At 42.2% G+C, this 113,340-nt stretch overlaps 2 protein-coding genes across 3 annotated transcripts; one reads left to right on the top strand and one right to left on the bottom strand.

Annotated features, from left to right (window-relative positions):
* Positions 1–16,897: 16,897 nt before the first annotated feature.
* LOC139344380 (protein phosphatase 1D-like) lies at positions 16,898–23,515 on the bottom strand. Of its 2 annotated transcripts, XM_070982486.1 has the most exons (7): positions 22,839–23,502; positions 21,270–21,498; positions 21,053–21,177; positions 20,759–20,940; positions 20,369–20,596; positions 19,932–20,019; positions 16,898–19,054 (listed from the first exon to the last, which is right to left on the bottom strand). In XM_070982486.1, the coding sequence occupies exons 1-6, from the start codon at positions 23,353–23,355 to the stop codon at positions 19,936–19,938; spliced, it is 1,365 nt and encodes a 454-aa protein (XP_070838587.1). In that variant the 5' UTR covers positions 23,356–23,502; the 3' UTR covers positions 16,898–19,054; positions 19,932–19,935. The 2 variants fall into 2 exon arrangements, with proteins under 2 accessions (XP_070838587.1, XP_070838586.1); XM_070982485.1 differs by lacking the exon at positions 19,932–20,019 and having other exon boundaries at positions 22,839–23,515.
* Positions 23,516–29,137: 5,622 nt separating this feature from the next.
* LOC139344624 (roundabout homolog 1-like) lies at positions 29,138–111,920 on the top strand. The gene is made up of 31 exons (XM_070982937.1): positions 29,138–29,446; positions 34,062–34,196; positions 35,754–35,846; positions 56,936–57,262; positions 87,847–88,004; positions 91,745–91,865; positions 92,777–92,915; positions 93,012–93,139; positions 95,527–95,651; positions 95,753–95,924; positions 98,277–98,482; positions 98,584–98,665; positions 98,758–98,926; positions 99,024–99,190; positions 99,338–99,459; positions 100,446–100,680; positions 100,926–101,047; positions 101,219–101,390; positions 101,657–101,854; positions 102,573–102,599; positions 103,199–103,238; positions 103,433–103,587; positions 103,745–104,110; positions 104,200–104,319; positions 104,412–104,547; positions 105,294–105,434; positions 105,540–105,988; positions 109,427–109,567; positions 109,663–109,884; positions 109,972–110,126; positions 110,256–111,920. Exons 2-31 carry the CDS (start codon positions 34,106–34,108, stop codon positions 110,268–110,270), a joined length of 4,794 nt encoding a protein of 1,597 aa, XP_070839038.1. The 5' UTR covers positions 29,138–29,446; positions 34,062–34,105; the 3' UTR covers positions 110,271–111,920.
* The last annotated feature ends 1,420 nt before the right edge of the window (positions 111,921–113,340 follow it).

Consider the following 113,340-nt stretch of genomic DNA (forward strand, 5'->3'; position numbering starts at 1 on the left):
GGATAAATTGACATAACTTTGGTAATCCCTCAATTTTTCACCTAGCAACATCAATAGGTCAAAATATAGCCTTAACAAATAATGTCCATTTTAAGTAACTTTGTGTTGCAGGTCTATTATATTGCATTGCAAAAGTACAATACCTACCAAGAGACAGAGGAAAAAGTCAGAGAGAGCTAGATGACTCCTGTTGGCATGCAAATTAGTGTGACTGGTTTGTTTAGCCACTGATCTGTGTGTGTGTGTGTGTGTGTGTGTGTGTGTGTGTGTGTGTGTGTGTGTGTGTGTGTGTGTGTGTGTGTGTGTGTGTGTGTGTGTGTGTGTGTGTGTGTGCCCATGTATTACTCATGTTGTGAGGACAAAAATCTGTTCACACAGTCACATGTGGGGACAAAATACAGGTCAGTTTAAATCATTACATTTTAGGGTAAAGACTGAGGATAGGGTTACGGGTTAGGTAAGGTTAGGTTTAGGGTTAGGAATAGGCAAATAGTGGTTATGGTTAGGGATAGGGTAAGTCTCCAGGAAATGAATGTAAGTCTATGTAATGTCCCCCTTGTGTGTGTGTGTGTGTGTGTGTGTGTGTGTGTGTGTGTGTGTGAGAGAGAGAGAGAGAGAGAGAGAGAGAGAGAGAGAGAGAGAGAGAGAGAGAGAGAGAGGGAAAGAGAGAGATGTTGTCTGCGAGGTAAACCTAATGTTGTAGTAATGAATTTTAGGTTGCATTAAGCCATTTGTGGTGGTGTTTCAAGCATGGACTCAGAGTGTCCAGGATTCCAACCTAATCTAATGACAGAGAGGCAGAGACACAGCTAATCATAAAGAGAGGGCCAAGTCATTGTTCATGCTGCAGGGACCGTAAACATATAGTCAAATTTAATCAAGACCTAATAGACACAAGAGACACCAGTCAATTCTAATCACCTTAAGGCCTTGTGAATTCCCAGTGCAAAGTGGTACTGGCTACGTGACGTCCAATGGTCCTTGAAAAAAAGCAGCTTTTGTTCAGTTAATGGAATTACTAAATATTTTTGCCTCTTAAACATGCGACTAGTAGAGGGAATTCTTAGTTTGGAAATGAGCCTAATGCTTAACAGAGTTGACTCCCTGTTGAGGCACTGTTGAACCACTATGACTTTGTTTGGACTTATTAGATTTACAGGAAGACATGTTCTCCTACAAATTCATTTAGCAGGCTTTCAGAGGAACTGGCAGCGTAACTAGCAACTGGTGACTATGTGGGTGGCTCTCAGCTTCGAAAGCTTCTTGCAAAAATGTTCTTAATATATTGGCATTGAAGATTACGTGCAGATATAATAAAATAGGTCACCTCTGACTGAGAATATTATTTTAAGGTTTAGAACTTTATCCTGTGGGATGCTTCATCTCTCTTTGCTTTGCTGCATTAGATTTTCTGTTAAATCATTTACTCATTGTCTTTCTAAGCCTGCCACTCCTTTGCATTTTCTGGTGTCCAAAAGTGTCAGAAGTCCCATCAGAGAGACAAAGGCAGCTTGCAGAAGGCTTTTGTGGGGCTGCCTTTTTACTCATCTCTACCCTGCCTCACCAAAAAGTCTTTATGGAGCATCATCTTTCAGTTCATTTGGAACTCCTGAAGGCTCTAAGTGTCTGTTGTGCGTAACACTTTCTGTGTGCTTTTTTTTTTTAATCAGAAGGGACTTTACATAGTGAGATAAGCCTGCCTCCATGCCTGAGGGCAGCTGACAGTGGTGGATGGGACCTGAGAGGACAAGAGGGCTCCAGAATAGTCAATATTACATGACAGTCAGTGTAGCTGCGTGACACTGCAGCTCACTTTACAGAGAAACAATGTTGCAGTCTCTTATGCTGCACATTCTGTGCAATATTAATATGTGTAACTTGTGTGTATCTTTTCAAACCTTCCTGGTGACTTAAATGATTCCTTGTGGAAGCACAACAAATTACTTTCATGTAATACATACATTTTGTCGAGTGAGTTACAACTGGGGGCTGCACGGTGGCGCAGCAGGTAGTGTGTGGTCGGGCCTTTCTGTGTGAAGTTTGCATGTTCTTCCCGTGCATGCGTGGGTTCTCTCCGGGCACTCCGGCTTCCTCCCACAGACCAAAAACATGCTCATTAGGTTGATTGGTGACTCTAAATTGCCCCTAGGTGTGAGTGTGAGTGTGAATGGTGTGTGTATGTGGATCGGCTGGCGACCAGTCCAGGGTGTACCCTGCCTCTCGCCCGTTGACAGCCGAGATAGGCTCCGGCCCCCCCGCGACCCCAAAAGCGGCATAGAAAATGGATGGATGGATGGATGGATGGAGTTATAACTGGGATATCATTGACAGAGCGTTACCTGACCAACTGCTGACATGCAAAAATGGCTGTGCATATGTTGCTAATGCATGGACAATGAAGCTGCCAAGCTTTTGTGAGATCTGTGATGTGTTTGTGGTGGGATTCAGCTGGTTAAAACATTTCAGTGTTGAGCTATCAGCACAACCTATTTCAGACTTGGCCTGAAAGTTGTGAGGTTGGTGATAATTCTTTACAGCCAGTGAAACACATTTTAACTGGGGATGTATCACTTGCTGTTGTGTGTGATGCGTGTGTCTATGTGAAAAAAGCCACAAAATGCTCAGTTGGAGCAGTTTGGTTAAGAGGAAACTTACAAAAAAAAAATGGTTGTCCCTGAAAGGGGGCCACGGTGTTTCCTGGACTGAGACAAATGTTCACCAAATTATGTCATTGACACTGATGCAGGTTTTGTTTGGGAGGTGGCTTGGCAGGCAGACTGCACTAGCCACCTGTTATTCCTGGGGCAGGGTGAACCCTATTGAGCCACAGCTGCTGGAGGAGGTAGAGCCACAGCAGGTACATGTGAAGGTGCACTTGTGGCAGCAGTAGGGTGCCTCCGTTCTGAGTGAGCATTTTGTGTTGCTGATGAAGCTGAGGCGCAGTTGTGCCCCTGGAGGAGTACCTCTTCAACCTCTCCACTTCCTTGCCCAGCTCATCTAGCAGCTCCCATCTGATGGGAGGGGGGAGCTTAGACATGTGCAGCCAAATATGTCTCTGCATCATAGTCTACCACACCATAATCCTGAATGCAGTCACTTTTGTCAAAGTGGTGAGAGTGAGGACACCGTCATTGCCTTCCCAATGTCAGTTCCTAGCTCCAGGGAAAGAACCCTGGGATTAGAGGCCATAAGAGAGACAGCTGAGGACAGCAGCACTATGTTGGTCTGAGCTGCAGCAATCTGAGTGGAACTCTGGTGTCAGAGAGCAGAGCTTAAAGTTAATCCCAAGGAGCTGGCGGCAATGGTTGCTGAAGAAGTTTGCCTTAAGAAGGAGTCTGGTAGCTAGCAGCAGGACTGGTAGCTAGCACTTTCAGTTTTCCAGGCTCAGAAAATTTGGGAGCAGAGTTGTACAGTGTACTATACAGTGTACAGTGGTGGGAAAGAAAATCTTCACGACTGCGTGTATGCATGGGGATAACCTCCAATAGCAACAGCCCTTTGAAATAACACTCACCAGCAAATATGGCTGACTACAGAGGATAATTTAATGACATCCTTTTCTCTTGTAGCAGTCTCTGGAAAATCTTCTACGGCACTATACTCGTCAAAAGAGTCCACACATCTCACTGATTCACATTCATTCACATTGATTCTTCCACAATGCTCAAAAATGACAAAGAAACAAATACTCGGTGTCTTTCATTTCCACATAAAACCAAGTATAACAGTGCTTAATAAGGTAACTTAAGTGACAATTGGAAAAAATCCAGCCCAGTATCACAGCAAAGCATGGAAGAGACCCACCGATTGTCCAGAGGTTACAGTATGGTGTCAGTGTCACGTTTGCCTTGTTTTGGCCTGAAAAGAGTGAAGATGCAGTAAAAGCATGGGGCAACAGTAAAGGGAGGAATGGTCAAACGTGGCATAAAGAGAAAGTCTGCATATCGAGGTTGGGCTGGGTGTCCCATGTGAAATCAAAAGTCAGTCTTGAATTTTTTTGTCTTAAATATGCAAGGCATTTAAGTAATATGCCAAACTTGCCTAACTAACGCTCTTATTTAATCCAAATATAACCTTTTTCAGTCACACTGTGGCGTTTGGTCATTTGGACCCTGTGGTGGCACTGGAGGAAAAGTGAGGGGAGACCAAAGTCATTAGAATTCATTCACTTCCACAGATGTCTGTTTGAATTTTAATGTCAATACATCAAGTATTTATTGAGATATTTCAGTCTGGATCAAAGTAGTAGACCTACTAACCGAGTGACCCTTGCAACGACACTGTGAGTGTGGTTAAAATAATGAAATCAAAGGAGGACATGGAATAAAAGGGGAAAAATCTCCTGTGTAAGACTTTATAAATCATATCATATGGGACCAGAAGTGCTGCTTTGGTGGTGCAGTGCACAGCAGAATCACTGCCAGCAACTCTATTAATTAAGGAATTGAAATGCACACTAAAATCTGTCCTTGAAGATTGAAGACCTTTGGAATATAAATGGCTGCTTTTGGCATCAGCAGGGTCATATGCTTTGCCTCTCAATGTGCATGTGTGCCTGTGTTTATCTACCTTCCTACCTTTGCCCTTGATATTTTTCTTGTAGTATCCTGCAGTTTGAACCTCAACCCTGGCCTGGGCAGGTCACTTGTTGCCCTCTCTCCCCTCCTGTCTCACTTATCTTATCTTCACTGAACCACTGTGAGCCTGTGGCCACACAGACAAACGATGCAGATCAGGTGTAACCAATCTTAATCCACATTTTGGGATGGCACATCCCCAAATCCTTCCCTGCTCTTGGAAAAATCAAGTCTTTCCTTGAGTTTCGATTTCAGAAATCCATCTAATTTGGTAATCCCCCTAATCTGGCATACCCACTGTAAAGTCTATTAAACTACTTGCAGCCCCTAGCTGAGTAACCTACATCAAAGTTGATGGTGGCGTCTACGTGATATTTTCTACCATGTACTAATCTCGTCTCAGCACTCTCACGTGTACCACATGGCAACACCAAATGGCTTGTGTCTGAGTGTGCATGTTAGTGCATGTGTTTTTATTTTTATCCGTTAGCTGGGGAATAATGTTAGTAGTGCAGAGGTTGCTGAGAGTTTGGCTAAGAGCCTGCGTTGACTTGTTGGCCTTGACAGTGAGTTAATCCATTGCAAGTCAGTGGCAGCACCATATATTGACAGGCTGACAGGCTTATTTTTCTATAGCTTTAACTGTCACTGCTTGTGTGGAGATACTTTGCATCCAACAATGTATGCATTTTTTTTTTCAACCAGTCCCATCAGAGGCTAATCATTGCTAATCACAATGAGTCTCGAGATTAGGGCTTCAGTCATGCAAATGTTGTATCAGGCAGTGGTGGGATAGATAGATCTGAGCCAAGGAAAAGTCTTGATTTGCCACAGCAACTAAATCAGACTTGGATACAACTCGTTGATACAACACAAGCTGAGTTTAGGTTATGTGGATTGCTTATTTTCTTTTCCATTTCTGAACTGATGTTTCATGTTATATGTTGTTATGGAGCGACTTGATTTGTGTCTTGTCAGACTGGATATCTGTCCCGTGATGACCCCTCTTAACTTTGCTCCGCCATTCATGCTGCATCCGTGCTCTGTGGATTGACCGTTGGTGACCCCTGCTGATTATTTTAAGTCACATGTGAAACAAGTATGCCTATTCAATCAGCCTTTGAGGATACAAAGGATGCAATGTTATTTGATCACAAAACATCTGTCTCTAGACTTATGAGACTCATTCTGGTAAATGTGGTGATAATAATGTCATGATGGAGTCAAGGAGTGGTCACAGTTGATTCAATCATACCTTACATAGTTCATTTTCCAGAAAATCAACTGAGAAACTAATTTGGGAATGTCTGTTTTATGCCTGACAAATGAGCTGACATTTCCATCAGCATCTGCTGTCTGTGTTTAGCGCTAATTAGATCATGCTAGCAGGCAAACACATAAATTAAGATGTTTGTACTTGTAGAGGGACTAGTCAAGATGGCCGTGTGAGCGTGTTGACGTGTTGCTGCTTGCAAACTTTTGAACAAACTTTCACAAAACCAGTGATTTATCGGTCAGGACTGGCCTTTAAAGCATACGTCCTCGCATTGTGGCGTGAAGTGCCTCATTTTGGATAAAATTATGGGGGATCACGGGAAACAAGGGCGAAGCTCCAGAAGTAGTAACAAGAATGAGAGCGAGTGTTGCAGCAGCAGTACTGCGGTAATGAAAGAACTGAAAGCGATTAATTCAAGATTGGACTGCATGCAGAGCGACATGGAAAGGCAAGTCAATTCTAGAATTAGCCTTAGCCTTTACCTCAAAGCATTGCTGAAGAAGAAGAAGAAGAAGAAGAAGAAGAAGAAGAAGAAGAAGAAGAAGAAGAAGAAGAAGAAGAAGAATCCTTTATTAATCACTGCACACCACATGCTGAGTTACAGAGTCTGAAACTGCACATGTCAGGCTTAAGTGTAATTATTTCTCTGCTTTTATCCCATCATTGATCCGTCCTTCCTCCGTGGCAGACCAGGAGCGGTGGGCTGCCTGCCGACAGCGGCGCCCGGGGACCAGTTCCTTTGTCACCGTTGGTCAGGTGGTGATCTTCTTGCATGTTTTTAGTGGGGGTACATTTTATGGAGGATACCCCAGGTGAACACGGTGAGAACATGCAAACTCCACACAGAAAGGCCCTTTTTCCTCGAGCGGCAGGCACTGAAGGCATGGTGGAAGACACGCCACCAGCGCCCACAGCAGGATTCGAACCGGGACCTTCTAGCTGTGAGGTGAGTGTTACCACTTGTGCCACCATGCCACCAAACAGCCTGTGCAGCCTTACAGGGCTGTTGGCGTGACTGTAACATGTCACAAATACATTTACATTGTTATTAACTGTCTAAGCGTCTTTCTCAATAACTCAATAATCGAAATACATTTAAATAAATTCCTTTTTTTTGGGGTTAATGTCACAGACATTTATGTCACACAGGCCCTAATATACAAGCAGTAACAAATGTATCAGTTATCTCCATGCAACAGTAGGGAATCTAAATGTAGTTACACACATCTACACACTCCATTGTCCTTGTCATCTAGTATTATCTAGTAGTGTGCCAAGATCGTGTGTGAAGTCATGCTGGCACTGGACTGCACTTCGCATTCAGTTGCACCCTGTCACCAACTCGTGGGCTGCTCTGTAAAGCCTGTGCCAATGTCAATAGTTTAATAGTCTTTGCAGGTTAGGTGGGGTAGTTTATGTTTGTGTGTGTTGTTTCGCACTGTACAGCTGGAGTCTGCTTTCCTTTAGAGGGGGTTGCGTTGAGTATGTGAAAGTGTTGGTGATAAAAGCGGTAGACGCACTGGCAGTGACAGAGGATGCTTTGGACAGCACCCACGGTCCAGCATGTCCTCCTGCCTTCACTCCCACCTTAATCCAAACTGAAAAGGCAACACTAGCAATACAAATTCAGTGACTTGAGAGCTGCCTCCATGGCCGGCAGGGAATCAGGAATGAGATGAGTAAACTGTTTCTTTTCACTTCTTCCCTCTGTGCTTTTGCATCTGTGTGTCTGTGCAGGTACCCAGACTTGGCACGGGCACAGTGACAAAAACAGTGAAGGACAAACAGCTGCATGCAAGATCAGACACTCCTCTCTTATCAAATGTGCTCCTTTGTGCAAATATTTACAAAACAGAACTGAAAGAAGTGAATGGATTTGTGAAATGATATGAGACTGTCTCTTTCTCTGCAGATTTATAGTAGTGATTTCACTTTTGCTCACATTTTCATTCAGATTTTGTGTTTCATTTAGGGAAACAATGTGCACTCAGAGCACGGGCTGAGACGGTTTTAAAAGGGAGTTAAAAGGTGCTGTACAATGTAAACACTGAAGAAAAAGTACTTAAAACAGGAGGAAAGCCATATGAAAATAATAAAACCACAAAAAAATATGCAGAAAAGAAAACATGGTAGTCAAACAAAACAAGGCAAGCACACATTGCAGGACAAAGTGCTCATGAAATAAGTGAGTTTTTAACAGCTTCTTAAAAAACTATTGACTGACTGCAGTTCTTAAAAGTAAGGGAAGATGCTTCCAGAGGATGGGAGCCAGAACAGCAAAAGCTCAGCCACTGCTGTCCAGGACCTGCACATGTTGCTTACAACCTATTTTTCCAGGATCTCGGATACTAACGTTTGGATAAAGGTCTATAATTACTGGGAAGCAATCGGTCAAAGTTTGTCTTTTGTAAGAGTGGCTGAATAACTGCATCTTAAAATAATCAGGCACACAGCCAGAGCTTAGATAACTGTTTACAATGGAAACTATGTCTGGTCCTTAGGAACTAAACATAATTAACACATTTAAATCCATCTACTGGCAGATGAGCGTTTAGTTAAATTACAGTAGTTATAGTTAAGAGTCATTCCATTATTGCCGTGTATTTACAAGTATTCAGTTTGGAGTTGTTGAAACAGATATGCCTCTGTGTTGTCTGTTCTCAGGACAAAGATCCATTTTCCACCAAAATAGGAACATTTCAACCTGTCTGATTTGAATGAGCCTCCCCCTTCTGCTCTTTGCACCAAAGGGAAAATCTGAGTGCTGCTAGTGCTTGGTCAGCCAAGTCATGGTCATATAGTGGCCTTATAATGACAATGACTGAATGACAACATACACAATACAATAAATATAGTCAATATTTTCAGTAAACATTTGGACATGAATAGTGACCCACTGGATCTGCAACTTCCTGTAAAGAAGGCCACAGAGGGTGAAGATGAATATCCTCTTAACTCGCCCTCTGACCCTCGGCAAAGATGCCCCCCCCCCCCCCCCCCCCCAGGCTTGTGTCCTCCCTGGCTCCCTCAACACTAACCACTTCACATCCCACCACAGCTCAGTCACCATTCGTAAATATGCACCACAACAAAGACCAACACGGAGCAGGTAGCCCACGCAGCCACTTGTTGCCTTGATAACCTTTAACTCAACACATGAAGAACAATAACTCATTATAGATTTCAGGTGAAGCCCCCTCTCTAAAACCGCCACACACATCTCACGAGAGAACCCATCTGTCATCCACACAAACAAAACACATAGTCAATAAATCATCCAACATTATTGGCGCCCCCTCCCATCAGTTGAATCACTTAATAGGCAACATACAAACAAAACAGCAAAAAAACAAACTCTGACTCTGCTCACTTCCAGCTGACACCCCCGAGGACGCGCTACAGGTCCCTGCCCCCCACTGCAAGAAGGACTCTGCTGTGTTTAATGTGATGCTGATGTGTGCCTATGTTTGGTGTTACTGACACTTCTGAACTGAGCTGACCTACCACGCTGTACCGAAAGCAAATTCCACCTACCTCGGTTGTGTGGTCGTTAATAAATGTTTGATTGACCGAAACAAAATATGACGCCGCTTATTTACGGAATTAAGGTCTTCACACTGTTGAATCGGGTCAGTGGGAGTACTAATAAACCTTTTCCCAAAAAACGGCGAGCACTGTGTTTGGTGTGAGCACTGGGTGTCAGGCAGGATAACACCTCTCCCCGGTGGCGAGTGATGACCCTCTATGGCGTTAATCCAGGCTTCAGAGGTTTCATCAGAGTAAGAGTCTTATAAGCTACGGGAGGTCAGATGGATGTCTGAAGCGACGATGGCCCGAAAGGACACTGTAGTGAAGGATTAAACAGTCTTTTGCCATGGTTACATATGGCGACAAAACTGCAATTAAAAAGAAGAAGCAGGTCATGTCGGATGTGTCACATGCTTCCTCGTGAACTCTACTGAGGTTTTACAGCTGAAAGCTTTGACCTACTGAAAGCTCAGGTCAGGATTTTTCAAATTTGAATGCAAGCATCTTAGCTTTTGCTGGAACAAATAATGCTAACTTTTTATTGACTTTGTCCTGTGTTTTGTTTGATGAAATACTAACATTATTCACAGATATAGCTATAGCTATAGCTCAATAGGTCATCCTGGTCCTTGCCTCAATTCACCAGTAACAAAACAATGTTGCAATATTTGTGTGAGCAAATGTTCTCCCGGAGTACAACGCACCACCCTTATATCTGGACATGTCCGTCTGCCTTGAGCCTTCCCCTTATGTGTGTGAGGTGAAATAGATTCTACAGGGAAACAACCACAGGATTTAAAGACAGCTAAGAATCTTAACCTCAACAAACCTCTAAATCCAGCTCCAAAATGAGAAGATGCAAAACTTGGGTCACATCTCTCAAAGAAACACTCGTCACAGCAGTCGTCTAAAATTGTCCAAGAGGGACGCAAATATAGCTGTGGATTTTTCTCCTTGTTGACCTTTTGACTTGCTGTAGCACGGAATGCAGCCATTGTTGATATTATCATAGACACCTGTGTGTAAGAAGTCAAGACGTGCTAAGTGTGGCATCTTACTTTGAATGGAAGTCATTACTAAATACATGATTTCTTTCAGTACAGCAAAATTCCGTCTGGCCATAATGTGATGGGGGGCATTGTTGGTATTGTGGCACATGAGCATGTTGACACCTGAACCAGAATTAAATGGATTTAGTGATCAGCAGACAAACCGTCTTTTCTCAGTGGTGCACTCGTGCCTGGGAAATGGGAGTATGCCTAGAGAGCCCGAGGATTGCAAGTAAGCCACTTCAAGCCATCTGTATCTTGCTTTTTGGATGTGTCGCTTAACAGCAAACCATCAGCTTCTGACATCAGCTGCCTGTTGACACATCAGTATTTCCAATTTTACACGCAAGAATCTTTAACAATGGTAAGGTAAATTTTGTCATTTGTGTGTCAACAACAGGTGGTCATTTTGCCCTTATAGGGTTAGGGTTAGGGTTAATATATGATAGTTCATACAGACACTCTGAACCATGATTAAAGGTAGCTCTGTTTGACATGACGAGCTGCTGAGTGGCATCAATTTCAGTCAGTGTTGAGCTTTACAATTGTTTTTTGTTTGTTTGTTTGTTTGTTTGTTTGTTTATTTCAACAGTAGAATTAATAATCAGCTTTCTCATATTTCAATAATTTCCTCTCAGAAGAAGTTATTTCACATTCACAATTATAGTATAATGAGAATGTTTTTAGTAGCAAGTTTTAAACAGTTAAGCAACACAACGGGGAGCTGTTTAAAAGTATTTCTCCAAATAATGACAGAGGTGTTTACACTTTAACACCAAAGTGTGCGGCACGGCTCATTGGCATTTTTAACAAGATTGATTCACAGCCAGTGGAGTGGCTTAGTGGGAATAATCACCTCCAGAGCTCTGGTACAATTAACTTATTACATTACCGGTAATCCTAAATCTAGAACACCCACAGATTGTAGTGGGTTCTCTTTTCTCACAGATGCATATTAACAAAAAAATCAGTCATTTTAAACAGTCAACATTAGCGATATAATAAAGCTTTCCTGAAAATGAGTGAATTCTTGCAGCAGCGGCATGTGTGTTGTGTTGACTGCTAAGAGTACCATCCATCCATTACCTATACCGCCTATCCCTTTCGGGGTTGCGGGGGGCTGGAGCCTATCCCAGCTACAATGGGCGAGAGGCGGGGTACACCCTGAACCGGTCCCCAGCCGATTGCAGGGCCACATGCAAAGACAGACAAACATTCACACTCACACTCACACCTACGGACAATTGAGAGTCATCAATTAACCTAATGAGCATGTTTTTGGTCTGTGGGAGGAAGCCGGAGCACCCGGAGAGAACCCACGCGTGCACGGGAAGAACATGCAAACTTCACACAGAAAGGCCCCGCCTGACCCGGGGATCGAACCGGCAACCTTCTTGCTGTGAGGCACCCGCACTACCTGCTGCGCCACCGTGCAGCCCTGCTAAGAGTACCATTAAGCAATATTCTATTGAATTAAAAGAATTCACATAGTAAGAAAGGGCTGCTTTTACTGCTGGAGCCACTGAGAATCAACTGTGTAGCTCTCCTCAGATTTAACCACTTTCAGTTCATTGTTTTGCTTACACAGACACCTCCTTTATACTTGGTATTAACATGCAGTGTGTCGGTGGATTTCCTATCAGGATACGAAAAAACACTTCTCATTGCAAGGTATGAATGCACGCATAGTGATCAGAGCATAACTGGGTCAGCCAAACCACATCTGGAGGGGGTTTGGCTGACACTGTGATCAGATCTCAGCCAGATTTGTAACTGACACAGCAAGAACAAACCTGCCAAGTAACTTCATCCTTTCTTCAAAAGCTAAGGACTAATAGTAGCTAGCAAGTCATTCCCTGCACAAAGGGATTTAAAGATGACTGATGCCTGTCCTTGACCTGAAATTTACCATATTTATCGCTAAACCCAGTTAATCTAATTTCAATGCAGGCAGAATCAAAATAACAAGAATGCTTATTAATACCAGATAATAAACCCAGATACAGGTCGCATGTTGATGCCAGGTGTAAATGAAGCCATGGACCATAAACATGTCACAGCTTTCACCAACCCTCCACAGGCAGCTGTTTCCAGCAAGCTGTTCAGAAAAGTCAAGCACTCTACCTGTATTTGAGAGGAAACTGGAGCCTCAAGCACGTTAAAGACGACTGCTTTTGTGGTGAGCCAAACCTGAGCGTGAAGGAGAGTGAATTTAGCATTTAAACTCATTAGGTGGCCAGAAACAAAACTTCAACTGCAATTATGATGCTTTGTTTCTGCTGGATGTGCAAGTAGAGACACTTGCTGGGCAACTGTTTGCTAACTTGTTTGACAGAACTTTATGAGTTTAGGCCTCGATTGGTCAAAAATCACTCAGTTCAGCTTTAGGCTGCGTTTACACTTAGGGAAAACACATATGTTTTCATGCGGTTTGGCCTCTATTTCACACACAAAGAGAGTTTTTTACACAGAAAATGATCATTTTTAAAAACTCTGGCCAAAGTGGAGATGTCTGAAAACACTGGTTATGTGTTATAAACAGGGTTAAACGGGGTGTTTTAGGTTCCGAAACGTCACAACATGCAACTGAAAATATTAAGCGTCATGTGAGCGACCTTGTTTACACTCGCGCCCATAGGTTTGGCATAGTTATGGTGGCGCTCAACGGCATATTTATCTGGGTTCATGTAAATGACAACATTTTTGAAAACGATGTTGTGTGCACAATATTATTTTTTGAAAATGGAGGGGCCAAAATATCCATTTTCCAAAATACCCTGCTACATGTAAACGTAGCCTTAGAGTGCCTTCACACCCGTAGTCCACCTACAGAGGTGCTTTCACGGATGCTGCCTGATTAGATGTCTTCTTAAGACTGGGGGCATGTCCAAACTGTTGGATTGACACGTCACTCTCTTGCTCTCCTCTAAGCTTCAGGAGCAATCTGCATCATGATTTTTAGAGTATGGTGACATCATATGCTAATTCCCAGCATAGCTCCACCACATTTCAACCGGATGAGAGGTTTGCTGGCCAGAGTTAATTGAGAGCACCTTTATGGGTGTGCTGAGCCTTTGGTGTTGTATTGGTTTGTTATTACTTTTATAACAAGCCCTTAAAAATTAACATGTGACATAAAATATGTTGTTAGAGAAAGAGACTGTGGAGAGAGGTGCTGGACTGTGAGCAAGTGATGGTGAAGGTGCCATTTGTCTAAATGAGTGACTCTTGACTGATCAGAAGTGCACAGCATGGAAGTGCCCTGTCTACCGTGAAGGTCCATGTGATCCTGGTCAACAACACAGACCATGTACCACTGGACTGGTGACGCAAAAAATGTGGGGCCAGATCTTATGACCTACCACAAAAGAAAGTTACTGTGCTGCAACAAGTCCCCCTATTCAGCAACTATCGTCAAAATCTGTTAACGAGCACCACCAGAAACATTCTGATTCATCACAAGATGCCTGTGAACCACGCCAGCGCCACAAAGCTGAACCAGAAAGGCAGACTTTAATTACAACAGGGCACATAAATTAAACTAGAAATCTAAGTTTGAGAACGAGTCTAATCTATATTGAAAATAACCATTTTTATGGTGAAAATGATTTGATCACAATCCTGCCTGCCTTCTTTGAGTCAGAGCGAGGGGAGAAAACGAGGGCACGTCATCTCCCATCATCTGGAGAAGTCTCTCTGCTCATAGCACTTACTCCAGAGCCTCCCAAGAGTGGCAGAGGGCAAGCCATTAAAGGCCTGTTGAAACACTACAGATACTGTCAGAAGGAGACAGGAGACTTGGAAAGAGACACGTTAGACAGTCTCCACCGAAGGCTGAGACGCTCTCACACTCACAGCTTCCATTGCTTCTGTCTGTATTAAGACTGTGGTGGTGAACAGCACTCTAATTTAATAAGGAGAATTTCGTGGGACATTCTTAAAGGAGATGCAAGCTTGGAAGCTACATGTAAATATTTGTTGTATAGGTTAGAGAGACAGATGCACCAGTCAGAACAAATGGGCGACAAATTAAAACAAATTAATCAATTAAAGCAAAAAGCAACACACAATGTCTCTGTGTCATGCATTGGCCGCCTCGTGCTAGCAGAACAGCTTGAGTTTCAGATCACTCCTCGTGCCCTGTATTAGAGCTCTGTTTCTGACTTTTCCTCTTGAGCCAGCATGAAATTGACATTTGTGGTTTTGAGTAAAATTTATCATTAACAATTATCGGACGGATTGCCTTGAAACTGGGTCTCAAGATTTATTCCCCCCTCGGGATAAATTTTAATCTCTTTGGCAGTCCTCTGACTTTTCATCAGGCGCAATCAGTTTAAAATTTCCTCAATACTCCTCTTTATGTGCTAATATCTGCAAAAAGAGATGGCAAAAAGAAATGGCATCCCTGCCAACCTCCCCCACCCCAGCCAGCTGTACTTTGCATTTAGCGCTAATTGAACAGAATTGAACACTACGATGATAAACATGATCAACATTTTAGCTGCTAAGTTTGCATTTTCATCTTGACCATGTTAGAATGCCGCTAGCTGTGGACTTTATCTAGTTTAACGTGCAAGTCACCACGTATATATTTAACTGGGTTCACCAAAGCCTTACAATGAAAACGTTCAAAAGCAGTTCTTGAAATGACCAAATCTCCCTCTCATGTGTTCTGCCACCCTGCTGAATGAGCCCCGTGCAGGGTCATCTGGGATCATATTAAGAGAGAGAAGGAGTGAAAACCAGCTAAGGGAGGACCCATGACACAGCACAGTGCAGTCTTTAGACTCCACACATACATCATTCACTGAAGACAGTTTGGGCTAATTGTTTGCTTAATAAATCATGACAATCAGGAGTGAACATGGGGATCATTCAGAGTGCACTTAACTATAGGCCAAAACAGTTTTCCCACTTAATCCATAGTGTCAAAAATGTAGAAAAAAGGCTTCTCGCTGTCGACAATGTAAGGAATGGGGCGTCAGTGTTGTATGTATTTGTTTTCTGAGTCCGTCCTAGTTTGCTATGATGATGCTTATTTGTAGGAAATGCGAGGGAGAGGTGGTGGACTGTGACGCTCCACTGGCTGATGTACAGTGACAGACTGTCTGCAGTAAGAGGGGAATGTTGCATGTTAGGCAAGTCAGCAGATGCTGGGCTGACACTCAATAAAATATTCAAGTCAAGACACTGCTATCATGGATCTGATGTCTGTAATGTCTCAGAAACAGACCACGGCTAAGGACAAGAAATGTGTTCCTAAAGTACAATATGTATCACAGGGACATTACAGCACAAGACATTTACCTTAATGCGAGTCAATTTTTCAAGCCTCACTTACTGCAGGGAGGCAAAGGCTGTGGCTCAATCTCATAAGCACTGGCCTCGTTTCTTCGAGTCTCTCTAGAGTAAAAACATACAATGACAGCGCCTTTCTCTTTGGAAAGAGTCAATCTTAAGACGATTACAACAAACACCGCAGCGTGCCAGCAGCTCCATATCCTGACTTGTAGGAAGGTGAAAAATCGCTAAAGATCAATTAGGATCACCAAAAGCTGTAAAACAAACATCCATATACTGGTAATGTTCAGCATTAATAAAATATGTTTCCTATTCATGTGGCTATTTTCAAATAGTCTAATGACCTACATTTGAAGTCAGTTATGCTTTCCATTTGACAGTAACGTCTTAATCTTGGGCTGCATGCCCTCTTTAAAAATGGGAATGGACACACAGGATGTGCGAAAGATTTGTAAAACTCAAGCTGATTCTTGAGATTTTGACTTTATCACATCAACAGATGGACTTTGCTCAGTTTTTGCTCATTTTCCGTGTTTTTGTCTACTCTATGTTGACTTAAAATTTAAGCTTGACAGGTGGCACAACGGCCACTGTCGCCTCACAGCCAGAAGGTCCCGGTTCGATTCCCGCTGTGGGCGTGTCCTCCACCATGCCGTCGGTGCCTGCTGCTCGAGGAAAAAGGGCCTTTCTGTGTGGAGTTTGCGTGTTCTCCCCGTGTTCACCTGGGGTATAAAAATACCTTTGCAAGAAGATCACCACCTGACCAATGGTGACGACAGAGGAACTGGCCCACCGCTCCTGGTCTGCTGCGGAGGAAGGACTGACCAAGGATGGGTTAAAAGTGGAGAAATAATTTCACATATGCATGGCGTGTGCAGCTTTTCTGATTAACAAAACTGCATCACAAGATATTGAAGAGGCAAGTTAGTGCTGTCACAACTGATCCCTTTACATCACCGCCATCTGCTGGAGGAATTGTAATTGCCAGTGCATCCTTTACAAATGGGAGTATAACTATTGCCTGTGTATTAAAAATACACAGTAGCTGAAGGCGATATGAACAAGCTTCTGTTATTTGATCCACATATTGCCTCGTGAGACAGGAACGTGCTAAATCACAGCCACAATGACAGTTCCATGATTTAATAACAAAAAACACTGCATTAAAAATGAGAATTTATTACAACACAGACATTGTATATCCAGTCACTTTCAAATCATGTGACTTATACAGTTAGTCCTGAAAACTGGCTGCAGTGGGTACGAAGCCAGATTGTAATGGTCAAAAACAAACCACATGCCCATTAACATCCATTACCTCCGGACACTTCACAACATACAGAGTAGATCTGAGCATGCCAGACTCCTGAAAAACCCAATTACTTTGCATAATAATGTAATGTACAAACTATTCTTATATTGCATATTGACGTACTGTACAAAACCATGAAACTGCTCTGGAAGATTAAAGAAAAACGTCGACCAGGTTGAGGAGCAGGTTGAGTTTGCTGCAGTGTGAATGGTAAAACGACACTAGTGTAGAGCTGAAGGTGCATGATAGATGGTTGGGCTGTGCCGCAGCCATACTTACACTGGCATAGCCTGCAAATTCTTACCTGCTCAAGTCCCAAGTATGGAAAAAAAAAAAGCACCTCTGACTCTTTTGTGCTAAGGCAAACATGACACTTTTATACAAAAAAGAAGGCAAACAAATCACCTACAACAGTAACTGAGCTGCCATATTAAAACAAACTAGACGTCTGATCTCTGCAATTTACGTTATGTCATCAATCGTGCACTTCCTGTCATCAAAATATGTACCATAAGGTGTTTTATGTGCAGGTTAAAACACGAGTTATGGATTCAAATCACACACAAGCGTATGAGGACAAAGAGGAAGACATACTGAAATGGTGTTAATGGACACAAACAAAAAAATCAAGGGCGAAGCAGACTCTAAACCACCTTCTGTGCCTGTGAGGTGCAGGTCTTGATCTTGGCTTTCACATCAACACACAGTACCATTACCCAACAACCTATACTTCTGATTGTACCATTAAAACAAATGCACTTGCAGATAGGCCCAAGGTTTGAACATAACATACACCGGTAATTTAATCGGCCAAATCATACACACAGATGCTCGGAATGGAACAATATGGCTCTCCAGCAAAGAGCCATCAAAGGGTCAGCTCAGTAAAACACACATATCCACAGTATCTACATGGATAGACACCACTAGCTTGAGAATGTTTCTTTTTTTATGATTTGGATGAACTGACCCTTTAACACCTCCTCACAAGCTATGCATAAAATACACCGATAAATAGCAATTGTGACCATGACAGTACATAGTTTAGTCACTGGTAAAGACACAAAACAATATAGACTAAAAATCAACACCACCACTGATACCTCAGACCAGTGCTTGTCTCCCATTAAGCTGCGCCCTTGTATAACCACTAGGAACATGTTTCTTCTGAGAGGAAAGCTTCCAGGCAGCTGGTCTGAGGTATCATGAGGCTGGCATGTTACAGCAATCCAAACAACCGAAAAAATTCATTCATTAATATCTAAACTGGAAGATTGGGTGTGGCGCAGTTTTGCTGAACTGCTGTTATCTCAGATTGTAGCGATCAATCTTCTTCAAAACATGTCTTTTGGATGCACTGAACACTTAAAAGTATGAAAATAGATTGGGGGGGGGGGTCAAAACAGCAACACATATACAATCTCAAATTTCTCACGTATTTACAAAAACAAGGACTTTGTATAAAAAGTATACATCTCAGAATAGGCCTGTGGCACACCTGATACATGAGCAGACGGCGCAGATTATCCTTCTAGTCTCAGGGCGAAAAACACTGTTTCCATGAGCTTCAGCACACACACAAGGCAGAGTTGTGGCGTTGCGGGAGGATGCTGCTTTCCTCAGAGGAGCCTCTTTCTCCCCTTTGAGCGTGAGTTTGACGGGTTTGTTCACTTTGCACGTTGCTATGAGGCGTCTCCTGGGGGAAGTTTTTGTTGGAGGACCGGCCGAGCCGACGCTGAGGGCCTCTCAGTTCGGGTGGTGTGAGTGGAGAACGGCGAGACTTCTTTAATGGAGGAGCAGAAGCAGCAGCACAGTCCATTTGGGTTGTGGAGTCTTGCTTTTCAAAAACACTGACAGAACCATCTGAGGGAGGCAGCGCAGCGCTCACAGAGTCAACGTCGGGTGAGAGCTGCGCGGTGGCACAGAAGGCTGCTTCATACAGCCCAAACGCCTGCTCCAGAGCTGTGGACCGTTCTTTGAATGGGGAGGGAGCACTCACTGCATCGCCCCGCTGCAATAAAACGAATCAAATCAAAATGTCAAATACAATGAATTTCGATAAAACCTAATCATTTCTAACTTCTAACTTATTCCGTCCAATTACGGGTACAAATAATCCACATTTATCCTTAAATTCAAATCAGCTCAAATTTAGTTTGTTCCTGTCAAGAATTAAAGAATCAAAAAACAAACAGAACTCATCACGCTAAAATAGAAAATGAGACACACAGATGAGTGATAATGATAAAGGTGATAACGTGGACTGTAGAGAATGTAGGCAGTAATGAGTTTCAGCTGAAAGAATGTTGAATGCTGGGTAAAGCTATTCTCAATGCTCTCTGTCTTGTAGTTTTTTTTAATATAATGGTCTGTTCAAAAGTAAAAATAAGAAAGACCAAACTGCCGCCTTCTCCTTCCCAACAAAATCACCCTCCTCTTAAAAGGGATTTGTAAAGTACATTCAGTCTGTACTCTTCAGACGAGGGGACAGAAATCTGAATTCTGCACTGGAACCTAATGCGCCATCATGTTATCTGCTGCGCCTGATCACAATGTGTCTTTCTGCTGGGCGTCAGTGTCCGTGTTGCTTTTGTAAGCCAGCCATTTCATTTGTCTCCCTCTACTGGCTGAAGTGGGAAGATGCTTTAAGGTGGCGCTGGTGATGGTCACCGACTAAGTTGTTCAATGTCTGTGGTTATTCTCACTTTTGAATGACTTTGGTAAATACTCAGCAACACGTTTAAAGAAATAAATCACCTACAGCTCTCTCTCATGTAATACAAATATCTTCAACAAGACAAGCCTGGCTCTTCAGTTATTAGATACATTCAATCATTGGCGGGTCATGTCGCTGACACTTTGATGCATTTTTAGAACTGAGCAGTCACCTCACTACCACTCCAGGCACGGCCATCCCTCATGTTCTTCTCCATATATCTCATCTTCTTCATAAAACATGTCATCCTCATGCTCCGCCTGTTGGCCGCGAAAACAAAGAGTGATTCGTTGAAACCGGCGGTCCACTGAGAGAAGCCGCTGGCGTGACCGTATGTCAACAGCCGCGTCGACTACCGACCTTCATTAGTTTAACAGGTGAAAGTATTAAACAAAATGACAATAATAAAAAAATGGACAGGAATATATAAAGGACAATACAGTGAATAGCAAACAACAAACAAACACACAAAAATATCCAGTATATTTTTCCACTGTCAGAGCCGTCGTCTGCTTTTGGAAAATATCTGTCATTTTGCTGTATGACTTACATGGTTCATCCTAATGAAGCATTACAAAAAGAGGCCGCGACAAAAGCTACGGCACTGACCTTCGGGACCTCGCATGTGTTGTAAGTAGTTCCTGGGTACGGGACGTGGTCGATTCCCGTAGCCATGTCAACCACGATCTCGTCTCGATGCATGGGGATAGGAGGGCCTCCGCGCTCCTGCAGGGCCAGGACGATAACCGTTGTGTTGTCCGCTCGGAGCATGCGTTCTTTCCAGAACAGCAGGGCTGTGCATCCCAGGCGGCGGGCGCAGGACATCCCCTTTGGCCCCTAGAAGCAAAAAGACGTGGCAGAAGGAGAAAGAAAGTGAATTATTTCCTCAAATCTTACATTCCTGTAAGCTCCGAAGCTCCAACAAATCAAAACAATCATTCTGCCAGTGATGGCTCTTCTTTATCCTGATTATGTATTAGTATGTATCTGTTTTCGTACCACCATTTTGTCGTGACTATAGCACATATTGACAGCATTTTTGGGTGGCATCATGTTCCACAGTCCGTCGCTGCCGAGGATGATGTAGCGATGGCGTTTGGGGTCGAGGGTCATCACTGTGGTATCAGGCTCTGGAGAAACCACGAACTCCCCGCTGTAGAAATCGTAGCTCCACAGGTCGCCTTGCGGAAGATAAGAAAACACGATCACTCTCACTCTCATTAAAACAAAAGTCATTAACATGCAGTACAACGTCACGGACACTAATCTGGACAAACGGGGTGTCATCTTTACCGAGGGATCGGGCCACAGCCAGGAAGGGGATCTGGTCGATGACTGTACTCCTCCTCACGGGGCCGTTGTGGGTCAGTCTGGGCCGCTTCCACACAACACGGTTCACCCCAGATTTCTTCATTACACTGCAGTTGCGAGAAAAACACAACACACGCTTGAATCTTGAAACATGCCTCCACGCCAGCGGTCATCTGCGATGCCCTGTGCACCAACTCACCTGCCACCCAGGCGCTCAATCCTCTCTTTTTCTTTCGGCAGCTCAGGTTTATGGTCCTGCGTTACTTCGAGTGCCTGGAGCGTGATGTCGGAGTCATTTTCTTTCACTCCAACCACCACCGCTGAATCCCCCACATGGGCAACGTACATGTGAACCCCTCGGATCACGATCACGCTGGCCGTGGTGCCTGACGTGCTGGGCAGGCCAGTGATGGTCTTCGGCCACTCCGCTGCACGGGAAAACATGAATAGAAAGTAAGAGGTTGATGAAGTTAAAATAGTCCGTTATGAAGAACTAGCTGTGATTCAACACTAAAACTCCAACACATAGGCTGCTAAAAGGCTAGATGATCATGCTTTCCACTATACACCAATGGAGGCGTCAGGTTTGTGAGAGAGAAATGTTTCTATGTGGCATTGAGGAGTTGGTATCGTTTACTCAGGTCTGTTAGCACACATGTAAACAAACATGTCAGCTGTGGTTCAGCCTGCAAGTGAGCCGGAGACAAGTAAGCACTGTTGTACCTGCTTCACTTCAGCAGCCACACAGGCGATAACTTCAAGAGCAACCATTGGGTTTTTGTTTCTATATCCTCTGTGGCTGCACTCAGCACTGAACTAAACTGAAGCTTCAAACAGCATCAAGTTAATAGAACGACACAGACGTTTAGACCCAAACACAGATGAGAAGCAAGACGAACGACGATCGTCGTTATCACATGTTGATGAAGACTCTGCAAGCCGCCGATGAGACGGCTGTGCCATAAAGCACGATGACCACATGAGCCGTGCTTACTTGAGTCAATGCAGTTCAGTGTTTTTAAAGAAATGTTGTTTCATAAAGCAGGATCGAATAGGTTTGACCTGTTTTGTAACAGAAGCACAACCCTGCAGAGTGGCTTCCCGTTGTTTAGGCTAGTTTTTCAACCAGCTTAACCAGTTCTACCGACCAGATCAAACCACAGCATTGAATCATGCATATTTGCTATGTGGACATGATGGTTTGCTCTTGAACCTTCTGTTGTCATATCCAAGGAGGGTTGAATCAACAGCAACTGGAGGATCTTGAAAACATTTCGCCTTTCACCCGAGGGGCTTCTTTAGTCCTGGTGGGGAGTCCCATGTATTTAACCTCTGTGGGGTCGTTATCAAGGTCATTGACACAACTGGGGTCATTGATGCTTCTGGTTTCAATGACCCCACAGGCTGTGAGGCTCAGTGAAGTCAGGTGTTTCCACTACAGTAACATGAGGTGTCTACAGTCCTTCCTGCAAAGCCTTGTGTGAGCATTGCAGCATATCTCATATGAGAGATGCACTGTATGCATGTCAACACTGACAGCTGTGTTGTGTTCAGATGCCGGCTGGCTGTGTTCAGTTGTTATGGGGTAGGCCAGGCATCATCACATCAGCTGAGGAGGATGCGACCTCATGTGACAGTTTGCTATGTGGCGTTGATGAGACTGTGACAGCGTGAATTATGAGCAATAAGTTGCCATAAATACAGACAGCAACACATATAACAGGAGACACGGGTGACGTTAAGATTAACTTAAGGTTAGGTGACTTACGTAGCTCTTTCCACATCGCATGGTGACAGGCGATGAAGCCTTTCCGGAGAGCAGCGCACACTTCGCTGTGATCCTTCGACCAAAACCCCCGCTGCCTCTTCAACAGATCCCACAGATTCTCTCTGGCGAAATGCGCTGCTTCTCGACCACCGTGGCCATCGAAAACAGCGAAAAATGCCACAGACTTCCGAGTGTCGACTACATGCTCTGCGACTTTTTCGTCTGATACCGGCGCGCTGTTGTTGCTGCTGTTCTCGTTAGAGAGACTCTCTACCCACATAGCAGAGACAGGTCCGGATTCGGCAGCAACGTTGTGGTCGTGTGTCTCATTTTCAGTCTGTTTGGTAGGTTCATTCTGGGCTTTTCCCTGTCCTCCATGTCTCTGCGACTTTGGATAATCTTCGACTGGCGTCGGCGTCGGCTCATACTCGATTCTTATCTCGACAACATCCTCCATGTATTTCCTCCCTCCTTGCTCGGAAAATGCACTCATACGAAACACTATTGCCTCGTCCATGATTGTGAACGCCTAATGATAATTACCCTAAGCAATAAAAGGACACATGTAGTTGCTAACTGTGGCCTGCAAGCTAAATTTTTGAACCGATTTTGCCGCGATTGTATGGCCGAAGGCTTCCTTCCTTTTTGTTTATCTTCTCCGAGACGTCCCGCTGTACGTAATGACGTCATATTTTCCGCCTATCAACTTGGCAACGACGCATGGCACGGCAGGCTATGCTGCGTTTACTTACGCTCGAAGATTTTGTAATAACTTTAGCGTCACGTTACAGACCGAAAAAGAGACAAAAAAGAAGAAGCAAATAGTCGTGAATGTTGTCCCTTTCTTGACTCACTTGATAATATTACCGTCAGTTTGTCACAGACGAATCCCAGCTGCTGTCTGATGTGTTATCGTATTATTATGACTACTCAAGAAAACTTTCTAAAATCGAGTTTTCGACAGACGAGAAGACTTCAACGTAGCACATTTTGCGGAGAATGCATGACAGAACAACAGCCAAAACACTGGTAAGCAAACAATATTTCAAGATTTTCTGTTCAGACCATATAATGTATGGTTGTGTCAGCAATGGGTTTATCATTCACAGATTTTTAGGACCAGTATAACGGCTCTCATGCAGCTTTTAAATGTTGGCAAATCACCATTACTCCTAACTGTAAATTAAGTAAACTTTAAACTGCAGTAAGTTAACCTATCTATTTAGACCCACTGTAATGGTTAACTAATGTTTGAGAGAGAAGAGGCAGCCTTTTTATATTTCTTTCTTTCTTTTGCAAAACCTTATTGCTTTCTTGTCTTTTTAAACGTGTTCTAAAGTTAAAAATCACTGCAAGGTGTCAGTTCTGTAAAACAGTTTTGAAATGAATGTGCCAGCCTTATTTCTTACTCTATATTCATTTGCCGCATGTGGCTTATAAAGATATTTCAAATTTGCTTGTATCCTGAGACATTTGCTGTACAACCCACGGTCAAGATACTTTTTATTGTAAGCTTCTCCTCCAGCATTTGTCTTTGAATCTGGGTTGTATTTGTGCCTTGTGGTAGGTATTCTGTGTGCATGTGTGTGCTCTGTACTTGTGCAGTAAAAGATATGATCTCAGGCGAGCTGAAACTCCACTGCAACTGGGTTTTATTCTCCATCTTATTTTACATTCATTTTCTATGTCCATTGTGTCTTTTCTATGTGAAGCACTCACTTTGTGCATGTGAATTCTTTCTTGTAAAACACTTTGAGCTGTAATTCCTATATGAAAGATGCTATACAAATCAAGTTTATTATTATTATTCTTACCTGAAAAATACCTAAACACACATATAAATCCATTCTGTGGTACAATAGCCTCATTGCACTTTGAGCCCATGAACTGCCATCCAAATTATTTCATGGCCAAGCGTTTAAACTTGCTGAGCGTTAAGATTCACTCAAACTCACAGTCATTAGTTTGTCCTTGCAGTACAAAGGATTCATTTAATGGTAAGGTGAGTCATTTTGGAGAACGATTGTTGATATTCACTGAGTATCTCCTCATGGTCCACAAGCTATCCGTTCTGTGGGTGCGCTGGAAAAGAAATCCAGTTTTTGTACGCAGCCCTGGCTCTGTAAATGGAAAATAAAAAAACTGGTTCAGATCAAGCTGCATGACAGTATTCTAGCCAATCAGCAACAGGTGGTGTTCATGCTTGTGCACAGGACAAGGACAAGGGGAAGGGGAGGCGAGTTGGGGTGTCTGTGAGAGGGACAGTAAATCTGGCATGTGAATGTCTGATCACATTGTGAAGAAGGAGAGACTCTAAAATCAACAATCCTTCTCCAGAATGACTCACACCACCTTTAACACAAGTGTACATTTTGCATGCATGCAATGCCACCTGAGCTTTGCAGGCTGCATGAATGTAATGCTAAATCTGGTGTAGTTCTAAAAGAAAAGGACATGGATCATGCCGTAGCGTGCATGTGTTTAAACAAATTCATCAGTTTTCATTTTAAAAAAAAATCCCTGTATAATGAATGAGAATCATACATTTGGTTTTATGACTTCACATTTGGCGTGTTTGCATGTGCTCTTTATCAAGTAGTGCTACAGTAATGCCAGGTGGAGGCAGTATTAATCCAATCAAATAACCTTAATTCTCCATCATTATCTCCATTTTCTACAAGAAAGACAGCAATAAAGAAATTTTCACAAAAGACAGCACAAGTCAGTTTTAGCACAAATCTAAAAGCCATCTCATATGTGCTATCTATGAGAATTTTATCATTGTGATGTATGGTCTTCATATAGAAACCACGTTCACATCATGCCAAACACTGATTCATAGCTTGACAAGGCATTCTGATGGTGTTGTGTATGTTTATGTATGTGCTGTTAGTGTGCGTGTGTAAGCATGCATTTGTGCCTGAGGTCACACATGTCTGTGCAGTGTGTGTGGAGATGCATGCAGTATGTGTGTAATGCTTTGCCTACATGCCCTTCAAGACCTTGAGACATGTGGCTGTTGAGATTGCACTGAAATAATGCTGTTTTTATTCCGTAAACACGGGCCTTTGTGGAAGTGCACAGAAATGTTCAAATCTTTGGCTTCCTTTGTTACAGACAAATGATTGACGTTAACATGAATAGTCGTCCAATATAAAATGCAGACATGTATCTTTCAACAGTCTTGTATTCAAATATTCTGAGAAATCCTGAAACCTATATATATTCCTCTGAGCAGCTACTCAGCTTTGTGCTTTGCTGGTGGATTTCTCCTCTTTCAGGGAAAATCTTTACATCTCTCTCTTGTGTGTGGGAAAGAGAGAGCTGGACAGCAAGCGAGAGAGGGAGAGGATGAGCATGTTTAAGGGGAGAAATAGGAATTTCCCTCATTATGCTTTCTCTTTGTGTCTTCAGATCTTCTTCATCCCTTAATACCTAAGGCTGACCTTGACTTTAACCCTAAAACCCCCACATTTTAGTACTTTTCTTTCTTTCTTTCTTTCTTTCTTTCTTTCTTTCTTTCTTTCTTTCTTTCTTTCTTTCTTTCTTTCTTTCTTTCTGTTTATTTCCATTCACAGTCAAGCCCTCAGAGAGGTCCTGTCTCCTGTCTGCACATAGGCCACTCTCACAGATGAAGAGGCAAAGTGATTTCCATGTAAATGGTGTCAGAATGTCATTTTCAAGTGAAGGCGCTGAGAAAATGAATTCCTGAAGACGAGGGAGATTACCAAGGGGCAATGACACCTGGATTGCATTCTCACAGTTTCCCCGTGCAGCTCTTGTATAATGGTCCATCCATAAAAATAGCTTTGTTTGGCTTCCTGACTGTGTAGATGCCGAAGTGTCAGTCAGCCAAACCAGAGAGGAAGGAAAAGGGACTCAAATATTACCATATAAATATATGGTAATGTAACAACTGGTCATTTTTTGATTTAAAAAAAAAAGAAGAAAAATCACAGTTAAACTTAGTGCATGTGCGTGTGTGTGTGTGTGTGTGTGTGTGTGAGCGAGTGAGAGAGAGTCATATTGATGTAATTTGTTTCCTCATCAGTGTACAGTGTAGTAACAATGTAATGATCAATTGTTGAGCGCACAAGGTAAATAAATTGTACAGGGACCTCGGGGCTGGCCATTCGTCGATGTGACAGATTCACCATACAGCTAAAGAAACAAATGTTAGTACCAAGACCAATAATGGAACAGGGCAAAGAGAGATGAGGACCAAGGGTCATCAGGTTCCTCAACCAAAAACTCTTTTTTATAAGACTCATCAGGAGAACTTCCATTGAAAATACTGAGTGAATATTGAAATTATGTGAGATTCTACAGGTGGATTACTCAACATTCAAACACTGCAATGCATATTAATGTTAGCTGGGAACTTTTGGCTGCTTTTATCCTGAAAATCTTATCTCTGTATGAAAATGTAAGTAGACATAACCTCTGCATATATCTACGCAGCCTGCAAATCATGTTATTCTTCTTCTTAGAAGGTCTCGGGTGAAGGAAGGTAAATGATCAAGGATTAAGTTTGTAGATGAACGAGTGCAAAGAAGTGTATTTCAATATATACCAACTTATTGAGAAAACCCAAAGTGCAATTCCAGATATAGTAGGATCATTGAAATAGCAATGATCTGATGCTATCTTCTATGAAAACTCACTCATTGGCTGTCACATACTGACCGTCTTTGTGTATCTCACCCCCGGTTCAAACTGCAAGCGACTTGGTCACCCTGACCAGTTAAGCAGCATTCTTGCTGGAGGAGACCACATTTCCTCTTGAGATGATTATCTTTCCAATGTCGCACTCACAAGCCTGCCCCTGTCAGCATGATAGATGGCCACGATATTGACTTGAGGTTGATTCAAAACCGCACTGCTGAGTTGATGAAGGATCTCGATAAGAGTGCTGTTGATAAGAGTGTAGCTGAAAAGAAAATTGTCTTGGGTCACATGCCCTGATGCCCCTCTATTGCAGCAGCAGACTCTATACATTTCCTCATCTTTTTTTTTTTTTTTGACAGAGGAAGTATAGCTAAGAATACCTAAAGGCCACAGAGCTAAATGTTCACCTTCATGGATTTACAAAAGCTCTCAAACTCACAGATGTGTGTTTGGGTCTGCAGTATACTTTGCTGGTCTTAAGCTTGCATTAAGTGCTTGAGTTACTGTCAGTTATGAATAAATATTTGAGTTGAATATACCTGAACATAGATTGATCGTTCCGTGAACGAAAGAGGAATTAGTAGACTGTTTAATGCATTTTGCAACAGCAGTGAAGAAACCGCTTGGTTGAAGTGAATGAAGTGAAGCACCTGTGTATTTGTCTGATTTGTGCAATTCACCGAATCCATCGCACGGCGCTGTATGGTAGACTGAATTGAATAAATAGCTGATGAGCAATGTTGCAGATCAATTCTCCTTTTGTTACACGCATCATTACACCGAAGAAGATGCATTCATCAGTCACTGTGGACATTGTTTTCAATAAGATTAAAAAAAAATCAATTATTGTTAAAAAAGGTTTATTCAATGTGAGCACAATAATAAAATACACAAAGGTGTATGAGGGGTGGGAGAGTACAGAAAAGGGTTCCACAGACATGCAAATCAGGACTGATGAATAAAAAAAGCATATCGTTGTAAATGTGTTTGTCTTTGCTATCTCTGTGATGAATTGGGTATTTTCCTGCCTTGAGGCACATGCATGCTAAGGTTCCAGCAGCCCCTGTATATCCCTCAATCGGAATAAGCAGGTAGCAAAAATAAATGAGTGAAAACCATTTCAATTTCACTCAGTGAACGTAAACCCTGTGGGATGTGTTTCTGCAGATTGTGAATCATGATGCAGGCATGTGTCTCCATACTGAAACAGCGCACACTGTGATTTTCTACCTATTGTTGCAGGTAGCTCGAGCTGTGGCGCAAACCACCAGTATGAACAGTGTATAAATATGGACTCCAATGTGTGTCAAACCACGGGTAATAACAGCTCATTTTCCCATGTGATGTGTTACGATAAATAATAAATAGAGAAATGTTGAAGTAGTGTTCACTTCAGGAATACTGGAATACACTCTTATTCAGCAGAATTAGCCATACATTAACAGACTTAATGAAAGCACTAGTCGTCAATGTGCCACATTAATTATAGAGTCCATGTTTGGAAAATGGAAAGTTTCTTCTCATTAAATTTAAAATAAAATTTAATTGGTAATTTCATTGTTGAAATTTACCATTCACCACCTAATGTCCTTGAGTGTGTGAGGTGTCAGCTTTAATCTTTTGGAGTAAATTGTCTGAGTGCAGCCTTAGGACCCTGAGGATATTGGACCTAGGTTGCTGCAGAGGTAGGTTTGTGATTTGTATGCACCCCATCTGATAGTGTCTCCTGGATCACAGATGGATTATTTAGGCTTTTCCTTCGGCATAGACTCCTTCTGCTGAATTTTTCCTCATTTTCACAGGTCCACATCGTGTCTTCTTTTTTCCTTCTGTCTCTGCTTTCATTGTTGGGCATGTGGATGCCTCAAAAGCACACACTGGCAGAGACCTGGCTTACTGGAGAAAATGGAATAATAATGCTGGAGGAATAACCTGGAGGGGTAAGTTGTAAAGTTGTACTCATATTCATATTAGTGAAGCTTGGTTCGTATCATTCGTCATTTCACTGTTGTGAGCGCACACGTTTTTGGCAGAGGTTGCTTCAGAGGGAATTGATTCCCTTCCCTGCCCATTGATTCATACAGGAGCAGATGCTGTCCACGTGCTGTGGCGCTGAAAGTTATTCGTGGTTAGCACAAATTTGGAACGAACCTTATTTGTATTCTGATGATTGAATGCTGCCAAACAGTAATTGAGCACACCTCTAATTCATTGACATTTGTTCTTTAATGTGCTATTTTTATTTTTACTGATGAGAAGTTCATAAAATGCTGTAGATGCTCTTAAAAAAAGGATAAATTATAACTTCATTTCACTGTAACATCTTAAAAAATGAAAGCACAGCTAGCAATATTGCTGATTAATCTGAATGTGGTGGAATGACAGATGCTATTATAATATACATTGATTTTAAAGACTTTAAATACCTCACAGTGTGCATTTCTACAAAATCAATGTCTTGAGCTTTTCCCTCTTTCTATGGCCTCTATGATTTTCTGTTTTATTTTTCTGGCTTCTGGTTTGGAAAATCCTTCAGTGCTTTCGAAAACTCAAAAGGGATTAAGCTGTGGACGTGTAACAGTTGCTAGAAATACATTTAAACAAACAAACCTAATCTCATATTTTAAAGGATCACTTAATCTGACGGATTTAGCTTATTTGGCTGTGCTATCGATTAAAAAACCCTTCATTGTAAACATATAAGTTGCTCTTCACTGACTTGCCCTGCCGAATAAAGGAAAGGTATGAAGTGTCAACAAACAGTGAGGAGGTGTGATGAGACTTCTGCAGTGCTGTGCTGTGAATGTGAGCATTGATTGAAAAACACCCTGCAAAATTGAATGAAGTCAGTGGATTGAATTCCTATTAAATCCCTTAATCTAAATGCCTTCAGGTGTGCCTGAGGTGCTGATGAAGGAGGGAGGAAATGGTGCACCGGGCTGTTTGCTCTGTGGTCATCAATACGCCATACCAAACATGCAATTTCTTCATTATGTGTAGAGAGAAATGCAGCTAACATGTCTACTTGTATATGGTCTTAATGCTAACATATAGGGGTCCTTCATCCTCTTCGGCTAAGGGTCACTGCCTTGTGGCTAGTTCATGGGATCATCTGTTTGTCCTCAAGCTACTTTTTCTCCTCCACAGTGCCAACGATGAGCCCTGACAGAGCTCCAGACATAGCCTCTCATACTTTTAATATCCTTTGTCTTGCTCTGATAGCTCCCTTAATGCATTATAGTGGCAGTGATGAAAGCCTGTATTTGGCTTCCCATCCATTTCCCCAAAAGACACAGGGCCATATGTCAGCGATAACTGCCAGCTGTTGATAAGAACTCTTCACGAGGAGACACTAAGCCTTGCATAATGTTACAAGTATGCCATGTCTGACTTTACTTGACTGACAGTAATGGATGCAGGCTGTTTGTATGTGATGTGTGCATCAGATACCCCCAGACATACCTCCCGCTGCTGCCTTGATTTAGACTCCAGCTCTCGTTTGGAAAATAGTCAGTGAATCATACTTCCTGGTTGTGCCCCCCTGCTTTCTCTTATCACCCTGGCGGTGTTGTACTGCAGGGCTGCTGATTAACCATCACATCTGAGTCTAAAATGTGCACATTTGAATATGTTTAGCCTGTAGCATGACCATGGGTGAAAACAGCCAGTGCAATATTACATTACGTTACAGCGCTTGACATGAAACATGTGCCGCAAAAAGGAAAAAGTAAGTATTATATTCCTGCAAATGCTACAGGTGCATCCAAAGTAAACATGTCTGTTGAATTTAAGTATCTTCCCTGCACCTTTTGACATACCTAGTATAACATATTGCATTGCACGCATCTATCTCTATGAGTGCAGGGGATTGAATTTAGGAGGGAGGAGAGATGAGGAGGGGGACGCTGAAAGCTGATTCTGTTCACGCTCCAGTGCTCTCTTCAGTATGTGATCTGTCTGCTGTCGTATAGAGGGAGCTCCTGTTCTGTCTTATTGACAATATGTTAGATGGTAAGCTGTGATTATTCCCCAGCAGACAGAAGTAGGAAGGGGAAATCAGCAGTCCTGTCACCTTTGATCTGCAGGCTCTCCCGATCAGCTCAGAGCATATGCAGATAACTCAGTTAACAGATATTTTCTCACTTCTTTCAGTATGGGCAACTTTGCAGCATCAGTTGTGTACTGTGTGACACAATATGTACTCACAGGGTGTGTGAATGTTATTTCTATTATACTAATACTAATGACGCCAACACAGAGTTAAATATATGCAACAATGCATGAAAAGTACTGTGCTATGTGTTGACTGCACATGCTAACCCCTGACTTGGCTTTGGTTGTTTTCACTAGAACCATCCTTTTCTTTTCATATCATGTTTTACATGTTTTGGTGTGAAAGTAGCATTTTATCAACACATTACATGCACACTTCGATGCTTTTTCTGTTTCATTCATATCTATTTCTCCCACTGGAATATTTTTAAATTACATTTGGATTTATTATTCTCGTTTCTTTATTCCCCATATACGTAGATATGTTCAATAAAGCTAAACAATGCCCAGTTATTATTACCAGCCACATTTAATATTCATCACTCTACAAAATGCAATCTTCCTCGCTCATTATGTTAGTAACACATCCAAACATAGATGTTTGTATCAGCAGATTTCAGTATGAACGTTATTCATATTGAATATCATATTACTATGTGATGTTATTGTTTCTGGCTTTCACAGCTTTTGAAACATCAGCATTTTCACTAGAGGGGCCAAACACTATAAAATCCTTTATCATTTTACGAATCATTTCTATTATGTTGTCATGCACGCTAATATGCTGAGCATAATTAAAACTAATTATTATAAACTTGATGCATAGTGAAGAACATATAGTATGAGCAAATGTACTATATGTCTAAGCATCTATACAGCTATACAAGCAGCTCTGTGAGGCTGTACTGGCCCACGGTGTCGCTGTGAGCATATGCTAATGTCAGCATGCTAACTTGTTAACAATTTCATTGCTCAGATGCCATCTTAAGTTAATTCATTGGATTCGTAACATTTGATAATTAGCACTCACTGAGGCTGATGGGAATGGCATTAGATTCGCAGGTATTTAGTTGTAAACCAAGGTATGTGCAAGGAGACATTTTGACCTCATGGTGGCATTAGATGAAAGGGGAAGGGGTCACAAAAGTTACTTAAATCACCCCAAATTTGATATGGATATCTGTACCAAATTTAATGGCCATCCATCCAACAGTCACTGATATATTTCAGTTTATCTGGACTGAGCAACTCACTGACAGACTGACGTTTCCTTCCCTAGAACCTGCCATGAAGAATACTACATCACCCTCTTTGCATCATTACATTTCAGACCTTCATACTTACATCAAAATTCATAACAGTGGTTTATAATGAAGCATAATTTGTGCATATACAATTGCAACTAGTCAGCTAAATTGAAGATTTTAAGATCAAACAGCCTTTCAGTCTTTTATCATCTGATGACGAAAATATTTCACCAAAACATTTAGCATGTACACTAACTCTCTAAATCAACTCATTAGTAGATTCAGTCTCAGTGACAGAAACAATAACCTTGGCGTCACTGTGTGCACAGTATATTCACTTTTTGCTCAAGTTTTTGGCGTATTCACAGTGTTGGCTGTTGGGGTGAATTTCTCAGAACAATTAAAGTGGAGCGTGGAGTCGGTGGCCACGGGGTGCCAAGACATCCCGGGAATCTGGCTGTCCATCAGACAGCGAGGATGAGTCGCAAAGCTGTTTGTACCACAGATGGCCGATCAGTACAACTGACTTCCTATTTCTCCCGCCTGGCACTGTCACTGTGTCTCATCACCATTCCCACTTGAGAGCAAGGGTGTGTTCTATATTGTGTGTGTGTGCGTGTGTTAGGCGTTGTCTGTTTAGGGGGCTCAGGTTGGGATATGCGGCAGGTAAATGTGAGCGTGTTTTTCTGGTGTTTGACTTGGATTATGAAAGTCTGAGCACTTGAACACAAAGTGTGCACAGTTTTGCACAAAGCAGAGAGCATGTTTGGGATGTAGTGATGCTCACGCCTGCGTTGGAATATGACAGGGAAAGCAACACTGAATCCGTAGTAATCTGCGTTCCCTCGCTTTGTGTGGATTGGATCAGACTGAAACAGACTTATTCAGCGTTAGGCTGCGTGCTGGGATGGTTTCAGAGGAAGGTCCATCTGTCTTCCTCTCTTCTTTATAGTGGAATTTCACACAGGAACATGGTCATACGTACTGCTCGCCAGCAGGGTCGATGGTGGACAAAGAGTTATTTCTCTTTGTGAGAGGAATTGTATAAAACTCCCTAAAACAAACAAAAAAATTACCATTATAGAGTTTTATTTGCGTAATAAAAGTCTATTGTTGTTCTTGTGTTATTTTGCTTATTATAATTAATAAAATGGAAACATCAAGCCAAATTAAAAGCAAAGAATGTGACTCACAGTCCTGATCTCTTTATTCCTTCTTGCATGTTCAGCTCATTGCATCTGTTTCTTGGTTCCAGGTTTCTTCAGGCCTTCTTGAAGGCAGGCTGGCTCATTAGGGAACATGTTGGCTCTACAATCACCCATCACGTTCCTTCTCACCAGCCTGCTCTGTGTCAACCAGCTGCAGCAGGGTCACACCATAGACACTTTAGGTGAGAATCTCTTCCTTAAGCAGAGTGCTTATTCTTTCAATTATCTGTCTTTTTTCACATGTTGTATGAATGTACTGTTATTTTAAGATGAGACAGCAACTTAAGTTTGACCCCGAATCTGTCGTTGAAATTTGGTGGTGCAAACACAATTTATAATAGAATTGCACAAACTCAAAAAGCCTAATTTGGTGTCTGCTTACATGAGCCATCTGTACACTGCAAACCAGTGCCAGGGTTCAGGCATTTTCAGTAATACAAAGATGGAGTGACTCTCCATCTTTGTAACAGTACAGCATATCCTCTCCCTTACTGGTAATACAGCAGCCAATCTGAATACCTGATCAAAAGAAGACTCACTGTTAAAAGTGCCACTCAGATGCCAGCTTTGGTCTGAGTGGATGAGAAAGAAAGGAAGAAATTAGGGCTTCAGCACTTTGTATGTGCAGTTATGCCGCCCTCTTGTGGCTGAAAACTTTAAGACACAGAACTCAGGATATGCATTTATTCTTTGTTAAATATCCAATAAAATAAACAGGCCATTGATTTTTGCTTTTAGCTGAGTGCAATGTCTTTTCCCTCCCTTTCATTTATTCAGTGTTAAAGTAATGTTTATGATGATAAAGGCCAGATTAACTGCCCCGTAGACAGTCACAGTACTTCTACATACATTTGCAACTATGCATACTTATTGTAAAGTTTTTGGGCCTTCCACTAGACATATTGATAATCAGCAGAATAATTCTGTCATTGCTGTATATGTTGAATATCTTTTAATTTGCACTCAAAAATGACAACCAAAAATGTTAAACGCGTGCCTTTGTTCCTGCTTATTGGCTTGAAATTCAATGATGATGAAGTGGTGGCACCCTCTAGTGGTACATCTGCACATAGGCTCCATGACTAGAAAGCCATTGCCACAGCTGAGTGTGTAAAACATGAGTAAATCAATTGAGACTTTATGATTGTGCATCAAAGCATTTGATTTATGAATAATATGTATAATTCACATCTTTATGTTAATCAGTGATGTGACAATTTGAGTACTCCAAGCCGTGCAAAAGGTTTATTGGTTTCTCAGCTAATTTTCCATCAGCAGGCAGTAGTTTCAGAAGTGTCTTGCATCTGATTTATTTTCAGATTTTATTCCTCTTGCGACGATGATGTTAATGTGTTCATACACTTCAGCATATTGTGACTGCATGATTAAATTTGATTACACCGCGCAGTGCCGGCACTACTAAAATGTGCTTCCAGAGCAATATTTAATCGTCTAGTGGCAAGGGAAATATCTCTTTCCCTTCATGTATTTATACAACAATCACAGACTAACTTCAGCTTGATCAGTCATCAAATTAACCAAAATGGCTAAAACTAAACCTTTAGTCTAATAGTAGCATAGAGAGGTTACCATACAAGCAGACCTGCTGTAAACTGGCTGCCTCTTTAAAAGCTCGACAACATTCATCCATCAGTGAGATTTATTGACTTATTATCCCTGCAGCATGTTGCATGTGGACAAATGAAGCAATTTTGTGCGCTTTCCTCTCAATTGTGCAGATACAGATAATCACAGAGGGAACCGCGAGGTCATCACCCAAACACCCGCACCTGAGCCAGCGTCTGAACAAGACAACAGCCTGGGATACAAAGGTATGGCCCAAGTGCTCAATGCGATTTGTGTTGATGAGAAACAATAATTATACCTCCCTTTAACAAACCGGTGAAGAACTATGCGTTGATGGAGGTTAGATCTTACCACCTGGCTCTCTATAAAACACCTCCCTGTCATTATTCAGCCTCTGTCTTGCACTGTGTTGTCGTTACTGCAGCCTACACAACAGTTAATCAATCAGTATCCATCCAGTTCATGACATTAATCAGAATAACTGCGCTGTTTTATCCAGTTATTTCTAAGACGTCTACTTTTGCCTTAGTTTTATCCTGTTAAAACAGTCTTACAGAAATGTCTGCAATAAGCCTGGACAAATCCAGCCGTCAGTAAAGTGGTGCTCCAGGTTGTGCTGATTCTGTATTTGTCCTTTGAAAGATACAATGTTGAACCCAATTCCCAGGGAGCGGACTATGTTTCCTTTCGCTGACAAAGACTCTAATACCACTTAATGCCAGTTCAGCAGCTGAGGACCTCAAGTGCTGCGTCCAAGCCAACACAGTTCAATCCCTTCTTCCTTTGCTTTGACATTTTATGGTGAGGGCTCTAACATGGGATGTAGCGGGATAGAACAAAGCTAAGCGTTTAGTTCTGTCCCTATGGTCTCTATGCTGGAAAATGACAAAATCCAACTAATACGCTGCAGAGTCTGTCTGACACCTGGAGCAAATTTAACACGAAGAAGAAAGTGAAATGCAAAAATAATCACGTTTTTTGGCCTTTTATCTTAAATGGGCACCATACAGATATTTTCTTTTCCTTTTATGGAATCTAAATTGGAGCTTTCGCTGGCTTCCATCTGATGTGGTTTATGTGCAGCTAATGGTCGAGAGAGAGGGATTCTTTATCTGTTTGCTTCCTCTCTCAAGATAAGAAGCCTATTTATTTCATACCTAAAATCTTTGTGGCCCAGCGGGGGAAAAAAGATGACAGCGAGATTGTCAGAAGTTGAAAGGATGCCCAAGTCTTAACGACTCACAAGACCATCCGTGTGGCTGCCAGTTTGGAAGGAGATTGAGCAGAGCAGAGGCACGGCCATTGCATCAGCCTTTCCCGCTGTGTTGCGGATGGTGAACGCGAAGGCTGCCTCTCATTTCGCTTCAGCGCTTTGTATAACCCTGAGCAACAGTGGTGATGTGCAGTAAGAGGCGCCGACAAACAGGCGAGATATAAATGAGTGGGGGGAAATGAAAAAGCCAAAGAGCTGTCACAGATAATAGAAAATAGGGAGAGTGGAGAATCAGCATGGAAAATAAAAGCTGCAATGGGGAAATAATGTAGGCGCAGCTAATGGCAGTGATGTGTTATGTACGTTCGTAGGACTCACACAGGCCACTGCATTTCACTCCAGATATCAGGTATGGACCAAAAAAATAAAAAACCTGTCTGCATTTTTCATGACCAAAACAATCAACAGTCACTAATCGAGGACTAGCTGAGGCCAAGTTTGTTGCTCTGTGGAGGCTCCAAATTATTTATTCCTTCATAAATATTTTTTGGATTTGGCTTGGTGCTTTTTGGAGATATTTTCTCCTTTGGCTCCGAACCAACTGGAGAGCTACTTTGGAGTAAAATAAATAAATAAAAACAGGTCTCTGTACTTGGCACAGTCTCCTTGAAATCCTTGCCATTTTATGTGCTGTGTTGCCATGAAGACGTGCATGTCTTTGTGTCCATTTTTCACCATCTGTTCCGGGAAATATTGGTGTTGGAGATGCTTTGGATTGTGACCAATTGTGAAATGCACGATAGTCCACATTTAGCCGTGTGCACTGTTGAGGCCATGCATGCACAAAGCGAGATTTCCACTGCTGACCCTCTATCCGATTGTCATTTGTGCTTTAGCCTCACTGTGATGATAGCAAGTTCATTGCTGTCAGTGTTATGAAATGAGACTGAGCAAATGTGCTCGTGGTGAGACTGTAATTTCCCATATTTTATTGGTTGTTTACCAACATGGCTCAGCTTAGAGAGCAGGCTCCATTCAGCAGAGCCACCAGTGGTCCACAATGGGCAATTAAAGGATTTGAGGCGAGAAGTGAGGGAAAGCTGAGTAAGTAAACTTTGCTCAGTCTAAATATGACTTTAAAGACCGGCGGCATCACTGCTTGTTTTCTGTGGCGTGTGAGTGAGAGATGCAGAGAGATTGAATTTTGTTCAAATCATCATCTCCTTTCTTCTGTTACGAATTTTGGTTGGACATGTCAAGGAATTTCCAAGTGGATTCTTTTTATTGTAGAAATTACGTATTTATGCATATTTTTGTAGCCCGCCTGCTCATTCTGCTGTGGCTTTGAAGACCTCAGTGTAGAGTTGGACAATTAGGATACGAACAGAAATCTAACCTTGAATATCAATAATGCACTTCAAAACAGAAAACTAAAACTACCACAGAATTGGCAATTTGCAGCCACAGAGGTTATGCTGCTGAACACATGAGCACAACGAATGAAAAACAAATTCCTAAATCAAACAATGAGCCTCTGCTTTGACAGCCTGCGCACCGAGCTGTGCTGCGGGGCTGCGGCCAGCAGAGGGAGCGCTGACCTCCTCAGAAAACTCAAGTCTTTCAGAGGTTCACTGGGTCAGAGGAATACTGTAACTATGAACTTTAAAGGATTCATCTTTCTCAATTTTAAATTCGTTTTTTATTGAAGCAGAGCATCACGCGAGCTATGTGATTATTGCTCCAGCATGTTTCATATCAAGACACAATTATGTCTCTAATTCACTTAAAATGTAATTTAGTTTCCCAGTGGAATACTGACAGGTCAGAGGGTGAAAACTGGAAAAATTGATTTTTGCCACTGAGAGAATGCTGCTGCTGCCGGGCGTCGATGAAGGGACGTCTTACTGACTCACTAAGAAAACTGTATTCTGGTCCTTTTAGGTTTTAATAAGGGCACAGTGAAAGTGCACGTCCCTCTGTCCTCATTGAAGAATAAAATGAGAAGAAATTATTCATCAAGGTCAAATTATGTCCACTTTCAACTTCAGACACGCTTTAAAATATTAAGTACTTTGTTGGTTTGGGAATTCTGGGGTCGTAAAAGGCTCTTTTTAACATTTTATATTGATGGACACTTTAAACAAAGCGTTTAATTGGTCCAGCGAATTCGGTTCACACTCTGCTGCAGGCTGCTGTCATTTAATAAGCTCGAAACAGCAACTTGATATTCATCTATTGGAAATTAAGACTACAACATCCACATTCCATGGGTTTGATGTTTTTCTGGTATTTATCTGGCTGCTGCAGCCTGGATCTTTTTCATAAGGGGCTTGATGCAAAAAGCCTTGTGGAGCCTCGTGTTGCGAATGGATCCTTATGCGGTTAAATGGTGCCTGACTCGCAGGAATCTCCTCTGCACAACAGAAAAGCCTCTGACTGGATAGGAAAACCAAACCATCACTGCGCGCAGAGACGCACGGCGCCTCATCCAACCAGCGCCAGTCCCACGAAACCGGGGCAAAACTACACGTTTAAACCATTAAAGTGAGCGCAGATACACGCTTCTACCCTTTGGACTCTCGCTCTGTGGAACTAATAGCGTGTCTTGATCACCGATGAATTCTGCGAAGTTATCAGCATTTGAAAGTGAGGTGGTTCGAGCAAATCCAAGTGCTGCGGAGTGGATTACTTCTCGAGTAACCCGCAATGATGTCTCCGACTGATCTGAACTCTGATTCCAAGAGAAATTCTCTCTCTGAGGAGCAGCTCTGAACAGTATTTGACTGTCTCTCTGTATTTGCGGAGTTGAGGAACTCTCCTCCACCCCCGTCATCGGCTCTGCGGTGGAAGTTGTGATTTAGATGAAATAGGCAACAAACAAAGCGCATTCTCACTGGATTTACACCGTTTCCAGCTGCTCTTGAATGATGCCTGCCTGTTTGACGGGAATTTACTGTCTACTGGCATTTCTACGCATTTGTTCAGGTATGAGTTGCTCACCGCCAGTGCGACTTTACTTGTGCTTTAGATTTCGGGATGGGAAGTTTGAAAATATCTATGCGCTGCATGAATATGTATAAAAAGAGAAAAGTCATCTGAGGAATTTGCGAAGTTTGACACCCTTTTCTCTGTGTAGTAGTGTCTGCATGGGGCTCCTGACCCATGCTGCCTGGTTGCTGAAAGTGACCCATTTATATGCAGTCTAATGAAACAACCTTTTAGGAGCAGCTCTTATCACACCGGTGGAAATTAGTTGCCACAATAAGTGTCCAAAAGGAAGAACAAGGAGACAGTCAGTGAGAGCGCGTTGCTTTGTGCACATCAGAAGTAGGACATAGTAGGTTATCATCCTCAGTCCTCAGTGGGTGCATGCATTACATGAGATGCAGGTTAATGAGAGGCTTGACTTGACTTTGCACCAGTCAGACCAGTGAGGATTTCTAATGGATGGGAAGAAACACCATTCACTGACAATGTCAGATACGGTGGATTCACTGCTCAGTAATTATGGAGGAGATATTTAGATAAATGGACTTGTGTGTGTGTGCATGTGTGTGAGAGTGATTCCTATGCTCTCTGATATTGTAGGTTGCTTTATATTTTAATCCACAAATTTACCAACTCCAAAATGCAACCCAGCATGACATGTGTTGGGAGATCAGGCACTGTCAAACATCATGCTGCACACAGGTTCATTCTGGGAAAATTAAGCCAAGCACACCACTGATAAAATGCTGATAGTGCAGGTGGAGGTAAAGAATGTTTTTTGCTGGTGTGCTGGCAGCATACTTACGTTTCACCAGACTTTATTGGCTCACACATATTTTTCTTTCACAGCTGATATCAGCCATTGTGTCCCAGTCAAGCAGCAGACCTTGCAGGTGTATCCACTGAATAAGCATCAAGAGACGTCTCCTCCTCTACCCACTGAGACTGAAAAGGCATAATGATATTGTCCAAAATATTAATATAACATTGATATATCGTATATCTTTATTGATTTTTACACATTTTAAGCTACTGAATGGATTTTTGGCTTGAGTGAAGCTGCAGTCTGAAGTAGAAAATGAACAAAAATCATACAAAACTATCATTTTTGTGATAACATTCACCAGTATCCTTTCAGAATTTCAGGAGTCTCTCAAATTCCCCACTGACGCTAGTCTTGTTCACTCTGTAAGACAAACAGAAGACAGTCAGCTGTCAGTAACATTTACAGTGGCCACAGACGGAAAAAAGAACAATGTGTTTTCAGCACCAGAGCTTTCTGTCTGACAGTGAGTGATGGCTTTATTTAGTGCTGGACTTCTTGTCTTTGACAGTATAGAGACAGACTTCTCTCAGAGCTCCAATAACTCTGCCCACTTCAGAGCACAAGTGAGCTCGACATTATTCTTGGGTGTGACGACATTCTTTAAATTAACATTTAAGTTTATGTAACACTTTCCAAACCGAAGATAATGCAGCAATTGTTCTCCCTCGTGGCTCTGGCCGTAGCAGACGCGGTACAGTGTTTACATGTGGATGTTGTGCAGCCGTTTACCAACTCCTGTCTTAAATTTCAGTGGTGACTCAAAAAAGGAAACATACTAAGGCTTGCCTATCCACATCAAGCACACAAAAATGTGTATGACACCAATTTTCCAGTTCGTTGTCTCTAAATTTCCAAACTGACAAACTTGGTAACCACGCAATCCGGAGAGTTTTCAAGAGTATTTACGAAGATTTGTGTTTAAATTTGACATGTTGTATAACCTTTCAGTCTCTGATCCTGTAGCATGATGTGAATATATTCATTCGCACTGAGACTTGTGCTGGTGCCACTCCTTCATCACAGTTTTTTCAGACTATAAGCAACAAGCTGCCAACATGGACTTGCTCCTAACTATTGCCTCATTCATTTGAGGAGTTCCTCCATGAAATCAAGCCCCTGCTGGACTATTTATTCAATGCTCTTGACCACTTAACAATGGGGGCTTTTTTCTTCTTTTTTCTTTTTTGACAAAAGGAACTATGCACCAGACTTCTTACAAATTATGGGCCCAGCACTGCAGTTTTTAGCCAAAATGCACAATTTTGAAAAGGTGACACGGTGTACAGAAAATGTACATGGCAGTGGCCCTGTTTGAACCTGTGTGTATGTGTGTACGTCCCTATGCTCACCATAGATTACAGGGACATTATAGCTGGGATAGCTGCCAGGCTTACATGCCTGTCTTTGACAATGATCCATGCTTGACAATTTGCGATCAGATTACATGTGTTTTTCCACCCCACCTTTATTTAATATACACCAACTCAACCCCATGTAGGGTATCTTGATTGTCTTAACACACAAACTTACAATGGTCCATCATTAAAACACTGAGCTCATAAAGCCGTGCTGTTAAGTGACTTCGCTGTACTCAGAATTAAGGGATACCTGGATCTCCCCTTTGTTGAGATTTTAATCCCTGCACAATAAATCTGCCAACGGTAATTGGATGATGCATAATAATCCAAATGATGGCCATTTAAAACATATGTTCATGTTGAGGTTTCTTTGTCCCTTTCATCCCACGGATCTAAATTATGCGTCCCCAGGGTGATAATGTGTCTTCCCATGCCATTCTACCTGCTTTGTTTGGTGGCCTGTAAACATTGTCCAAGAAGGTAGTCACAGGAAAATAAAAGAATGACTCATCCTGTTATTCTTTGTTTTGACGGTTGAAAGCGAATAGGATTCACATCTTTAAACTATCTGTGCTACCTGAGCTAATAACTAGTCTTATTACTTTAGCAATAAGTGACAAAGGTCCTCTGAGGCTTACTTCACCTTTATAGACCCTCTCATCTAAGTGTTATCAGTGGAGAAGTAAGTACGAGAGGTTCGTGGAGACCAGCAGCACACAGCCTGATTCCATCACTGGTGTGTGCCGCAGCCCCATAGGGAACAGTCTGACTGAGACACGTGGCTGACCTGGAGTTCGCTGTGCACCAGTCAGAGTTCACATGTACTTGCTCATGCTGCTTTGGCTGCACTGACACTCATTGCTGCAAGAGATTGACTGTTGTGACCCAAAATACTTCATGGCACTTGTTACAGAACACTGGACTTTAAGTAATGATGGCTTGATTGGGGGAAGGTGGCCTGCTGTGTCGTCCCCTAAGCTAACAAGACTCCCTGTAGTCTTTGTGATGGTGACAGTGATGAGCCGAGTCCCTGTACTAATGAGGACTTCTTTGCTATGGATGATAGGGCTGATAGGACATCTTGTACAAGAATTCCTTTGTTTGTTGGATGAAATTGTCAGCTTCCCTCTGTTACTCCTTAGAAATAATGCAGCGAACGAGCTTCACTTGAGACCAGCTTGGTTGGAAAAGCATTTTCATTAATGTTGTTTATTTGTTGGATCACGCTAACATCTGGGACAGAACTAAGAAACGTGCTCAAGGTGTGGCTCCTCTCTGCTTCATTCACGCTGATTCAGAATCTGCTCCGTTTTTAAAGAAAGGTGCTCTGCTTGCTTGCTAATTCAGTATGCGTTCCTTCATTCTTTACTCCTGGCAGTGACTCTGGCACGCCCTGCTCTATCAGCATTGAATGGCTTTAAGGTTTTTAAGCAGTTGTTCTCACCCATCCTTGGGATCCATCAAACCTCAGTTTAAGTTTATGTCTGGACTTCGTCAGCTGATTTTGCGTTTATATTTGCAAAGGATTGAGTGGGATGAACACCTTAAACCTTAAATTATGTGTTCATTGTCATACAGAAAATCCACAGAGTCAGCCCATGTAAGAATGAGGTCATACCAAATGAATACTGTTTGACAGAGGCGTTTTTGTGGGTCATTCTTACCTAACAAATGCTCATGAGAACTTTGTCCATCAGGAACCATTCTGGCAGAAAAAAACAAGACTGTATCTCTCTTGTCTCTCAAATCCCTGCAGATGCTGCTGCAATTGTTTGGTTCTGACTGAATGTGCATAAATGCATATGTAATGGTGTTAGCATAAGCTCATTTTTAATGTGTGTTTTTGGATTGTGTACCGAAAGCTGTGATTCATGATTGCTTCCCTTGTTTACTCACTGGTTTCCTGTGGTGCTGTGAAGCCGAGCATGGTTGCCGACCCTGGGGAAGGGAAGCTACTGAGAGCTTTAACAAGTGCCTGTGGGCCTGGAGTTCACAGGTCATCACACCTTCACACACATCTGTACACACATATACACACAATTCCTTAGTTTGCGGAGGATCGATTATTGTCCATCTGCCCCACAAAGGTAGCAGGTTCCTTGCCTGAAGGATCCTCCCACAGCCTCCTTCATCCTTGTCATAGTTCATTTGTGCGGTCAGCTATTTCCACAAGCTCATTTTAAAGCACATTCATATCTCTATTAGGTACAACAACAACTCAAGCATTAGCTGAAACAACATACAACGCAGAAATTAGATGAGAGAAACAACTTTATTTTACGATGCAAGTGCAAAAGCATGAAGCAGAGCATAAAGCTGAAATATTAAACATGAAGTTTCATGGTCACTGCCACCTCAGTAATGCATTAAATCAGACACAATTTGCTCTAACCAAATTATTCTGTCAATTAAGTGTGTTATTTACTCTGATAAAATGTGGCTGTGTCACACATCACATCATACTACTGTGAAAACAAAATTAACTAACACCATCACAATAAATAAGCCTAATATGAAGCTAATACAGCTGTGCAAAGCTATTTGTGATCTTAAGTTGATTTATTAATGTTTTTAACATCTTGTGCTTGTCACCCCACGAGGCTGCTCTCAATCTCTCTTGTCAAGAGAACCCTAAATAGTGAACCAATAGCCATGCTCATCTGGATAGACTAGCTCAGAAATTCCTGTGGGTTTGTGGTTTTCTCCGGGCTGTTTGTTCTCCTTTGCCCTTAGTTTCCTGTTCTGAGGTCAGTGTCCAGCTACGGCTGTGAGGCACTCTGGATAATTACATCTAGGAATAAATCTGCTCTTTATAGTTTTCAGATTTTATAAGTAATTGTGAAGACATTCTACACCTAGTCTGTGTTTTAGAATTCATCTTGCATATTCTGATAGTCAGGATGGGCTGAGACTGCCAGATCTTTCTCTTTCTTAGCAAACTCTGTGCCTCTGAAACAGTGTTGCACCCTTGTGACCTGTGAGTTGACCTTGTGCTGCGCTAGCAATGATTGAAGTGCTTCAGTGGTCGTTTTCAGGTGACACTGTACGGTATTCCACAAAGATTTGGGTTTGAGACTAACTGGGAAATTTCATATCTTGAAAGGACAGCTTTAAAGGTCATAGTAATAGTATCACCTTAGAGATGTATCGAAGATTACCTCTGCGTGAGTCATCTCCTCCCCGGGCAGGCGACTAATAATCAATAGAATCCATATGCTCGCAGTCACTTGGCTTATAGAATCAATAAGCTGAACGCTGCTGGATGCTGCCTAAAATAATTAATCAATTTTTTAGGCATTCGACTGGTTTGGTTTTTTATGATTTTATGACATTTGTTTGCAATTCTAATTCTAGCGTTCTGGCCAGCCTTGATCAGAACACATCTAAACCAAATCCAATCCTTTGGTGATGATGGGGAGAGCGGGCGGATCAGCAGGCCAGTGCGAGCGTGATGCCCTCAGGACAAACCATGTTATTACAGGGAGAGGACCTGCCTAATGTTACCTTCATTAAGGCAGAGGTTGATGTTGGAATGCTGTCTCTCAAAGCATCTCAAGCATTTTGACATGCATGTCTCATTAGCTGGTGGGAGAGCCGGTGGGAGATATTTGTATTATGTAGGAATCGCATGATGTTGCACGTGCTGGGAATGAAGATTTGAAGGGAGGTATTGGCCAAAACAAATACTGAGTATCTTAAGCTAATTTATCACATTCATCATGATTAACTGGAGAGAAATTTTAGTCATGTAAATAAGATTTAGTTTAGTTTGTTTGATACAGTGATTAATAGCATCTAGCAAGTAATGTAATATATTGTAAAAGCTAAACATAAACCGTGTAACAGGACTACGACATGCCATTATCTATTCCAATGTAAGAACGGCCATCTTTGCAATATCCTAAGCTTTTTTGATTGTATTTCACCTCCTGTATCACATTGCTTTGATTATTCTTCCTTGCTGCTTTTGATGTCTCGCTGACCAGGCCACAAGAAAAAATTAATCTTTTTATTTTTCTCATCAAGAATTTTCAAAATTTCCATCTGCTGGGTTACAGTGTAGCCTAAGGCCTTCTTTTGGAGGTCTGTATAACAAGGGGTTGCAGAATGGCAAGTTAGCCAATGAAAGCTGATCATGTTTGAAAAAAAAAAAGTTAATGAGAGAGTAAGGAGGAAAGAAAGTGTGGATAGCGTTGAGGTGTTTGGAAGAGGGAAGCACTGTGACATCTGCGGTGTTTGGTGGCTATGTTATGAAATACAGTAATTAACTTGTGTTGAAAATCTGTACGAATGAACACAGAGATTAAAAGGAATCTTCAGACAGTCATTAATCTTGCAGACATTTTGTTCCCACAGCCGGTGATTTTCCACTGCAACGAGAACTAAGTGAGCACACTTACACTCTACTTCCAATCAACCAAAGTACCTGCACTATTTCGCTCGCTTCAAACAACTGCTTTATTGTGACGTGAGATCGGTATCAAGTGTGGAATGCAGCCAGATTTTTAAAGCGGCTTTATTCCAAACAGTGTTGGTTTAGTACTGAGTTATAACAAATTGTTGCCTTCAGCTTTTTTTTTTTTTTTTTATTTACGAATCATTGCAATTACATTTAACAGTCTAGTGAACCTCTCTTCAGCCAGCAGATCATCACAACCTTTGCCAAGATTTTCAGATTGTAAGCTAAGTTTTGGACTCTTAAGGCAATTTATTAGAACACACAAGGTAACGGTCTACCTCAGAAACACCACATTTCTGTCACAATTATCATGAAGGCATAGAGTTTTGGACTCATAGCCTCAAACTCAGTCTACACAACATAGCAAACCCTGCTGAAAAGCTGGGCTTTAACCGTAGGCCTTACATCAACAACCAACCCCAGAGCCCCGTGCCAACATGTGTGATCAACAGCAGCACCACGAATGGAGCCAAATAAAAAGCTGTTCATACAGATAAATTCTCAAATTACTACCAGATGAGCAGTTTTAATCACCTTCTAAAAAGCTCATGGAAGGGTGAGCTTTTAACTATTCATAGAAAAAGGATTAAAGTCTGTTCGTAAACACTCCAGTCCTTCATAGCAAAAATGAAGTGAAAAGCAATTTGACAGGAGCACAGTTAAAATGATATTTGCCCGGTGGATGTGATTGACACAAGCAGGTTTTCTGTGGAAATAAAAAAAAAAAAAAAAGAGGGAAGGATATTATTGAGTCCTAGAAGCCGATTCTCTTCCTTGCTGAACTCTGACTTCTTGGCTGCTCCCAGTGCAGTTCTTTATTGCCACTTGTAGTACTGCTGCTCCCTGAAGGTACTGTTGATAGACTAGTGTCTGAAAAAATACACTGTGTAAGGCTTTCCCATTATATACTGCATTGTCGATGAAGCTCTTGTCTTTGTGTAATAACACATTTTGTGATTCATGTCCCATAATCAAGTTAAGACATTAATCTTCCGAGCGGGTATTGTCAAGAGGTACACTCCTATTAGTTTTGTGGCCAGTGCATGCTGCAACTCAACAAGCAGACTGCATTTGGATTTCTTGAAAAACAGATTCATAGTTATGCTCTCTAAGCAGCGATAAAGGTCTATGTTGTGTACAGTTTTGAAATCAAGTGCTAATTAAGAACTAATGTTTAAAATGGGGACTGTGTTTTCGCTAAGGTAACAATATGGCAGCAGCTGTGCTTTCATAACATTTGCATTTGGTTCCTTGGCTCGTGTTCCGCCAATGTGTCAGACACCCCTTGATGTTTTTGAGGCTGTCAGACTGCTGCCTCAAGATTTTAAACCATTTTGAGAAACTCTGAAGCACACATGAGTGTTCTTTGATTTTCCAGCAATGTCGGGTTACTGTCTTCATTGGTGAGAAAGGACAAGCAACTTGTCGTGCTTTCATGAATCTATTGTAGGTTCAAACATTTTATTACCTCCTTTTTAATCAGAGAGTCTGATTAACACAGACAACAAAAGCAGAAGTCAGTAAAACTACTTCTGTTGTGCGCAGAGAGGCATTTGTGCATTTATACAGATTCTTCATCTTGCATAAAGTCTTGCATATGTTACACACAAGTAAATCAGGTGGCATGCAGCTCAGATAGCTCATCTCATGAGAGGATGTCGTGTGCTCTGCAGTCTACATTGTGTATATAAGGAGAGATGCATCTGAAAGGAATAGTGTGACGTTTTGGGGAAATTTGCTTAGCTGCTCATTAAACTTTGGGCCTAGGACTTATGCTAAGCTAAGCTAATTGTCTCCTGGATCTATAGCTTCAAACACAGTGGTATCAGTCTTCCCTTTTAACTCTTGGAAAGACTGAGTATATTTTCCAAAGTATCTCTTACTTTCAACTCCGATGTAAATGTAACCCAACTTGAAGAGTGTTAATTCCATAGAGTGGGTATTTACCCTCTCTCACACTGTGGGGCTTATTGCAGAGCTAAGTGAGACCAATCTTCCTCTTCTACTATGCAGGTTATTAAGAAAACTTGAGTGAATCTACACAGCACAAACCTATAATCTCCTGTGGCTGAATATAGTATCCTCTTATTAATGTCCTCTTGGACTATTAAGCTGTGCTGTGATTGCTTTTAGTGTCGTTGCTATCCAAAAACATTCATCGCCGTGGCCACTCGTTCTGCCTCTTCATTACGGAGACAGTTACTGAGGCTCAGAAGAGCAGTTTAGAGGCAAATATGAGCTTTTTGAATTTATTACGTGTGTCTGTTGATATTGAGATGTGGTCTCTAGTTTCGGTGCTCAGGGCAAAGTCTCTTTCCCTTCACAGTATGACAGCCCGTTCACATCTGGGCTGCCGCTACCAGGGGCGCAATTAGGGCCGAAAATAAATGTAGGTCATGCAGACATGCACTTGTGACATGCAATGACACAGCATGAAGCTAATGTAATATTAATGTCGTAATTCAGTGTAGTGTTAGTGTAGCAAAAAATGTTTTACAGTTTCGAAGCCTCAAAGGAGATGAAGAAAACCGAATACTGGAGACTACATCGCAGCTTATAACTGATCTGGAGATAAGGCAGCTGTATCAAGACAGTATATGTAAGATAAACCTAAAGTGGATTTCTTTCTTTAATAATTGTTGCTACTTCAGTGTCTGTCTCTATTCATGGGAAGTTTGACTTTCAAGCTCTGCCTGCCTGCCTGAGTGATAATCAATGGCCTATAGAGGCACTTTACTTTCCACTGAACATTTAATGGAGTGGGGATAAGTCTTTTAGATGGGCTGCTGGCCTTTCCAGGCAGTTGTGCTCTTAAGGTGTTTCTCATCACAAGCAGTGGAGGTAAGCTGCTTGCAATCAGACGCAGCTTAACTGTTCATATGTCAAAGCAGTACACAGTCAGTCAGTATAGAAAAACAAAATGTGCAGAGTATGCTGCTAGTGTTTGGTATAATTGAGGATCACCAGTAAGCAGTATTAGCATAGCTGGGGATATGCCATGTGCACTTGACCGGCAAATCAGTTTAATGTGACGTGTGATCATATCAAAACAATTCAATGAACTGGGGCAACAAAATGTTATTGGATTCGTCCAAGTTGCAGGAATATTAGATGCGGTATATATTAGAAGCAGTATTTGTGGCCCTGTATGTTTGTTTTTGGTCTGAAAAACAAACCAAGGCCACAGTTTGTTTGCTATTGACAGCCTGATGGATTTGTTCTCCGGTTGAAGTGTCCTGTTGACCTAGTTGGCTCAGATGTTTATCATGTACCAGCAATGTTCTGGTGTGAGTCTGCCCTAGGGACTTCTTTGCTTGTTACTCTCCCATTGAGCATTTAACAGCTGGCAACCCAAAGCAGTCACCCCCCCCCCCCCCCCCCAAAAAAAAGCTGTATTATTGCACTGTTAAAAAAGGAAAAAAGGCAAAGAATTCTCAAAGAAGGAGCTTCATAATGTTATTTCATGTAAATGATTTATCAATTATTTGATCGCTAGATGAATAATTGTTAACTTTTTTGATAATGTATTAACGTTAAAAGTCTTTCTTTTAGGAAAAATACTAAACATTGAGTGTTTGTGGCTTTTCAAAGTTATTTTAAGACATTAACTTGGGCTTTGGGAAATAGTATTTTCTGACAATTTAAAGACTAAATTAATTAATTAATTGTAAAAATAACTGACAGATAAAGTGCTCTACAAATCTTTCTCTGCATCTTGTAATATGTATTTTGAAGCTGGTCGTGCGTTAGCATTTTCCTCATGCATTTCCACTCAGCTGGCATCTTGCCACGAACATCTGGGTGCTGCTGTTGGGACGTGTTATCATGCCCATGACCTTGACTCTCCTCTCTGGAGATTGCTTCATTGTGCATTGTGTTGTCAGAAGGAAGATTTAGAATAGTCTAATCAAAGTTTTTCACAGCTTCCATGTGATTAAAATGACCTGTTCAAATGCAATTTAAGAAGATCAAATATGTCAGCACGATGTAAGAGAGAGTACAGACACCTTGTTCTGGCCACACACAGGCACAGAAACACACTCGCATTCCTTTCTCCACATACTTGGTTGAATGACAGTGTTCAACTGTTCCACTTAATTGTAGTTTATACAGCCTGAGAAAGAATGTCTGGCATTTATTGGTTGCCTGTGTTTTACTTTGCAAATGAATGAGTGTGTATATATGTTTGGAATACTTGTCTCCAAGAGATGAGCAACACGAATGGTTTATTTTCCAATGAGTCAGCCCGATGTTTTGGGAAATGTGCTTATTCGCTTTCATGCCGAGAATTAGATGAGGGGATTGATGTCACTCTCATATCTGTGTGATAAATATGAAGCCTGTAGGGTGTTATATGCAGTTTAGTTTAGCACAAAGACTGGAAATCATAACCCAAGCTTCGCTCTGTCCAAAGGAAGAAAAACCCTCCTACCAGCAATTGTAAAGCTTGCTAATTAATACTAATCAATGATGTGTTTTTATGAGGGGTTATGTGCTGGACTGTCTTTGTTCCCAGCTAAGCTAAGCTGACCGAAAGAGTATTTCCCAAATTGGTGAATTATTCCTCTAATGTAGAATATTTATGAGGCTTTTCACTCATATTATGATGTGTTTCAGTGCCATCGGACGCCTTGGTGCAGTTTTACTTTTTGATCTGTGGTTTGGCGTTATTCATCAGAAAATTGAACTGATCATGTATGGATAACTCACTTAGAGAAGCTTAAATGGTTATGCAGTTAGATTTGGTGGAAAAGGCTGTGCTGGTTGAGGGAGCTCTCAGTGATTCTGAGCAGCAAGGTGGATTCTGCTCAGAGAGCTAATCCCTCTTAATAAACACATGCAACAACCTTAAATCTTAGGTAAACAACAATAGGAAATACCCCGTAAAGAGAAGGTTGGGGTGGTGGAGGGAGGCAGCAAATGGTGTTGGTGGTTGGTGTTGAGTGCAATCATCAGAATAACCCTGGTCTGTGGAAGGTTATAATGCCCACCCTGTACACCTGCATGAATGTGATTGGATGTTATTTGCCACACAGTTATGCATGAGCCAATCATTTTAAAACATACTGGAAACAACTGAAGCCAATTAGCCAATACCAATGCAACTTCTGTGCTCTGCCTGAACCAACGCTGTGCTTCAAGTTAACAAATACAAGGTTTATGTGCTCATCGTTTCTACTTAATTATGCTTCAATATGGAGAAAACCAGTTGAAGGTCAGCACGCGGATGGTTTTTAAAATCAGCATTTGAGCATCATTTAGTCTTTCTCGCATTTGTGTGCACGCAATGCTTTTATTATAGAGTCTGTCCAGTTTTATTAAAGAGGTCCCTGGTTTCTCTTATACGCCCTTTGATGCAGCGCTGAATCCAAATTAGTCAGAGCTTGGCCTTAGAGGAGAGGATTTGCTGGATGTTTTGCTGACATTTCTGAATAATCAAATGTGCTTTAAATACCAAGGGTAGTGCAGTGATGCATAGCAAACACTTACATAAAATCACCCACTTGTCACACTAATACTTTGCTGCTGCGAGTGAAGTGTCGCAGAGTCAGAAGGCTGTCTGGTCTGGGTCTGTGAAGTGTGTTTTATGATGGAAATGCTGAAAGCACTCATTTCCTATTCAGACAGAGTTCATTCTGCAATATAAAGTCATGCTTAATCCATTGTTATTGTGTAATTGAGGCTTGCACTGTATGTCAGGTCAAAGGTGGAGACATTTTTCATTTCTGACCACTAACTAAACATGAAACAGCTTCAGTAGTGCACTTAGTTCGGTTGAGGCTTTAACTGCAGTACTCTTGGGTGCTGTTGTACTTGTTGTGTGTAACTTGTCATGTCGGTCTCTTAAATGCTCTCAAAGGCCTCTAAATCTTTATATTGTCTCATTTGGTTTTGTTCTCTTGATATGTGCCTTGTTGATCTGGCCTTGGATTGTTCCCTGCTCAAACATGTGGTGTCATTTGACTTAAAAGAGCACTGCTGTGAACCCAGAAGCCTCTGGAAATCTCTGTCTCACCATTAAAAGTGTGGACTTTGATCCACGATCTAGCCCATGGATCACAAAAAAAGAAAACTAAATGACTTTTACAGACTGAAACAAAGGGATTTCCTTAACAAGACATAGCTGTTCCATTTGCTACACATTCTTAAGCCTCTCACAAAATCTGCCTGCCATTGTTAGCTGTGCCTGACTGCTGCTCTTCCAGAGTGCCGTTGCTACTCGAGCACAGGTAATCCCACAGTACCGCAGGTGGAGATTTACCATTTCCACCGCTGTGGCTCTGGTAGGCTTGGTGTCAGAGTCACTTAGCCAGCTGATTGTGTCACACAGCTGTCACCAGCACCAAAAAGTTGCAGTCTGTAACATTTTAAATTAATAAATGTCACCCGCTGCTTTTTTAATACTTTCTTCTTTGAGAAAACCACAAAGAGAGACTTCTTTAAGAAGTGAATTTGGAGGTTATGGAGTGTGAATTTGAGTTGAAAACTGTAACCAAAGTCTCCAAGTGACACAGTGTGTGTGTCTGTCAGCCCGTCTGAAGTGTTATACCATCGGAAAGGGTCATTTTTCATACTGAGCTGACAGCGGGTGCGACCTCAGTGCAGCAAGCTCATTTGAATGTGATATTTGATATTTTCCCTGTATATTTTTTTGGTTCAGTTCCAAACAGTCATAGTAGCCTCCTTTCATGCACTCTAAATACATACAGCATTGTACTATAAATGACATGGGGGTAGGTCGATCTAGACCACCAACGTTGCGATAAATTACACTCATATTTGTCACATTGTGTTATTATAATCTCCATGCTCATGATTTATTGTTTTAAAGCCCCTACCATCCCCCTTTAACAACTTCCTCCTTCTTTCCCCTTATAACTTATCCCCTCATGCTTTCTTTTCCAAGGTGCATATTCACCAAACCTACTTGAATAAAATACAAAATATGTTGTTATTCAAACATACTATGGCTTTCTCTGTTTTTTTTTTTTTCTTCACATTTTAGCTGATTCTCCAGAGAGACGCGTAGTTGCGGAGAAAACAGGCTCTCTACCCACCTCCTTTCTCGCTGACTGAGACAGAACTACACAGACATGCTCCTCTCTCTTTTGTGTTTGTTGCTCTTCATCCCCCTTACGCCCCGGTCTTCACAAGACAACAGAACTGCCTCAGGGATGACTGACAGAAAAAACATATTTGTAGGGGCACAGGTGCTACAAATGACCTTTGCTTTGTGTGTATGTACTCCATTGTGCATCTGTGTGCATGTTTTTGCATACTGATTGTACGCTGGCTACTGGCCCTTTGGAGATAAATCCTGGTCTTCTAGGGGCCCACTTATGGTGGGCTGATATTGCCTTTCTGTAATGCCAGGGGGCTTAGGGAGCTGCATGGACCCTTAGGCATCAGCCCAACACAATTAAGAGAGGTGGGCAGCATGTGTGCAGAGTGGCCACCTTGTTTATATTGTTCTGTTATTGGTTTAAATGTCTGCACAGTGTAAAATTGTAATGAAATGAATTATTCATGATTTTTGCCAGAGCGACATGGGGTTTTTTTTTCTCTCTTTTCTTTTTTCAGTTGGGATATGGCAATGTGTTTTGTTTTAGTGTTGTTTAAGATTATTTCTACATTAATCAGAACTCTTTCAGCACCAAACACGACAGGTTAATTCCTTCATCCAGGCAACATTCTCCTCTGTTGTAAATCTGGGAGGAGGCACAGTAATTAGTCCTACTGCAGGTCAGAACCTGACTTTGTGCTGTTACCTGCCCAATTTTGGTTGTGTGGTCGGTCGGTCCATCGCTTTGGTGCAGATGTCCACGGTGCTCAGAGGCTAAATCTGAATAACTTTGGTGATCCCCGGACTTTTCTTCTAGTACATCATTAAGTGCACTAACGAATGGCTTTCCCATCAGCCTCAGCTGTGCTTTGTGTTTTGTGCTAAGATGGTAACAATGGTAAACCTTTCTAATTAATCATCAGTATGTTAACTGTGTTACTGTTACCATATTAGCATGCTGGTTTTACCATTTTGCTCAAAACATGCCTGTAGCCTCACAAAGCTGCCAGTGTGGCTGTAAGCCTGTTTTAATTAGATTCCATTCACCTCAGAAGTCTCAAGGATATCTCAAAACCTTGACAAATAAATCCCAACCCATCTGCATGGGTAGGTACTCTAGGGGTAAAGGAGAAATGTGTTTTCTTGTAATTTGGGTGAACTTCCCAGAAAGGCCTGTTGATGGGGTACACATTTCCCACTTTGTTGCCTGATTCAGATTTGGTCTCCACCAATCGAGTGTCATTGTTACAGACCTTCAAGCTACATTTGCAAGAAAGGTCCTGCTGGTGCTGTTGTTGGAAAAAATGGCAGGGTGTATTAATATGGAGGTTTTTGGGTGGGTAATTACCTGCCTTTTGTACAATTCAACCTTTTGTCAGTTTGAATGGCAGTCATCGGCATTTAGCTTTTTAGCTAGGTCGGCTACTTGACAGCATTAAAGGAAAAAGAGACAAAGGGAGCAAATGGAATGAAAAGAAAAGGAAAAACAGAAGGTAATAGACAGACAGTGGGAGGGTTTATCTCAGCAGTCCACATCAATTTTGACTGCTGCCATCCAGGTAATGTGGAGCTTTTTAATATAAAACATGCAAACGTCAGCATATCTTTCAATTTTCAATAATAAGCTTGCACACTCATCAAACACCTATTCTTCCTGACTTTTTGTATGAGAGAGGGGTTGCATTCTACCTCTTAAATAACGCCACAATGTCCTTTAAAAGCTTTTGGAAAAGACAGTCAAATGTAGAGTAGATTTATGCAAACATGCCAAATATCTACCACACTACCCAGCGGATCAAATTCTCACCCATTTCACAATGTGTGAGGTGTTATCTATCTGGGCAAACACTTGTCTGTGTGGGATTTATTGGTTGCAGCGGGAGTGTAGGAGCTCATCACTCTCTAGCACGGTGGTGATTATCTGCTTTACAGGGCCATTGGCACATTAAGCGTGACCTGCTGAAGGCTGTGTTTTCAGCAGCATGAAAGAACAGAAAAGTGTTCCCACAGCAATAAAACAGGTAAATAGCGGTTGCTTGACTGACATTAATGCCACATTTCCTTCCTCCTGTCTCTCTTCCCTCTCTTTCTGTCTTGTGTTGAGGACAATTTAGGACAATTGCTTGTGCATTTTGGTTTAGGATTAAAGTGATTTTAAATCTGATTTGTATTCTACAAAAGAATGACTCCTGTGGCTGTTTTGTGGACTCCACACCTGATTCTCCAGCATTCGCACACTACTGAGGAAAAGGGAAAAAGAAGAGCGAATGAGTGAGAGTCTGTGCGTGCGGGTTGGAGGTGGGCTGGATTGACTGTGATGGAGGAATGGAAAGAGATGGAGGGAATGTTAGATGTGCAGAGGCACAGGAGTTGTGTACCTGGATCTCATTAAGGAGCTTTGCTTTGTCCTCTGCCTCACCAGAACTCTTTGTTAGACGGTTTCTTTGAGAAGACCAGCATGATTGACATCTCAACGGTGTATGAGGGATTAGAGGTGATTTTGTGGTTGTTAGTGGGAGTATGTTTGGAGGTATTGATTTGTATTACTTTGGCTGCTTTAACGATTTCAGAGGCTGTGGTAAAATTGGCTTCAAATGGTGAAGACAGACTAAAATAAATGTATGTATTCCAGCAGGGTGGAGGAGAGAGAGCTCATGTTGAGAAAGGCTATCTTTTCTCTTTTGCTGTCAGAAGAGATATTTAGGGAAAATGAAACATGCTACATGTGGATGTTAGATTAAATTTTCCTCCGTATCTATTTCCTTGGCCACTCATGAAGTGCACTGTGAAAACAGCCATACTACATTTAGGATCTTTTCTTTATCCTCAGCCGGAGTAGCAGAAGTTTCAGACACATTTGAAACAGTTGCGTTCAATATTTAAATCATTGAAATGAACACAGACAGCGTCTATGGTGTTGTGTCGGTGGAGCTGCAGATAACACTATAATCCCATTTTAATTCAGCCTCGAAGCTTTTCTCAAAAATCGTATAGAAATATTTCTTTGCAAATACATGTTTTAAGGCTAGGCGTGTTCTGAAAGATATTGCTTCCTGAGGAGTTCACATGTCAGCATTGTTTTTTTCATTTGCAACGCCTCATGGGGTTCCAACTGCCGAAACAAAGGCAAAACACTTTATGAGCGACATGCGATTGTGTGGTAATTACATTGTCAAACTGGATTATTGTTAATACAAGGCACTCACACAGCAATAATAATGCGCTGTGTCTAATTCCTTTAGAGCTGCGGCTGTTTTGATTAGTGCTACTCTTTTTTGGATTGTTTGATGAATTTTACTCTGTGGTTTGTGTTTTTCTATCCCATTGACATGTACAGCGAGCCTCATGTACATTACATTGCAGTTAAGTATATACCTGGAACTAATCCTCTTTATTTTGTCTCCTTTGCAACCTTCTTTCTCTCTAGGGTCTCGTCTTCGCCAGGAAGACTTCCCTCCCCGCATTGTGGAGCACCCCTCTGACCTCATTGTGTCCAAAGGGGAACCAGCCACTCTCAACTGTAAGGCAGAGGGCCGTCCAACCCCCACAGTGGAATGGTACAAAGATGGGGAGCGTGTTGAGACGGACCGTGACAACCCCCGCTCCCACCGCATGCTGCTGCCCAGCGGGTCCCTCTTCTTCCTGCGCATCGTCCACGGGCGACGGAGCAAGCCCGATGATGGCAGCTACGTGTGCGTAGCCCGAAACTATCTGGGCCAGGCGATCAGTCACAATGCATCCCTGGAAGTAGCCAGTAAGTTCTGTTGGTTGTTTACATGTTACAGCCCTTGGAGCTTTGATAAATGATGCTATGCACATGCATACATATTACCCTATCATGGCGTAATCACCAGAAAATACACCATATGAACATGGATTCATTAAACCTAGACCCAGAATAACCAAGAAGCTATCTCTAATACCCAGGCATAATATGCAGATATCCAGATAATAATTGTCTGAGCTCTTTTAAACATTTTAATTGATTTTCCAGTCTCTCAATGTGCATGATGATAGCAGCGGTTTCAAAATCTATCTTCAACGAAAGTCAGCAGCATTTTTGAAAATGTTATTCTGGTAAACAATTCCTCAGTATAACCTTTAGATGATCTAAAGTCTTGAAGCAAGAATAGCTAAAATAAAATTGGTTGCAGAAATACTTTCATTCTCACTAAAGTTTCTTCACACTTTAAACTCGACAAATTGCGCTAATCTAATCATACATAATATGAACACTTTAAAGGAAGTTTTACTTTGTTGCTTTCATTCCCATATGGGTCAATTTTATGGTTGAGGGGCAGGTGGAAATTCACAATGCGATCCACCTGTCAGACGTGTAACAGCTGTGTGTCAGCTTTAGCCCCCCCAGGTATATACAAGTGCTGAGTGTGTTCCTAACAGGTGACACTGTCAACAAGCTGAATCGCACAGTTGCAAGTGTCAAGGGTGCGGCGTTGTTGGTTAAACAGCCTTTCACTGCAGTATGGCTCAGGCAGAAATATGTCTGGTTCTATGTAGCAACCATGTGCAGACATTCGTAAGCTAGAGTGAAGCTGGTGGAGAACAGGACAGAGGGCAGAGGGCAAAAGGTCAGGGTTTACGACCATCAGAATAGGCTAAATGCAGCTGGTCTGTGAATCCCTGTGGATCACAGGTCCAAAACATTGGAATCTGATGAACAACACTTCCTTCTTTCAGTGCATTCTTCATGCACTGAAAGAAGGAAGTATTGGTGACAAGGGTTAACAACCGCATCCACGCCCTCTCATATTGCATAGCTCCCCATCCTTTACTGTCGATCCTCAGCTCTACTCAGCTGTGTCAGCTTCCACAGCTCTACCCCGGCTGAGTCTCCTGGGTAGATATTCTGCAAAGGTTTTATAATAATAAGAGCACCCCTCTAGTATCAATTTCACCTTTTGAATTATAATGAAAGAGATGGTCAAACAGTATCATGGTAATGCTAGATCAGCACTCCAGTTCTGAGAAGCTCAGCCCTCGAGGGGGAGAGTTTATTACTCGGAGTTCACTAAATTTACTGTCAGGTTTTAAGGTTGAGGGGAACACAGAGAGGACTTGTTGAAGCTGCCCGGATGAGTTATGTCTCCCTGCTTCATCCTTCAGAGGTCACACAGATTCATGGGTCACACTGGGGCTGGATAGTAAAACAGAACCCCCTTTGGCAAATGCTGCTGAGTTAGGGGGTTTATAAGTGGACTGAGAAGCTTGGGAGTGTTAAAAGGTGGACTGGCCTCACTTTGTTAACAGCCCAGTGTGCCAGATCATATGTCCAGTCTTGTTAAATGTGAGCGGGTTTTAATTGATTAGAGGTTGCTTTGTCTTAAAGGAACTCTGACAGGATTTCAAGCTGACGTATTCCATTTTTTTGTGTCCTTCATAAGCTTCTGTTTTTGAATAATTTGCTTTGACAAACAGTCCGTCGCTGTCACCATCATGTTTCACTTACCATGTTTGTCACTCAAAAATAACTGAGGCAATAATACTGTGTGATGACATGCTAATAATAGAGCAGAATCATGGATGGAACCAGCATGCCAGTATAAAGAGTTGGAAATGAGTCTGAACAGTCACACAATTATGGTAACACCATTTGCCACTACACTGTAGGTGTGCAGTATTATTATTCTAACTGCATCATAAAATTGGAAGTGCATAACTGCTGCAGAGGACAGGGGAGGTTTCATCCCCCAATATATGAACAATGGAAATTTGTCCCCCCCTAGCATTTATAATCGTTTTTGACCTATTAGAGAAACAGGGTTTTTCCAGAATTTCTTCGATCAATACAGCACAAATATAATAAATGTGTGCTGTGATGCTAAAGTAAAACGTGGGATATTTTATAATAATATCATGTCAGTTTATAAAGTATGATGAGCCCATGCACTCGGCTGCTCCGGAAGGGAAGGCACTGCAGCAGATTGAAGAGAATCCCACAGAGCGTTAGTCATTTACTCTTTATGTTATTTATTATACTGCGCCTCAGCCCAGTTCCAAATGAATTTACAGTCCTCTGACTTCCCATAACACTTTGGTTTGAAATAAGGCAGAGATGATGAAAAGTGTGGAGACGGCTGACAAAAGACAAGCTGACAGATGTAAAATGATGGGAGCAGGAAGGGAGTGACAGATTCAGGCGGGAACAGAAGAAGAAGAAGAAGAAGTGTCTGTCCTTCAAGGCACAGAACTGAAACTTGTTTGCAGAAAATTGAGGTGACGTGGTAGAGACACTGACAGATGTAGTATGTGCTGGTGCCTGAAGCGTGACCACAGGGATGAAAAACTGTGTAAGCACACACAACGTACACGCACACACACATAGATGAGTAGAGCCTTTTCTGAAAGCAAAAGAGATAAAATGTGGAAAAAAGGGAAACACATAGTTCCTTTCCAATAAATGTCACCAAAGACACTCAGCATATTTTTTCTGCCGGCAGGGACCCTAGAGGACCCTGGGAAATGAACATATGTCCTCTTGACCTTAGCCACTTGATTCAATCATGGAGTGCTTTATTGAGGTGAAGGCAGAGTCACAGCCTGTGTACTCTAAAGGTTATTGGATAGTAGACCTGTTTTTAGGTTTGGTGCAGAAGAGGAATAAATGGTATTCTTAAACTAATTGGACACAGCCATTTGCTAGAGGAAAGTGAGGCTTGTGGCAGGGTTGAAGGTTAGACCACAACACTGCAGTGATGAAGTAATGAGCTGCGGGGAACGACGACGACAGCCACATCACTTCCCACAGAGGCAGAGTGAGGCAGAAGCGTCCCCTCTGATTCCGCCGTTGGTTTGGAGATTAAGGTTTCATTTGCATGTCGCACAAACACATTTGGCCCATCACACATGAGATTACGAGGCAAAAGTCTTCAGATAAAAGTCAAGAAACTTACTTTTCTCTTTTGTGAAAGTGGGTTCAACAGCAAATCCTAATTTATTTCCTGATCAAATTAATTGCTTTCATGAGGATAAGGGTAAATCTATGCCTACATAGATCCATGTGAGAGATTATAAATGGCAGTAGAAAGTAACTGAAGTTATATGGCACTTGAAAAAGTGCATTAGCACAGAAAAAGAAGCAGTCTGTACGCTTCTGACACCTTCTGGTGTTTTCCTCGCTTTTCATATAGATCTGAACAAAGATATTTTGTTGTTCCACCCCTAATGTGTACTTTATACATCTACATTATTTGAGGTGGCATGCCTACAGTATGTTTATGTAGAAAACTCTGATTGTGCGCCAGTGAAGCACATATGAATCCATGCTTCCTAAATAAATTATATAAAGCATACCTCTCCATAACGTATTCATATTTATCATCCTAAATGTGTGCAGTTTTCTTTTGTTTTCATATCTTGAAAACGGAAAGCCAGAGCGAGACATCAGTGGCAAATACTTGAATGCATTACAATGACGGACATGTTCACGGTGACGCCATATTCTCTGAAGTGGATCATGGGATGTGCGCAGCTCAGTCACACTGTGAGATTGACAGCTTAAGGTGGGACCCCCGGTCTGTTTCCCTGTCCGTTCCTCTTTGATTGTAATCTCACGCTGGAAACGAGTGAGTTCAAGAGATGTACGAAGCAGCGAAGAGCGAGGCGTATTCTCAGAGGTCAGGTTCCCCCTCTGCCTGCCCCTATCCATTAGCTAATGGCTCCTCACTTCAAATGGCTGTCACTGTCGCTGACAACATCCTGTTGTTGTCACTCCGGATATATGCAATAAATGATCCTAAGTGGCAGTAGAGCGATGCATCTGAGGAGAGTTGTCATTTTCCTTCCATATGGACGAGGAATGATATCATGTGATGCACAAACGCATTGTAAATGCTCTTCATCCACAGCCACAAAGTTGGATATCAGTGTTGACTTCCAATTGGCTGTGACAGTCTGCGAACGCCGTGCTAGCCTCTTGTTCCTCATCCTGTTTTCCGCTCCCTTGTTCTCTCCCAGTTGGCCTATGGTTAGATCAGTCAGTGAATAAGTATCACACTCCGGGGACAGCTGGTTTGTGTTTACAATGTGGAGACTGGGGCGAGTGCACTGCAAGTATTGTCTAAACAATTTTAGTCGCTATATTCCCCTAGGCTCAGCATTTCCAAGTGCCAGATTTGTGCCAGAGTGTCAGGACGGAGGGAGAGCGTTTGTTTGGCTCGCAGTGGCACGGTGAAGGGAGAAGAGGGGGAAGTGCTGAAGAGCTTCAGAGAAAGACCATATGGCTTCTGGATGTGTGGCAGTATTAACACGATGTAAAACCGTTCCTTTTGTCATCCCTTCATGTCAGGATCGTGCTCTATACTGCGCATATACGCGTCAACCGAAATGACAGTTGCTACTTTGACAGGACAGAAAGGACTGACCTTCACATCTCTGCATTCTTTGGCAGATTATTGAATTATACCGTTAATTAGAATACTTTCTATGGTTTTCATTTTGCAGTAGAATGTGTTGTAGCCTCGTCAAGAAAATGAGAGAAACGTATATCTCTATGTGTGATAAAAAGCTGGCAGCCACAGTGGATCTATAGTACAGACATATATAGCCTTTATTTACTGCGGTGTGGTCTTTCTTTTCTCCACTCTTTTCTCTTTTTGTGCTTATCTTTGGAGAACAAGTTGCTAATGAGGAGACACAGACGTGCTGCGGGGGGGAAAGCAGCCTTGGAGAGTCAAGTCAACAAATCTGTGTGTTGAAGACAGACTTTTGTGTTTCATTTCTCCTACATGTCACCTTACATCTCTCCAAATTGTGTTGGATAATGTATTCAGCTCTGCTTGTTGCTGGGGAGACACTGTTTGGCTCGGCCCATTTCCCCCGACACTAAATCTTTCCCCCTTTTTTGCTGCTCGGCTCTGAACCTCAGCGCTGGTTGGATCTCCCTGCAGCCTCGGAGCAGTAGTGCAGCCAGATTTTATCCCTTTCCGATAAAACTCCATGCTTGCTGTGTCAGGTTACTGCGATGTCAGATGCATTTCATTCACTTCTTTGCTGATTTGTAACACGACATGAGAAACTTCCCGGAGGGCCAAATAACCAGCACTCAAGTGCTTAGCTGCAGAAGTGTTTGTAGCAACTGAAATTAATTAGCAGTGAAAACCCTTCATCAAGTCACAACTTGCAACAAACCCAGCACAGACGTAAGCTACGATGTGTCTAGCGTGCCCTATATTTTACTTGTGAATTTGTCAGTGTGGAGGTATTAAGGGCTTACAGTGTGGTTGAGTAATCCTGCTGTCACTGAGAGAAGAGGGATGGCTGTGCATTTGCTCAGATATTAGCCTTATCCATCCTCTATCTGTCACTCATAACGCCTTCGTCAACAGCACCCACCAGCCTGTGCTCGGGGTTAATGCCACCTTCCCCGTGGGGTCAAAAGTTGTGTCGCTTTTTCATTTCACCCTCATGTCAGTTCTTCGTTTGCCGAAGCTTTCTCTGCTCTCTCTGACTATCTGCGTTGTGTGATATCATATCACCTGGTAGAAGTTAACTGTAATTCTGTTAAACGAAATCAAGCTCAGTGAAACACTGCAGTCCCTTCAGGGCATGAAAATGAGAAATGAACACTCTCCCAGATGTGCACTGTGTAATTGTGGTCTGATGATTGTTTGCTAGTGTTTATGATTAAAATGCCAACTTTTTTAGACTATCATTAAGCCAATCAAAATTTTTACGTGATCTAGTAGAGGCAGACACTTTGCTTCATCACTGCCAACCATAATCAAATATTCTGAATGAATACCAGACAGCCAAATTGCACAAAAATTCAACTCAGTGTTTATAGTTTGTTTTTAAAAGTGTTTTATTATTATTATCACGATTTGCTCTTTGCTTAAGTAATAGCACTAAAGTAAAATAAAATAATTACATTGAGATGCCTTGCTTGCTCTTCACTTTCAGCAGCGGTCTCTCTGTTTTGGCTGTCACAAACGTGCAGGGAAAAATTAATGTGTCATTTTTTGGTTTCATGATGGCACCCCCTATGTTTGCTTTAATCTGTCTGAGTACTTTTAATTCTCTGTCTACGTAGACGGAGAACTTGTTTCCATGCAGCTACCATATTTGCATAAAGCTGAACCTCACCATATCATTGACTGACTGTCAGTATGACAGCGATACAGCAGCCTGTTATGGAACACTTAGAACAATAACCCATATTAGCTTCCCTGCTAAGTTCTCCTTCTTAGTTGCTAACATGAACACATGTCTTGCCCTGCACCTTAGCTTGGCGAGCAACCAAACCAACATCCTTTGGGAAAAGTACACTAACATTGAGGCGAGATAGCTGATTAGCTGGTGTGTCAACCTGCAAATATCACTGTGTTTTATTTAGATGCTAGTGTGGACACTGTCTGCCCATGGCTTGTAAGCCACACAGCACAAGTTTACCTTTTCTCTTGAAATTGAGCATTGAAAGACACCACACATACATAAATTGGCTGATGAAAAATGACAATCAGATCACTCAATATTAAGAAACGTTGCAGGGCAATCTGATAGACACTCCACTCCACTGAATACAGTATCTCGATGCAGTACTTCAAGGAAATTGCACCACAGAGAAGCAGTGACAGACAGTTGCTAGTGCAGCAGCAGAGTAAAAGACTGTTTATGCAGTGTTGTTCCTACTGCATCCCCACCACAACCAAAGATTGTGATATCTCCTCTAATAGGCTGCAGATGTGGTGATTTATAACATGCAGCAAAATAGGGGACAAAGAGTGAGAGAGGAGCTGTTCCTCAATGGAAAGCTGAATAATGAGACGAACAGTTCCAAAGCACTACAACCATTCCTGTGCCTGCCTGGCTGTCAGTTCTGCATCCCCTATTTTCTGCCATTTTCCTCCTCCTCCTCCTCCTCCTCATTCTGGAGCATCGCTTCATCTCTCTCCTGTGAGAATACTTTGGAATGTGCAGACAGGTTTGCGATGGAGCTACTGATGTTGAGGCTGCTTACTGAAAGCTTTGATGGCCACTGATGTGTTCCCCATTATTGTCAAATACACTATATGCAAATTGCATGCATGTGAGTGTCTGTCTGCGTAAGGTGCATAGTATGCAGCGACAGACAGTAAAACAAGGGTGTGTCTGTGTGCCTTCATGTTGGTGCTGCCCTATCCTTAAAAAACTAGTGCTATTTTTATTGCTAATATTTTGCTGCATGCCAAAAAAATTGCTAAAAATATTGAAATGAGATTCATTTTTAAGGACCTGAAAAATAATTAAGTAGTGCCTGAACTTGACTTTGCAGCACCACACTGCCACTTTAAGGGGCTGTGCTTTTTTTTTTCCTCCTACCTTTTATCTTTTGAACATCAACAGCCTTTTGTGATGTTGACATTGCAGAATTAAAATAGGCAATTTCAATATTTTTCCAATTAATTGTGTTGCTATATGTGGATGTAGTAATAATTAATATTCACAGTCTCTGTGTTTGCTTAGCTGGCAGCTTCCTTCCACACCCAGGAAAATAAATTCCTTGTTTTCTGTGTCATCAAGGCCAATTTTCAAGGTTTCAGTTTTATTATGCGAGACAGAGACAGTGAAAGAGAATAATTTAATCTTCCTCAACCTAGTGCTACCTAGCAATCTAGTATTATACGAGCATCTAGTATCTACGAGTATCTACGAGCACCATTGCTGTAGATTTTCACAGGTAGACTTTCCATTCCATTCTCTCAATACAGGAAACTATATTACCTTCAAATGCCGCACAGTATGAAAAGATGTAATACTTAATTATGCACAACTCCCTCAGCCAATAAAACCCTCCTCTATGTTTGCCCAACCTCGCTCAATCTATGTTTTTCTCTGTGGAAAACTCCCCTTACTGTTTCTCCCAGACTTCCCAAGGCTATTGCAGAAATATAACAAAGAAGCTCAAATACAGACAGCATAAGATGAGGCACTGGGAGCTGAAGGAGAGGATGAAGCTGAGAGGTAAAGAAAAACCAAGAGACACTAAAGAGAGACTGGAGATAATTAAAAGGATTTCAAAGCGATATAGCCCTTAGCAATGGGACTCATTCATTTACACTCATATAAATGCCTCTCCACACACATGCATTAAAACCACATAGCGCACCTATACCCAAAGATGTGCTGTTTTTTTTTATTTTTCATACTACACTCAGGACATAAATCTGTGTCTTCCCTCCACCCATATCTTTAATGGGAGTTATGCAAAGCACGTCAGGATTCGACTCATTTTCAAAACAGTAATCTACTGGCAATTTATCACAATCAAGCATGAAAAATATGCTGCTGCAGAAACATTTATTTATTTTATTTTTTTTGTTTCCAAGTAATGATTTTAGGTTTAAATGTTAGGGCGAAGTATATGTAACACATTAATGAAGCCATTTCCTGGAATCTGGTGGCGTTGCCCTGCTGTATCTATAGAGACTCACATTCACACACACACACATACAACAAATGAAAGCTGTGAGTTTACAGTGCTTAAATTATGTATTCACAGTTAAATGACAGGGGACATAGATGATATTATGTACACTGTATATGGCATTGATCGGCTTCGGTCTAGTGGCATAATTTGCTGCCTTCACGACAGTGAATGTCGTGTGTGACTTTTAGCACTGGCTTGTAATCATGACAGTTCTGTCAGAGGTCTCTGAGGTCAGATGGATGAACAGCTGATTTGACTGTTTGACAACCTGTCAGCAACTGGTCTGCCAGCAGAATAATGTGTGTGTCAGTGAAAGAATGGAAGATGAGACAAACGCCACCTGTTACTATGCGAATGGATTATTTCTGAATGTCCACTCATGTTCTGCTGCTTGCTTGAGAGAAAAATAGATTGCAAAAGGCTGCCATAAAAAACGGCAGCACCATTTGATTTATACTGGAATCAAATGTATAGACCAATGCACGTAACCGAACTTATGTGTTATTGCCTGACAGAAAAGTGCAGCAATAAAGCAAACATGATGTTGTTAGTATTGATCAGTGCACAAGGAGACTGAAAAGAAATACAAGCTGAAGAAGAAAATAGGAAATAGTGACATCAAACATCAGTATCTGTGCAGGATTAACAAACATAATGGCCGCTTTGTTTGCTCTGAGCCCGATGGCTCCTCTATTTTCCACATTATCTATAGTAAGAGAAGAATGACAGGTGTGCTCTCCTGCCCTAATGCACAAATGTGCCTTGACTGCTGACTGCTAATGGGATTTGCTTTTAAGCAAGACCTTACAGACAAAACAAGCAGAAAATAAGAGAAAACAGCAGTTTCAAGCAATTCTTGTCTCTTTCATTGCTTATTCATTGCTTGTAGTAGTACATCAATGTCACTGCATCCAGCAATTAAAGACAAGTCCTTCCAGCCTCACAGCTCATTGTTAAATGATCATTTGCCTCCTCAGTTGGCGTTCCATCTCGATCAAGTGATTTAATCTTTGAGTCTCGATGAAGAGAAGATGTTTGTCGGCACTGGATATGTTTGATCGTTTTAGTATTTTCTTGAGATGTACTTTTTGTCAGCTCTCACCATTCACTGGTAGATTTTGGGCCTGAATGTAAGTCATGGTACAACAGAGCCTGATATTCAACGGACTGGTTTGTTGACTGTAAACAAACTGCGCCTTCGTCTCTGGTTTTGCATCTTCTCATGAAAGATTCACAGACACACATAGGAATGATATACTTTCCCAGGCTTCTCTCCACTATGTTATCCCTGTGGCCTCCGAGCAGAGCTTGCTAATTATAGGATCACTGAATTCATTTGGAGAGAGCAAAGTGAGCTGGGATTCATAGCTGGACTGATAATGGGATTGATTGGGTACTGGGATTCCTGCAAACCTCTCTCTTCTAATGTGGTAATATGGACCTTTCAAACCATGCACTAACCTCAACAAATGTAAAGTTTTTTGCTTTGCATGCATGTGTTCGTGTTGGTTATGTCACCGTCTACTGACTAAATCATCATCTCTGCACACAACATTCAGCTCTGCTTTCTGTTTTATTGCCTGCTGACATTTTTAAGGACAAAACCTTTTCTCATGGCCTTCCACCAAATGTGTGTATGTTACATATGCCTTGAGAAATGTGTCGCTGAAGGTCTTGCGACGGAATGTTGACAGCCAATAAAACGCACACACCCATCGGCCGCAGACAGACATGCTTCTTTTTCGTCCACTTCATATTTTGAGTGCGAGAAGCCTCTCAAGATGAGTGGTTGTTTAATTGACAGCTGCTTCACTAACTGGTTCCCTCACTGACAGATGAGGAAGTTTTTACACTAATAGCCATCGGACACCTGCGTGTCTTGTCAGTTTTTCCTTGAGGTTTGTTGACAGCATGTGTGGAGACAGCGAGTGTGATGTCGGCGCGCTGTCAGTCTGATGTCTTATATTCTCGCTGTCACCTATTCTCTCTCACTCACGCAAAGTGCCATTTATAAATAGTGCAGAGCCGAAGCCATGTGTTGTTGCTGTTGGCGTGCATTACTTTCAGCCCCCGCCCCCCTGCCATTTTTTTGTACCTCTAAAAAAATAAACTGAATGCATACCAGGGACAGAGACATCATATCTGATTTAATTAGGGCTTATCATACATTCTTGTCAACGCAAGTATTTTAAAAGCGCATTATATTTATATTCACTTGCAGTTTTGTGTTCTCGTTTTTCCATCGCTTCTTGCTTTTTGTTTATCTCAATTGCACAGTTCCTTCATGTGTTATCATTTTAATAAGCTGATGTACAGTAAATAAACTAAAAAGTCTGAGGAATTCGCATGAAAAGTGCTGTCCGCAGACAAAAGAACTGTAAATATTTTAGGTCAGGGCACTCATATTCCCTTCTTTCTTAGTGTATTTTCTTTCTTGGTTTTGCTTGTTTGAGTAGACCTTGGCCTTAGGTCTACGTCTCTCCACCCTCTCTATCTGCTGCTGCTCTGTTGGCATTGATTATCTCAGACCTAAGGTATCCACCGTGTGTGTGTGCACGTACTGTATGTGCGTGTATCTGTTTCAACGTCTCCAGCTCCACTGCATGCTGAGAAGGCAGATATCTCTAGAGGTTCTGTAATAGAGCGGATACTGTTGCCTGCCTCGCACTGCCATGGGGGATGGAGGGAGCATTGGATAGTGGAGAGGGAAAGAAAGGGGAGAAGGCAAAAGATGAGAGTATCCACCATTTATTTGCAGATATGAATGAAATCCTATCTGTTTGATTAACCCTTTGACTCCACTGGTCACAGACGGTCCTAGTTTGAGCTAATTGAATCATGTTTTTTCAGGAGATATCATGTGGAATGCACTGTACTGTAGTGTTTCACGTAGGCTTGCAACCATCCATTTCTCCGCTTTATTATTAGGGAGTAAGGGGTCAGTCTGACCCAAACCAAAGTAATATAGATATTTCACTCATTTATCATGGCTCTTTGGTTTTTATACACACGTGGTTTGTGTCTTAGATTTTTACCTCAGCAGTGGAGGGTTTTTTTTATAGCTTTGGTGAACTTCACCTCTTGAAAGCGCAATTTTAGAAGGTAACAACACAAAGCCAGGTTCAACAGCAGCAAAGTGTTCTGTCACTCTGGAAAAGTCACACCATGTTCTCAATGGCTTTCATATGGACTATTATTTCATTAGAAAGTAGTTTCATTAAAAACTATTCAAGGTGATCTTGGTGGATTATCCAGGCACCAGTTGTTCTAGAAGGATGTGTTGCTTTAGTTCATTTTTCAAAGCTACGAACACCACAATTCACCGTTCAGCTCCATTGCATTGGGGTAGCAGCAGAAATCTTAGAGGTGAATAGCTCCAAATGTGGGCAAACCAAACTATCTGCATGTCTAAATATCAGTGAACTGGTCCTTTAATGAAAAGAGGAAAGAAAAGCCCAGCTCACTCTCCCGAACAACAACAGGACAGAGGCGTAGATGTAGGTAGCAAGGGCAGAGTTGATATTGGGAATAGACACATAACCTTAATAGATATTAATGCATCCTCCCTGAGTGTATGTGTGTAGTAAGAGCAGCAGCACAGCTAGATGACTCCAGTAACAAATTGCTTCTGGGAGGGAGAAGTGCACGAAGCTTCACACTCTCATGAACACACAGCGGGGAATGTGCTGTACATTGTTTACAGTATACACAGTGTGCCATGTTTAATAGCCCTCCCTGTCACTCCCATATGGTTTCAACAGAACGACAAGCTCGCAAACACCGGGACTTTAAAAGCTCGTGCATGTTAGTCAGTGCGCTTCAGCGGATGCTATTATACACGGGCTACCTTCAGCAGAGACACCTACTGGGTGGAATTACAGGTTTCTGTCCCAGCAAATCACCCTCTTCCTTGCCTTGTAAATAACTGTAAAACTACTGAAAATGTATGTTAACCTACCATGTTTCATTCGAACCCCCCGAGCAGTTACATACTTACGTGAAGCGGAGCGGAAAAAAAAAAACAGCCCAACAACAAACCAATTAATTTGGACACATGCTGCCATACGAGACGGTGAGTTGAAATTAAGAAAATGGAAGTCAACCATGGCTAGACAGAAAACCTTAGTATAATTTGGAGCTCAGCGGTTTGTTGTGTGGGAGGTGCAGAAGCTAACACCACAGACCGAAGCGGAAATGCTAATTAAAACTGACCTCGACTCAACCCTGAGTCCCTTCTCTACACGCCACTTTTTTCTCTCCGTGAAGCCTATAGAGACACAAAAGAAGCTCACTCAGACTGTGAAGGACAACATTTCATTGGAGTCTGCCCTCCTTTCTCATGTCTTCCTATTTGGCTCCAGACAGTGCTGAGTCCACTAAGAGGAAGACAGCTGGAAGGATTACAGTGAGCTAATTATAAGATATCTATCCATAATTGCAGCGGATTACACTATTATTCATACAGAGCTTAGCTGCACAAATGCCTTAACCGACATCACATTACGCAGCATATATCGCTATGTGTTATTCACTGCTTATACAGCTGAAACTAAATACCACATTTCAGTTGAAGTAGTCTTGGTAAGTGTAAAGAATAACCAAAACCTATTACCATATTACAGCTCTTTTCTCAGTCTGTACGCATCATTGATGGCCACTTGGCTTGTGCATTGAGGGGATTGTTGGACAGAAATGAAGAAATGGCATTCGGGTAGCAGATCAGTCAGTGAAACTAATTTCAGGAAGAGTGCATGATTTGACCTCTGGGCTGGCCTTAAGATGACAAACACACGATTTAGAGGAGGAAAATCATTTGCGCAAACACCAGTGTCATTGATCTGGTGGAGAAGTCCTGTCTATTTCTGCACCCGCTCAACTCCTTTCATACATTAAGAGGATACTGTAACTCCATTGAGTTGCACTGTTAGCACCATTGAAATTAGCACTGAAACATTACCGCAGCAGATGTGATCTTATGTTTTTGATGCTCATAATACTACTTAGCAGAATGCTAAGCATATACTAGAGGTGCTAGTTATACTAGAAGTGTCTCATAGCGTTATAGTTGTCGATCATCATAGTTAGCATATTGCATTAACAAGCTAATAATATTGGTCATGTGCTAACTCTGAAGTGTGTCTTGCTGTGTACTGTCCCAGTAGAGTGTGATATAAGGGGGGTAAGGGGACAGATGGTAACTGACACACCAGAAAAATCCTATTGGCTAAATATGCAGATTTGTGAGTCCAAATTTAACAATCTTCGACCTGTGAATCTGCAGCAACTTGACATCAGCAGACACCAGAAATTTGTCTTTTGCGTGGGATTCATTGGAAGTGAATGAGTGAATATTCGCATAGCATGGCACAGGTGTCTGCATGTTCTTTCATCCATATGTGTCTCTCTGTAGCCAGGATGACAATATGTTGTTTATCAACCTCGCTGGTTTTTAAAATAATCTATTTAGCAATATGTTCCCTTTGCTTTCTCCTTCCTCCTGCCCATCTGAGCAGCTGTCTCTGTACACATGGTGCAGCAAGCCAACCTGAACGTTTTCTTTGCACTGCTGCTAAAACCAATTAAATTTACGGCAAACCCCCCCACCCCCCCAACTCCTTTCTCTCTGGTGTGTGTATTCATGTGTGCATCTGTGTATGCATGCCACCAAGGGCAATGTTAAGAGCTGATCAGGTGGGAATGTGACATACTTTCTGCTTGTGCATGTGCCTGTCTCTTTCCTAATCCATATGGGCGCAGCACTAATTAAATCCAGCGGCTCAGCCATTCACACCACTGGCTGCTTGGCACGGAGCAAAAAAATCTGTTGGTGTTCTGTCAGGTAATATGACAAAACCAGCGGGGAGAGTTTATGTGGGTGTGCCTTAATGTCGGTGAGAAAGAAGGCGGTGTGATTGAGGCTGTAAAATGAATTTGTTTGTGTGCAAAAGCGAGGGGGAGTGAGCTGGCCTGCAGAGAGACAAATATTCATTCTAGTGCAGTGTTTGTAAGATGGGACAGTCAGATTGGCTGTTGAGGATGTCGATGTCTTTGTAAGAGGCAAGATTTAATAGCAGAGGGGATGTCATGTCATGAGAGGCCTCCTCACTGAGCCAACCCTGCTGGAGTCACAGACAGACTGGCAGGCTGCTTGTGTCTCCAGAAGTGGGTGCCTCTCTTGGCAATTTCCAGCCCCTATCAACTCTAAACAGTATAAATGTGTGCCTCCCCTCACCCCTGACCCCATCACTCCCTGTGGCTTTCTACCAGCCCCTTCCATCCCCACAGCAGAAACTTATTACTGTGTTAGAAGTGAGGTGCCTTTAGCTTTTGCTTTCCAGATTTGTGAGATTTTTTTTTCTTTTTTTTACATTATGCGCAGATGTGCATGACTACTTGTCTGCAGCGATTTTGTAATTGTCTGCTTGATGTGTGTTTCCCAGTAATTTCACAGCCACAGTGTTGATGTTCTTTACGGATTACGTGACAGCATGCTTGGCTAGTCTGTGCTGCTTGGGAGGGCTAATGTGTTGGTTTAATGGTGTTGTGTTAACAGGATAAAGATTTATGGGGGGGCAGACCAGCATGTGTCCTGTGGTCCACACAACAGATAGATAAACAAATGAAAATTGGGTCCATTTGTCACTGCCCGGTCTTGCCTGAGATGCGGTGTACCTGTGGAGTGCAGAGCCCCGTAGAGATGTGACAGTCTGTCCTGGTCAAGGTTTTCTGTCACAGGTGTCCCTGTGAGTCTGCTCCAGCACCCTGCACAACCGCTGCTGGTTCACTGCTCCACCAAACGACAGAACAAGGCAAGCAGCGATACCGCTGTTGATTGCCTATATCACTGGTTTAGTTTGATGCTGTGATGAAGATCTATATGAAGCATGGAAACCACATGCTGACAGAGAAGGACAGTGAAATCAAAGTCCATATTTTGCATTGATGTGGAAATTAGAATGTGCAGTCAGTGCCCAGTACTCAACAGTATGATCTCCTTTTTTCAATCAGTTTTAGTTCAGTTAACGACTACAGCACAGTGTTGATGAAAGAAATGATTGGCAAAGTGTAATTTTCAGTTTTCAGGGAAAGACCACAGCCTCCTAGACCGACGGAGACCCATTTGATGGCAAGTTTTCTTGTTGACTTTTTGGCTCAGCCACCTGGCCCACTAGCTGCATGGCTAACAGAGCTAACTAGCTAACGGCAGCTACAGTTAGCAGCTGTTAGCGTTAACTTCAGCAACATGTAAAGCTGTCTGTCCATCAGGAATCACCCAGTTGAGGCAGAGCAGTCAGAGAACATCAGAAAGAAAACTCAATTCTATTAAAAATTAGCACATGAATATTTAATTAGCATGAGTCATTAAGGTTTTCCAAAAAATGACTCTTAAATATAATTGGGTATAGCTGGGACAGATACTGGCATATAGGTGACAATCACCGGCAGACATAATAAAAAACTTAATTTTGATTTCATGGGAACTTCAAGTGTAGTCAGCGTCGGTCACCACAGGCAGATGTTCTAATGCAAGTGGACGTTTTGTAAATATATATACAGTCAGTGCCAACATTTTCTTCAGCATGTTGATGAAAAATATAATCGGGGCAGCATTATGTTTCTAATAAAACATATTTGCTGTTGCAAATTATTAGTATATAAATGTCATTTCCAGGAGACAGGACCATTTATTAAACACATTTCCCTATAATTTCCTCAGGGATACAAGCTGTGCCACAAAATGGGGAAAAACCTTCTCATGCGCTTTAAGTGCTGAGTTTACCAGAAGCAACAGCAGTTTCTTTGGAACATAGAAGAACCGGGTAATTATCATGTTTAGTGATAGCTTCCATGGCTACATGGGCAAAGAAAACTCAAACTTCAGCATTAAAAAAAAAAAAAGAAAGAAAGCAAAATGTAAAAACACTGCAGCACTGACTCCTTAGAAATAATGAGTTAAAGACTTGATTTAAAGGCATAAACAGAAGTAGAATCTCACAAGTGATCTTTAAATTGCAAATTTGTGTTGGCAACCATACAACAGAATGTGCTCCTGTAGGGTTATATAATGAAATGTAAGACCCAGCTTTATGAAGTAAGTAGAAGCTCATTGGAGTCCTTCAGCCAGCAGTTTTTCTATTCATTCTTCTCTCTCATTTTTTTTTTGCATACATAGAAGAGAGAGACATTGAGGCAGAGACAGACATGAAGCCACAGTGCAGTTGTGTGGTTTACTCTGGTATTCTGCTGACATGGGATCCATTAGGAGGGTTTGGGGGTTTGAGGGGCGGTGGGGGTGGAGAATGCACAACAGGACTGGGAGAGGAAAAAGAGGGAAGCGTGCATCGGCCTAAAAATCAGTGAGGGAAAATCTAGCATAGTTGAAAGACTTTTGAGCAGGTTTGAAGCAGGAGAGAATAAAAACGAGGATGGGAGGAGCAAAGCCTGGAGAGATGGTGAGATAGCTTAGAGGAAACAAAGGAGATGAGAGTAAGCAGAGATTGAAGCTGGAAGACAGGAAAACACAAGGGAGAATGAAAAGAGATGAGGGTGTGCAGTACTGTACGCGCAGGAAAAGAAATGAGAGATGAGAAGGGACTTGGTGGGGGGCTGATTCGGCTGACTTTGCACTGGTGGAGAATCAAAGCGGCATGATGGAGCCCATACAAAATGTAGAACTGTGTGTTTAGTGTTGCTAAAAAGATATTCAGGTGTGCACTTGCCTCACCCAAAATGGTCAATGACACACACCACTGACCTCATCCTGGCCTGCTAATTCGCCCCTATCCAGTTAAGTGAGTCACCTAATGTTGCAGAGGACTGACTCACGAAAGGTGCGTCTATTTCAACAGACAGGTATTCACGGAATACCTCATGCTAATGATAAGGCAGGGTGTCTGTACACACACTTAGTGATCTTTCCTGTGGTGCCCAAATGATACCCTCCATCCCTGTCATCACTGGAGCCTTGCACACCAACCAATGGGAGTGTAATTGTTAAGGAGATTGAAAACACCTGGAGGCTGGCATCATCCAACAGCGCATCAGTCTTATTTACATGGAATCAAACACGGACAGATGAATGTTTGTAGCCACGGGCCTGCAGCAGTGTTTGTGATAGGGATTTTCAGAATAACACAGAGCGGATGGAGAAATAGGATGACAGGGTGCTGTATTAGCTTCATTTTCCAATGAGCTTTATGTCATTACAGATGCTTCTCAGGGACGCACCTCTCGCACTTTGCCCACTTTTCTAGGAATATTTTCTCATGCAAATGTCCAGCCTCCCCAGTTGTGCCTCTGACCACAACATCAAACAGAATGAGTTATCAGAGACAAGACTGGGCGAAGCCTCCAATATCAATTTTATGTATAATCACATTTTTTTCCCCATTCCTTTGCATATCGTTTTGAGTCCTCTGCTCTTCCCTCCCCCATACCTATCCATGAACTCTCCTCGTCAGAAAGACAAATTACCCAGTGGGCTGCTCTTTTAGCTGTGCTTTCTGTACAATAATCAATTTGAGGACGAGAGAAAGAGAAGGCTAGAGAAACGTGAAATTATTCATCAGGGTCTTTCAGTGGCGGCGCTGTAGAGGTGTGGGGGATGGTAGGGGCTACCTCATCCTCCATGAGATAATTAGGGAGAAGGCCAAAAAGCAGAAATAAGGGGAAGGCCAGCAGCGAGAGAGAGAAAAAAAAAGAGAGAGAGAGATGGAGGGCGATAGATGTAGAGATGGGGGATCATTGCTACTCTGAGAGCAGTTTGTTGTTATATTTGGAAATCTTGAGATGGTGTTTAGTTTGTCGTCCCAGCAACAGACAGATACACAGGAGAGGATGAAGGACAGACAGCCAGCGCTGGTGACGAGTGAGGAGGAAGCACAGAGAGGAGGGAGGAGGAAGAGCTTTGAGGGGAGCATGACTCGGGAGTTAGCTTCAGTTAAACTACTCAGGAGAAAAGAAGGATAGCGCGAGGAGGGGAAAAATGAGCCAGGCGCTCTCTCTCTTGGCGAGTGTTTACTCAGAGACCTCTTGTTTCCTACCAATTAAAGGGGCTGGGGGACTGCCTCAGCGCAGTCCTCCTAATCTCCCTCCCTCCTCTGCTCAGTCTGTCTTCACTCTCTTCTTCCCTTCTTCTGAAATGTTTGCTCCATCTGCAGTTTCTCAGCATTTAAACACCTCACACATCATTTAACATCACTTAAACAGCTCGCACATTTGCAAATGTTTGTAACGCCGAAGTTCTCCCATTTGACACTGTCGTTCATTTGACACTCAGACGCGTGACGTTGACATTTTTTTAAAGAGCGCTTTCACTGTTTGCAGTTATCTGCAGAATAATCCGTAATATGTTTATCTTGTTTGAATTGCTTGTATTATCTACAGCAGCCTGCGTTTTTTCTGCTCTTATCTATACCCTTCTCTGCGCTGCTGCAATGACCCGATTTCCCCAGAGGGATCATTAAAGTTTCATCTTTCACCCCTCATTCATTTCTCTCTCCAGTCATTCCTCCCTGGTGCAGCTTGGTCCAAACCAAACAAGCTTGTCGTTATACTCAATTTCTCTTCCCGTTCCTACTCTAAATCACCAGTCTTAAACCGCTCCATGACTTGAAGGGGCTATAGGTGCCAAAGACTACTGTTGGTAGGCTGTGCTGTATCATAAACCAGTGCATATGTAGAATTCGTGGATGAATGTGTCTTTACCGATCATCTTCTTGGAGGGTAGTAAAAGATTGAGAAGTGAGAATACGACTGGCCTGAAAACCGCGGTTGTTTTACACCATCTGCTCGTAGCGCTTACCACACCCACTTCACCCTGCCTGTACACGTTATTATCAGTATCCAACACCTGACATGATGCACTAAATGACAATAAATGTGTATCTCTGTGCTGCATCTCTTCACTTATCCATCAGTTGTGAGGAAATAATGTGTCAAATAGCAGCCTTCATGCACGCCTTGGAGTCACGTGATTCTGCTATCTGTACCTGCACTGTCAGCATCTTTCCCCGTCACGCGAATGTAATTTTCCCTGGTTGAATAAAAGCATTGTTATGTGTTGTGTATCTCACTGCAGGATATACGGCTGTCAGTCAGCGTAATATGGCTTGGAATATAATGCCATAGTCTCAGACATTTGGGTGAAAACAGCCCATGATTCCATCTGGTATCTTTGTCTGATTTATATGATCTTTTTTCTTCCCACTGGAGAGCGTTACGTACTTGCCCATAGCCTCTTTCTCTCCTGGGCCCGAAATTGTCTCACAGATTGATGGGTAGGGCACCGCAGGGTACATTAGGATGCGTAACATCGCTGTAACTGCGAGTGTGTGTGCTGTGTGTGATTTGTACACGCGTGTGTGTTTGTTAACACCTAACTTTGCCCATTTCAGCATCCACCTCGCCATAAAGCGAAACCGCTCCATCGCAGGGACTGTACAGTCGACTAGTCAGTGGTGTGTTCACTGTAGCTCTTTGTTTCTTTGTGTCTGCATCTCTACTCCTACCCATGCTTGTACGTCTTTGTCTTGCTCACTTTTCTCTTTGTTACAATCCATCGCCCTCCCCACCACCAGCTCTTCCTCGTCCTCCTCTCCTTCGCCTCTCTTTGTGACCTGGGTGCACTCCTTGCTTGGAGCGTCTCTCCTGGGTTTTGCTCTTTATTATTTCTGTCTCTCCACACTCTGTCTTCTTTCACAAACAAAGGCCAGGTAGGAATTAGGGTATATACTCATTTAAACAAAGAATAGCCCACTAAGCTTCAGATTAATGCTCTGTCTGGAGTGTGTAATTGCATATAACCTGAAGTTTGCCCCTCTTTGCTTTTTTTGTGTACAGTTCATAGAAGGTGCTTATTTAGAACTCAACCTAGCCCAAGGAGATTTTCCAAACATCATTTCTAAGGTCATACTGCTCAAACAAAGATTTCTATGGGCCAATAAACTAGAATACATTTGCCTTGAGGTCTGACGGCTGCAGATTCTTTCTCACCAATCTCTCTCATTCAGACTGATTCATTGGTCTTATTAGTGGAAAAATCTAAAAATGTGTTTTTTTTTTTGTCGGTGCAAAAAAAAAAATTAATTGACAGGCTCACACATACACACTCGCATACACGCTTCCCTCCGCTAACCATATTTTATCTACTCGTTAATGTTCCCAATTACTCTGTCAAACACTGCCAACGTTTTGCAGCGTGGCACGTTTATTGAAATGGTAATGCCACCATCTCAAAGTGAAAGTCTTTCATTCACTGGCTTCTAAGTGGATTTATTCATGACAATTTACTCTTCTCATGCAGGATTACACTAATGAGAGGGTTAAAGGGTGGTGTGTGTGTGGCTTTTCTCTGCTTTCATGCGAGGGACTCTTGCCCTGGAGAGAAAGGGCCACGTTTCGACTGCCTCCAGCTCTCTCCATTATTCAGAAGAAGAGGACTTGATTTGGTTTTGTACTGTTCTCATGCTCAGTGGTGTGCACTTCCTGCTATCTGAAGGATTCAGGTGTCTGTTACTGCTCTCACAATTAGCAGCGCAAACAGCCTCCTTTTTTTTTTTTTCTATGAGATTTTATGTGATTTGAATCACAAACTGGTTTCTGTCTTTATTGTCTCAAATGAGTCAGTGAATTGCTTCACACCTGGAACAGGCCTTAAATGTAATAAAGCAATGCTTGTGTGCCACAGGACCGGATTGTAAGCCGTCTCCTAGCAGGAGGTCAGGTCCCCACGGGCAGGTATTGTTAGCACAGATATCAGTACGTATGTAGGTCATTGTGCTGTGAGTTCAGCAATCCCCAGGTACTGCCATTTTAACCTGCTACTGTCAACACCCTGTCATACACCTCTCTATGTCCCCTTGCCCGCCGCTCATTAGTGTCATCCACCCAGCACAGTTGTTTGCTCTCTTGCCTCCTATTATCACTCACTCCAGAAGGAAGTCCAGTTCTGTTTGGAATAATTAAAGGGCAGTTTCTATGTGACAGTCACATTTTTTTCTCAAGCTTTCGTCAGGTGCTCAAAGTAAAGGACTTGATTAATGAGTTTACTTTACAACACGCATGTAACATTGTTTACCTCAGGTGGTTGTGTGAATTTATGGCAAAGGGCGAAAGAGCTCATGGTCTACAAAGTGCAGATAAAATAACAGGTGGCAAGAGCAGACACCACCCACACATATATACACTTAATTTAGACTTCAGAAAGATTCAACCGTGCATCATCACAGCTCTGAAGCAGCGTTCAATCCTTGCAAATATAACACTGCACAGATAATGCAAAGGAGGGCAACTTCATGCCTTCATTAAACCTTATTTATATAATTATATAACACATTTTTGTGAAGTGTGTCCCTCCATGCATTGTGTGCCCAGAGGAAGGAGACACTTGCCCAAAAGCGTTTTCACTGATTGGATGGACCAGGCTGCCATCCTGAGTCTGATTTACTTTCTATTCATTTATTTTGCCGAATAGAAGCTTGATTTAATGAAATAACGAAGCCTCAGCAAAATTAATTAGAAAATGTACTTAAAAGAGATTAACGCATTGGATGCTTTGAATGATTGTGTTTATTCAGTTGATGCCAGAGGAAATCATATAACACAAATAATACTCAGAGCAACTCTTTTTAATTTATTTTTCCTTTTTATTGCATTTAAGTAGAGGGCACCCGCTTTAACAAACAGAACCCCTGTGGGTTGACTGCCACACTCCAGTGACATACAGGTCAGTTGAAAGTAAATATAGTAATTGCTCATGTAGAGCTGAAGCCTGTAATTGTTGAAATAATGTGAAGGAATAGATGTAGATACTATAGCCTATACTATATCTACCTAGTAATCAAATAATTGCGGCAACAAGTCAGTTACACATACAGTAGCACACTTCCATAAAAACCCACAGATACAAAGGTATGTGTTATATTAAGGTTAACTTTCATACTTAGAGCTGATTGGTTAAAGACAGTGTAAAGTGGTTAATTATTATTTATAATGAAATAAAGAGATTGGATTCGTGAGGTTTGCTGAAGTCATCTTTGGCTAAGTTTAGTCGGATGGTTGACAGTTAGCTGTGGACAAGTCTTTTCAGATCTAAGCATAATCTGATCTCATCCTTGTACTGTTTACCGTCGACAATGAATCATTATCCTCGACTCTGGGCTTCTGTACACAGTGAGAACAATGGTGAATCATGGCAGTTAAACGTTTGATACCTCCTTTCAATATTGCATTACGCTTTGGTAGCAGTATGGTTTTTGCTACTCGTCAACTTGAAAAATGTTTGATATGCAGCAGGTGTGTCCTGTGTCGTGTATTATGTGGCCTGAACGGCACGTCTCCAAGGGCACGGCGCTGTTGCTTTTTGTTGTCTGCTCCAGAGTAAATGAGTGTAAGTTATGTGTGGGAATGTTTTCAATAAAAACACTATGTATCCCATAAACAAAAGAACAAGTGTGTGCGCCTGTTTCTCTGAACATGTGTAACAACTTGTCAGCCAGCGTTTCCTCTCAACCTCTCGCAAATCCTTAAATTGATAAAATTCTCCGCAGCCCATAAAGACGTCTACAGCACAGCACTGCTTCTTAAATCTTAAAGCCAAACACAATGCAGTGCCTGTGCAACTGTTTTCACATGTGTCTCACTTGATTCTCAAAGGATTTCATATTTGACATTGGTTTTGTTTTACACTGTACCAGCATGCGCTCCAGTGAATGCTGTTAGTGAGATAAATCATAGAAGGAAGCGAGGAATTACAGAGAAGGTGTCTGAGATGAAAATGTCTTTGCTGCTTGCTCTCTGAACCTGCACCACCCATGTTAAATGTAGTCATTACAGAACTCAGATCATTGTCCTGAGGAGTGTTGTTAGTGTTGTGCTTTATTGTCATAAGGCGGAAAGCAAGACTGTTTAGGCAACAGCATGAACTGTGAGTGAACCTCTGGCACTTTTGTGTGATTGACAATTTTCCCTCACCTTATCGGAGCTGTTTCACCCAGCTCTCCTGCCACTTCACTAATTCTCCTAATCTGCTTCATGTCCGTCCGTCTCTCTGTATCTGCCTTCTCCTTATTCTCAGCTGTGCTTTTCCTTTTTCTCTTTTTTCCTTCGTGCGTACGGATAGGATGAGTGGAGGAGATTAAAATGGAGGTTACACAATCCTTTTAGCTGGTTTTAATGTCTGCCCCTCACGAGTGATGTGTTCTGCACGTACATCAACAGGATTAAAGTGTCAGAACATCCAAGAACTGATGAACCGGTGCATCCATCCTTACACACACACTCACACGGCATCGTGGTGCACATAAAACCCCTGTCAGAATGCAGTGCCTCTTAATAGGCTGTGTGTATGCCCACTGCACAGGTACCATCATCAGAGGTTTTTTTATAATAGCCAAAGACTGAAACATAAATATAGCGAATGTGATCATTTGCTAATCCTTTTTTATACTCAATTGAAAACAGTACAAAAACCATATATTTTCTGTTTTACCTCATCAGCTTCATTGATTTTTATGAATATATGAATTTGATGCAGCAAACAAGTTGGGACGGGAGCAACTAAAGAGTGGGAAAGATATGGAATGCTCCAAAAACACCTGTTTGGAACATTCCACAGGTAAACAGGTTCATTGGTAACAGGTGATAATATCATGATTGGGTATGAAAGGGGCATCCTGGAAAGGCTCGGTGGTTCACAAGCGAGGATGGAGCGAGGTTCACCACTTTGTGAACACATGATTGTATGAAGGATATTATGACATGGACTCAGGAACACTTATTAAATAATTATTTAACAGTATAAATATAGCAAAGTAGAGTGGCAAGGGTAAATTTGTATGTGAGCATATGTAGCAAGGTTATTTCTACCTATGCTGATGTGCATAGCAGTTGACGAGAAGAAAGGGCTTTAGTGACAAAATGAATCATCATAAGATAGAGAGAGATCAAAATAACCAAATAAATGTCTGCTAGAAATCCAGACAGCACAGGTCAGCTTTGGGTTAACATTCCTAGCACATCTTATGCAAAGATGTGTATGAAGCTCTTGCCATGGCTTGGTGGCGTCATACACTGGGAAACTCTTTGAGTCTAAAGGAGAGCGAGATAAAAGAAGAACTGAAATTTTAAAATTTGGCCCAGCAAATATAACCACCAGCTTTATCCTTGTAAGTGAGCCTCTATGTTGAGTTAATTGACTCACCAAAGCCTAAGATGGATTTATGGTCCTGCATGCAAAACAAAATCTGGCAGCAGCCCTGGGACTTTTGTGAGGAATGATTCCTTCGCAGAAAATGAAATTCAAATAGGGGAGCTTGGGGAGGACAGGCAAGGAATTTTTGTTTCCTTCATAAGCAGTGTGCAGTGGGTGTTAGTATGTTATTCTGCAAATCTCATGTGGTGTAGTTATGAGACTGAGCTAATGCATGCATCCTAATTTGTATGTGGAGGACCTTTATTTTTTATTGGATTTGCTTGGTTGCTGTTTATATTATGTTATTGGCTTTGGTATGTGCTTGCAAAGGGGTGCAGGGCCCACTGGATCAACTGTATGAGTGTGTGCGTGTGTGTCTGTCTGTCTCTTTTTTCGATATATTTGACCAGCTATACAGCGCTTGAGCGGCACATATTGTTTTTTTTCTGTGGAGCAGCTGTTTCTCCTGCAGCTTTCAGTCTCTCCAGACTACAGCTCTGTAAGGGCAAAGAGGAGAAGAAGAGGAGGAGGAAGAGGTGGTGAAGGGGGGAGATGTATAGAAGTAGGGAGGTAGGGGGTTGGGAGAGATCAGGAGATAGATTGTGAGAAAAGTCAAGGATTTCATATCTGCTGGGGTTGGATGATTGCTGTGTTTTTAAGGTTAGCTGTAGATATGTACATTTATTTATTTTAAAACCAGTTCTCTGGGATATTTTAGTCAAAGCAGACTGGTTTGTACTTGAGCTGAAATGGATGTTTTTAAGCAGTGGGAAACATTAAGACTTCAGGACAGTGTAATAGATGCCAGTACTTATTTTTACTTATTACTACTTACTCATGGAATAATGTGTTTTAGTGCGGTCTCAGCCCAGAGTGCCACGGAACAGAGGAGCAACCATAATTCCAGCTTCTGCCTTTTTTTTTTTTTTTTTTTCCATTTTAGTATTTACACATCACTGACGTGGTCTGATTAAATCTAAGAAAAATAGTCACACTCTACCTGCACTGTATAAGCAATAACAAGAACGGGCAGTCATTTTTAAAGACAAGATTAATCTTTTGTCTTTGCTTTTTAAAACTTGATTTTCTCAAGAGCATTTCATTGAATGTTGATTTTTTTCTCCCCTCACTACTGAACCACTTAGAGGAGGCCAGTGTGTATGTGATACTTGAATAAATAACTGATGAAATCATGCATGTATTCATTAATAATGTATGGGGCTCCAGTGGATTAAGACTTTCATGGTATTCAGTGAATACTTTTGAATAATACTCAAACATTCAATCAATGACATTCACTTTTAACTGTTTAAATTACACGCTAAGTCAATACCGAGCAGTTATTTTACATCACATGAAGTTTTTCAAATGGAGAGATTGTTTTTTATTTAACTGAACACTGAATCATTTTGGCTGTTTTTGGTTTTACCTCAACACTTTATCACTTTAAGCCTCTGGTAACCTGCGACAGGCATCTTCACTGCACCTTTGACATTTTGTTGCATCTTGGTGGAATTCTATTTGGGTTAAAAGAAAAATTCAACATTTTGGGAACCCCTGCCATCATTGTGAGGTTGCTAGGTAACCAGAACCACTCCAGAAAGTCACTGCTCTGAGCCAAGAAATAGTCCAGCACATACCCCCCCCACCCCCCACCCTGTGGTGGTAGGTGGATTTTTTTTTTTTTTTTTGGGGGGGGGGGGCAGTTTAGCTCTTTCCTACTGTTTCTGTCTAGCGTACAGACATGATGGTGTTATCAGTCTCCTCATCTAAGAAAGCGAATACACTTACTTCCCAAAATGTTGAACTGTTCTTTTTATGCCAAAATTGAACAACACCATATGAAACCTTGTATGACGAAAGAGAAAACATTCTGAATCGACTATTCAAAGTGAAGGTTAAGTGTCCCTCCATTTAATTTTCTAACAAAGAAAACTGTATTTATTGCACAGCTAATTATGCTTATCAAGCTCAGACCTTGCTTGAATATGTGGTTCTATTCTTAAAATCTAATTTCTCGAGCCAGCAGTGCCCTGCTTTTGTTTCCCTGCTTTTATTTGTGCTCTGCTTTTTGTTATATGAAGGTTCTGAAAAAAACAAATAAAGTAAAACTTATGAAAAAAGCAATCACATCAAACTAATGATGTGGAAATGCCAAAGTCTTCTATTCTCTTCTTCCTAAAATCTGTCAGTAGTCTCCAAATGGGCGTTTGGATTGGCTGATTGCTAATTGTATTCCTCCACTATACAGTAATATGAGTTGGAAGCAGAAGTATGCACAGCTGTCGTCAGTCCTGCTTTTGGCAAATCTTTGCTATAACTGATAGCGAAGCATCAGGGCCTTGCAGTAATGTCGCTGTTGACTTTGGGACATGCAAATGATCGCTGTACCAAAATAGTTGTACAGCTGGATGTGCAGTATGTAAAAGCACTTTGAATACAAAATGAAGTAATAAGGGAGGGTTAGTTTTGACTGTGGCGACAAAAGGTGCCTCTGGCTGTCTCATGCAGCGATGCAGTGTGATAAGGTTACCGTGGGTACACCATCCAGCCCCTGTGTGTGGGGTTAGATTGTGTTCCTTTTTGGTACAGTTGGACTCTGCAGAGAGGATTATTGGAGCTCGGCTGCAGTAGGCCTTTCAAGCTCTGGCTCAAGCTCCAGAGGACTAACAACAAGTCAGAAACTGTCAGATCCAGGGTAGTGAGGCCAAGGGCTGATGCTTTGAAGTGGGCTATGAGATTCTCATCTGGAGGGATCAGATGGAGGGAGAAAAGAAGACAGCGAGAGGTGCAAAGCTCCAGCTGAACAGGCAAGCGGAGTTGGCTTCAGAAGCTGTAGAGGTGGCTTTCGGTGTTAGAAGCCAGGGCCCACATGCAATGAATGGCTCCGGAAACCTGTGAAATTCACACGAGTGCAACTTGTGAAACAAACAAGTATGATTGACAATTACGACAGACACAATAGCATCAAAAACTTTCAAATACTGATGCAAGAGAGGAAGAGAAGAAGGGCAAACAAGATGAAAGTAAACGATTTAGTTGTTGAAGTTGACAGGGAGATACACGAGAAATATTAATGATTCTGCAATCAAAGCATGCTGGGAGAAAACGATGCCTGCGTTTTTTATGGCAGAGGTAAGGAAGAGGCTTTAATTTGTGTTGATTGTCCCTGAAATCAGGCCAGTCATTGCTAGATGTTCATATTTTATTAATCAGCCTGCAACATTTGAAAATGTATGTATCCAGCAAAGGGAGCCTGGTTTTACAATTGCCAAGGACTTCAGTGATTTAGAGTTAGACAGTGCACATCAATCTGAGACAGTAGCTTCAGAATATGCTAATAGATGCTTATAGATGACAAGAAAAAGCTGCTGAAGACTGTCAACACCAGTCCTACGCTTGCTCTGGTTTTTACATTACATCATATTTACATTTGCGTATGGTTGCATGGCTTTTACTGGGGCATGCATCATTTCTTATTATAACATAATAAGCAGATGCATTTTGCCCTCTGAGAGTATGAACAGTCACTTTTACAAACACATGTTCCAGATTATTTGTGCGCTTGCCCAGCACAATAGTATAACGTGCAAAAGCGTGCCAACTTTTCCTTGTTCACGTACACACGAAAACATGCTCACTTATGAGAACATTCTTCACTAACCTTCATAAGCTTCCTCTGCTTTTAACTCTTATCTCTCCTGGCCTTATTTCTTACACTAACTCCAATGCTATCGCTAAGAATAAATCTAAAACAAAGGGGTTTGAGGAAATAGCCTTGGTTTTCAGATCCTATGGAGACGTTTGGACCGCAAAAGATAGTAAAAACAGATGTGTAACCTGATTGCTATTGGAATTAAAAGATAGTATCAGTCAATCAATCAACATGCGCATACACACACACTGTACGCACAGTTGTGATGGTCTCACTGTCTTCCTGTCTGAAGTAACTTCAGCCATGTTTTTGCATCCCATGAGGAATTCCTTTTATCATGTGACATGGCGGTGGTGTTGGCGGCGGTGGGGAGGGGGTCGTCAGACAGCTGTTTCCCATCAGCACTCAGTCAACTGCAGTCAGCCAGTCGCAACCCCGCTCAGAGGATCACAGGGGCAGAGCAGCAGAGTGGAGCTCAAAGAAGTGCAGGGGCCAAAATACCTCCAATTAGAAGGTCATCCCAATTTGTTCTCCCATATCCATGGTGCTCATCGGGCGTCTCAGGCCTGCTTGTCCAGTGTTATGTTCAAATCCGTAGCCAGTGGTGAACGAGTTGCCACCATCTGGGAGTGATTATGCCTTTTCCTCATTGTTTCCTGTCTTTTCACCCCAACCCAGCTCTACTGAGTTCTGCTGTGCTGCTCTCTCTGTGTTGGCTCAGCTCCCTTGGCTTGTTCAGGTTCGAAGCCCCCCCCTGTAATTTAAGACTGGGAATGCTTAACGGCAGTCACTCATGCACAGGCGTCTACATTAGCACATGTTGTTCGCCTCATCAGGGCCAGAAATTTGCTCAGATTTATGAAACAAAAGCTTGTTTTCATTCATGATGTACCCCGCTCTCTCTTTACACGTCCCACGTCCACTGCCTTTCTTGCTGCGATCTTGCAGTTTAGTGCTCCGACATTATTCCGTTTGATTTTTTGACACCTTTGAGCTTTTAGAATGTCTTGCTGCTCATCAGAAATTTGCTCCTCATCATGCTGTTTCCAGCTTGAGGCTATACAGTGGAGACCTTTATGTACGGTCTATGGTGGAGACTGGAAGGAGCTGCCTGTGGCCACCAGAAATCACACTCTGCTGCTGGGCCTCTTGGAGTGGATGCGAGTTTGCTTTGTCTCCAGTTCAGCTTCTGGCTGGCAGGCCCTCAGTCTGTGCGCAGGCTACTGGTTGTGGAAAGATGATAAATTGCTGCGGTGGCTTTCCGCTGTCTGCTAGTGGAGCCGTCTGGATCTCACCTTTCCACATTGCTCTGTAGCAGTGTATCTTCTTGTCTTACTGTCAGCCATTCAGACAACCAGCTTTCTCAGCAGCTTTTCTCAATAGACCTTGTCCCCTGCTTGAGTAAAGCTGTAACCACACGAGGGATCGTGGCAGATTTTGTTAGCTATATTGCAGTGTTGAATTACATGAATTATGTATCATATATATGATACAAGAGAGATATTAACTCATCAGTATGAACGTATTTTGGGCAAGAGTTGGTGCGCTGTTCTTTAAAAAAGATGATGGACAGAGCTAGCAAACAACCCTTTATTATGTTGTCTTCAAACGGAACTCGTAAGGTTATATTTTTGACATTGGAGGTCAAGTGCGCCGTATCCTGCTGTTCAAGTGGTTTAGGTCTTTAGAACACTGTGACTGACAGTAAGGCTGATAGCAGCCTTGTTTCCCTCTACAAAAGTGGCAATAATTTTGTGTTTTGTGCATTTTATTGCCATGCTGGGAACAAGAAAGGGGTGGACAACAGAGAAAAACAAAAAAAATCAAGTAAAAAGCCGTTTCCCTCGACTCAAAAAGCAAAACATCAGCATACAGTATGAACTCACAGCTTTAAAATTCCCACATGTGAAAGCTGTTAATACCACATCAGTCAATCATTGAGTTGACACAACCCCACTCAAATGCACCAACAACAAGAACAAATATTATGATTAATCTTTGTGAAATCATGGCCAAATATCATTAAGTTCCACTAAATTGACTGCTCTGCTTTCCCGTGTTTTCCAGTTTTACGTGATGACTTCAGACAGAACCCAGTGGATGTTATGGTGGCAGTGGGTGAGCCCGCAGTGCTCGAGTGCCAGCCGCCCCGTGGGCACCCCGAACCCACGATCTCCTGGAGGAAAGACGGTGGCAACATAGATGACAGAGATGAACGCATCACAGTAAGAAACGACCACTTTGACTTTAAAGGCATAATATGTGACATTTTGTTGATTTGTGTGCTTACATTATCCCAAATATTTCCTACAATATTCAAACCCCCGAGAAATTATTATTTAATTCCAGGTAATGGTGTGCTTCTCTTGGTCACCTGTCAATGGCGTCACACCCCCTTAACCCCCCCTAGCTGCTATAACTTCAGGGAAATGTGGGAAAGGCAGCCACTCTGTTGATTACTATTGTTTGCATTGCTCAATCATGATGGAACACGATTATTCATTTTCGTCTGCAGTGGTGGCGCTATTGTTTTGTTTAGTGACCCCTAGAGGCAGAAATTACATGCTATGCGTTGAAGCATTACAAATAATCTTGACCTTAAAAACCTGTTATGTTATCTCTTACTGTGAGATGCTTTTAGTCACAAGGCTTCACAACACTTGGATTGTGCTGCGCAAGCTATTTGGTATAAATCTTTGGTATGTAGTTGCCCTTTTCTGACCTCTGAAGAACCAATTACCTCCCCCCTCAGTAATTTAAAGAATGGAAAACAAGCTTAACAAGTCAAAATCACAAAATAACTGCTGTGTGGTCATGAGAACACTGAATAATAACATCATCAGTACCCGTGTCTTCACCTGTGAAGAGCTGAAAATGTCAGGAGAAAACTTGTGCATATGCAGAATATATTGCTTTTTGATATGCCTGATGGCAAAAATATAAGATCACAGAAAACAACATCAAGCTAGCACCATTACGTATCATCATATGAGCTGCAGCATGCTACTAATCTGTTACATTAATTTGTCATGTGGCATACAGGACACAGCAACGAGTCTCTTTTCATGTGTTTGTACACACTGAACTGATTCCAGACCCAGAAGCCTCTGATGAGTCAGGCCAGCATGCCCTTTAACTCAAGAACAGAACCAGTTTTAAGCCGCTCTCATGATTTTGTTTGTGTGTGCATGTGTGTGTGTGTGTTGATTTGTTTATTTGAATGTCTGTGCATGGCCCAGGGGACACACAAGAGCACCTCAAAGCTCATGTTAGTGTGGAGTGACAGGTAGAGTCTCTCTGGGGGACTGTGATGGACAGAGCAGCTATCTCTGATTTAAGGAGAGGCATGGATCAGAGCCAGGGGAGGCTCCTCTGAGGGAAATACAAAGGCTGCTTTTTTGCTTTGTACTTTCTGCATGCCTGTCTTTGTCCTCCCTAATCATCTGTTCTATATGGAAATATGTCTTTGCCATGAGAGTTCACTCAAAGACATCACTTACTGTACAAAGACCAAAGGAGTCCACCACAAGTTATTCATGGATACTTTCATTCTTTTGAGTGTTCCCCTTGTGGCCGGGACCATCATTTATTAATACTGATATGCAGATAAAGTTGTGAGTTAATTCTTAATAACCACTCAGGCTGAAAAGTGATTTTTCGATTTATGGATTTTAATTAAAAAAGCAGTCTGAAAATCCTTGTAAATCACACTCTAAGCAGCTTCAGAATATGTGTGCCTGTAGGGCATCTAAGGCTATGTGAAGAAGAAAGAGAACACACTGAAAAGGGGCAGAAACGAAAGCTGAGGTTTCACTGTCCGAGATGGAGGATAGACAAACCACATTTGGATTTCTTAGCAGTGGAACTGCTGCTAAAAACGAGGAGCGGTCAGTCCAGGAAATAAAAAAGTGCCTGGTCTACTCTTTAATCAGCTGCTAAAGTTACTAGTGCAGCAGTATTTACAGCAAACAGCAAGAAAGTTGCAGAGCAGAAGTATAGCATTAGTCAATGGCATCGGTTTTAGCAGGATCATCTTTGCAGTCCTTGGGGAATCGTTTACTGGCACCATTGCATTGCCACAAAATTTGATATTGGTTCATCAAGACGCAGTTATTGCTTAGTCTCAGCAACCCAAGTGCAGACGGATGTTCGATGAATCTAAGACACAAATCTCTTTACCCAGAGTGCAACTGGGTGACCTCAATCACCTTTTAATATGGATGTGCCTTTTATGAAAATATCAGTGCTTACTCTATGGAATGGAAAACTACAGTATGGGAAATATTATGAGCCAATATCTATCCACTGACATTCAAGTCATTGGAAAATAAAAGCCTTTGTATCATAGGTCCCCTGTTGCTTTATCGGTTTATCAGTAAACTGTGTTTATCTTATATTTCATGTGCAAATAACTAAATTCTATAACAATATTTTAAAAAAGCAATTTGTTTTGGTTCAGTAAAATACTGTTAAAATACTGTCACTGCCTGCCAAAGCATGCAGCTTGTTGCTGGGATCTCAACAATAATGTCAGATATCATTCATGTCAGTAGAAATACCGTTCCTGCATGCCGTTTGTTTTTAGTCATATATGCAGCATTTTGCATTGACTCTAATTTGAGTCCACACATCCAAACCTAACGCACTGAATGCTGACAGGAATGGCTGAATTTGCAATACCGCCTCCCACATTCCACCATTTGCTCCTTGTGATTACTAGTGACTGGCATCGTCGATGAAAGTCACACCAAAGTTTGTTAAATCCTCCTCTCTACCACCTCATTTGCAACAGATTTGGAATGTCAGCCATAGTTAGGCCACTCTCGGTTGTTATTCATTTGGTGTACAGTATGAGCTGTTTGTGGTGGAAGGTTAGCCCAGAGGGGGGGTGACTAATAAATGAAAGGCTGTTGGTTTCATCCCTGCAGCAGGAATTTAATAATGTATTTCATCTGTGCGCTGGTGAGTGGACATTGCTCACCACGCCAGGTGCTATGTAGCATGCCACTGAATCGCAGCTTCACACACAGCGCCGTAGGTAGCCTTGACCTCTGACCTCTGTTAAGAAATAACACAACTGTGCTATTACAGGCTCCACGTGTGTAGGCATGTATGAATAGACTGATTCCATCGCTTAGTGTCAGCAGGGAAAAAAAAAGCCGTCTTAAATCGTGAAAAGGGATCTAAAAGTTTAATTGGAGTTGATGCTTGGGAGAAGGCTTTAGATGTCTGGGTGTAGGGGATGGCCTTGTGTTTGTTTGGAGGTCTTCAAAGCAGCATTCCCTCTATATTACACATACCAGAGCAGCAGTGAGCAGATGTGAACTGCTGCTATCACCTCTAACACCAGCTAGCTGTAGACTGCCAGCGCAGCAGCTCACACTCAAAGCAGCATAAAGATAGCTGCTATGGTCTGTGGGGGCGTATGGTGGAGAGGTTATGAAAAGAATCAAAACAGTATGGAGTGCATATATCTTCGACTTCTTTATTGTGTGTGCGTGAGTGTGCGTGTGTGTTGATATCAGCGTAGAGAAGGTAAAAAGTTTCGGCGAGGCGAAGCAGGCTGACTGAACATCTGAGAAAGGTCTCTACAAAGAGGCAGCGTCTTTGTTCCCAGGGTTCTGTGCTAATGTAGCGCTAGATATGAATTATGTAATTTCATAATGGGTGACCTTCTGTGCAGCTTGAAAGGCAGTGCAGATTCTATTCCTTAGATGAAGAGATACATACAGATGCACACACAACACTGCTTGCTGTTACGCCATAAAGTGCATAAAAATATGGATTTTAAAATGGACGACCAAACCAAAGATGTGACTATACGTGGGTGGCATCGTGCATTAAAGCAATGACATCCATGGAGGAAACTTTCGCATTTTGTCACAAAAGCTACAAACCTGTGACTCACAAACACAGCACTCATAAGGATGGTAAGCAGAAACTCTTTGTGCTTAATTCCTTCTAGATTCGCAGTGGCAAGCTGATGATCACCAACACCAGGAAGAGTGATGCGGGGAAATACATCTGCGTTGGAACGAACATGGTGGGAGAGAGGGAGAGCGAGATCGCTGAACTCACTGTGCTCGGTAAACGTAGCGGCTTCGTGATTGCATTTCACAATGTTGCAGTGCTTCACTTGAGTCTAAGTACCCTCTCACTTCATGGAGGTTTAGTTTGCCTGTCCGCTTAGGTGAGGTCTTTGTCATCGGAGTATAACGATTTATTAATTATGTTGATTATACAGCTTTGGAAAGGTTTCCCACTGAACATGTGCTGAACACCTAACACTGTTGCATCCATCTCAACAACCCCTCAAACCTTTCAGTACCAGAGCTCCCCCTGCTACCTCTAACACCCCTATTTCCAAATGCCTCTTTCCAGCCTCTGTTCTCCAACCCCCACATCACATTTCCCATCAGAATAGAGCTCTTATCGGTATCACATGGTTAGATGACCTTGGTTGAGGTTGGGAGTATAGTGCCTCATAGAACCATTCAAGGCTGTGAGAGTAATCCTGCTGGATGCAGACACTCGTCAAATTACAATATGTTGTTCAACAGGTTGTGCATAATAATTTACTTTGGAGACCGACATATGATTATCACTAGAATATAAATTGTTTCCAAACTCTGCTGTAACTGTAATTATGAGTTTTCATAATTCTTCAACAGCTGGTTGAAGTGATGGGAGCAGACAGTCGTGGTTATCTTTGATCAAATTTTCAATTATTACCTATTTAATGTTTTCTGTACCTCGCCAGGTCATCCACTGACTGTGCTGACTTTCAATATGAACTCCAAAGTAAACATTGTTCCTTACACAAGTTCCTTGCATTGATTGAAGGCTATTTTAAAACTATGAAACTAAATAAAGCCGTAATTAAAAGACTATAAACAATGTAAATTACACAAGGATAGCATAAAACAGCACAGGGATATAGATGTCATTCATGATGTTGATGATTATATTGACATTTGTGCTGCTACTCTTCCTCTAGAGCGCCCGAGCTTCCTGAAGAGGCCCAGCAGTGTGGTGGTGCTGGCAGACGAGAGTGTGGAGTTCCACTGTGTGGTTCACGGAGACCCTGTTCCCACTGTCCGCTGGAGGAAAGACGATTCTGATCTGCCTAAGGGCAGGTAATGCACAATGCCTTCTTTACCCGTTAACGTGCAAAAATCCCAGTGTTCAGCATTTCCTTTCCTCTCTTGATTGTGTGTCCGTCCTGCCTGCAGATTTGAAATCCTAGAGGACCATACCTTGATTGTTCGCCAAGTGACCTCTTCAGATGAGGGCTCCTATACATGTGTGGTGGAGAACATGGTCGGAAAGTCTGAAGCATCGGCCACGCTCACTGTACACGGTCAGTACAACCCGTCCCTCACGTGTAATCCTCCAACCGCAGCACCACCTTCTCTTCTGCTTCCAGTTCACATACTTTTTCAGAGCTTCAGATTTCTTTTTTGAAGATATTTGCATGGCAGCTGCTTCTAGCCTAACTGGAGAACTGATCCTGTCTTGTAGTTTCACAAATTAGCAGGCAGCGACTTTTACCTTGCCTTTTATACAGACCTGGTTTTCATTTTGGTGCCTCAGGCTGTTGTTGCTCTCAAGACAGTACCGACAGGCAGAATTATCTCCTGGGTTTTTTGAGTGGGTTTTTTTCCTTCCTGGCCTGAGCTCATATAATGTCTGCAGCAGACTGCAGTTCTATATAATAAGCAGTATAGGACATTGCAGCAGTTTGTGTAACATACAGTGTCATAGTAATGTCCTGTAGAAACTGAGAAGAGCATGCAAAGTAAATGCTTATGTGACCGCAGAAATTTGGTTCATTTGGTCTGAGTTGTCCTGCCACAATGACACCCTTTACTTTGCTTAAATCAGTGGCAGGAAATGAGCAGTAAGACACCTCTCACACATGCACATTAGCCATGTACTGTGTATGTGTATATACACACACACACACACTCAGTAGCACAGTGGGTGACACAGACTGTGAGGACAGTAGGACTTAATTAACGATAAGGCAGGGCTGGTTGCATGCTGAGAAATGACATGGTTCCAATTACATCGTCTTCCTCTACTTCCAAAAACCTGAGAATACGAGCATCAAGGGGGACCGTACCTAATTTGTTCGTGGAATGGAGAAGGGCAGGAATAAGTGGTTGATGAGTAGAAGTTGTATTATGGGAAGAAAGAGAGAGCTACTTAAATTAATGTGTGTTTTATAATTAAATAAAAGATACTCTTTGGACATTTGGTAGATATTAAACAGCTGCCATTTGAAACAGATGTTGCAGGCCAAGGAGCTAGCTCATTTTTAAGGTTTGCACAGATCCCAAGTATGAGATCAATTGACTCTTCAGTGCTGCACTCATTAAAATGATCTGCATTTTTTCAGATGTTAACCTGCGAGAAATTGTTCAATAAATAAGTTGCCTTTGCAGTACTTCAGTCAGCGTGCTTAAACCCAGCTTTTCTACAAAATCACATGCTTTACTTTTTTTAAAAAGACATTCTTTGAACGCAAAAGTGTTGAGCAATAGCCGCAGTCATCCTCTCGCAGTAGTTCCAAAACCAGCTGGTGAGCTAACCATTCATTTCACCATAAATCTAGTTTACAGATGTCAAAATGTACAATAGTTCCCATCTTGAAATGTGTGGTTGCTTATGTAGTACATTCAGTAAAGCAGATGCCTACATAGCACCACAGGAGGGGGAACTTCTACCTTCCACCCAGACACAATGCCCCTTCCTCGCCCCACACAGGTTTATGTTCTCATTAGGGGATTATATCTTTGTCCAAATACGCCTCAAGGCTGCTGGCTCTGTAACTTAAACCAGTAATTACATACTTTTCACACTTCACAGTCTGTTGGATCTAATAGGGGATGAACAGCATGCGTTATGCTTTGCTAACACCTGGGTTATTTTTTTATTCTTTGTTATTTTATTATTAATTTCATTTTTTTTCTTTGTTCATTATAGTTTTAGACATCTGATACATATATATTGATACATATATATATATACATCTATACACACGCACATACATACGTATTGTATACATGTATCATAATTCTTTATGAGAAGGTCAGATTTAATTAATTATCAAAGGTGTATTGATGAAATTAGTAATGAAATAACATGAATATTCTCATAAACACCAGGTTCACTCTATGGAATGAATATGAATAAATAAAAAATAAAATAAAATACTATAATAAACAATAGACTTCGAGATACATTCCTGTTTGCTCCTCCATATTCCTGACTGTCTGCTGTTCTGTCATTCTAATGCTGCTGTGCTCCCCCATTCAAGCATGAGCCAATACTGTTGAGTGCATCATTGTAGTTCCATACCCTGGACATGACTTCATTACTCATTACACTGCTCTTTTCTGTGTGTCTTTTCCCTTGTAGTCAATACTGGTAAGTTGTCATCCATCCCTCATCCACCTCATCAGACAGCAGCAGGAAATCATGAGCCCCTGTTATTGTCTGGAACTGTAATTCCATCCACCGATACAGTATGTAATTTATGTTATGTGTGTGTAAATAGATAGAAAGTTGCTGTTTCTAATCAATAAGGTAAATAGGTAAAGGTAATAATGGTAAAATAGTGATTGTTTCTTGCTACATATGCATGTAGCCTTCATTCCTTGATCTTTTTATGCATACTGAATAATCTAAAGCTGGAAATGATGAAAATGTATCAGGCTGCCATGTAACTCTCCTCCTCTGCAGTGCCCCCAGCATTTGCCTTACGCCCCAGGAACCAGGTGGTGGCAGTGGGCAGGACGGTCACCTTCCAGTGTGAGGCCACTGGCAACCCACAGCCAGCTATCTTCTGGCAGAAGGAGGGCAGTGAGGTGAGACCGACCCTCAGTCTGTCATCACTCGAAATCACTACTCAGTGCAAATCAAGCCGGCAAATGAGTTTCTGAGTCTGTGATCTCTGTCTCCCCTCCAGAGCCTTCTCTTCTCTTACCAGCCTCCGCAGCCCTTTAGTCGTCTTTCAGTCTCCCAGATGGGCAGTTTGACCATTACCGATGTTCAGCGCTCTGATGGCGGCTTCTACAGCTGCCAGGCTCTCAACATTGCTGGCAGTGTTATTACCAAAGCTCTGCTGGAGGTCACAGACTGTGAGTAAAGGAAAGGAGTGATGGAGGGCAGATGGGGGCACTTTTATTCAGCACATATCTACCTTCAGTGTTTTGCCTGTTGGCTACTTTGCCGCCGCAGTTTTCCTTTGTTGAGCAGGAGTATTAGGCTACAAACTGGCCTTGGTTTCAAGCTCACGAGACGTACCCTCCCTCATAGGTGTGGTAGCTGGCCTTGGTTGCTAACTGTCAGAGGAGGGATTTCAGGAGATGTTGTTCTCATGTTGGGCTCAAAGCGCTCTGTTTCCATGGTGATTGTGTGTAAAGAGTGCCTGGTCTTATCTCTCTTACCTCTAAAAATATAATTTCCAAACTTGCACTGTATATAATCTAAAGAGAGGACAAGGGAAAATAGAAAAAGATTATCCATTGTACCTCTGGTTTCCATTAACACAACACAGCCTGCGTTTTATTCTCCTGAAGTTTTCTGTGAATTAAACCTGACATACAATATGCTGTTGGGCACTTTTACATGGATTGTGTTGTGAGGGACTGCCAGCCAAATCCTAGGTGATGAAACAACTGTGTTAATTGTTTAAAAAAGCAATTTAAATGTGCTTGAAGGCCCACACAAGTAATTACACACCGCCAGCAAAGTCTACAAGCTCCCAATTAAATGACCTGTGTGATCATGAATACATGTATGTGGGTAACTTTGTGCCATGTACATATATTAAATTAATGAAGATAATTGCTTCAGGCTTGAACAGTTACTGCATCTACACATTGAGTGCAGCCCTATTAGTTCTAACAGATAATTTGCTGCTCATACTGGAAGTGTGTTCAGCAGCCACCTTAGTTTGGAAACGAGAGGTATCCAGCGAATGAAAAATCTATTACAGGTAATGGAAATTAAAGAGACACGGTCATGTTTTATGGAATTTTTTCAGCGGTCTATAGCGCTGCACTCTCGTCTGTACCTGTTTCTCTCTGCTCTCCCCTCCCCTCCCCCCAAATTCTCTCCATCCACCACACTCCTCTCATCCACATTTGGAGTGGTGCATTTGTATGGAAATAACTGGTCCGCATTACCTCCGGCAGTTTTCAAGGCGTGTTTCCATCACCTTTTTTGGGGGGTATTTTTATTTATTTGTCTGGAACCCCTGCCCCCATCCACAGGGTTTTATAATGTAAGAGAGAGAGAAGAGAAAGCTCTGTTATCTAAGTGGGATTGTTATTAGTTGGGCTTTGCCGTTGTGATTGGAGTCGGCTTCGGCAGAACCTACTGCCGAGTGAACGATTAGTTGCTCTCCGCTGGAGGGGAAAAGTTGATTTCTTTTTCCTTCACTGCCTGCACAGCCACCTAAACCTATTGTTCTCTCTTTACCAATTTGCCTCTCAATATCTTTCATATCTTATCTGTCTTTCATTTTTTGGCAGCATTTCATTTTCTCTACTTTAATCTTTCTCACTTTCATTTCTGTCGCTCTCTTTCTAACTTTGATCTTTTGTGGACCACACTTCCCAATTTACAATTCCATGATACACTGTTGACAGGATACAGTTTTTGTGCCGTTTTGCCTTTGTTCTGTAATGATAGTGGAGATGCAGGCAGGAAAAGGTTATATAGTATGTATTTTAGCCACTCCGCCTCAGCCAAGTCCTGTTGTAGACTTCGGTTAAAAAACTCTGTTTCCTCTGTATTAGGCATAAAAAGCACAAAGCCAGAGACTGAGATCTTTCCGGAATCTCGTGCAGTGAAAATCAAGTGTTTTTGTCACCTAATCTTAACCTCGCTTTACGCATATTGTACTTATAATGACCACAATGTTCCTCCGACCTCAAACAGATGCTTTTAACTGCCAAAGCCTGACCACAAAAACCTTAAACATGTTTTGGCTTGCTTATGCAGGCAACACAATAAAAAAAAACAATTGTTCACTGTATTTATGTTTCCAGTGAAGAGCAAGGCTGTCATTTTAATACAAAAAACAGAAGTTTGGTTTTTCCTGGAAAGTCTATTTGCTGTTGCAATGCAGGTTTGCCAGTAAAAGTTTTATTCGAGTACGATTTGTGGAGACACCAGTGTACTGCAGGAAAAAACTTCACAAGTAAAAACACTTTTGAAGAACTTATTACTTTCTGTTTTGCTGGCTGTGCCATTGACCGGCAGTTATTTCATTGTTTTCTCGATGTGAATGGTTCTGCTGTGTGTTGCATTGTGGCATGGTTGTGTCCATCATTGTACTCAAAGTCAATTTTAGAAGGCATGTTGGGTTCAGTATGCTTTATTGCAAAATTTTTCCACACTGCATAGTCTGTTCAAAATAGTATTTAAGGGACACGTGTTACCATTATGAGTCTTTCACTCCCTTGCTTTTGTTGTTTTGTTAGCTGGGTCAGACCACCCTCCACCTGTCATTAGGCAGGGTCCGCTCAATCAGACCGTGCCTGTGGACAGCACAGTGGTCCTGGGTTGCCAGACGGCTGGTTCTCCACCTCTGACAGTCCACTGGAAGAAGGATGGTGTGGTGGTGTCTCCAGTGGACTCCCGTATATCCATAGCAGACACGGGATCACTGGAGATTCGCTACGCTAAGGTTAGGAAGAAGAAGTACAGCCGTTTGTGATTAGCAGCTGCATTGACTGCATTGAGCCAAACCAACCCACTGATATCTGTCTCTGTATTTCCTCTCCTCAGCTCGGCGACACGGGCTTCTACACTTGTGTAGCCTCGAGCCCCAGTGGAGAGGCTTCCTGGACAGCGTATTTACAGGTGGAGGGTAGGTTATGAAAACTGTGATAAAGGTTAATACATTCTGAAGACACCTGTGTAGTGTACTTTCATGTATTTTTTTTGGTATTTTTGTTTCAGAGTTTGGAGTTGTTGTTCAGTCCAGTCAGCCTATAGACCCTAACCTGATTCCCAGTGCTCCAACTAAACCCGAACTGACTGACATCAGCCGCACCTCTGTCACCCTGTCATGGAAATCGAACCCTAACGCTGGAGCAACAGCTACATCTTACCTAATCGAGGCATTCAGGTTAGACATTCAGCATATTTTAACAGCTTACTCTATATTAGAGCTATCATGTGATGGAACTTCCCTTATACCTGTGTGCTATCATTCCTCCCTGCAGTTATACATTAGGCAGCAGATGGATGACCCTCGCTGAGCATATAAAGACACAGACTTTTGTCCTGAGGAACCTCAAGCCTGCAACTGTCTACTTGTTTATGGTCAGAGCGGTAAATTCTTACGGACTCAGTGACCCCAGTCCAATCTCCGACTCTGTCAGAACACAGGGTCAGTGTGTGGGCTTTTCATTCCTTTCTCTAGCTTTACTTCAAGTTGAACAGATATCACTTTAAGCTACAGACGCGCTGCATGTGCATTTCTGTTCAAACGATTGCATTATTGTTGCTGTTTCTTTCTGTGCTTTTGTACCAACAGACAGCACTTCCACCATGCAGGGAGTGGATCACCGTCACATCCAGAGGGAGCTGGGAGATGTAGTTATCCACCTACACACACCAACCGTCCTTTCATCTTCTGCTGTCAGGGTTCAGTGGATGGTAAGAGGACCATACCATGCTGACTGTCCTGCGCACATTTTCTTGCCAAATGTCTTGGTCAAATGTGCAGTTTTGCCAGTAATTGTGAACACATGCTTTACATCAACCAATGATAGAAAAGCCAAGGGGTTATGAATAAAAATAATGACAAGGCTGTCTGTAGCTGGAGGAGTTTTTATCAGGGATTATTATAGAGCAGTTTTTTACCCTCTGATATGTTTTCCCTTTTTCTTCCCACAACATGAAGAGGTGAGTTCTCCATGAGGAATGAGCACACGTTCAGCAGAGTCAAACTCAGAGATCTAAATGGTTCAGGGCGAGCATCACGGCTAAAACTGTCTTGTGTGAAAGTGAAGTGTTTAAAGATTTATTTCATGCTGAAATGACATGTGGTTTTCTCTAAACATTTATCAGCAAACAATAAATCCACCTCACAGAGAAGGAGTTTATCTTTGGTGGGATACATTGTGTTTTGTTCTGCAGTTTATTTGCAGCATTTTTCTGAGTGGATATGTGTGTTTGAATATGCGTGTGCCTCCACAGAAGTCTTTTAAGGCGTCCTTTGTTATAATTATGTGGTTTAAAGGGAAAGTGCTTAGTCCTCTCCTGGCTTGGTTTTAAGCAGAGCCATGCTGAGGGGAAACTATTAATGACCTCATACTGTGGATTACGGTGAGAATTCACAGATATGAGGACATGTTAATCTGTATCACCCTAAAGGCACATAGAATTAACTGAGTTTTAACAGATCCTTCCTGCAGGATGTTCACTCTCACACAAGATGAGGCTCTAACCGTCGTGTTATTGTAACTCACATACAGGTATTATTGCAAATCTCGGACTTAACTTGCATTACAGCAATAAAAACTATATCATGTTTCATCGCTTTGATTCACACCCAGTTCAGTTACTCATGATCTAAATGGGTCTTCCTGCCACATGTTATGACATTTATGCAGCTTATTTTATCTGTGCACCACCGCTAGGTCGAGCAGCAGTCCCCATACATCCAGGGTTACAAGGTGCTTTACAGGGCGTCTGCTGAGCACGGCCAGCCAGAGGGGCAGTGGAGTGTCCTGGAGGTACATGCCCCACGGGAGGACGGGGTGGTGATCGGTCAGCTGAAGAGAGGATCCATCTACGAGTTCAAAGTGCGCCCTTTCTTTGATGAGTTCCAGGGAGCTGACAGCGAGGTGAAGGTGGTCAGGACATTGGAGGAAGGTGACTGAGAACTTTTGTTCTACAGCATTAAATGTACTGTATCTATAAATAGCTGAGAGAGAATGGATAACATTGCTGCTACTCTTTCATTTCTTTTAATTATTGTGTATTTGGTTCAGGGAAAAAAAGCCAGGCATTGCTATTTTTAGTGTGTAAAGCTGTTAAAAATACATACCTAGGATGCACACAGCAGCAGATGAGAGTATGTTTATGTCTGCATGGTTAACGCTTTGCTTCACTCTTAGCCCCAAGTAGAGCACCCCAGGGCGTTACTGTGACAAAGAGTGATGCCAATGGGACTGCCATTCTCGTTGCTTGGAAACCGCCTCCAGGCCGGGAAGGGGCTGGAGTCATTCAGGAGTACAAGGTAGGAAGAGAAGACTCCCGCCCTCTCCTGCACTCATGCTCTGAATCATGCATATCCCAGTTAAAATGGAAATGGAAACTTTGTGAGGCTTTGCGATGGAGCCTCTTGTGCTGTTGGATGTGTCCCTCAGGCAATCACTGTCACTCTCTCCTCCTCACCGCCTCTTGACAGATTTGGTGCCTGGGAAATGAGAGTCGGTACCACGTAAACCAGTCGGTCGACGGCTCCACCTTCTCTGTGCTCATTCCCAGTCTGGCACCAGGAATCCGCTACAGTGTGGAGGTTGCAGCAAGCAATGGTGCTGGACCTGGGGTCAAGAGTGATGTCACTTTCTTTCAATTAGGTGAAAAAGGTGTTTCTTTACTAAGGCGTTAAGTGTTAAAACAATGACCGTATCTCAGGGTCAGAACTGGTAGCCTCCTTTTCACCATATAGCATTCCTAAATAAAGCACCATCTTGTCCTTAGCCTGTTGTTACTTAGCTTTTGTACCTTCGCATCAACTTTTTTGTGCACGCTGAAATCTTCAGTTGTGCTTTCTGCTGCTTTCCCTTGCTGTTGTTTTCATGCACATCTAATAATTCCTCTCTTTCTTTTTTCACTGGTTTAGACTCTGCAGGCCAGATGATGGACATCAGTGAGGAAAGAGACACTTTGTCTCAGATCTCAGATGTGATGAGGCAGCCTGCATTTATTGCTGGCATTGGTGCCACCTGCTGGTTGGTCCTCATGGTCTTCAGTGTGTGGCTCTACCGTCACCGCAAGAAGAGAAGTGGCCTCAGCAGCACATACACTGGCATCCGCAAGGGTGTGTGTTTCTCTGTTGTGTGTGTATTTTAGAAAGGTGGATACGAGTTTATGTTCAAGGCGCACATCATGTTGGCATGCTTCTCGCAAACAAGTTATCATGTTACTTTTGTGGGTACATTTGAAGGTCACAGTGATCAAGTCATGACATGATGCCACAACACTAAACAGCATTTCAGTCTTCATCTCAGTGATATTTAAGAATACTTTCAGAGGGCGATAAGCACATCAAAGGGTGAAAATAACTGGGGTCTAATCTTCCTTTGACACAAAGAAACAAATTTGCATTTGCGACTATGCAGACAGTCAAAGGCTGACCTTTAGTCGCTCATTTGTAGAGTGTCATTTCCTCTACACGGCACAGTTCTTCCAGGCACAAACCTGTCAACCTGCCATTACCATGTCGGCTAGAATATTGCTGTTATTTTCCCCTTCTCTGTCTCAGGTTGCCTGTCACCCCCATTAACCTTCACCTGGACACTCATGTCAAAGACAGAGGCAGCAGTGAGGCAGATGGCATGCGGTTATTTAATGTTTGTGCACATCAGTTTTTTACGTCAAGAGATGTCCATCACGCAGCAGAGAGTACATGCACAGACAAGACAGAAGCTCATAGTGTGAATAACTTAGCACATACAGCAGCTTTCATGATAGAAACATTTATTGAAATGATTTCAGTTCACCTTACTCCTCTTCCCTGTCTTTGTGTGTCCCAACAGTCCCATCATTCACCTTTACGCCTACAGGTATGTGCAGTGTGATTGACATGCTTGTCTTTATGATAGTTTCTGTATTTGGCAAGTAAATTATTTTAGCGTTTATATTTTATTCAGTTCAAACATAACAGTTCTTCTCAAAGTGGTGGGGCACTAGCATGTAAATATATATTTGTTAACTTAAATTTTGGATTTTGTTGATCACAATAAAGCAGCAGTGTATTTTTGCATAAACATACAGCATATATGGCGATTGTGTGCCAACTGCTTGCTAGGTTAGGTTTATTTTATTGAATAAGAAAAACATGGAATGTATTCTACAGGAGAATTTTTATTTGTTTGATGTTTTGTTGCTGGTGGAGGAGAAGCTGTCTCAAACTGTGTTTCTGAAGCAGTGCTGAGATCGGTAAAGGCACAGGCAATTATTTGTGTTGTCTTCATGCACATTAAAGCATAAAGTTAGATTTTGTGCCCCACTGACGCAAGCATGTGTTGAAGTAAGTCTAGACTCTTGCTTAAGATTTCTGCTTCGAATGTCTTCCTGCCTTTCATGGTTTTTCTCTGCCTTTGGCTCTTCCTGTTTTTGACAGCTCATCAAGGTGCAAATGTTTTTCTCTTTCTCTCTGCAGTCGCATATCAAAGAGGAGAATCTGTTTGCAGTGCTGGCAGGTGAGTGATATTTTTGTTCCTTTGTGTTATATAAAGACTAACAGGAGAAATGCACTTACATTGAGGAAACACTAGGGGGAGGTGTCTTCCTGCTCTAAACGATGAAACTCAGGCATCCACCCCATCCTTGTTCATCAGTGAAATATGACAACATGAGGTTGTGATTGACAGCACTGTGGTCCTCCTTGTTGTAGACCTGGCCTTCTCAGCATGGGTGAACCTCTGAACCAGCTCTGGCTGCCAGACAATTGGCCAAATGCATGTGCCAATCATAAGGACTGTAGCATCAACTGCTGCAATAATGGCAATGGCACCAGTGACAGTAACATGACAACATACAGCCGACCAGGTCAGTGCAAGACTGAGTTCATGTCATTGTTCAGATACTGTGGAAGCCTCAAAGATACATGTTGTGTATCTAATAAAAATCAAGCAGCTTGTGCTGAAGCTTTGTGACTTGTGTTATTGCTGTGTTCATGTGCTGCTTTGTTTCATGTTCCCTTCAGCTGACTGCATAGCTAACTATGGAAACCATCCAGAAAACAAACAGGGGGGACAGCTTGGTTCTGAGACGGCCATTTACAGCGATGTGAACCTCTCCAACAAGCTAAATGAGATTAAAACATTCGCAAACTCCAACTTGTGCTATGTGAGTCCAGGCGGAGATTCAGCAGCCACATATGAACCCATCCCATATGCCACCACACAGCTCATTCAGGCCAGCATTAAGAATAAGGCAGCCACCAGTGGCACTATAGCAGAGCCCCTGGACATGCCCTGCTGGAAACAACCCCCCAACTTGCCTCCAATACCAAAGGAGATGGCAGCACAGATGCAGTACAACATAATTGAGCAAAACATGCTCAATAAAGGTAAAATATGATTGAATTTAGGTTGCTTTCCACCAGTTATATAAAAAATAAGAAAGGCGTTGCAAATTTGCTTGCTTCTTTGTCTTCAGATCATTTGCAAGGAAGCGAGGGAATGATCCATCCTAAAACTATCCCCTACAACCAGACCCGGGATCACAGCACAGGAGGCTCACACCACAGCTCAGACAGAGGCAGCAACAGCACCTCAGGTAAGGCCAACAGCTACACAGCACAGTGGTGAATTTAAATGAGGCAAACCATATGTCTGTGTTTACCTTGAGATTTTGTTCTCATTTCTCAGGGAGTCAAAACCAAAAGAAGGGAACGCGGGCCCAAAAGATCCCAAAACATAATGCTGTAAACTGGGGAGAAGCCCTGTCTCCCCCTCATGCTAATGCCTGTGACTGTGATGAGTACAGCCTACCTATGGGAAGGAGGTATACCAAAGAGAGATGGCAAAGGAAAAATACATTCATGTGCTTGTATACACACACACACGCACACACACACACACACACACACACACACACACACACACACACACACACACACACACACACACACACACACACACAGCTCCTTCCTTGGTAGTGGAGTTGGAACTTGAAAGAAATAGTTGTGCCCTTCAAAATGGCTTAAAATATGCACCAAATGTATTACTTTATTTCTGCACAAGATAAAAATAGCAATATTGCACAACCTGCCATGTTAAATTACAGGTATTGCATATTATGCAAACTGTAGCCCACCACATTAAGCTGACTGTAAGAGAACAATAATGTGATAAAGTTATCAGACTCATACGAGCGCAATAGGAGGTATGCTGTTTCCTACAAACCTGCCAAAACATGGCTGCATTGTCACTGCCAGTATAAAACTACTTATACAATTTCAGAGAGCCAGTGTGCTATGACAGCAGGTTTTATATAATTGAAGTTACTTAATGAAACGTACAATGAACAGATCAGAAAAAAGCTTGTGTTCAAGAGATGCAGTGCAGAGCAGATGGTGCAGAAAGTATGTTGTTCATCTTTGTAGGTTTTTCTGTGATGGAAATTTGTGTTTGGTGGAGGATCGAGGGATTCGCATTGATGTGTAATGGGCTGCGACTAATGTGTCAGGACTTTCAACACCCCTCGTTCCTTTGGCCATTACCTTATGTCAGTTATCCTTTTCTTATCAGCTTTGATCCAGAGCAGAGAATAGAAGGCTGCCCTACTCCACCAGTTAGAGGGGCAGCCTCATCCCCTACTGAAGTGTCCTATAGTCATCCACCTATCACACCACCACAGGGAGACCAGCATGATGGAACTGAGCACCTCAGGTAACCACATTAAACCTTCCTGACGCTGCATTTAACAATTTTTAACTGACTACGCATTTTTTTGTTGTGACAAGACTGCACAGATTTTTTTAATGCACTTTCCAGCCAACACATCACAGGCCACCCACGCCCTCTTTCCCCAACACACACCTACAGCTCCATACCCTCATGCATTGACACTGACGGGCAGGAAGAGGAGGACGAGGAGGAGGCAGAGGAGGAGACAGACGCAGAGCTCGCTGAAAGTCACTTCAGCCAAGACCATAACCGGCAGAAGCACAAACACCAGCTGCACCACCCCTTGCCACACAAGCTGCTCCTCCATGGGCTGGAGCAAACCCCAGCCTCCAGCACCGCGGATCTGGACAGATCAGTCACAGGGTCCATGGTTAACAGCTGGGGCTCAGCATCTGATGACAACATCTCATCAGGCAGGTCCAGTGTTGTCAGCACCTCGGAGGGATCCTTCTTCACAGACGGTGATTTCAACCAGGCAGTAGCTTCTTCGCGAGATATTGTAGGCCTACGCATGTGCAGATACCCAGACGAGTCAGGTGAGAAGGCTTGTGGGGAGGAAAGGTTTTATTTTGTGTTTGTATGTATTAGTTACAGCAGTGCCATGCCTTTAGGGATGGCAGTGTTGGCCTGTCATTCGGTCCACCACTTTGGTTCAAACTGAAATGTCAAGACAACTTCTGGATGGATTGTCATGAAATTTTTGGGCCACAGAGGATGGAGTTGACAGTGCTGAATTGAAGTGATCCCTTGGCTTTTCTTCTAGTGCCAACATTAGGCCCAAGCTTTGTTTTATTCATTGCAATAGCTTGATATCTGCCAGATGGAGTGGCATAACATTTTGTTGCTAAGTTACTAATTTGTTCATGGATTTGCATATAATTTTACAGTTTGGAAGACATTTCCGTGTTTAGTGAAAGAATTTTAGTTATGTAGTGTAACTCCGGATTCAGTGAGTATAGGCTTAGCCTTTTATGAGCTGTCGCTTATCCACGTGCCTATGCTCAGTCATGAAGTTTATCTTTCCCACCACTCTACACTGTACAGTTGCCTCTTTCAGGTCCTCATGTACAGTATATGAGACCTGGATGTTTGCTTTGTGTAAAACATCCTGAGAAAAAATGCGCAATGGCCAAAGTTGGTGAGACGCTTGCCTCCCTCCTGTCCTCTCTAATAGAGAAGCAGGACAGTGAGACCAATAGCGCACATAGGTCACTCCCTCTCTTAGCTGATGTGCTCCAGCTGTAAATCCTACTTTGGGGTTCGCAACAGGTTTTCTGACTGCGCAAAACCAATGTCTTTCCATAGAAATGACTGAAGCATACATTTTAATTGTAGAGAGGGAGCCCCTTCATAATATACTTGTAACAGTGGCATGTCCTATCCTGCTTGTTTTGTTTGGTGTGAGAAAAAAACGGGAATAAAACCCCTTATTCTCCCCTCCTGGAGGGATGTGAGAGATTGTGTCCTTCCCTGGAAGCACCATAAGCTCTGCTGTCAAGGCTGTTATCTCTATCTCTGGAGTAATAATTCTTTAAGGTCACTAGTACACATTTTAACTGAGGATGTACTGATGGAAATGTGAGGATATAGCCAGGCTGTGCCCGCCACACCATGCATGTCTTTGGCGGCGAGCCTCTGTTTTGTGTGGGGAGCCAGTGTCTGTGTGAAAGAAGCAGCAAAATGCTCAGTGGGAGCATAAGTGGAGAGGAAACAGCTCTTTAAGGAAAAGTGTTTGGCCCTGAAAGGGGGTGTTGTCTTTCCTTTGCTCGGCTGTATTGAGACACACGTACCCTGCATCCTGTCATTTCCACTGACGCTGGCTTTGTTTGTGAGGTGGCTTGGCGGGCAGGTTGGTCTAGCTGCATGTTGGCTGCCAGTTCTTACCAGGGTGGTGCACCACAGTCCCCGGAGGAGGACACCACAGCAGCTGGGGAGGAGTAAGAGGTGCTGCAGCGGCTATATGCGGTGCGCTCTTTCTGGAACAAGCATCTTGGTGCTGATGAGGCTATGCCACAGGAGGTGTGTCTCTTCACACTCCTCGGCTGTGTCATGAATGGTAGCTAACTCTGCTCTGGTGATGAAACAGAGTGAAAACAGTTTGTCTCGTGGACTCTGGTGAAAGGTTCATAATGGGAATTTGATGGGAAAAAGGTTGCATGCTTGGAAAAAGCTGCATCCCTGAAGAGCTGGAGTTCTGTGAAGTGAGCCACAGTGGGCAACATTTGGCTGGCAGCCAGCATTACGTTACAGCCGCGACACAGCAGCTGGAGCTGATTGTGGCCATTCTAGACAATGCTTGAGATACCACCAGAAGTGCCGCAGTGTATCCCAGAAGATGCTGCATCAAGCTGCACAGAGCATGGCAGGAAGTCAGATACAGGAGCAACATAGAAAATCCGTCAATTTCCAAAATGCAAGTACAGATTTAGTACAAAAGATAAACATAATTAAAACAGATAATATTTAACTACACAGTCTCCTTACCCGTGGTAGAAGCACAAACATCAAGGAAAAATGACCAAACAGGAGTGTGCTGCTCAGGTGTGCCAGCATGTGCAAAAAAATTGGCACGAATTGCAATAAATGATTGAACCATGTGCAATTTCAAAACAGAAACAATGCAGCAGTCAGTAGCAGTCCTTTTACAAAATAACGAAAAGAGCTGTCCCATCGGGTGACAACATCCAGCATCAGTTTATGTACTGGCAGGTTTAACAGCCTCTGTTTGGTGGTCAGCTCCGCTGTGGTAGTTGAGATCTGGTGAAAAAATACTGCTACACCCTCACTCAAACAAGCAGACAAGCATGTTCAAACTGGCTGGTGAAGCAAGGTTTAAAGTGTGTACAGAACACTTTTATGTGTGGGGACAGTCTTCTCTCTCTCACCGCTACATCCATAGTTCGTGCAGTGTCTGTGACTGCAGCAATACCGTGATGACAGCGTTATTCTTCATGTCGAGCTCCCACTCCAAAACAGCAGATTTCAAAACCTCAGCTATGTTGAGTCCAGTGTGTGATTGGAAAAGAAGCCACATCTGTAGAACACTTTTGATTATTCATTGTCTGCTCATGACATGAACTGTGATTGTAACATAGCTCTGTGTAGCTCTGAAGTCCACCTGTCTGTGGTCATTGAGATGCGCTTTAGCTTTTGTCTCTTGGTACAGACCTGCTGTCCCTGTGCAACAAAAGTGTGGCCTCGATGGAATTGTGTACTTTGGCTCCAGCATGTTCACTAACCTCTGGGATCCATTGTTGTCGACCACAGAAAATGGCTTAAAGTCTTTGGCTATATACTCACCGATGCATTATGTTATTAGTTCAGCTCTCAGACTCTTAGGGGGAAGCACGGCTCAAAATGCTTCTTTCAATCTCCTTTTTCTCACAGTATGTTGTTGTTGTGATTTGAGCATCTCTGGGTGGTGATGTGCCAAATGGCTTGTTGTGTTTGATGTCTTTCCCGTAGTGTATTTGCAAGTCGATGGAGCATCTTCAATCTCTTTTTCATTACTGGCACGTTCAACCGTCATTTTCCCCTTGGGTTTATTTCAGCATTGCTTGGCTTGCACGTAAAGGATGTCCAGACTTTGTCTTCTTGGCTACTATGATTGCGCCCTCTGCTGTTCAAACAAAAAGAGATAGTAAATAACCATGTTATGTCACAATAGATAGCATCACAGTCCCATGACAGCATTGAGACATATTTCTATCGCAATATCACAATTTGATATATATCGTTACATCCCTACTCTCAGCCAAAGGTTTGAAAAATTATTGGTTTCCATGAAGAATCAGTCTGGGGTAATTAGTTCAATTGGTCAGTTTCTTTAGAAATAATTTATTAAGACTAATACTCCCAATTGTTTTTGTCAGACACGTAAAATGACTGCATCAGTATTTACTGTTTATATATATGTAAGATTTTATGTGATAAAAACATGAAATATTTGTGCTAAACCTGCATGATGATTTCAGGTCGGCGGTACCAGCGACCCAGCAGCCCCATGTCTACAGACAGCAACATGAGTCCTGCAATAACACATAAAAGGCCAAGGAGGCATAAACAGAACCAGTCTGGTCAACAGGGCTACCAACCAAAAGATGTCTTCAATGATGGTAAAGACTGAGCCAAGAATGAGACGAGAGATTTACTCCTGTTTATCGGCCAATTAATCTAACCGTTGGATCTCTGTGCTCCACTGCGTCCCCAGACTCTTGCATGCCTCTGAGTTTCTCTGGCCAGATGTCCCATGGTGACTACAAAGTGAGGGGGGCCACGCTGCCTCGGATGGGCTCTGGGGAGGCCCGGGGTCGACGAGGCAGCACTGGGACTCATAGAGTCAAGGAGGCTGCATGTGAGCAGAGAGAGAGCCAGGACAAGCACAAGACTCCACTCGGAGGAAAAGGAAGCAGCAAAAGCCGACAGCACTCAGGCACTGGATGGACTCGATTTTACACTATTTAATAAGTGATTGAGTGACTCGCCGACTGAAATCGTTTCTTTCTTGTCTCTCCTTCAGAATTTGGGGACATCTTTCTGTACAGTCGTCCCTCTTTCCCATCAGGTCAAGCTCAGAGGGAGCCTGATGGCACTAATTCATCCAGCTTTATGTCATGTGGAGACTCAAGGACCAAACAGAGAGGACAGGTGGCATCTACAGGACAAATGGAAGAGGTAATTCAAAAGCAGGAATCCAGATAAAATTCTGTTAGCTATTTGATGTTATTTTCTTTTGATCAAATACATTTGCCTTTTATTGTGTGTGTGCAAGGAGAGAAACATGACGCTATTTTGTTTTCACAGTTTCTGAGAAGCTAAGAAGCAATGTGAGCACATAAGGAATTTCCTACAGTTGCTTCAGACGAAGGACTTTGACCTTTATGATATGGAAAAGGACTACGCAATACATGCTGTTGTTTTCTATTTGAAATTTCTCATTAGGTGTTGGAAAAAAAAAAAAAAAGTGCTCTCGTGTAAGTCTGTGGACTTCAGTTTGATGCACTGTTTAATGTTTGCTTTTTGGGTGACCTACTTCGTGGAGCTTGAACCACTGGTTGCTCAGAAAAGTAAGATGAATGCACATTCGATGGCGGTTGTGAGTGTCTACACTAATATTGTCCATGGCGACTGCTTGATGCAGTCCGTACATGATCTTTGCTTGTCAGCTGTCTTGTTATTTTACTGTAATTGTCATTCAGCCATTACCAGCCATCTTGTAAATTCTTGAAATTGTTTACTGCCACAGAAGTGCTTCAAATTCAAATTTTATATAACAGTGTTAATGTTTTATAAGTGATGTACATCTTGTCTTTGTATTATTTGTTCTACTTTGGTTATAAAAGCACAATCAATTAATTTTATTCTGTCATTATTATATGGATTTCAGTCTGGAGGAAATCAGTCTTTGGAGTCTTGTTAATCATTTCAGTTCACTTCAGGCTGAGAAAATGATTGTTGATTGTGATTGTGCATACAGTTGCGTACATTTGAGCTGCTTTCATTCAGATTTGAGCTATCTGTTGTGTGTACTGAAAGAATTGCATGCAGATTCACCTGTAGGAGGTTTTACATAACATCTTGACTGCTTTGTCCCCCCTGTGGGATGATGAAAAACCTGGTCATGAACTGGTTCCATTTATTGTTTTGAGTCCATTTCATTTAGTCCTCTCTTCCCTTTACCTTGGCCATAACTTCTGGAGTAAGGCTGGACAAAATGCTTCATTTAATTAAAGACCTAATTTCACCCATATAGCAAATGTCAAAAAATATAATTTATTCCAAATTATTTTATTTCCAAAACCTTAAACTGGACAAATATCAGGAAGCCAGTACAAGAAAATAAGAAAGTTGTATATATTACTTATATACTTGTTTATAATTCTAAAGTTAAAGTTACATTGTGCTATAGATTTTGGTCATATTGTCCAGCCCTATTCTGTAAGTTATATATGGAACTAATATGTCACTTTAACTACTCTGTTTAAATAAATATTGCTGTTCTTTAAGCAACAACAAGAAATAATCTTTTAACTCATTCTTTTAACCTATTAGTATACTGAATATCCTCTTTGCAATATCAAATGAAACACTGATTCTCAACTGAATAATCAGAAAGAGCAAAAACCTGACAGTCTGAAAATCTTCACAGACGTATTTCCCTCATTTCACTCATACGAGCAACCCTGTCTCCTGGAAATGATGTTGACATACAGCTAATTCATAATTACTTTGTGCTGACAAACACATTCGCTGCTGAGGTTCATCAGGGTTGTTTGACTGAATGAAATGTTACATTTTATGTCAGAGAGATGTTTTTTTCTTGGATGGCAGGTATACAACGTACAGGACTGTGACACGACTGAGGTTAGGTGCAGACAACAAAAGCACTTTGGTAAGACTTAAGGAAAGATCATGATTGTTGCTGATTTTTTTCTGTAATTAAATAAATCATATTCTTTCACTAACATTAACTAAGCGCTGTCAGTGCCTGAACATAACCATGAAAAAACTGACAAATGCTGTAGTTGCTATGAGTGGCTCATACATTGCATGATTGTCTATTTTGGCTGAAAACAAATGAAATACATAAGAAACATACATTCACTATCAACATTTTTGCCACTTGCCACATGTGTTAATTAACATTTCCTCATTACGTTCATAGAAAACAAAATTCAGTCAGCATTACAAAATGTGTCTGCTGTTGCTAATTGTATATAAATATAATTTCTAGGTGATAGGGCTCCTAACAAAGTTGGAACTTGAACTTGGAACCCTGATGAATACTGTGTTCCCTCGTCCTTTTTGCCTGAAAACTCATGCAGCACAGAAACATTCATCTCAGCTTCTCAAGAGCAAGTGAAAACCTGGATAAGCCTTTTTTTTCTTTAAGTCCTTGGAAAGATTCAGCAAATGACGCAAATACAGCACCTACAGAATTTCATGGAAAAAAAGAATTTCTTTTTCCTTCAAAGAATTATATTCTGGGGTGGCATGGTGGGGCAGCAGGTAGTGTGCGTTCCTAACAGCAAGAAGGTCGCCAGTTCGATCCCCGGGTCGGGCAGGGCTTTTCTGTGTGAAGCTTGCATGTTCTTCCTGTGCATGCGTGGGTTCCCTCCGGGCACTCCGGCTTCCTCCCACAGACCAAAAACCTGCTCATTAGGTTAATTGGTGACTCTAAGATTGCCCTTAGGTGTGAGTGTGAATGGTTGTCTGTCTGTATATGTTGCCCTGCAATCGACTGGCGACCGGTTCACGGTGTATCCCGCCACTCGCCCGTTGACAGCTGGGATAGGCTCCAGCCCCCCTGCAACCCTGAAAAGGGATAGTCGGGTGTGGACAATGGATGGATGGAGACTTATATTCTGATGTGTATTATATTCACTCCACTACGTTTATGATATAAGAAACATCACTATAAGAAACAACTTATCCTGAGCAAAGAATGAGATATGAGTTACATCAAGGAAAATATTTTTGAAGTTACCCTCAGCCATTTGAGCATGTTTAATAGCAAATAAAATTTAAATTGATTCCAAAATTCCAGCCATTCTTAGAACCTTATAGACTGAGGTGGGAAAAGTTACAATTTTTACAATTATTTACAATTAAAACATCTTGAAAGATATTTGTTCATTCATGTTATTTTAGTTCAGCTCCTGATTTCCAGCTGTCACCAGGTTTGGCTGAACGTCTTTGAGTTTGTCCCACAGGTAAAGCCGTCCCACTCTGTGGTTGTGAGGGGAGGTGGATGAGGAAGACAGGCGTGCGATGAGACATGCTGTTTAATTAACCTCACTTATCTACCCTCATCAACAAAGCAGCTGTGTGCTGTTGAAAGAAATAAAGTCTTTCACATGTCTTTCAGTGAGCGTCGGGTTGACTATCC

This window comes from Chaetodon trifascialis, chromosome 16 (genome assembly GCF_039877785.1).
Source record: "Chaetodon trifascialis isolate fChaTrf1 chromosome 16, fChaTrf1.hap1, whole genome shotgun sequence".
In the NCBI taxonomy this organism is placed as follows: domain Eukaryota; kingdom Metazoa; phylum Chordata; class Actinopteri; order Chaetodontiformes; family Chaetodontidae; genus Chaetodon; species Chaetodon trifascialis.

Coding starts and splice junctions, on each gene's coding strand:
- LOC139344380 (XM_070982485.1), bottom strand. CDS start 23,355: ATGGACGAGGCAATAGTGTTTCGTATGAGTGCATTTTCCGAGCAAGGA. Junction 21,499..22,838: donor TGCGATGTGGAAAGAGCTAC/GTAAGTCACCTA, acceptor TTTCCCGTGCAG/CGGAGTGGCCGAAGACCATC. Junction 19,055..20,368: donor ACACATGCGAGGTCCCGAAG/GTCAGTGCCGTA, acceptor GTTTTATTGCAG/CGGGGCGATGCAGTGAGTGC.
- LOC139344624 (XM_070982937.1), top strand. CDS start 34,106: ATGTTGGCTCTACAATCACCCATCACGTTCCTTCTCACCAGCCTGCTC. Junction 92,916..93,011: donor TCTGATCTGCCTAAGGGCAG/GTAATGCACAAT, acceptor TCCTGCCTGCAG/ATTTGAAATCCTAGAGGACC. Junction 100,681..100,925: donor GGTCAGGACATTGGAGGAAG/GTGACTGAGAAC, acceptor CTTCACTCTTAG/CCCCAAGTAGAGCACCCCAG.